This window comes from Solanum tuberosum, unplaced genomic scaffold, assembly GCF_000226075.1.
Source record: "Solanum tuberosum cultivar DM 1-3 516 R44 unplaced genomic scaffold, SolTub_3.0 scf00244, whole genome shotgun sequence".
NCBI lineage: Eukaryota > Viridiplantae > Streptophyta > Magnoliopsida > Solanales > Solanaceae > Solanum > Solanum tuberosum.
Genome location: NW_006239181.1, coordinates 185,961 through 308,320, shown reverse-complemented (window position 1 = coordinate 308,320; position 122,360 = coordinate 185,961). Strand labels below are relative to the sequence as shown.

The following is a 122,360-nucleotide window of genomic DNA, read 5'->3' as shown; positions in this document are numbered from 1 at the left end:
TGCGGTTAGCTCTGGAATGTCATTTTTCGTCTAATAGGATGGTTGGTTTGGATTTTGTTAGGCGTTTTAACTTTTAACTTTTGGCCAAAATTTTACTGTACTTTGCTTAACATTTTTTGTAAACGTACTCTGATGAGAATTTCGTCAGCACGATTAGCTTTGGAAGGTCATTTTTATATCTAATAGGATGGTTGGTTCAGGTTTTGAGGCTTCCATTTTCAGTTTGTGCTGTTAGGCGTTTTAACTTTTAAATTTTAGCCAAAACTTGACTTTGGTCGGTTAATATTTTTGGTAAACGTGCTCAAATTTAAATTTTTGATATAATGATATATGTCATATTGAGATTAATTTAACTTGTTATCATAGATTTTGCATTGTTTCATTCAAATATGATTTATAAAATGGATTTTAATATTTTTGGATTTATATTCGTGTTCTTAAATTTTTAAATGCAATAAATTAATAATTTTTTTACTATTGAATAATCATTCAGTTAATAATATTTTGAACATATTGTCAATCAATTACTAACCTAACATTGAACATGAATGATATATTACCAACAAACTAACAATCAATTAGTAAATTTATTAGAAAACAAATAATCATACTAACATATTTAAATTTTATTACCAACAAGGATTGTGGTGGAGTGATAAGTACTCCTTCATCCTTAACCAAGAGGTCTTGGGAAACCAAAAATAAAGTATTTAAAATTTATTGGTAAATTACCAACATAAATTTTCTGCTACTAAAATTGCCAACACATTACCAATGTATCTGGAAAAGTTTATTATCAGACATTTGTTGCTATAATTACCAATGTATTACCAACGGAATCGAATAATGAAAAAAAATATATTTACTAACGAATTGAAAAGGTTAGTAAAGGTACTAACGATAACCAAAAACTAGTTGGTGAATTTACTAACGGAAATTTCAGGGTCATGTTTCAAAATTTTGTAACAACATCTTTGGGTGTTTACCAACTGATTTTTGGTTGGTAAGTTTATCAATAAATTAAAATAGGTTGGTAATATTTAACAACGAGCCTTTTAGCAACGGATTAATATAAGTTGACATTTGATTGGTAACTCAATTTGCCAACCAATTTGATCAATTTACCAACGAATTTTTTATTGGTAATTGGGGTTCTTTTTGTAGCTAAATGCAAAGATATGTAGTACAACTTAATATAAAGTTGCCAAAATAAATCTTGGCATATCTTTATATGACATTAATACTCAAAGACGATTGATTATTAATGAACTTATTAGAACTATTTGTTTAGTAGGGACTAAAGAAAATTTTACTGACTCGTCGACTAAAGGACTCTCAAGATCCCACTGATACAATTTTGAAACAAACATTAATTTTGATAATGTCTCGAAAAGTTTATATATATACAACTAGTAGGTTTAAGTTGAAGGTATACCTAGTGACTATTTGATTATGCCTTGGATAGCTATATCAACTACTTATTAAGTGGAAGATTATAGTGTAGTTAGTGAAAGGCGGCTCTTGGAGCAATGATAAAGTTTTCTTTATGTGGCATATAGGTCATAGAAGCAATTATTATTACTTGCATAAGAATAATTTTTCTGCAACACACCCCTAAAAATGCGATCCTCCTTCAGACCCTATCAAAATGCTTCATGCATTAACTATCTATGTAGTTAGTGAGAGCAACAAGGAAAGAAGTGTTGTACAACTTGTAGCAAAATATTTGGAGAAAAGTCAAAGTTTTCTATCATATTAAATGTAATTTATTTGATCCATCTTTTAAATTTTTCAAAGATGAATTTTTCAAATTTAATTACTTTTTGTCTTGTTCTTGATTTGTAACATATGGCCTCCATATTTAAGAGATACTAGAAGCTGCTTCCCTCTTTGCCATAGGATGGCATGATCTGTTATAGTACTATTGTAATTTGCTTGGAATTTTTTTTCATGATCTACTTTGTCTTTTAAGTTCTAAAACTCCACCATCTTTGAAAAAAATTTCATTGATTGTAGGACATGTTTGATGAGGATCATTCTTCCTCATATTGAAAGAACTTTTGCTTTGTCATGATCTATTAAGTACCTTATTGTCATCCATGCTATCAAAGTGTACAACTCATTTCCTTCACTTCCCTATATAAATAGGACAACACAGGTAGACAAATTAATTTTAAAAAATTGCCCATGAAACTAGTGAATTTTCTCATTCTGTTGATCCGGAGCAAACCTTTGGAGTCCGGAGCCAAATGGGCAACAATTTTTTTTGAAAATTTCAAAAGGGCAATTAAATTATTTATCAAATCAAAAGGGCAACTGATTTTAACGGCATTTAAATCAGGGTTTTCGCCACAAGGCGCAGAAATCCATGCGCCTTACAAGGCTATGACCCACCTGCGTTTTGCAGGCTATTTTTAAAAAATAAAAAATAAAATTCGTTTTTTGAATTGAGTAAAGATTTGCGAATTGAATTCCATCTTAGCATATGAATTTAAACTAAAAATTCGAAGAAAAAAAAGTAAAACAAAAATAAAAAAAGTCACAAGTATACAGTGTTGTTTTCACCCAAGTCTCTTGCGCTTGTTTTATTATATTTTCACCTCAAACTTTCAGTGTTGAATCAAATCAACATTGTAGTTTCGCGTGATATATTTTTACAGTATTGAATTAAATCAACATTGTAAAACTTTCACGCGGTATATGTTTCAACAAAAAAATAAAATAAAATACTTCAATTAGTAGTAAAAAATTATTAGATAAAGTGAATAAAAATAATTTAATAAATACTATATTAAAATTACAAATAAATAAAAAATAATTAAAAATAATTAAAAAGTATATATATAAAAAGCATAAACTAAAAATTTGAAAAGTATTCCCACGCCCATACTTTTTTTTTTCCGAATTTTTTGTATAAATTCATACGCTAAAATGGAATTTGATTCGCAAATTTTTACTCAATTCAAAAAATGAATCCTTTTTTTAAAAAAATAAAAAATTAGCCTGCAAAACGCAAGTGGGCCTGCGCCTTGTAAGGCAAAAAACTGTCATAACCTTACAAGGCTAAAAACTGTCATAGTCTTGTAATGCGCATGGATTTCTGCGCCTTGAGGCCCTTTTGGTTTGATAAATAATTTAGTTGTCCTTCTGAATTTTTCGAAAAATTTGATTGCCTTTTTTGTTCCGGACTCCAAACCTTTGGATTAGTAATGAAAAAGCTCACTACACAATTTTTATACAAAAAAATTCTCATTATTCTTACTATTTTGATGCATATATAACAAGGTCTCATGGATTTATTATTCCCATCAATAAAAAATACTATTTCATTTGCATATCCGTAATAATTAGTTTGAGGACCTCTTGAGTTTATGGTGAAAATTGTGAAATCAGGGCATTGACAGAGAAATTTAAGCATCCTGAATAACACACATTTGCTCCTAAAATACAGAGCGAAGGAGAGAGGGAATCCTCTTATTTCAAACCCTAACTACTAATAACGAAAAATCATGCATACAAACAATGCATATAACTCAAATATTTAATTATTCAGAAATAATAAGAGTAAATATATCTACTCTTTTTGGGGGTTGGAGCCTTGGAGGTGTGGGGCAAACTTATACCACTAGACAAATTGTTTAATGATTTTTTTTATTAATAATAAATAAAAATTCAACGAGAATAATCACAAGCAAATAAGGCTAATTAAGCTTTATTTTATCAATCTTAATAAGATAACCAATTTTTAATAATAGTAATTCATAAGCATGAAGTAAATAAGATGATCATCACAGAGTATATAATATACTCTATAATGATATAACAAAATAATTTATCCTCTTCGTTTTTGCATTATCTTTGGTACAATCTTCATGTATGATGTTTTGCTTTATTTTCTCCCAACTTTCAACAGCCATAAAAATTACATATGCAATTTGTTAGTATAAAATATTAAATTACTGTAAAAAACATTTATAACAATAATAAAATAACCATTTAATATTAACGTATATATATTAAATTTTGAAAGAAATACCTGACTTTGGGAGTGCATATATATGACAGCATGAAATCAGTTATTGAACGATACACCAAAACGAAGGACGATTGTCAGCAATTGCACAATCCAGTGTCAGAACTCAAGGTAATATTCAATCAACAAATGATCGTCTGAATTGACTGTTTTCATTTATTTTTAGCCGGAATGAATACATAAATTATTTCATTTCTACGTACCTTCATATTCCTATAGCTTGTAATCATAAATGTATATATAGGCTATAGCAACAACATGAATTCTCAGATAAATAGCTTGGTATATATTCTTGTAATGAATCTCAGGTAAATAACTTTGGAAGCATAAATTTAATTTGAACCTTAAAATGATCGGATATGTATAATTTGAATTACTGCAATATAATATTGGCCAAATTCAGGTTTTTTTACACTATTGTGCAGGTTATTTGAAATGTATAATCCTGCAAACTAAAATCTAGAAAAGAAAGTATACTATTTATTATTCAAAATCTGTATATAACCTGAGTAAATTGTGCTTGCTATAGCTGTGGCAGAGGGAGGCAGAGATCTTGGGGCAACAACTACAGGATCTGCAAGGGAATCAACGGTAATGTTTACTCGTTAAAACATGCTTTTACTTTACAATAGCATCAAAACAGGCTTACGAACCAATTCATACATCAGGATTTTCATGTTACGATTTTTGGTCTGTACTTGAACAAATACATATACCAGATCGATAAAGGCTAAAATAAACACATGTTACGATTTTTTCATGAATTTATGGACTCATGGAATTCGATGTTTGCACATGACTTTAACAAATTGCACTGACTATTATTATTCAATAGGCAATTATTGGGAGAGGAGCTAAGTGGTTTGGGCATAAAAGAACTAACAAATCTGGAGAATCAACTGGAAATGAGCTTAAAGGGAATCCGTATGAAAAAGGTCAGCAATCAACCTGATGATACTATCAACTAATTAGTCTTTGGAACTAAACATTTTCTGACTTTATAGGAGCAAATATTGAAGGATGAAATTCAAGAGCTAACTCGAAAGGTACTGTAGCAGCATTCATCATGTGATATGATTAGATCAGAAATCGAAAAATTGATCTGAGAACTCGTGATCATATTCCTATTGAATGTATGCAGGGGAGCATAATACATCAAGAAAATTTGGAACTCTACAAGAAGGTAAATCTCATTCGACAAGAAAATGCAGAATTGTATAAAAAGTTAGCAGTACTTGAGTTTAAGTAAGAGTTTCCTTGCATAATTACATAGTTAAAGCTAATACTGCAAAAAAGATAACTTTATAATTCTTTCAGGTTTATGGTACAAGAGATGCTCATGCAGTGAATGGAAACATCAACTATATATATCCGTATCGCTTTACAGTGAGTAGAGAAGTTCAGGCCCCCATCCATCTGCAGCTAAGCCAGCCTGAGCCACAAAATTTTGAGATGCAAGTAGGAACATCTGATTCAAGGTACGTAAGACGTCAATTATAGTTTTAAGTTTTGTGCACTAATAATGTAATAGATTTTTATAGGACTTTTGCTACTGTAAACCTCTGTTTAAGAGAGTTGACGTTATTAATATATTAACAAGCTGGATTTTATCTAGTCACAAAGATTCAGAACTTTCTCAAACAAGTTCCCAGCAATTCTCTGAATGAATTGCAAAATTCAGCAATCATACGCCGGTTTAGACCTGAGTGTTGAGCCTGACTTTCCAGTTAATCGTCCAGTAACTCGATCCAAAACTAGGCACCTTAACAACTAGCATGGTTACAAACCATTCATTTCCTACAAGACAATTATTGATATTTTGACCTTTTTACAGGTAGGTGTCAATGATGGCAGTAAAGATCAATAACTTAACAACCTAAACTACAGGGCAGCAGAAGAGGAGAAATAACTAAAAGAAGGATTGCAGTGTTTCTATATATATATATATATATATATACTAGTTTTTTGATATGTGCAATGCACGTGATTACCAATTTCAAAAATATATGTTATAGTAAATAGTATTGCTTATTTAAGCGAAGATTTGAATAATAAGATTAGCAAAAAATAATACTCCCTCCGTTTCAAAAAGAGCTATCTAGTTTGACTTGACACGGAGTTTAAGAAAATAAAGATGACTTTTGAAAAAATTTATTAGTTAAATGCAATTATGTATACATTTATTTCAATTTGATGAGGTTCAATCATGTAATTAGTCTTATCTCACTAATATTACCTTATAGATAATATTTGTTTTGTATTTTTCTTGTCATCTAACCAGATGTGCTTTGCATATGTATTTTACGTTAAATTGTTTAGATGTCATATGAACATGTGAAGAGAACAACTACATTTTAAAATTAAATTATTTTCCTTAAGTACTCGAGGTTATGGAATGTTCCCTCTTAGGATAGAACGACTTACTTCATCAGAATAGTGGTACTTCATATTCCTCTAAACTTTGAACTCACCCAACGACAATAAATTACACAAAAAAAATTAAAATGCAAGAAGAATAGTAGAAGATTAGAAAAAATTGTGGTTGAAAAATGAGAGGAAGTCCCTCTAGTTATAGTAACAAAGGGTAGTATGAACAAATATTTTTTGTGTCTTATCTGAAAAATCATGACCTTTTCGAGAAGTCACAACACTTCGAAAAAGTCACAACTTAATGAAAAAGTCACAATTCTTTGGAAAAGTCACAACTCATCGAAAAATCACAACCCTTTGAAAAATGTCACTACTTATCGGAAAAGTCACAACTCATCAAAAAGGTCACAACCTAATTAAGTTAGAGATATTATAGTAATTTAACATTCAAGTTAGGAGTTCATGCTTTTAAGGTTATATAAAATATATATATATTAGTGTGGAGATACAAAGGCATCTCATAAAATGATGTACTATCTAATTCATAATGCTAGCATACATTATCTGTGCTGCCAATGTAATTCAAACAGATGATATTGCACGTAACGAGAGCAGAGGCATCATAAGCCCAAAGGCGGAAACAGAATTTTAATTTATGGGTTCGAAATCACAATTTTCTATACAAATAAAGTCTTTGCATAATGAGAATAACAAAATTGCGTGTGGCGGAGCATATGATCACAACTAATAAAATCAGTTGACCTAAACAAGTGGTGTGACTATGTACACGCTGACATATATGATAATTATAATTTAGATTTTATGTACTCTCATTTCTGTATTAATTTTTTAGTTTCTTGAAATGGTATTTCTTACACGTATATAAAGAAACAATAAAATAAGCCAAATGGATTAGTTTAGACAAAAAAAATTGAAGTAGTCAACATATCTTGGAAAACCATAGAGATTATAAAACGTGTAATGAAAAGTCCTCTAAACTTTAATATAGTTGAGAATATTTTTCATTTCGTATCAGGGGTTTCTTGCTTTTGTTTTCTTCCTTTTAGACTAGTCATTTTTCATTACATCGCCACATTTTATAAATTTCACTACTGGTTATCTTTAGCTAGTATATGTGACATGTCTTATAAATTTCCTTAGTTCTTCAAAAAATTTAATACATTAATTTCTATTGAACACTGAACTGGCTTTGTGATTACAGCCAAATAGTTGAGATAATATGATGTCTCCACACTTGATCAATTTTTTCGGATTTGTATCTGAGAATAAAAAAAAGACAAGAAGGGTTTCTCTCTTGAGATTAGCTACTATCCATTGAGATTAATAATTGAGCCCAAAATAAATACGGCATATCAAGTAAAAAATCAAAAATAATTAGTTGAAGTATTTTTAATCCGTCAAAGAACTCTCATTTTTTACCTTTCTCTTGTATTGTTGAGGAATTGAAGATTATGTTTCCAAATTAAAGATGACTTTCTAAACTTAAAATTTAAAGAATTTGATATCAATTAGTACGAAAATTAAGGACCTTCTTTCTCCAAAGTTCTGAAACTTTCTTGGAGTGAACTAGTTCAATGAAGTTTTTCCATCTCAACCAAAAAATTATTTTCTTAACAAAAGATTAAAAAAAAGAGAGAGGAAAACACTTTTTTTTACTGAAAATTCAGGTAACCAACCAACTGAGCTACTAAGATTCTTCGAGGAAAACACATTGGGTTCAAAGTTTATTGACTTTCACTCTCAATTAAGCAAAAAAAAAGAAGAAATTAAACTAGAAAAGGCATGACTAATGATTAAGAGAAGATATGCAAATCAAAGTTAACTCAAAACCTGATTTAATTAGGACGATAATAAAACCTAAATATCAAATTATGTACGCTGATTGTTGAAGTCTCTGAACTCTTAATTATATTTGACGCCGAGGATACTCATCCGTAAGTCCCCCTTCATCGAAATTTAGCGAATAACTAACAACATCATATTGAAACTTGAGCGACTTCTGCTTCCCGTACATAATATTCTTTTTGCCTTCATTCACCAATTTCTTCAACAACTTCCTCCATAATTTCGCGGGATTCCTGCTACCTCCTCCTCCTCCACTTGTCAACGTGTTTATTCGCGAATACTCTTCGTGCACCGGAATACAAGACGGTGACATACAACCGTACAACCTATGAGGCAGTACCGATCGACTGTAATTTGAATCGGTTTCCATCGAAAATCGAAAAAATTAACACATGTAGTATTTGCGGAGAGATAATTTGTAGTCTTTCGAATTTTGATTTTGGAAAGATTGTTGGTGATTTCAGTTTCTCCTATAATTTTGATTTGATTCAAGTGTGTAACGGGTAGATTGGAATATAATAGTAGGTTATATTTGTACTACTTGTAGGCCTCTTTAATTAATTGAGCGCCCACAAGATATTATATTTTCATCGTATTATTAAGCTTATCGTACTTGCTGTCATGACTCATGACTCGTGTAGGGCTGATTTAGTCATTATGTTTAAGATCGCAATCTGTCAGAACAAGATGGTACGATAACAACTTTGTGTTGCCCTCATTCTTTGTAGGTTATTTGATTCATCATCGAGGTTATTTTGGGATTATAATTTTTGAATTTATTTATTTTATTTGCGAGATAAGATAAAATAACATCATAATTTGATGAGATAAGATAAATCCAATAATCCATGATTTTTTCTCCTTTCTACTTAGACAAATCCGAGACTTACATCCAAATAAAAATATTGGATGATTCCATTATGCCGGTTGTATTTCCTTTTTCGTCCATAGTTAACATGGCGGATGTAAGAACTTATTAATTTATTTCTTAATAAATACATCAAATTTGCAAAATAGTACTATTAGTGGATAAAGATAACATCCTGCTTATAACGAGGCCTAAGTGATAGCCTTGGAGTTATGGTCGAACACATCGTTGGGCTTGGTTAACACTAACACTAACATTGCGCCTTTACAACAAATTCTAAGACCAGAGTTAAAATCTTGTTAACATTGCGCCTTTACAACGCCTAAAATTTAGAATTCATAAACTCAAAATATTTTTTTCGTCTTTGCTATTAATTATAGATTTTGACATGCCAGTAAACACCAAACACTTATAATTTTATAAGTAAAATGAATTTATAATGAAAATAAATCAAATTAGATGGATGAAATATAAATTTTTAACCTACTCGGAGTAACAAAGAAACTCAAATGGACAAACAGGTAAGGGGATTATTGGATTTGAGCTAGTGATTCTTTAATATTTTCCATTTTTATACGTTGAAGTTAGGTGTGGACATTTAATTAATTCCCACGCATAACAGATTTTGAACTTCTTTAATTCATAGTAGGTTATAGTCAGTGGCGAATTTACAACCAAAAAATAGGGCATCCGCACCCGTGGTCGTCTCTTCGTAAAATTATATATTTTATATGTATATTTTTTAAGATTTTGTATAATATTACATTCTTGCACCCGTACTACAAGAAGTTTAAATGGTCCACATGGTTAAATGTTGAGCTTTTGACCTTGAGGATTAAGGATCAATTCTCACTTCAATACATTTTACTTGATGCACTCATGTTTGAAAAATCCTAGATTCGCCTCTGGTTATAGTGGGTAATTTAACTTTGACGAGAGGATGTTTATCCGAACTTGAATTCTTGATAATTAAATTTTTATGTATATATATTAATTTTAAATTTCTTAAATATAAGATTAGATGTTAGCTTACGAAATTTAGATGGTTTAAAATTTACTTTGAAATTGCAAGTTCAAATCTTGAATCCGCTATTTAGCCAAGCCTTTATTGTTTTTTATAGAGAGGACGCACAATAAACTACCTCCAACTAATCAGCTAACGTACTACCATCTCTTGATTTATATATTTTCCTAATCCTAAAAAGATAACATATATTCAATTCGTAATCCGCCTGTGTTAATCATTAAGGTGGTTAGCATTAGAAGCCGCTTAAGTGATACTATATAGATTCAATTTGTGATTAAATATTGATTAATGGTTAATTTGTTGCGGACGAAAGGGCTTATTATTATTTATAACCAAAAGTTGGAGCCATTGACCTCTTCAAATTGAATAGCTAGGTAGGAAAGAATATTTTCAGCTTTAGATGATTTTTTAATTATTTGTTTGGATTTATTTAACAAAATACACTACTCACTCTACTATCCAGTTGTCCTTTTTGTCCTCTCATAGTCTCATTAATTAAGTGGGAAATAAAAAAAGATGCCGTATATTTTTCCTATATTATATGCTCTGCCGAATTCAGTCATGGGATTGGCCTTTGTACGATTACCATATGTGGACTCTAGGAAAATGTCTTGTAACTGAAATATATTATAGTATCTGTCTAACAATACTTGTTCATTATTGATTTTACACAATTCTTAAGAAATTATAAATAGAATGGTAATTTTACTATATCACCATTTGAATATAATAAATACAATGTCTTGAAAAATATAATAGAGAAATGACTATAATTAACAATAAGGGTAAATTAGGAATTAAGTGTAAAATTATTCATTGATTTCATAAAGTGGACAAGTATTGTTGGACATTCCAAAATAGTACAAAGAATAACTATTGTTGAACGGAGGAATTAGTTCTTAGTATATGAGAAGACAAATTAATCGATAAAATGAGGAAATGTCCTTGATGCAATTTTTTTGGGAAGGCAAGTGTTAGACAAATGTTACAGGCACAAGACAGCCTAGCACTTGTTTAATTTTGAAATGCATGACATTGTAATGATATTTCCGCACCAAAAGTTACTATACTTAAAATCAGGGCAAACAACATAATTTTCACGAATTTAGGATCTAATTGCGTGTCTTTTCGTGAGTTTTTAAAATTACCATCTGTGCCAGATTTTGGTCCCCAGATAAATGGTGTAATTTGTTCGTGATACACTATATTCAAGTTGATTCGCATGTATATGTGATACACTGACTCTCTTGCTCGTCTATCTCCCTGTGTATCTATATTTAAGAATATATCTATTATCCTACATACATATATCTAGTATGATTCACATGTATCTGAGATATGCTTACTTTCTTGCTCACCTCCCTTCTATCTCGCTCGCCTCTTTCCCTATGTATTTGTATTTTAGAGTGTATTTGGTAGCAAAAATACATGTATCTAGGTGTATCTCATTTGAAATTTGATATAAATTTATAATTAGTGAGAAAATATGTAATTATTTCAAACTATAGATAAAATTAATAAACATGATAGGAATATTTGTGTAATTAGGTAGTTTTTCTGAGCAAACAACATAAATCTCACTAGTTTAGGTCCTAATTACTAGTATTCATGATAGTTTCGAATATTACTTTCTATACCACATTTCGTTGGTTGGATACATATATCTTGACTCGATAGATACATGTATCCGTGGAATTGACAAAGCAAGATACATATTTAATTAAGGACTCTAACTAAAATGCTTAAATTAAGGAGGAAATCACCCCTTTAACAACGTTTGAGTATATCTAGTCTAACAACTTCTAAAAAAAATAATCAAATTCCTTCCATTTATTTTTGAGCAACAACAAAGTGAACAATTTTTCTTTTCAGAAATTTGAATTTGTTTCTCTGAATATGGTATAAAATATAATATACACATGGTTAAAATAACTTTTTAGGTATATATAGTAAATGTCGAACCCCCTTCTGCTACTTCATGTGTCTATTTTCTTTAGATTTTGAACCCCCTTATTGAAATATTAAAAGTGATAATATATGTAATTATTTTAAGGTAGAGATAAAATTAGTATATAAGGTCTAATAAAATAGTTTATCCAATTTTTTACATGAAAAGAAGCTAAAATGAAATAAAATTTCAGGCCCAAGTTTGCGCTCTTCGACCACTAAGCCCATGTAAGTTCATAATGGGGCTGGGCAAATAAGTATAAAAAGCCCAAATAATTCCAGATGAAAAAGAGGATCTTATCAGTCTCTCTGTGGGGATGAACAAGATTGCCGCTTCAGTCCCTTTCAAAACCTCCGACGTCGTGCGACGATCGGACCCACGGATTGTCACCGGCGGGAGTATAGTGACCCAAGAAAAGATAAAATTGTCGAGAATGAAGGTTTCCCCAAATTCCATAACAGGTTAAAGAACCCTAAATCTTGGAGAGCCGCTTTTTGTGGTCAAGAAACTTGTAAGTTGGATAGGGCTTCTATGGCTCCTATTACAGAATACGATCGCTACGTTACAATAATTTCCACGGAAGATACGCATATCATATGCCCCACAAACAATCGAATTACTGGTCCAATTTTACACTTTAGTGCACAAAAATGAAATTATTTTTAAGAATATAATACTATGCTAATTGCTAAGTTTGAATTGATTATGTAATGAGTAACAATAATGTGCTGTATTCCAGATGTAATAGTATATGATTAAGATTTTAAACAATGTCTTTAGTAGTTAATGGAGTAACTTTTAACACGAGTAAAAAAGAAAAGGATATGGAATATGATGAGTAAGGTGGCGCCATAACGACCATAAAATTTATCCAAATTTCTACCACCACCCAAACACCATCTTCCAATCCAGACAAAAAACATTCACTATAACTCTTTGAAAGTGTGTGTGTGTGTGTTGAAAGTGTGTGTTGGCTGGTGCAGAAGGTGGACAGCTGCAATGGCTATGGCAATAGCTCTTCGGAGGCTTTCCGCTACAGTTGACAAACCGGTTAAGAGTCTCTACAATGGTGGCTCTCTCTATTACATGGTTTGTATTTAATACTTGTTTATTTATAGTAGTACTACGTATTACTTTTCCTTAAGTTATCTTTACTTTGCTTTGTTTGTTGCAGTCATCACTGCCTAATGAAGCTGTATACGACAAAGAAAAATCTGGGGTAGCTGTAAGTTCATGATGAATTGGAATCAATGTGTTATTTGAAATTATACTTGTGTTTTTTTCATTTCTGACTTGAATACTTTCAGTGGCCAAAGCAACTGAATGCTCCACTAGAGGTTGTTGATCCTGAGATTGCTGACATTATTGAGCATGAGAAAGCACGCCAATGGAAGGTTCTATCTTCTTCTCTTTTTTTTTTCTTTCTTTTCCATCTCTCACTTACTCAAATTTTGTTCAATTACTTATACTGATAAAAGCTTTACCGCAAAGGGATTAAGGCTCAGATTGTAGCAAATTAGAACATTTAACTAGTAATACTTCGGAACCTGTGCCAAACATTGATTTTTCAATTTCAATAAACAAGTCTATATGAAACCTCTTGCATGCTTTCTCTGTCGAGTTTGTTGCACGAGGATTATATAGTGCGGTTTACTTAGTTTGTGGGCTATTACACTGGAGCAGGGTCAATCATATGTGCACCCAAAGTGTAGTGGTTGCGGGTTCCCTTGTCATAAAAAAATAAACAAGTCTATATGAAATTACTTTTAGATATTTTTAGTATCGGTGATGTCCATGTCAATTTGCTCACACCTCAATTATTCCACCAATATTGGCTACCTAGCATCGGTACAGGGCTTAGATAGATGGGGAAAAATTACCTGGTGTTGTTTGTGTCGGCTGGGATTTGGCTCCTGGTATGCCATTGTTTTGACTCACTTTATTGTCCTCCAGACTACACCTTTGAGTATAAATGCCTTTCAGATTACTTCGTGGGGAGTTCCAACTTCCACCTGCTGAAATTAATTTAACTTATCAATCTCCTGTTAAGAGCATTGAATGCTTAACTAAAAATTCTTTATCAGTAGTGAAAAGGCTAGCTAAGAATTATATAGTATGTCTCATTTCTTTTACTCTTCTTATCACATATAGCATCCATTCTGCTAGTTGTCTTTCTTTTGTTTAAGATGCAAAGAAGCAGTTAGCTATGGAAGTTAAATGTCTTACCAAAGTTCAAAATGCTTTCTTTAGGGGCTCGAACTCATTCCATCAGAAAATTTCACTTCTGTTTCGGTGATGCAAGCAGTTGGATCAGTCATGACTAACAAGTACAGTGAAGGATATCCTGGTGCCAGATACTATGGGGGAAATGAGTACGCAGAATGTTTGCTATTTTTCAACTCCTAAGACTTTTGTCATTAACCTGTATTTTCATGTCATATATCAACTTCAGATTTTATTTTAACATTATGAAAGAATGGGTGGCTGTCCAGGTACATAGACATGGCAGAAACCTTATGCCAGAAACGTGCTTTGGAAGCATTCAGGTTGGATCCTGCAAAATGGGGAGGTAATAAATTTTGTTCAATTATATTTTATCGCCTAAATAGTGCTAGAAACTAAAAGTACTCATTTCAATTAACCTTTTTTTATTGCAGTGAATGTGCAGCCTCTATCAGGATCACCCGCTAATTTTCAAGTTTACACTGCATTATTAAAACCTCATGAGAGAATCATGGCTCTTGATCTTCCTCATGGTGGACATCTTTCTCATGGATATCAGGTACTTCTATATTTTGTTGTTTCTCGTCGTATATGGCTGGTTTCTGTTGTTGCAAACTAATACCATTACTTTAAAAAGTGTGGGCACTTAAGAAGCTTGCACTAGTATTTGTGGTGTAAATACTATACTCCTTCCAGGGTCCTTTGTAATAGGCAATTAATGTTTTCTGGGCTTCTATGAGGTGCATTTGGTTATACTTCTTATGTTCCTCTGCCTTACCATTCTCGTGGATGAGGAATTTCACTCGGGCTTCGGCCAACATCCCATAAATGTTATCTGATATGTGAGTAAAGGACAGTTTAAACTGAACTGCTGTTAAATGTGGCTGTATGCAATTTCTGTCAGGTTGGTTCATATATTGCATTGATCTTTGTTAGTTAAAATGTTGGTGATGCTTTTCCTCTTTAGAAGACCAAACTTTTCTGCTTTAAAATCACGCATGATCTTAAATCTGGAAGTTATTGCTGGTAAAATTTGAGAAAAATGAAGTTCAACACAAGTGAACTGGTGCATATATGAGTCCATGTCCCTATTATGTTCATACATTCCGTACAGATCTGGAGTTAGAGTCAGCTTATTCTTGGAAAACCTTGATTTCTTCTTTCTAGTGCAATTATTGTATGATTTAATTTTAGTTACACTAATACAGCGTGTCTTATGTTTATTTATCACAGACTGATACAAAGAAGATATCTGCAGTCTCTATATTCTTTGAGACAATGCCATACAGACTCGATGAGAGCACTGGCTATATTGACTATGACCAGGTAGTTTTTTGCTTTCATATAGTTTTATTCATTTGATCTCTACCCTTCACCCTCTCCTTTTGAATGGTGTACCCCTATAATCATATTCAGCATTGTAAATCAAGTTTCCTTTTAAGAGTTTGTTGTCATTCGTCAAAAGTTATGTAGAGGCACAAAGCATAATATAACATGATGAAAACTAGAAGTAACTTAATGTGATATCAGAAGGTCCTTTTGATTCAGCATAATGATTTCCAGATAACTTGTCATTAGTATGAGACAATAAGTTGGAGCTAGCATTGCCTCCATTATTATATTTTTCAGATTATTTTGATGTTTCTTTTACTTCTTATAACTGATTTTTCGTCTGGTTATGTTAGCAAGTGTAAAAGAAACTTGTCAGTCATAAATGTTTATTCAGATAATTAGTACTATTGAAGGCTAATCCACTTTACTGTGTGCTTGTAATGTTAGAATTTTATTAACGGATACCTAATCTCTTTAAACATTTCGTGACTCTTATTTTTTCTGCAGCTCGAGAAAAGTGCCACACTCTTTCGGCCAAAATTGATTGTTGCTGGTGCTAGTGCCTACGCACGTCTTTATGACTATGACAGAATCCGAAAGGTTAACTTTACTTTACCATGGTGCAATATTTACTTAATTGTCTATATTAAGTTAAGTTGATAACTTGATAAATTTTAGAGAAGGCATTTGAACTTGTGCCTTTTTGCATATCTGGCAGGTTTGCAACAAACAGAAAGCTATTTTGTTAGCAGATATGGCACACATTAGTGGATTGGTTGCAGCTGGAGTTATCCCATCACCATTTGATTATGCTGATGTTGTCACTACCACAACCCACAAGTCCCTTCGTGGCCCTCGTGGTGCTATGATTTTTTACAGGAAGGGTGTTAAAGAGGTTAACAAGCAAGGCAAGGAGGTTAGTAAAAGAGCAGACTTCCACTTAAACTGTCACCTCAGCATCACATCTCCTAAAATATTTAACCAGTTTCATATGACCTACTAACTAGTGTCAAAACTAATAGCATAATTATTTCATGCTAATTTTGAAGGTTTTCTACGACTATGAAGACAAAATTAACCAGGCAGTCTTTCCTGGACTTCAAGGTGGTCCCCACAATCACACCATCACTGGCTTGGCAGTTGCCTTGAAACAGGTTTCATATCTTTACAACAACATTTTTGATAGTTCAGTTAATTGTATAGCCACTGGTGGCTAAGTAAAGGATCTTCTTACTCATTATTTAGGGATGTGAGAGATCTCTGTGTGCTAGCCGAAGAAATAAGCCTTTTGAGATTTAAGAGCTGAAGGCTTTTGACCTTAGTTCAGCAAATGATTTTGTGAAACAAGCAGAATACAGAGCACTTATTGTCCCGGAATTTCACTAACACCCGCAGATAGCACTTCTGATGTCTTACTAAATTGTTCCTTTTTTGCTCGAAGTGTGAAAAAACATATGATTATATGAAACAGCTTGTCAAGGAATGCAAATTAAAGCTGTAAAAGGTCTAAAAACAAAGATAAATGCCATTTATGTACTACTGTATTCAAAGAGTTTTGAGGTTTTGGAAGAACCGATCTCTCTAACCATGGGAAATTCTTCTTACTCCTTGTTGGCTTCAATACTTTCTGAAATAACTTCACCAAACTCGAAAGGCATTCCATTTTGCTCTTGAGTATTTTTTAGGTAATTATGAAATTATTGTGATGGTGCTTGTTCTCACTATGCTTCTAATTTACTAAATGCAGGCCACTACTCCAGAATACAGAGCTTACCAAGAGCAAGTTCTCAGCAACTCCTCAAAATTTGCCCAGGTAAGAGTCAATGAAATATGCAGTTCCCAACAGAAGCATATTAGTGAAATCCATAGTTTATTTTTAAAAAAATTATAAATTATGGTTGACTCATTATCTCCATAATATTGCTTTCTTCATTGCTGTTGCATATTTTTCAATCCTGCAGGCTTTAGGGGAGAAGGGCTATGAACTTGTCTCTGGAGGAACCGATAATCACTTGGTTTTGGTGAACATGAAAAACAAGGTAAAGTACGAACTTCTAGGACAAGGGAGAAACCTTCCTCGTGAGTTGTCTGTGAGGACACTAAATTTAACAATTGCTTTTGATGAATTAAAATTTAAGCAATACAGTTATTACAGTGAGCTCTTTAAAAGATCAGCTGAGATATTAGTGCATGAGGTTGCTGCATGTTATACATTGGCATCTGTTACACTCTATCACGAAAGAAATAATACAATGCAAGTACTGAGCCTGGTCCTTTTACAGGGTATTGATGGTTCCAGGGTTGAAAAAGTCTTGGAAGCTGTACATATTGCAGCCAACAAGAACACCGTTCCTGGAGATGTATCTGCCATGGTCCCTGGTGGCATCAGAATGGGTAAGACCTCTCTCTTTGATATTTTCTTCATTAGTTATTCTTCCTTGTAAACAAACTAAGTAAAACTATTGTTAATCAGGAACTCCTGCACTCACTTCTCGGGGATTTCTTGAGGAAGATTTTGTTAAAGTTGCTGATTTCTTTGATGCTGCTGTGAAGATAGCAGTGAAAGTAAAGGCTGAAACTCAAGGTGTGTAAGATTCCAGCTATACACGTTCGTGTAGTTAAGTTGACCTATTACAAGATGCAACTCTTCATATTAAGTATGATATGGTAACCTGGAAAACAAAGTAATAATCTGCAATGACCAATTGAGCTTTACCAATAGTGTAAATATTCTTAACACTATCAATGCATATGAATTAAATCTCATAAAGCAATACCTTGTCTATAGATGTCCGACTTGTTAGGTATACATAAGTATGTGTTATTCCTTTTATTATCACCCTTTTAGTTCTTTAGTGTAAAGGCTTAGATTTTGTTACCTCAAATGCTTGATCATTTGAATTCGTGTGGTTTTTTAAAACTACGAACTACTTTCACTGTTACCATAATATCATCTTCTTGTATCAGGGACAAAGTTGAAAGACTTTGTAGCAACACTAGAATCCAGTGCTCCAATCAAGTCTGAAATTGCAAAACTCCGTCATGATGTGGAGGAGTATGCTAAGCAGTTCCCTACAATTGGGTTTGAGAAAGAAACCATGAAGTACAAAAACTAAGAGGTACATACACAAGGTATGTCATTGAGGTACTTTGTTTCGTCACGAACTGTGTCCCTTTGACTATGATGAGCCACAAAGCAATCAAAATTTATGAAAACATTATGGTACTTCAAATCAGATAGCCTGTGATGTGAAAACATAAGGATCATTTTCTATGCTATGAGATTGGAATATTATCAGCAAATATTCAGCATAATAATATGGATCTCAAAGAAACTTGGACATGTTTGGTTTGCTTGAGTAGTACTTCATACTTCAGATCAGATTTACTCCTTTATATCCTATTCAAATGTGATTATTTTCCTTGCTCTTCATTTTCATTCGAGACTCATTTGTTTTCTTTTCCCGTTTGTGGTTTGTTCGTGTAACAGGCACCTAATATCCAGATTCATAAAGGTGAAAGGGGAAGAAAATCCAACCATGACTTGCTTTCAAGTACATGTTCTCATGCTTATAATATGTAAAGAAATCTAGCAGATGTTGGTTCCCATGTATGCAGTTTGTATATTTAACACTTACAGTCCAACTGAGGTCCTTTTAAAGCAATAAACTTTTGTTACCTTTCATGAATTTTGTTCATTGATTCTGTTATCTCAATGCTGCTTTATTCCCTTGAGATTATCATGTTACTGGCATGAGGCACCTTACAGTGAATGAAGGTAACCTAGTTGACTAAAAGCCTACCATATCACTGATACTGCCCAGCAACAAATAAAATATTGCACTATTACTGATCAGGTAGTCAAATAGTTTTCTTGAGCATGATTCTTTAAAGATTTTTGAATCATTTTTATTTAAAGTACTTTTTACGTAGTTTCTTTATGTGTTCTTTTCAAATAAGAGATCATGTCTGAATTCATACCCAGAGTGGTGATACCATGACTACCATTCGACGAGAGCTTGGACAACTTACAAGTTAGCTTGTGCTTTTCACGATAAAACTCCATATTGATAATATCTCGCAAAATCAAGTCTCCATACTCTTGATAGATCAAGGCATCAACATATATGATGCCATCTATTGGAACAAGCCATCTCTTTCAAACTTCTTAATATCAGAAGGAAATGACCTATAACATCTCACCTTCGAGGAATCTCTCAAAAACTGACCTCCTCTTTCTCTCAAGTTTGGGACCTTTGGCATAATATATCAAAAGCTTTAACCACTAGGCCAAGCAGCTCACATATGAGGAAAGCACACGGCTGAAATACACTTGTTAATACTCGAGATTGTTTATTTGCACAACATATGACTGTTTATTTGCACAACATATGACAATTTCCAAGATGTACATAACAACATGAAAGCACACAACTGAAGCACACATGTTGATGACAGTTTTCAAGATGTACATAACAACATGAAAGCACACAGCTGAAGCACACATGTCAACGCTCGAGATTATTTATTTGCTCAACATATGACAGTTTTCAAAATGTACAGAACAACATGAAAGCACACATGTTGACGCTCGAGACCGTGTATTTGCACAACAAACATATGATAGTTTTAAAGATATACATGACAACATGAAAGCACACAACTGAAGCACATATATTGACGCTCGAAACTGTTATTTGCACAACATATGACAATTTTTAAGATGTACATAACAACACGTGACTATTTTTATAAGCATAGTATGAATGATTGAGATCAAATCTTTTATCAAGTATCAAGCCAAGTATCAAATAAATAAGATCTAGCTTATTAAGTCATGTTATAGTAATTAAATAATTCAATTCAATATACTAATACATCACATCAAACATATACATGAGTCTAAAAAGAGAATTACTAGACTTTTAACTTTATTCAGAACTTGTACAAAAAGAAAAAAAAAAGGCCAAGATGAAATATAGGAGGATAGGGTCACCGCCAAGCCGAATCCTGTACGGCTCCACTACCACTCCGTCACTTATATTAACCCTCCTCCTCATTTTAATGGCGACTCGTTTTTCTCTATCTCGTTCAGCTCATTTTTGCTTAAGACCCACTTCTTCTTTTTCCCCTTCATCTACCAAAAACCTACTTCAGTGCCGTTCTTGTTCCCTTTGGTCCTCCTCTTTCTCTCTCTGTCTTCACACTTTCCGCAAGTCAACTTCTCCCGGTAATCGCCCTCGCAAATCCATCACCGTCCGATCATTTTCTCCGTCGTCGGCATCCATTTCCGATCATCCTTCTAAAATGTCGATGGCTTCCGATGACAATCCTTTGTTGAAAGACTTCGATTTCCCACCATTCGATGTAATCGAAGCCAAGCACGTCCGACCTGGAATTCGTGCCTTGCTTAAGAAAATAGTATGTTTCGATTTCTCTTATATACTTGGAAAGAACGTAGGGTTTAGTAGCGTGGCGCGTTAATTTTGTGATTTGAGTGTAGGATGAGGAATTGAGCGCTTTGGAGAAGACTGTGGAGCCTACCTGGCCGAAGCTGGTGGAGCCGTTGGAGAAGATCATTGATAGATTGACGGTTGTTTGGGGTGCGGTGAATCATCTCAAGTCCGTCAAAGATAATCCCGAACTTCGTTCCGCTCTTGAAGAAGTTCAGGTTCGTAATCTTGCGGCCTTTTTGCATCACAATCAGAATTTTCTTGAAGAATAATATAATCCTGAACCCCTTTTGGACTAATGATATAGTTTTCTTGAAGAATCTTTGCTTTAAGCCATACCAATTATTTTTTTTGTGTATTTTGTCAAAGATCTCTAATTTCTTTTACTCTCAGAGTGTAAAGATGTTGTCTCTTTCGTTCAATCAACACAACGTGGTTCTTTTCCTTTCCCATGTTCTTGAATTTCTCCCTACAATTTGTTTTGAGTTTTTTTTTTTTTTACATCAACTCTATACCACAACAATCATGAGTAATTTAGTAGTCTTGTCTCTCTGTAGATTCAAATTTTAATTTGTATTATAGCTTTTATATTGTCCCTCTGGTTCCATTAAAGAAAAGCAGAAGAAGATTTGAACCATTGATAAAAAGGATATTAATCAGAGTTGTTTGCTGGATAGATAATGATATCTTCTGTTTGACTACACACTTTTTTTAAGATTCAATCTAATATACATCCTTTTATACACCTTTAAGTTTGAGGCTTGATATGTGTCTTATTGCAAGATTCCATGCTCTTTTCTCCTTATCCTCAGATACACTACTACTTTCATTTGGCTTGCATCATTGATACTATTTACTTCTCGTGCAGCCGGAAAAAGTTGCTTTTCAGCTTAAATTGGGTCAGAGTAAGCCAATCTATAATGCATTCAAAGCCATCCGAGAGTCACCTGAGTGGGACTCTTTGAATGATGCTCGTAAACGAATAGTTGAATGTAAGTTCATGAACTTATTTTTCCTTTAATCTTTTCGAATTTGGGAGGCAAGGTGTCTTTAAGCATGAAAATCTATTTAATTCCTGTTGCAGTCTGTCTAGGACTGTAGTTTTAGTTTTTCTTTTCCTAATGCATCAGGTCCCCTCTGCCAATTTTTTTTGGTAGTTGTGCAGAATCGTTATTGATTATCCAGTGAAGCTGAGAACTGTATATTAATAAAATTGCACGTACAGTAATTTCTTTGCAACTTCCATGAAGAGTGCCATTTGAGTGAAAATTTGTGTTCATTTTCATTTACATGGGTCAAAATTTGCTGTATCAGTGCTTGTTGGTCACATGATTCCATTAAAAATTCAACTGTTGTTTCCCAACCTACCCCACCCGCCCTCCCCCAAAAAAAAAGAAACAGAAAGAAAGAAAAAGAGAAATCAAAGAAGACCCCAAATTCCTGAACTCAAAAAAACAGGAAACATATTTTTAATGTTTAACTTTCTTTTGAGGTCTTTCCAGCGCATTGCCTGCAATTAAATGGTCATCTCACACTCTGCTTCTTGCTCGTGCAGCGCAAATAAAGGAGGCTGTACTAAGTGGTATCTCTCTTGAGGATGATAAAAGAGAGCAATTTAACAAGATTGAACAGGTGTGCTCTGGTTTCTTGTTGAACATAGTCTTCTCATTGTTCTATACCCATCAAATGTCTCTTCTTAAATGCACTCTTAACAAGTGGAAAATTTAATGGACTGGTATTAAAGCAGTATATCTACAGGTGATGCCTTTTAGATGTATGCTTGATGTTATTTTACTTATACACCTGTCTGATTTATGTTGTGGATGTTTTACCATTTTCTCTGAAAATATTTTGACGGATTTTTACTTTGTTTTGGGTGGTTGGAGGCTTTGCATGCGAAGTGTTTGTTTATTCAAATCGCTAGATGATTATGTTGGAACTAAAAGTAACTGAGAATATTCCTGTTCAATTTTTACAGATTTTATCCTCATAGTAATATTTTGACTTATTGCAAACAGTCAGACCATTACTGCACAGCTGAAACTGTATTTTAAGTCACTATCTTGCATTTGACCTTAACTTCATTTTGCAGGATTTAGCAAAGCTATCTCAGAAATTTGAGGAAAATGTTCTAGATTCCACCAAGAAGTTTGAAAAATTAATAACAGATAAGAAGGATATTGAGGGATTGCCTGCCACATCTCTTGGTTTGGCTGCACAGACAGCAGTGTCTAAGGTAACACGGAAGCTCTCTTTGTGGATGTTTGACAACTGAATTAACTTTGGTTACCTTATCTCTTATGCGTTCTCCTTTGCTGCCTGTGTCTAATAACAGGGGCACGAAAATGCTACTGCAGAAGACGGGCCATGGATCATCACATTGGATGCGCCAAGTTATATGTCTGTGATGCAACATGCAAAGAATAGAACTCTAAGAGAAGAGGTGTACCGTGCTTATATAAACCGTGCTTCTAGTGGAGACCTTGATAACACTGAAATAATTAACCAAATTTTAAAGCTTAGATTGGAAAAGGCTAAGCTCCTTGGATACAATAACTATGCTGAGGTATACAATTTAAAAAAAAAACTCACACTAACATCTATGTTGTTTAAATGTCTTTTATCTTTTTGAAAATTAAAATGGTTTACGGATACAGGTAAGCATGGCGTTGAAAATGGCCACTGTTGAAAAAGCTGAAGAGCTTTTAGAAAAGCTTCGCAGTGCTTCTTGGGATCCTGCAGTTAAAGGTAGGGCCTATAAAAGCATCTCAATGGTATTTGAGATGTAAACTATACAGTCTTTTTTATGAGCTTTTATGTTTTTGATTTACTTTTTACTTCATCAATTCCGAGTTCCTTTTTTAGTTTTTATTTACTAGACATGAGGTAAAATAGACAAATCCTGATAGATGATAAAATCTTTAAAAAAAGGTTGTCTTTTCTTTTTGTTTATTTATTTTGAAAACAAGATACTGCTAACCACCTTATTTTTTGTGCTTTGTGATATGAATTGCTTTTCTTTTTTCTCTTCTCCCCTTGATGCAACCAAAATAATTGGTTGACCTCTCTTAGTTGGCAATGTTTTGTGTTTACAAGCTTTTCCCTTGATCTATGTAGATTTGGAAGACCTGAAAGATTTCTGTAAAAGTCAAGGTTCTCCAGAAGCTGATGATCTGAACCATTGGGATATTACTTTCTGGAGTGAGAGGCTTCGTGAATCTAAGTATGAGCTAAACGAGGTGGGCCGTCTCTCTATTTCTCCCCCCCTTTATTTTTGTGTTCAAGAAAAAATGGACCTTGAGTCTAACTTAAACCAAAAGTTAGCTTGAGGATTTTCCCAAGACCATAAAAGCAGACAACAACTCTTTTCGTCAACCAATGTGAGATACTTGACAGTGTTGATTGGAAACAGTAAACGATGTGCATGCGGATGTGCAGATGTGATTTTTTCTTGTACATTTTTTGAAATGCCTTCTTCTGATGTCTGTTTATCTTCTGATAGTTGACGAGTATTGTAGAAGTTTTATGCTCTTCCTAATCATCCTTTCTTAAACCAAACTTTATAACGAATTGAGTTGAAAAAATGACAAGCAATGTACCCCTCCTTATAGTTTGAGACCATTACTATCTTGCTAAGTAGAATATATTTTAGCTTCATTATGGTGTTTCTTTACACACGTGTATCATTGTTCATTTTAGCTACAATTATTTTAGTACTTGCTTTAGTAATAACTAATATCAACACAAGTCCCTTCTCTTTCTCGTTTGACCAGTAAGTAACAAGTCCCTTCTTTGGTTTTGTCAATAGACCACTCTGCCTCTAGCATTCAATAAATGCTCTACATTGTAGAACTTCCTTTTGATGCTTGTGTACAGCTCTGAGTTCACATGCTGCTTATTTGCAGGAAGAACTACGCCCATACTTTTCGTTGCCTAGAGTTATGGATGGTCTTTTTAACCTTGTAAAGATGCTGTTTGATATCAATGTTGAGCCAGTTGATGGATTAGCTCCAGTAAGACTTAGTTCACTTGCCTTTCCTTTTACCTTTGTTCCTCCTGCTCCTGTATGCAGTGGCAAATAATGTTGTGCACCGATGTGTGTGATTTCTAGGTTTGGAACAATGATGTCCGGTTTTACCGCGTGAATGATTCCTCTGGAAGTCCTATTGCCTACTTTTATTTTGATCCATACTCTCGTCCATCTGAGAAACGTGGAGGTGCTTGGATGGATGAAGTTGTTAGCCGAAGCCGTGTATTATCACGAGATGGTTCCAATGCTAGATTGCCTGTTGCGCACATGGTTTGTAATCAGATGCCACCAGTTGGGGATAAACCCAGCCTAATGACATTCCGTGAGGTAAGCATGTGTTTCGACTCTTAGTGCCTTCAATAAGCTATTGTGCTGCATGGTATGACAGCTTTGGCTAATCTCCTACTTGTTAGGCTTTGCATCAGAGTGGGTTTTTAAGTAATTTTCTTTTGGGTGGATATGGGTGGTTGTGAGAAGGACATGAGCAAATGTTTTAGCAGATATTTTAACTAATTTTAGGTTTAGGAATATTTCTAACATAATGTAAATGATTATGTCAATGTTGGGTATTACTGTGTAAACACAGTATCTTCTATCCCTCTCATTCCTTATTATTCGTGGGGAAACATCTGATGGCCGGGTTTTCTCTTTCTTCTTTTATATAAAAACCCCAGGTTACAGTGCTTCTTCTCTCGAATCCTTTTGTTCAAGGTCTCGACAGACAGAAAATTTTATGTACTCTTGACTTCTTCATTAGCTTGTTTCTGAGATACTTGATGCTTTAGATCATTTGCAGGGTTGTATCTATAGTTCATGAAAATTTATGGCAATATAGTACCAAACATTTACTTTTACACAAGTAAAGTTACCATCAGGCGTGTTTTTGGTATTGAATACGTTCTGCTTTTGTAGGTTGAGACTGTCTTCCATGAATTTGGACATGCCCTTCAGCATATGCTAACTAAGCAGGATGAGGGTTTGGTTGCTGGCATAAGGGGTGTAGAGTGGGATGCTGTTGAATTGCCATCACAATTCATGGAAAATTGGTGCTATCACAGGTACAGTGATGTCCTTGTAATGATACTTGATCCATTTAGTTTTGGTTGAAAAACCAAATAAGGTCTCCACTTATGTTTCCAAAACAAAAAAGGTGGACAAAATACTTTTTCAAAATAGCTATTTTCAGAGGGCCCCTGCCTGTTATGCGTGCCTAGGTCACTTTCAAGCTTAAGAAAAGAAAGGAACAAATTGATGAACTCTTAAAACATTATCAAAAGGATTCTTCTAAAACCAAACAAAACAAAACACCACCATTTAATCAACTCTTGTTTCATATGCTTTTTATGCTGTCTGTCGCTTCTAAGATGTCTCCATGCCAACATTCTCTCTCAATAAGTTACTTTTCAATGCAATTAATTTTTATTGTACTGAGTTTATATATGTTTGATTTTGTTTAGCTTCTCATAAATTGTACGCTTCACTTCAAAGGAGCCTGCGCGTCACTTTTCGCTTCAAGTCACACAGACCTTGTCAGATTTTGCACTTTTCACTTTTAAAAATACTGCAATAGTGATATGGTTGAAGAAATCCATGTTTCTTTTCCTTTGAATCAGTTAGCTGTTGATTACTCATTTTATTGATGAGCTGCTCTGCAGGGATACTCTGATGGGTATTGCTAAGCATCATGAAACTGGAGAGACACTCCCAGAAGACATATACAAGAAGCTTCTTGCCGCTAAGACTTTCCGTGCTGGTACCTTAAGTCTTCGGCAGGTGAGAACTGCCCCACTTTTCTCTTTTTGGGTCCTCTCTTACTTTGTTTTTCCAATAATAACTGTTTGATTGATCTTCCTTTCAACCATTATTGTATTAGCCAACAAATATATATTCCAAAGTTTTCATGCTCTATTTCTATATATAAAATAATTCATGTCTATGATCAGAGTCCTTAGTTTCCCCCTAAAACTCTTGGTGGGAGACATTAGTCTCTCCATAACATGCAGGTTCAAGACCTCCATGGGCCACCCAAAAAAAAGTTTCTCCATAACATGCATTTAATGTATACTATTTTGCTGGTTCATTTCTAATATTCTTTTGGTGTATTAAAGTTAATATACATATGTTTTCCCTTTCTATGTCGACTTTGAAATTGGAAGGGGAGAGAAACAAGATTTGAATGCACACTTTCTAAATCAGGTTTTCAGGAATAGTGACATTTTGTTGGATGTATGGTTATTCGTGGTTTGTCTTCAAGTCTAGTTAATCAATCAAGTTGTGTCAATAGTAAGTGCTCCAAAAGTATGTAAAACGGTAGTAGCCACTAAAGGGATGTTCTCTGTCGTTTTGATTCATGCACCAGTGCCTGCCTCTACCTGAATTGTCTTTGTTGGTTAGTTTCCTTTGCGTTCTTTGATTGTGTTTCTAGAACTCTAAATTGTTCCCATGGAGTAATGTATTATTCTGTAGATCTTTTCTTCTCTTTATTTATGGTGAAGGTATTTTATTTAAAATTGTCATCATTAATGATGTTAATGTCATGACTTCATAATGCTATTGAAATGCTTACCAGTGGCAATAAAACTTTCTTTGTAGTTGAGATTTGCAACTGTTGATCTTGAGTTACATGCAAAATATGTTCCGGGTGGTTCGGAATCAATCTATTGTGTTGACCAACGAGTCTCTAAGAAAACCCAAGTGCTTCCTCCACTCCCAGACGATAAGTTCCTTGCCAGTTTCAGTCACATTTTTGCTGGTGGATATGCTGCTGGATACTACAGTTACAAGGTGCTTCTCCCCTCTTTTTTTGGTTCTTAGCTCCTATATATTTCTAGTTAGTTGTATTTCCTGTGAGGGTTGGGTATTAATATTGTGGGGTTAAAGTGGAGAAGTTATATCTTTTTAGATCTATCGCTGCCTCTGAAATTTAGCTTTCACTTCTGTAATTTAAGAATGAACGATTCTTTTGTCAATCTTGTTGGTAATAATTAACTTTTTACTGCTTAATCTTAAAATTCCTCTGCCGTTTAGATAGCATATGCTTATATTGACCAAACTGTTAGGCTAGTACTGAAACTGTTGCTTTTATCCTAAGTTGCTCAGACTCTCCAAAAATGTTGCCGCACCCGTGTCGGATCCTTCAAAATTGCACTAGTTTTGAAGGATCCACCACACATCTGATGACATTTTTTAAGAGTCCGAGCAACATAGCTTGTATCTGCCTTTTGCTCAGCAGCATAATATTTCTCTTATATTGACATAGTACTGGTAATAGGTTTTCGATGGATTTTCTATTATCATCTATTCCCGTTAACTACATATTGCACTAGTTTTGAAGGATCCACCACACATCTGATGACATTTTTTAAGAGTCCGAGCAACATAGCTTGTATCTGCCTTTTGCTCAGCAGCATAATATTTCTCTTATATTGACATAGTACTGGTAATAGGGTTTCGATGGATTTTCTATTATCATCTATTCCCGTTAACTACATATTGCACTAGTTTTGAAGGATCCGCCACCCATCTGTTGACATTTTTTAAGAGTCCGAGCAACATAGCTTGTATCTGTCCTTTTGCTCAGCAGCATAATATTTCTCTTATATTGACATAGTACTGGTAATAGGTTTTCGATGGATTTTCTATTATCATCTATTCCTGTTAACTATACATTCTTTATATAGTATTTCCGTCTTTAAGAAATAACTTTTTGGATTTAGATGTTCTACTAATTAGACTGTTGAAATCTCCTTTCTTTCTAGTGGTTTTATATCTTCTTCTATATAAAAAAAAATGAATTTTGGGGAGACTTGTTCTAGAACTCAAGGCATGCTTTAACCACCTCTCAAGTACAAAGTATTTTCCAATTTGTGCAGTGGGCAGAGGTTTTGTCTGCAGATGCTTTCTCTGCTTTTGAAGATGTTGGACTAGAGAATGAGAAGGTAAAGTTTAGAATTTTTGCTTCCGTAATCTTTAGTCATATTTTTCACCATTCAACTAATAGTGGCTTTAAATTTGAGTAGGCTGTAAAAGAAACAGGCCAGAGATTCAGGGAGACTGTTCTTGCTCTTGGAGGTGGAAAGGCTCCACTGGAGGTAGGGGGATTATAACCATGCCCAATGTCTTCTAATGTTTGCTCATTTTTTCAAGTGGATCACTTAATTCAGCTTTGGCCATTATTAGCAGTTCTGTTTTACTGTGTTTTAATTTGCCAAGACTGATGATTTTTGGATGCATATTCAGGTTTTCGTGCAATTTAGAGGACGGGAACCTTCTCCAGAACCGCTGCTTAGGCATAATGGCCTACTTACCTCTTCTGCATGAGATTGTTCTAGAACCTTCTGCAATGTTGGTGCGCCCCATTTTAAAGGCCATTAGAGACATTTGCATGCTTTGAGGTTTTTTGGGAGACTGATGCCACTGTAATTGTTTTCAAGTTATTATAAATAATTTACTTTAGAACAAAGCATTGCTACTGATTTACAGGTTATAAATGGATTTCTCATTTCTCGTCTCTGTTGCACATCCCTTTATGCCATTTTGATCATCATATGACATATATAGTAAGTGCAGCGTGCTAGTTGTAGGGGTTTGTTTGCTTAATTACCGTGAAATTACAATGGTAATGTTCTCTTCCAAGATAATTTTTGCTATATTGTTTCATTGTGGTGCTCTTGGTTTTTTCTCGCATTATTGTTCAAGTTGAATGGCTTCAACAGTTGGACCAAATGCTTGGGCAATTCTGCAGAAGTTTACTTTGGGGGTCGTTTGGTTGCTAGTTAGAGTTGCATAGGTATTAGTGACGTTGAAATAGCATGTCCAAAACAGCCCCCGAGAAGTTAGTGACGTTGAAATATATTTAACTGAGGTATCATAATTATTTTATTCGTGTTAGGAGTACTTGTTTTCATTAGCAGAAAAAAAAGAAAAAGAGGAGGGATTTTTCAATGCCCGTTAACTTCTCCACCCGAATGGGGTTGCACAACTTTATGCATCATCTCATTAATCCTCATTGCCATATAATGGTAAAAGAAATAATTATGATTTATTTTAATTGCCAAGTACAATAAATGCTTGTTTTGCAGGCTATTGATTTAGTCAAGTTCTCTGAATGTATTTTACTGCGCCGCTGAAAACCCCTTTAATTAGAAATAAAAAGATGTCCACTGTGCAAACTGCTGTTGGGGTTACTATAGTCGTATTGGCATACTTCATCAAATTTGTATTCATTCTTGTTCCAGAAAAAAAATGAAGGAATCCACCTATTAGGTATCTTTGATCAGGTGTAATCAAAGGTGAGAAGCACAAAAAAACTCTAAGGTTTGTTGGGGCTTTAAGTACAAATAAAGCGTGTGCTTTAATGAAGGAAGACGAAAATGGAGAAAAAAAATACAAATATTTATGTGTGAAGTCCAAGATTAATAATTTTAAGCTTGAATAAACAAATATATGGACAAAGAAATTGAATTTTGGTTTACGATAAAGTGAAATATCAGTCTTCAAGATCTCAATAGCAAGGGAAAGTATGCCTCACTTTGGTGCTTAAGCACACCTTTGACAACACTGCTTCCTGTTCTCTGGCATGTATGATAAAATCTGCTCTACTAAATGAACAATTAATGAGATTTAACTTAAAGGAATTTGAGGAGTAATTTGCAAAAATTTCTCCAGGAACTTTTCTAAGAAATCTGTTATCTATTGCAATCAGTTTAAATCCGTTCCTCTGAAGCATTTACCTTGGTTGTGGAGGGGCTGGTTTTGAGAGGAGACTGGATGGCTCTGTTTGAGATTTAATAGGTGGAAGGACAATGGACCTTTCTATAGAGAAACGATTTGATCCTCCAAAGCTGTCTAGGGACTTCAAGTATTCTGATGCATTGTTTTCTATTATCAATGCATCCTCGAGCTCTCTTACAATATCCGCCATGCATGGTCTGTAAGTCGAGTATGTCTCCGTGCATGCCAAAGCCACCTCTACCACTCTCCACAGTGCCTCACCATGATACCCTCCCTTGATAGTGGGATCCACAATTTCTTCAACTCTTGAGCTTCTTATTAGAGGTTTCGCCTGTATTTCAAAGTGGATACTTGCTTGTGATCAGATGTAAACATGCAAATCAAAAGAGTATATATAGTTGCAAAGTAGTTAAGCACTCAACATCAGTTTATCATCTTGAGTAGCTGTGAATTATCACGTAAGTCGTAGTAACAACAGAAGTTCTTTCTGTGTTTTAAAAAAAAAAAAAAACTCTTTCAGTCTTTTCATGGCACTGTAGTTTGCTGCAAATAAATTATGGGAAGAGACTGTGTGGTTCTGAGGATTCGGTAATAGTAGCAATTTGTATCTGGATAATTTCAGTTAAAGAAATAGCTTGCTAAGTTGGGCCATACCCATTCAACCAAGCTCCACTCATTTCTTGGCTTGTTTATGTTGAGAGGCTCTCGACCTGTGAGGATTTCCAGTAGGACAACTCCAAAGCTGAAGACATCACTTTTTGCTGACAGACGTTGGGTCGAGTAGTACCTATGCAGAAAGAATTCATGAAAAGGACATGAGCTTGATTTCCCCAAAGATTTTTGAACCATTTGTGCTATGGTGAATTATAACGAAAATAAAGTCAATAAATATACTAATAGAATCTCCTGCGGATGATTCAAATAATAATCACTTCGCGTAATCCATATTAAGGTAGCAGAGCTGTCCATTAGGCTATGCTTTAGAAACTTATCTCTTGTCCTAATTTCATAATGACGACACAATCTGGAAGATATAATACTTACTCTGGATCCAAGTACCCAGCTGTCCCCCTTACTTCTAAAGAAGTACCACTATCACCTTCTTGAGATGCATATTTTGAAAATCCAAAATCAGCAACCTTGGCACACATGCTCTGATCCAAGAGTATGTTACTTGACTTGACATCCCTATGGATCAGACAACGGTCCGAGAATGTGTGAAGGTGCAGCAAACCTGAAGAAGATTAAAAGGAAATAACATAATGAAAACGTCAAACTTTGGTATTTGCTGTTTACAAATGTGCCTTCATAATAAGTAACAGGGAATGATTGATTGTTAAACTCTATTAGATTCATATTATGCCTTCAATCTTTGTCTCTCAGGTAAACACGTTCTCTTTTTATTTACGCATGCTTAAGTCCATAGATATGGCTTTTTTCATTGAAGAGTTGCATGAATAGCATAGTTTTGTGTTACTTGCCTCTCGCTGCTCCTAACGCAATGGAAAGTCTGGCTGGCCAGTCTAGAATCTTCCTTTTTGCTGCTGCTCCTAAACAGGATGAGGGAACAAGAAAGAAATTAGTGCTGGTTCTTATGATAAAAGTGATAGACTTGAATTTGTTTATGTATGCAGTACCATATAACCGATCCTGTAGGGAGCTGTTTGACATAAATGGATAAACCAGAATCTGCTGTTCATTCTCGCAGCAGTAGCCAAGAAGAGGGACCAGGTTCTCGTGCGTGATAGCTGACAGAAGGTTCAGCTGTAATACAAATTACAGCAATGGTTAATTTGCAGGCTGTGTTATTTGTTATGCATGTGTTAACTATATATGCATGGATAAGATGCATTATTATAAAGATGGCTCCTGAAGAGCTAAGACGTTTCAGAGGCAACACTCCTCGCCGGAAGTAATTATGAAGAGAAAATCACGGATCTGTGAGAAAGTATTAATTTTGTGGAGCGTATTCCCTATGTGAAATAGCAATAGAAAATAGAAGATTCATTGCTCACTCCATGTGCTGATGCTTTTCTCACATTTTAGGTAACATCTTTTTGTTGGTTTGATGCAAATAAGGAAGTTGGGAGGAAATTGGTCTACAAATACTCTAAATTGTTACCTCGTTATTGAATTCTCGAATTCCCTGAGTCGAAGTGGCTGATCTGACCTTTACAGCCACTTCTACACCATCAGGTAAGGTACCACGGTAAACGGATCCAAAGCCACCTTCACCTATCAAAGTTTTGTAGTTCTGAGTAATAGCTTCTATATATTCCAGTTTGAAGTTCCTGGAGGATATTGATTTCATCATGGTAGTATCCGTGCTTGGTACTGAATATATTGCATCTGCATTTGAATATTTTTTTTGAGCATATTGCTTCATTGAATATAAGTACCAAATGTTAAGGATATTAACTCTGTTTCAAATTTCTTGAGTTCCTATCAAAAAAGCTTCTTTGCAACAGATGATATAGTTACAGTTTCTGCTTTTTTTAATCATGAAGGTTTTATGATTTATGCTTGTTGAGTCCAATCTTAAGCTATTGCAAGCAACAAGAAAAGATTCTTAAATTATCATGATATATTATCATGCATTATGCGTGCAGGATTATTTCTAGTGTGCTGAGAGTGTACTTACTCCTTGTGATCGAGTAATTTCTCATAAGAAATTTTGGCCCTGCCATTACTCGTCTTTTGAAGAGGCAGACCACAGAGATAACAATTGCAAGGATCACCAGGAGAGCTGTACCTACAGCTGCTCCTATCACAAGTTTATGTGTTGAACTTGAGTTTTGTTTAACATTAGCCATCCCTTTGCTGAAATGTAAAAAAGGAAAACAAATTAGGCTTATTTTTCTTTATTTCTCAGCTCCCTGCTCCTGATATCCCATTGCTTTCCCCCACCCCCGGAGAAAAAGTGGACAGCGTAAAATCATAGAAATTGTTTTTTTTCTCTGAAGATAGGGTAGTGGTCTCATACTCTGTTGTAATATTAGATTCTTTGATGCTTCTAGAAAGCTTGTTGCTGATATGAATGCTTCTGCTTAAGTATCTGGAGGGACAAGGAAACAAAGATATTAGTGTCACATCATACTTTTTTATTGTAACATATGAAGCATGAAGGCAGCTTGCTAGTAAAACTTTTTGTACAGCTTTGGTATTTTTTTCAGAGGTTAATCCTCTGTATGATATTATTTAACTTCTTCATATTTTGCAATTATTTTATGTGGAAACCAACATAGGAGATTTACCTTGTAGAGTATGTAAAGGATGATGTAAAGAGTGAATTTGTGCCACTAGAGCCATTATTGCTGATATTCCTGTCTTGGCAAATAACTTGATTGTTTAGTAAAACTACACCAGATTGTAAATTTGTTTTAAAAGAAAATTAACAGGTGAAATGTTAGTGTTGATGACAAAGGCTTGGACATACAGTTTTCTCAGGTGCATCAGTTTTTGGATGCTAGGAGGGCTAGGTCCACTAAGGCCACCTGAGGAGAGATCTCTGTGGTAGGGAATAAGAGAAAAAGGATTAAATGACCAGAAGTGTAATCCGTCTATCTCAAACGCGCTTACTATGCTACGGATAAATGAGGTGGAAAAAATGGTAGACATATTATTTGATAATTTTCAGAAAACCAAACTGCTTTGAGTATTTGATAGAGAGGGAATAACTTACATCTGAGTGATGACTGAAGTACCATTAACGCGATCACAAGTTAGACCCGGCCATGGAAGGGGAAGACAAGGGTCTCCTGACCAACTCTTCCATATTTCATTGTTTTTGTTTTGTTGCAATAATTCCTTCTTGACATTCGCCATTATGTCAACTGAAACATATAGAGAGATAATAAATGCACTTCTCTGTAATGCTTTTCTACTATGGCATCTTAAATTCTGCTACTATGCATATTCTTGAGTAAAATTACCTTCTTCCATGGCTGTTTCTTTAACCCGAGGAAGAGTCTTTAAAATCTCATAACCATTACAAATGGGTCCCAATTGAGATAGATTTGAGGCCTTGATCATCGTCAGGTTGACAAACCTATTTGCTCTGAAATTCAAAAGTACATCCAGGTATCTGGAACCACTAGCCAGTATATCAACCTTGAGTCTCTTTTCGTTGTTAATGTATATATAGAACACCCTTTCTCCAGCTTGAACTGAGTTATTGGGCTCTAGAAAGTACAGGAAGAGAGAGTAAGTATAATATCCTGTGTCAAGGTCTTCATGCAAGAAGTCCAATCTCTCTGGATGGGTGAGGGATGTTCGTAATACGAATGCAGGAGGTAATAAACTGTGTTTTCTTGCAATGACCTGCTTGATAATGGATGGCTGCGTTCGAGTAACTTGTGATTCTAGATTTGAGGCTGGTCTCCAAATTCTATCATACTGGTCATATGGGTACCTGAGTTGACAAGTCTTCACATTATCACTTCATGATACTTGATTTGTTACCATGAAAGAATATACTGTATTGCCAATCCAAAATATAATTTTGTGATAGGATGAAAGAATACCTGATTTCCGCAACCTTGTTTCCAGCATCAACTCTATGTACAAGTTTGAGTATTTCTGAAGGCTCCCTTTTCAGATAATCTGAATTTATCGGTCTGAGTTCAACCTTAGAAATGTAAGGATTCCCCTTCTTTTTCAATAGGCAGAAGTTGGTATAGCTTCTAGTAGCTCTAAAAATTCCCTCAACCGTAAGTTCATCAGATGACTTTACTGTGGCTATTGGTGTGACACCAATCAAAACAACAAAAGAACTGTGTGGAAGAGTCTTCCCTTGTTTGACAGAAAGAAATGTACCTCTTACTAGATAGTCATGATCTTTCCTGGTTGGCAAGCTGTAACACCACTTATGGCCAATGTCTAAGCTAAAAGATCGAGCTCGTTCATAGTGTGCACTCTTGTACACTGGCCTTGATATGCAACTCTGATTTTCAGGGAACCAAGTTCCATCTGAAATCCAACTTAAGTTGGTACGTGGCTCTGTAAAGTTTGCAGTAGCACAGCACTGAATACTTAGAAATCCTGCTCCAAACCACATTGGAACTTATCAGTTAGATTTAAGTAATCTAATTATGTGACATATCTGCAGTTATGATGAGGTTGTTTGTCATCAGCTTAAACATCATATACTACATATATATGCTACGAATAGCTGGTTACTGCTTGCCGTTGTGATGATTTGTATGTGTTTTGTAAGACAGGTAAGTTTATTTTACCCGATCTAATTATGCTCTTTTTTTCGTTTTTTAGTCAATACGATCTACTTATGCAGTGTAAGTAGGTTTATAGGTCTGAGTTTTGCAGCACTTTGTGGAGCAATCAAACACAGCTTTATATGATAGTTTGAGGCAATTTTTTCTTTCAGAGTCTTTATGTGGTGATTATATGGGAATTCCTCGTTAGGGTTCTTGAGGGAATTCAACAACATTATAGAGATCAACAGGATGATGATGATCAATATCATTCACAATAGAGGAACGAGCAACTATCTTATTGATATATCAAAGCAATTGGTAACTTTTATATACTTGTCAAACTAAAAAAAAAACCATCAAACATGATTTATGTAGACTAACCTTCTTGTGCAAAGGCAGAATGTAAGAACAGGACCAGGCAGATGATACCACAGGTGACCAACCTTGTGTTCCAGCAATTCACCACTTCCATCATCCTATTCTCATGGAAGAAAATTTCTCCATCAGGTCATCCAACTCAAAACCTGATTATGCCTATCTCATTAAACTTTGGTTATCTACAGAATCCAATTTCCAACTCATAATTTTTTGTAATTTAAAAATGAAGAACTGATTAAAAAACGAAAAAAGGTAGCAGGGAACAAGATAGGTTTTGCAGATACCAGCAAACTGGATGATGTTATGACTTATGACTTCCAATGGTTTCTATTCTTGAAGCATTGCTAGGTAAAAACTAATCTAAAAATTAGTACAAAAGTAACGTCACTTATTTTACATTGTTTATGAGATCATATAATTAAACTAATAGTAATCGTCTTTGTCATGGTAATGGTGGGACAATAATTAGTTTAATGATACAACTCAAATTGCAATTATAATAATACTAATAGGGCGGAACAAAACAACCATTCGTCAATCATCTTCTCTAATTCGTCTCTCCTTTTGTCTGTTATCTAAGGCGAAACCTCAAGGAAATGAGCCTTCACTTATTAAACTCTCTTCCTTTATTCATATTATACAAGTCAAGAAAGTTACCTTTTGGTGCTCTCAATCAGATGATTGAAGCTAAATTTTCAACATGGACAAGAATTGCTTCTATTAAGTTTGTAGTTTTACTGTTTATTTTATTCTGAGTGAAAAGGATATTATACATTGCAAACACAACTAATCAATTACCAATTAACCACACACACTCTCATCCACTTTGAAGGGGAAGGGAGGAATCTTTATAACTTAACTGTGTTTTCTTAATCACACACACTCAATCGATGAACCTCATATTGATCTGTAGGGGTGTATAATTCCGATAGTGTAAATGATTTTTTCATCACCGGATCATTGGAACTCACTCAAAAGACAAAAGGAGCAAATATAGTACCAGAAATTACAAATTGATGTTTATTCTTTACAATGTTCCCCTTTCAATATATCTCCGTCTTTAATTGAATAATAGAACTTTCTCTTCAAACTACAAAATTAACTAGTCTATTAGAAAGTCGAATTAGCAACTATACATGAATTTTCACTCTCTAGTTGTCACTTAGATGTGTACAGTGGAAGGTGACAGGTATCCGAGCAAGTTTCAAAGTTTTTTACTGGAAGCTGAACAGCAAATCAACTGAAATTTTCAGTCACTCATAACTCTCAATACGATTCTAGTCCTTGTTTCATCACCCATAGTCACATTCCTTATCCCCAACACCTTAGACTTCCGAAACAATTTCACCACTTCCTCCACCTCTCTGCCGCCGCACTCTTCCACAGCCACTACACACGCGCCACCAAGTCTCACCGTTCTCTCCATTTCCGCCACGTATCTATCCGGAAACAATGCCCGATCCAAATACGCACTAAACCCGAGATCAAACGCATTATCAAAAAAAGGCAGACTATGCGGATCCGCACGTCTGACAAGCGGCGGCGAATCCACGACCTCCACACCAGTAATGTCGTGAAGGCCCATTTCTTTTAGGGCCATTACAGCCTGACCTGCCCCAGCAGATACCACAAGAGCCCGTGAATGTTTAGTAAACAGCTTCTTGTCCTGAAGCGTCTGGAATTGGGATTTGAAAGAAACAACTGTTTGGATCCAGGCGGTTGTGGACCATACACGACGGTTGTGTTTCTTAATGGAGGTGTAACTCCGGTGAGCAAAATCGCATGTGGATTTGGGGAAACGGTGGTGGGGCTTAGGTTTGGTGATATTGGGATTAACACAGGTTTCAGGTGTTCGGATGAAAAGCACGAAAAGGATAAATGTGGCTGCAATGATGGAGGCTAAAGATAACCTGTTGAGGAATTGTTGAACGTATCTATCCATTGTTGTTGTTGTTCTGCATACATTTGGATCTCAATGGGCGTTGATGAAGGAGACTAATGAAACGTTGCCGTTTCACAACGATGAAAAATACTACTACGAGAGTTCCTTATTACCAATTCTGATTCAATTTACGTGCCGCATTTTCAATTTAAAGGGTAAAATTTAACACTAAATCATAATAATCGATAATTTAAAAATTATTTGAACTCTTGAAATATAAATATGTCAGGTGAATTGATACTCCCTCCATTCCTATTTATATCATTATATGTCATCATTTTAGATTTTACTTCCTTAAGGTAAATTTACCATTTTATCTTTATTTAGTGTTTTTTGGAAGTAAAATTTTAAATAAAATGAGCATAAATTAATTTATTTTAATTAATTAAATTGATCAAATAATTTAGTCTTCCTATGTAGGTTAAATTTATATTTTCAAGACTAATAACTCTAAAAATAAAATAAAAAAAGTATTTTGTGAAACAATAAATATTAAGGACATCTATTTTTAATTAAGACAATGGAACGGAGGGAGTACTAAGGGTAAATATTTTAGATTTTAGAAAGATCAAATTGCCAAAGCAGTTGCACACTATTTTGAGTATTGACTGATGACAAATGTCCAATTTCTTTTGCGTTTTGTTAATTCTGGCAATTTAAAATATAATTCATATCATTATATTTGTCTGTACTCTGTACAGCATAATAATCGTATATTCCAGGCATAACTATTGGTCGGTTTAAGATGTATGCTTAATAATTAACATTCTTGACTTTTTATTTAGAAAACCTTAGAAATAGAAGGTGGGAAGATGAATTAATTTTTTTTTTAGTAACAATGAGAAGAAATAAAAAAATATAACAGGTTGCAGTAATGTCACGAAAAAGAAAATAAAATATTTGAGATTTATTTTTTATTCAAATTTTATAAATTAAAGGAAAAAAACTTATTAAGGAAAAAGAATTTTTTGTGAATAAGAATAATTAATTATGGTAATAAACTGGAGAGATAAATAAAAAAATATTTTAAGAATTATAAAAATAGAAAGTAGAAAATGTAATAAATTGTAGTAGCAATGATGAGGAGAGATGAAAAATAAGATATTTTAAATATATATTTTCTTAAATTGAGATATCAATCTTCAGTTATAGTTTTAAAATAATGATATCAATATATAATTATTTCTTTCATGTTCATGTCGTTGGTGTTTTCATGGATGAGTGCTTGAAGTTTAATTACATCCATGGATATCATTGAAAATCTTAGTAGTATTTTTAATTAAATCTATAAAAATCTTTTAAATCCCAAGATTTATGTAGCGCCATATCATGATCTAATATGTGTGGATTACTTTCTATACAATAACACCATACTAAGCAATTTTTGTCCAACTTTCCCTTTATTTATATAACAAATCAGTAACACAAGCAAGTGCGTACCTCATATTTTACCTTTGACAAGACTCTCAAGCTCTCTCGCGATACTCTCTACAACTTTACCCGAATTAATAAAAAAAAAAAAATCAACCTTTCTGCCTATTCTTTCTCAAAATGTCTTACACTTATCTTTACATCAAGATTTAACAATTTCATAAATAATCTCATTATTTAAAAGAATAAATAGAGATCACAACCAATGGAAAAAGTTGTAAAATACACTTACTTTTTAATTTCAAAATATTCACATTGATCTACATGATCAATGTGAAAACTTATCTATATATATATATTCCTCTACACCTTTTTATTTACTATATCTCCATAATAAATTCATACCATATATTTCATAATAAATAAATAAAAACAATACAAATCCCCAACTTTCCTCCAATTATTTACAATTTTTTCACACTTACCTTTACACAAACATTTAACAAATCCAAATAATTAATCATACAATTAAATGATAGCACAACCAATAAATAAAAAAAGTGGTATAAATACCACAAACAAAATAATAAAGATCCACACACACCATTTATCTTCATAGTCACCATCGGCTCATAGTGGTTAATTGACGTTAGTTTTTCAATATCCAATATTATTATATGAAACTTACCATTTATTGCAATACTCTATCTTTAGTTTGACTTTGACAAATATTTATACAAAAGTACTATAATGGATAAAAAAAAAATATAAGGATCGGCCTCAAATAATTAGTTCAGAGAATTGTCAAGGTAAAATATTAATGATAATGTTGCACCCTGATTTCGAAAACTAAGGTTTCGGAACCAATTTCGCAACTTTTGGCAATTTTAGTTAGTTTTTGGAAAAAATCATAATTTGGAAGTCGCCACTTAATTTTTTAGGAAAAATTAAGAAAACCATTTAAAAAAGAGGTTTTTGAAATAAAACATTTTAAATAAAACCAGAGTTGGGTAAGGGTTCAAATAATTCTCTAAAGAAGGGTTTAGGCATTTTAGAGAATTCGCTAACACACGGTTGACCGACGGATTTAAAAGTTTGGCTAATTTTATAAAATAAAAGAATTACTTATAAAACTTGTTTGAAACTTAGATAAAAAAAATCTTTTGACGCATGTAAAAATCTCAAATAAATAAAAATAAATAAAAAAATAAAAATAAAAATCCTAACTTGAAACTTTTATCTATAGTCAAGTTTCAAATCATACAATTAATTCAAAACCCGCCAACATATATCAAGGGACCTTGTTTAACAACTATGAAAGGATATAGAAAATCCTTAAGTCATTCATACAAAGTCTTAAGTTATTTTTAAAAGAGAATTAATTTTAGTTTAAGAAAACTTAACTACTCTATCCTAGTCAAAATTTGAACTAAATAGTTAATTTAAATTCATAAACATGGATTCAAAGCTAATTACTAACTATAAAAGAATATGGACAATTCTCAAGTTAGTCTAAGAGCTTAAGTTGCCTAACTTGAAAGAGTTTTGAAAATTTAAATACTTAAAATAAACAACTAACGAAATGGAAGAATTACTTAAAACTTCCAAGGATTCATCTAAGTTAGATAAAATAAATGTTAGAATTCAAGCGCAATTATCACAAGATCACAATATAATAAAAGCAAGGTGCAAATAGAACTTGGACAATTTTAAGTTCATTTGCTGCTTCTTTTTGTTGCTACTGCTGCTGTTTTTGACCTGTTTTAAAGTCCGAAAAATGCTATTTCCATCCCTTCGAGGCTGCTGCAAATTTGCTGCACTTAGTGAACTTTTGAGAGTCCAAAAATTATCAAATTTCAGCCTTTTCAAGGCTACTGCTGCTGCTGTCTTTTGGGGGTTTCAACCCAATTTTGTTCTTCGTCTTCGGCCTTTTAAGGCTGCTGTTGCTGCTACTTTCTTGGGATTTCAACCCAATAATATTAGCTTCCTTTCTATCGGCTTGGATGAGGTTGACTCGAAGAGAAGAAAATGCAAGAGATAGAGTCCAAGTGGACTCAATGGGAGAGTGTTCGTACACCAAGAAATAAAGGAATAAAAGATTAGAAAGTTCAAAAGAGAAACCTTATCTTAAAATGCAATAAATGTAAACTGGAAAGGAGAACTTAATTATACTAATATATGGTCAAGCTTAACTACTGCATATATTAATCAATAAAAGGAATTAAGCTTTAACTACACAAAAATAATTAAACAAATGCGATATCAATAGCAACACTTAGAAGGACTAAACCCAAACATTTTGATAATTTTTATCCTTCATCACAGTTAATAAACCCATTTCTACCAAAGAGCTATTGCACTTAATGAAAACCAAAATTGTCAAACACCATAAAACATCCAACTACTACATACTTAATCAAATCAAGATCAACTAAGGATGTAAACTAACTAACATATATATCATTAAAAAAAATCTAGGATCCATGTTACTAATGTAATTGATATTCTCGAAATTAAAACTACCCATGGGAAGTATCAAGAACAACTACAAAGATAGACAAATCTGCATTATGTATTGCTACTAGAATACTATCCAATATTAAAACCACATGCCTAACCTAAAGAATTTAAGTCAAAAGTCTAACAAAAGGTAAAAAAAAACAACCAGCAACTTAAGGGAAGCAAATGCTAAAATCTGAAAAGAAGAACATGGCTATGGAATATTGTAAAGGGGTGCACAACTATGGATCAAAGAAACTAAGGTAGGAACTAAAGACATTTTTCATATTAATAGCAATCAGAACATTTTAAAGACAGTAAAGAAGCACACCAGCAACTAGTTTTCTCCTTAACACAACAAATCAACAATTGCCCAACTTAGCATTTATAAAACAGATTGGAGCTTTGATAAAAATAGAAGTAAAAATCTTACTACAGAAGACAACAAATTAAGGCAGAAAATAACAACTATATAACATGGATTACAAAATCGAATAAGAATAACAATAACTAGAAGCACATATATAGATTTATGAACTCGACTAAGCAGAGAAATCACCTACACATTTTTTCAAGTATATGAAACAGCTATGAAGAAAACATAAAATAGACAAGTTCAAATAGGTAATTTAAACAAGATCATTCTTCATAAGAAAATCGAAAACTAGCACACTATATATAATACTCGGAAAAAAAAAAGAGGCTAGCTATCAAGATACAGATACATAATAGAAATAAGCAATGACAATATTGAAACGCCCTAAATAAATTTATTCGCTAAAAGATAAGAGCTAAACTTGGCTAATCTATGTGATTATAGGAAATACCCAAAACTGGAAATGAAAGGAATATTATTATAAAAAAAAAAGACGACTAAGCCAAAGCTAATTTTTACTTTGAATAAACAACCACAAAAGAACACTTAAGATAATGAAGAAACTAGCTATTTAATTTTCTATGCTAAAGCAGCTAATACCAAACACTATTTCAACGAACAAAACATAATTAAGAGCCGAAAAATGCTGAAATAAAGAGAAATTTACCTAGTTCTGGGCAGCGAACTAAAACGACGAGTTGAGAAGACGACTCCACCACCTCTTTCAACTCGAACAACCACAAAAAATTAAACTATTGAACCAAGATTTCCCAAACCTTTTAGGGGTACTCTCAGGTTTCCAAAATTCGTCCCTTGATCAGTGAGCAAAAAAGGTATTTATAAGGCAGCTTCTAGGTCGAAATTGAGGGGGGAAACGATGTGGGACTTGAAAATTATTTTGAAAATCCTTGAGCGGATAAGGATTTCCCACTAGCTAGTGTACGAATTCGTACCATTTTGAAAGAAATTGGAAAAGCAAAACCTGAAATTGATAGGATAATACCATTAAGGGAATTTTATGTATGCTTCGATCGTACGTGAGCTCGTGCCTAGCACGTTTTGTTGTTGATTCGAAGGAATTGGAACGGCGTCGTCCACAGAGAAACGAATTGGAGCTTGATTCGTTTTGGGTCTGAGAGTTTGCAAAGCTATGAAGAATGAGGAATAGAGAAGGGTCTGAGGTTATTTGGGTTAAATGAAAATGGGCCGGGTCGGAGCTGCTGGCCGATTTTGGATAAATTGAGCCAAATAAATGGTATTAAAAGGCAGAAGAAAGGAACATGTTATTTGGTCTCTATATTTCATCAAATCGAACTTGATTAGAAACTAAGCCGAATATGATAAGGGGATAAATCATAATTTTAACTAATAATTAAGCTTCTTAACTTCAACAAGATAAAAATAATTATTTTGAAATAAAAGATCAACTATACCAATTAAATCACAAATTAGTCAATTTTTTTAAGGAAATAAAACGTACATTCAATTTGGTAAAACAATTTTTCCTAATCTTTATCAAAAGTAGTAAATATATAAATCTAATATATATTGAGATGTATTTTATATGGAAATGGCAAAAAAAAGTTGCCTTGAAAAAATAATTTTGAAAGTATTTTTGATTAATTTAAAAAACAATTATTTCAAATTGTTTGATATTGAAGAAGCTTGAAAATTAATTAAATTGTGGAGGGTCAAAATTGGGTGTCAACAGATAATATTCATGACTATATTAAATTGTTCTTCTAAATATTTATTTTTGAATACAGATACAATTGAACAATCAAGCAAATCGGTTAAAGTGATGTATGAAAATATTATGAAAGAACGAATTACATATTTCATAAAGGAACAAGAACAATTGAAAAAATATATATACAGAGGAGTTTCACAAGATCAAACAAACAAAGAATGACAAAATGTCTTTCATGTATTGGTTTCTATGTAATAGGGAGCAGAAATAAATTATGATTAGAGAATATATTCTCTAAACATCAATCTAATAAAGAATGTTGGGCCATTGTTGATGTATTTATATATTTTAGCAATGAAAATAAAATATTTTTTTAATAGAGTATATATTCTGACTTATTCATTAAGAATGTATTATTCACATTAAATAGCTACTAAATTTGATACGTTTCATTACGTATCATCATTTCAAATGAAAAGATAATGATATGCCAAATAATATAATGATATAATTAATTCAAAATAAAAAAATATCCTAACACATATCTATTAATTATCGCGCGAAGCGCGGACTTGTTCCCTAGTTGAATATAAGTGATGGCTCTTTCAAGGAAACATCTCAATTCTTGATGTTTACACAGTGAAAGTATATAAAATATGTGATAAGTTATCTTTTCTACATTTTGTTTCCTTAACACTATTTAATTTGCAGGTCCTTCAATATTTTTATATCAATTTATTTTAGTATATTTTTCTCAATAAAGAAAACAGAAAACTAATCTTTGGTTAGCATTTACTATATAGTATGAGAAATGTATTTCCAATTAAAACAAAAAGTCAATGAATAAGTAATATTGAATAAATTTAGACATTTATATATTATATAATATAATAATCTAACTAGAAATCTCATTATTGATTCTTCAAGTTCATTTTAGTTACATACTTGATTGCCAAAAGAATGATTTGAAAAATGGAAGAGTAATCACGTATTTGTGTTGAACTAGTATTGCTTAGGCTACCCGTAAACCGATGTATTAGATATTTTTTAGTCTCTTTTCTTTTTAAGAAATATATTATTTTGTGTACTTTGATATCTTTCCTAATTTTAATAGGTGGAGTTATTTGATATTTATAGTTAGTGAAAGTGATAGATATCATGTAAAGTTAGTTAATGTATACGAAAACTAACCTGAATATCAAATTATTAGAAAAAATAAATTAAAATAATATTAGAATAGTAGTGTCATGTTTTGAGAAAATAAAACAACGTAGATTGGTAATTACTCAAAATACAAATGGTTTAAAGAAAAAAAAGGAAGGAAAATAGAAAAACTAGAGGGTTTTACAAGGGTTTTAGCAAGTGTAGGATAAAAACGACTTCGCATAAGACCATCTCCAACCCCGCTCTATTTTACTCTCCATTCTCTATATTTGGAGAGTAAAAATAGAGAAAGGGCTCTCCAACCACCCTCTAAAATTACTCTCTATTTTCCATTTATAGAGAGGTGAATAGTAGTTCTCCAAAATTTTGGGAGAACTACTATTCAACTCTCTATTTCACTTTTTCATTATTTTATTATTATTTTCTATTATTTTGTAGTTAACAATTATTTTTCATATAGACCATTAATTATATCTCTAATATTAGTAATTCATTTTAAATGTAATATAACATTTTTAAAAAAATATTATTTTAATATATACTACTTTCGTCCCGAATTAATAATGTTTCAATTTTTTTTAATTGTCGTCACTTCAATATAGATTGATATCATTATTATTTTCACTATGAAGAATGCACAAAAATAAAATAATAAGATGAAAATTTTAATTTAAAAAACAATAAATGACATAATAATTTAAATACAAGATAACAATACATAACATAATAATTTTATCACAACGATAATTTAGTAATCCGGTAGGTCATTTTTCAGATTTAACAATATTCGGAAAAAAATAATGTATGATCTACATAATTAGTGTAGTTGTGATTGCGGTTGTGCTTGTTGATTTCTTTTTTCAATTATTCGTAGTTGTTCTTGTTGAATGAAAATCTCCGATTTGAACAATCTTTAGCTAGACATAAAATGATTAAGGATAAAAATGTTCATTTTGAACTCCGTAATGCATTAATAGAGCATTTATGAGAGCAATGTAATAATCTTGAAAGTAGAGTATTTATGTAATTATATTTCACTAATAATTTCACTTTTATTTGAATTGTCCATTAATTTGTATATTATATAATATTAACTTGCAATTTATGTTATTTATAAATTTAGGAAAAATATAATTTTATATTAAGTAATGAATTTGAAAAAAATAAATTTTTATATTACATGAATATTATATTATTTGGAAAAAAGGAAATAAAGGATGTGTATCATGAAATAAGAAAATAATAATGAAATAGAAATAATAATATTATATTGAGGAGAAAGAAAAAGATTTTTTTTTAGAGAGTAAAATAGAAAATTGGATTGGAGTTGGTTATCTAAAAAAATTAAGAACTCTCTATTTTGAAAGTAAAACAGAGGATTGGGTTGAAGATGCCCTAAGATGCCTTATCTACAGACTAGATTCAAGAATCAGTCATTGTTGGAGTTTCGTCTCAGCATAGTGCAGAATGATGACCCGTTTCCACAGCTTGGAGACATCAATCTCCGCCACCACAAATCTCTCTCTTTTTCACACCCCCTTTTCACCTTCCAATGCAGTATTACCCTTATCTTCATCCAAATCTCTGGCCATGCTTTTGGAGAATTCCAAGAAATCAGCATCAAGAACACCAACTAGAACAAGTGCCAAGAACCCCACAACTAGTAACTACTTTGTCGTCTTTTCTTGTATTGATATCTTCTTTTTTTCCTTAATTTCACTTTTCTTGATTGATAAGTATTTTGTATGGTTCTTGTTTAGAGGTGATGGCCAGTGGTGTATCTACTGCGGAAGTAGATGGAGAAGCTGATGTTGAAGTTGCTGAGGGGTATACAATTACTCAGTTTTGTGATAAAATGATTGACTTGTTCCTATATGAAAAACCCAAGTCAAAAGATTGGAGAAAATACTTAGTTTTTAGAGAAGAATGGAGGAAGTACGGGGATAGATTTTACAGTAGGTGTCGAACCCGAGCTGACACAGTAGTTGATTCTCAAATGAAGGAAAAATTAATTAGCTTGGCTAGAAAAGTTAGGAAGGTATGATGAATTTCTTTTAATGCATATTTTCGTTTAAGGTTGAAAAATGAGAAGTCTATTTTACTTTGAAAGGACTTTACCTTTATATATTCCCAAATTGTTTTTGATCAAGAATTAGACATTGCAGATTGACGATGAAATGGAAAGGCATACTGAACTTCTCAAAGAGATACAAGATAACCCAAGGGATTTGAATGCAATTGTTACAAAGAGGCGCAAGGACTTCAATGGTGAATTCTTTCGGCATCTGACTTTGCTTTCAGAAACTTATAACAGCTTGGAGGACCGAGATGGTAAAGTGGCTTTGCTCATGGTGTTATTGTTCTTATAGGTTTGATGGTTCTAGTTATGGGTTGTTGTTGTTGTTGTGAGAGGAAGAGAATCAAAACTGTTCTGCAGCATGTTGCATTTTGAACTTTTCTTCTGGAATAAAACAAACTATGGCATACGAGTTCAAACTAAACTAGCTGAGGTTGCAAAGGATTATTGTTATTAGCTTCTGTGTTGTTAAAAAACCATTGCAGGGCTGCTTAAGCCCTGGAACTCGACTGGTAATTTTGTCTTGCCTATGTGGTGCTTTGGTGCAAGCATTAAGTCATTAAGGTGTGTGCCTCAATGCCAATGGGCTCTGTTCTAAAGAAGGAAACCTTAAAGATAAATATAGCTAGATATATGATATGTCAATTGTTAAGGGAACATTATGGATGAATATGCCATTGCACGGAGCTGAGGTAGGAAGTTAAAAACTCAGAATGAGATAGATATTGACCAGCCTAAAATTTAGAAGCTTAAACTTGCGTCTTTGCATTTGAAATACAAGTTTAAAATTGTTTTTGAACTTAACTGACAAGGCGCTCACTTTAATTGTGATTTGCGGTTTATGTTCCAAGAGACACTTCCAGTGTTTCTGGTTTTTCGCCTTTGACAACACTGATCAGCCTCTCACAAGTCCTTTTTTCTTTACTCTTATGCTGAAGCCATGTTTGTTCTAGGAAGTATTTTATGGGCATGCCATTTTTTTTTAATTTGATAAAGAGCATGTCATTTGTTTGACATATCACTGACGAAAGTTTGAAATGAGAACCATCGATCTCTATGATTTGAAAAATTGCGATGTTTCAATAGGGTTTTTTGTTGCCTATAGTAACTAGTATCTGACTGACGATAGCTGTTTCTACAAAAGATTATCTTGTCTAAGATTAGTTTTAATTTCACCAATATCCTTTAAATGCTTTCTTATTCATAATCAAGATTAGATATCTCAAAGCTGAACCCTGTAAACTTAAGTCAATCAGAATCTTTAGGATAGTTGCTCCATGGCTCCTTTTAAGTAATTTATGCAACATAAAAGGAAGGAGTCTTTCTTTTTGTCTTTTCATCTTTCAATAATGAAGTGTGATTTGTGACTACTTTCTTATCCAAATAATCCAACTATTGGGTTCAACCATGAAGCAGATTTACACGACGTTTTAAAGATCTTTGATACATTTCTCAAGTTATGGATGAAGAAATGAATAATTTGAAAAGAAAACTGGAAAGCAACTAGAAATTGAGTGGTAATGTCACTTTGTCATTCTCTGTGATTTTTTGATTGAGCAGCATTTGCCAGACTTGGGACTAGATGCTTGTCTGCAGTCAGTGCTTATGACAACACACTGGAGATTGTGGGAACATTAGATACTGCCCAGGCCAAATTCGATGACATCTTGAACTCTCCATCAGTGGATGCAGCATGTGACAAGATTAAAAGCCTTGCCAAGAGTAAAGAACTTGACTCTTCTTTGGTGCTGCTGATAAATGGTGCTTGGGCTTCAGCAAAAGAATCCTCTACAATGAGAAATGAGGTACAGACATTTGTAGCCCATTTGATTCACAAAGACACGAGCACAAAGATTTTTCCATTGATAAATGCTGATTTTCATCATATATCAAGGATCTTAACTGAGTTATCGTCCTAACCATATTATGGTATGATTATATTCGTTTTAAGCACTTGAAGATTCTTGAATTGCTTTTTCTGTTATTGTGATGTTAAATAAGTAGCTTCAGATCATGGTTTTTGATATTGGAATATATGAATTGGTGGATTATGTCCTTGTGGACTATAGAGGTGTTGATTTTGGTTATAAAAGCATAGCATATTCAAACTTAAGTTGGGTGGGTTGGGTTATAGGTCAGTTGGGTCATGTTACGTTTATTGACTCAAATCTTTTTTAACTCATCCAAGCCTGACAAAATTCAAACCATGTTGGACTCATGAAATTGTGATGATCCCAAACTTAAATTGGACTATGACTAGTTTCTAAACCCATTTTAATCCAAGCATACATTGGGTGTATTGGTCATGAACTACTTATGAAGTCTCTACCCTTTTTCTTGTTAAGTCACTCCAACCATTTGACACTGCTATTTGGATCTTCCATTTAGTATCTCATTTTTCCCTTTTTCCTTTTTTTTGATAAATAAAATAGGACTGCTTTTATTTTTTGGGACCTGAGGATGGATGTACAGTTGCTTATATTCTTATATGTTGTGAATAGTATTACTCAATTCTGTTTTTGATTTATGACACACTTTCCATGTGCTATGATGTACATGTCAAAATTCTATGCCAGTGAAATCATCACGTAACATACTACGTTGGGGAAGGTTTATGAGCACTTGTAGCTCATATACAAGAAAAACATTAGCAGTATAACATCGGAGGCGAAGAGTACTACTATATTGTTAAGAAAGTTTAGAACTTCATCCCTGAAGCTAACTCATAATTGAGGGCCATTATATCCTATTGGTTCCCAATTAAGTAAATTAGCTCTTTCTCAATTTTCGTAAATTAAATTTTGTGTCCTGATCTTTTTCTTCTTATTATTGTATTTGAAGGGGGCAGAAGGGAGTACTCGAATATAATTGTAAAACTGGAAGTTTCTTATTTGTAATGAAACGAAGACACTCAACTCAACAACAACATACCCAATGTAACCCCACAAATTGGGTCTGGAGAGGGTAGAGTGTATGCTGACTTTACCCTACCTCAGCGGTAGAAATGAAACAAAGACATTCAGATGAAATTATGTTATAATTAACTTCTGTTCGCCACGTTTGCACAAGTAGTTTGCTGAGTCCTCTTATCAAATTATCCTGGAAATGTTAGCAGTAGCTTCATTCTAGATGTTCTCCTGTTTTCCTCATTTTCTTTAACTATATATGCCAATGTGACTTCAGTACTTCAAATTTAAATCATATCTGTCCCAATTGTTAATTATGTTCTATCTTGTGCTCGAATTTCTCTCTCTGATGGAATCTTGCATTTAGTTGAAGTGCCAGATAGTTTATTGAGCTGATGCTGGCATATGGGTGTAGGTAAAGGAGATAATGCATCGTCTATACAAAGCTACACAGAGTAGTCTAAGGAGCATGGCACCAAAAGAAATAAAGCTGCTTAAGTACTTGCTAAACATCACAGATCCTGAAGAGCGATTCTCAGCATTGGCAACAGCTTTCAGCCCTGGTCATGAACATGATGCCAAGGATCCTAATGCTATATACACGTAAGAGCTTAGTGCTTTCATGCACATTTATTAAGACTCAAAAGTGAAATCTTATATGCTTTCTTGTGTGGAGCAGAAGTCCAAAAGAGCTGCACAAGTGGATCAAAATCATGCTTGACGCATACAACATGAATAAAGAAGAGACTGAAATTAGAGAAGCCAAGCAGTTGGATCAACCTATGGTCATTCAGAGACTTTCCATTCTGAAGGAGACAGTTGAAGCAGAATATTTGGAAAAAGAAGCTAATACAGAAAAAGATTCACAACCAGAAGAAACTGTGATATGACAACCCAGTCCACCGGCGTATCTGTTGCTTGCCGCGAATTTATGTTATTGCTCACTGTCAGTTCTCTGCTCAAAATTAGTTTTCTTTGGCGATTTATGTATCTCTCAGCATGCAGAAGGATGGTTGGCTGGTTGCAATAGTGAAGCCATTATGTATAGTTGGTTTTGTAGAAATAGCAAAGAGGTGTTTTCCCTTTTATGTAAGTGATCACTTGTTGTAATTTTCTCTTGTGATAGAGAGCTTCTTATATTTAACAAGTGTTTGGCCAATTGGAGTTGGGAGCGTGATTTCAAATCAACATTTATTTATGAAATTTGCACCAACAAAAAAAAAAACAAATTCAACTTCATCATCCAATCATGATTTCAAATCTCAAATTCTTTCAAAAAGTAGGATTCGAAATTTCAAATTGTATTTCAGATTGGATGATTTCAAATCTCAAATTCTTTCAAAAAGTAGGATTCGAAATTTCAAATTGTATTTCAATTTTTTTATAATGTTAAACGTGCATGCTCGAAGTTCTCTATATTAGATTCAATTATTAGTATTTTATGTAATTATTTAATAAATTAGTAGGATTTGCTTAATTGATTTTATTAATTATGTTTAAAAAATGAATTTAATTACTAGTATTCTATGTAATTATTTAAAAATAATATGTATATATTTAATTTGTAAAAATAGATAAGTAAATATTTTTAACACTAACAACTGGCTAAATTCGAATTAATTTTAGAATAAATTTATTCATGTTTTTATTGGATTAGATTATTTTATGTCGCATGTATAACAATGGATAACATCTTTCCCAAACCAAACGAGCCTCGGAGAGATGCTAATATATAAATATTGATGTTCAAACTCGAAGCTTTCCTTGAAATTACTCAGCAAAATCTATGTAAATTTGGAACGTTGAATACGTCCAAACTATTTGACAATATAAAAAGAGAGTCGCTGTTTCCGTAGAGTTGTCCGGCGATCATTAGTTTACTTCTCAATTTACTTTCTCCAAGTGGCGACTTGTCTTGACTTTTCTGCTAAAAACATATATCTCTGCAATTTATCGATTGTGTTGTCAACTCAGTAGCTTGTGGAGGAAGAAACCATGGAGATGGAGCAGCAGTTGGAGTGGAATGAAGCGCAGAAGATTGTGATCAATGTTGACCTTGTTGCTGCAGCCAAACAGCAACTTGAGTTTCTTGCTACCATTGATAGGAATCGTTGGCTCAATGAAGGCGTTGGTTTGGATATAGCAATTTATAGGTAATCCCCAAATTTGAAATTATCAGTATCAGCATCTTAGCTAATGATTTTTACTGCTTGTTCAGAAAGCTTTCTGTATTAGATATTTTTTTAGTCTTATGGTCTTGGAGTAATACTAATAACAGTTAATGTTGCAATATTTTGATTATTATGTTGGATAATGATTTAGGGTCCCTTTGGCCGTGAAAATTGTGAAATTTGAAAAAAGTTTTAAGTTTTTTTTTTTTTATTATTTTCAAAGTGAAAAATGGTATCTTGAAATTTTAGATTTGAAGTTTGTTTGCTTCTCGCTCATATTGCATAGTATTATGTTCGGTGATCCTTGAAAAGGACGTGAGATTGTTTCTGTTATCTTGGGCATCTGACCCAGATTCATGTATTTCAGATTTCTTTATTTTGGAGAAACTTGCTAATGAAAATCCCCATTTCAGGTACTATTCGTGTTGGCTACCGTTGTTGGCAAAACACTCAGACTGCCCCTTCTTTGAAGGACCTTTGGTTGTTCCCCTTGATTGTGAATGGATTTGGCATTGTCACAGGCTCAATCCTGTAGGATTCTGAACTATTAAACATTTGTTTCCATTTTTACCTTTCTGACTGAGTGCTTTTTATGACACTTGGAGTGGTTATTCTGTCTTTGCAGATTAGATACAAAACTGATTGCGAGGAATTATATGGGAAGATTCTTGACAACCATAACATTGTATCTTCCGTGAAAGGAATATCACAAATGGAAACAGAAGAGACTTGGAAACACTTGTATCCTAATGAACCCTATGACTTGGATTCAGCAAAAGCTCTTTCAGATAATAACCCTGCACAAATTCTAAAATCTGAAAAGTGCAGTACCTATGATCTGGTCTCTGCTGTTAAAAGGCAAAGCCCCTTCTTCTACCAGGTGAGTAAGAGGATTCACACACTTTTATTTAAGTAAAGCACAGGCTGAACAATTAAGAAATACAGTTTGTGAGAACTCACAAACTTTAATTTCTTTTATAATTTTCTTTGAATATAGTGTATGATGTATATGTTAGAATGTCTTCTTATGATCTTTTTATTGATACCGGATTGTTCAGACTTGCTAGTATAGTAATAGTACACATTATTTTTGGTCTTATTTCATGTATTTCGTCCAGGTGTCTAGACCCCACATGACTAGCGAGGTCTATCTTGATGGAGCTGTGGCTCGATACAAGGGTTTCTTACACTTAATCCGAAGAAACAAAGAAAGATCAATTGATAGCTTCTCTGTTCCAACTTATGACATTGATCTTATCTGGCACACTCATCAGTTACATCCTATTTCTTATTGTAAAGACCTTGTTGATATTATGGGTAAGGTGTTAAATCATGATGATACAGATTCAGACAGAACAAAAGGGAAGAAGCTGGATACTGGGTTTTCTGGAACTACCAAGTTTTGGGAGGAGACGTATGGGTTAAGATATTGGAGGGCAGGTGCAATGTATAGAGGAAATACACCATCTCCTCTAAGAAGTTGTCCTTACCCCTCCAATCCCGTGACCGAGAAGGCAGATACATTCCATGCGGATCACAAGATAATTCATCTTCCAGAGATGAAAATTTTGGACGTAAATTTCTGAATCCCTTTCTAGTTGTTTCTAAAGCCTGTTTTGCTTTTGTTTTTATTTTGTTGGGACTATTGATATAATTTGGTAGATACATCTAATGAAATTCATTACCGCTATATATTAAAAGATAGTATAAAGAGGGGATCTGGAGTATGTGATGACGTTATAGAATTGACTTGTTGCCATCCATCAGTGTGCAAGGGGAGTTGAAGATCATATAGGAACCAATACATTCCATGCCACTTTAATCGGACATCAATTCTTTGATTAAAACTTTAAACTTTTTAGGAAATTTAAGCCTATTGTTCTCTATCTTATTTTGTTATCTTGGCATTGGGTCAATGCATTTTGTGCAACCTCGATTGCTTGATCACCAACAACAGTACAGAATAAACCTTTTCTTCTGTCTCAATCTTCAACGCTTTTGATAGAACTATTGCTATTTATTAGGTTCTTTATCATCCATACCTTATATAGTTATCATCTGTTAAACTGATCTTAGCTTTGAACCATGTGATGTTCAAAATTTGTAACTTTTAGCAACTATTTTTACAGGTCATGTTGGAGATCATAGGCATAAGAAACTTACCCAAAGGCCACAAGGGAGACTTCTTTGTTTTCTTTAGCAAGTCACAGCCTGATAGAATCTTTAATGCAAAAAAGAAACTTACAATTTTGTCTGAGAGTGGGGAAAAGCAGGTTGCTTACTTCCAATGTGAACCTTGTGGATATCTTCTATTAGAACTCATGTCCCAGTCATCTCATGGTTTGCCGATTTCAAAATCTGTTGAAGTTATAGGTTCTACTCCCCTCTCTTTAGAAGATTTGACCTGCCTCACAATGGAAAAATGGCTGGAAGTTGTGCCAAGCACTAAAATAGAAGCATTGGAACCAATCTGTATACGAGTAGCTGTATCAGTTACAACACCTAGTGCTGCACCATATGTGTTTCACATGGTTTACTCCCGAGCATTCTCAAAAATTTCTTGTTTTTTCACATTTCGTGGAAGGATTCAGTATGCAAAGAATTGGACTCATGTCACTGATGATGCTGGTGATGAGATCATTAGCCTACAAATGAGGTATGTATTCTTTGGTATACTTTGTTGTTAGTGTTGTTCTAGTTTCTTGACTTTCTCATTTGCATATATCAGCTTTACTTTTCTTTTACCTCTAATTCAAGATTAACGTTCAATTGATTGTAACATTTTGTGTTGGTCATAAATTAACAGATCGGGAACCTTTAACATCACCATTAAAATATTGAGAAAATTACTATTCCTTTAAAATGAACTTGGGAGTAAATCCTTTTTATGTTTTTAATCAAGCCTAACTCTTTGATTTGGTGGAAGGGGACCGTCTTATTTGGAAGTGCGTGGAATAATGTAATTGTTTTGACTTAAGTGAGAGTTCTAAGCACTTATACCATTCCACTGAATTCGGTGAATTAAGAAAAGTTAAATACTGTTGTCACCCTCTACTTATTGCAGTTTGAAACCGTCAGCTGTATTGAACTTCATCTATTCTCCTGAAATTCATGACTTGACTGCAGGAAATCCAAGAAATCAAGGAGAATGAATGGCTCTATGTTGCAAAATGAGTTGATCGGCATCAACAAGGCTGGTGAGACACATACTCTTGCTGAGTTAGTTGGGAAAGAGTGGCTGTTGTTGGATTCCCACTGGTCCCTCAAATTTCAAACTTGCAGTGGCGATGACGGTTACCTTCTGGAGTTGGTTGGTGGTTCCAGGATTGTGAGTGTTCATCCACTATTCCTTGCAAATTTTATTATAAACAAGTTCATTACATGTCCCTAAGATTGTCACTATTTCACTATTTAATTTCACTCATCGACAGAATGATTGATGTTTTTCACAAGTTCACGTGGTCTTTGCTCTCCATAATATACAGTTTCCTTACTCATTTCACAGGTAAAGTTCTTCCCTGGTCAAAAATTGGATTATGAGCACAAGCATTGTGCAAAGCGAAGAAATCAAGATGATTTTATGACAGCAATTGAATTCTCTTCAGAGCACCCATACGGAAAGGCACTGGCGTTGCTTGACTTAAAATCTGGTGTTATCAATGTAAAGTCATAATATTCGTTTACAGTACATTACTTGTTTCAATTTCGAAAACATGGGTTTACATCTGCCTGACTGCACATGTTTCTTTGAAAAATCAGGTCAAAGAAGAGTGGCTATTCTTGCCTGGGATAATAACAGCTTTTATACTAGGTGATATTTTGAGAAAGGAAGGGTATAGTAACTTGCTGAGCATTGGCAACAATTTGAAGGATAAGAATACTTCAACTGAAGAAACTAATGCATGCCAAATGAATAGGGCAACAGAAGTAGTCTGAACTTGTGTTGCTCATAAGGCAATGTTATATATGTGGATGTAGAGGTCTCAAAAGGAGCAGCAAACAGTGGAGGCTGTGGCAGTTCTTGCATTTGGTATGACGGAAATCATTTACATGGGAGTAGTTGTTGTAAATTGTAAAGGAGTAGAAATAATTATGATTGAAAAAAAATACTTTTTGACTATATAAATAATACAAACAAATTGAAATAAAGACTTGCTTGGCCCTACACACTTAACAAAGTGGGAACTGAATGTGTAGTAAGCATTAGCTAACCTTGTTTCGTAGCTGACATGTATAATACAATATGACAGCAGAGGCAAATGTATATTAAAGATACCATAATCGTACTGGTGGATTGTTAACTCTAATTTATTTTTTATTTATATATATACATGGTTATAATATAATTAAAAAAAATATGTACGATACTATGGTATTAACGCAAGATAAATGATTCACATGAGAGTATTAAGGTAATAATTTTCCAATTTACAAAGCATCCCTTCTATGACATTTCTTACTTATCATATCACAATTTATAAATCCACATAGGCTCCTCCTTATTTCTGCCGTCAGCAGAAGAACAAGAGGCAAGAGAAAATAAAATAAAATAAAATAAAATTCAGTCAGTTTAATTCCACCACACACAAGAAATTTTTATCTTAAAAATGGTCCTTGCCTAATATCAGTGATGAGGAAAATCAGGTTTCGATTATGCGTAATTTGTTTTGTTTTCAGTTTACGAAAATGAAAATTCCTACTTAATTGGTTAAAATAAATAAATGACTACTAGATTAAATTTTCCACCTTATGTTGTGCGTGAGCTGGGTATAGCTTTTATGAAGCATCTATTTGTAGAGTTCTATTTGGTCATTTGATTTTAGATATGTAGAGTAGATAGGTCATTTGATTTTAGATATGTAGAGTAGATAGTTTTTTGAAGGTTGATTTGGAGATTCATGTGGAATTTTCCTTGCAGCGTCAAATTTAAGGTATGTTTTCCTGCATCTACTCCTTTTTGAGGATTTTACCATGCGATCTGCTAATTTCTCTATTGGTGTTAAAGTATTTAGTCCTTTTTGTAAGCTTTAGGGTTCTTCTGTCACGGATCTAATGTGATATGGTGTTCATCAATGATCTGTGATCCACCCAGGACGAGTTTCCCATGACTCGTGCTAATTTTACATTAATTAGCTTCTATTATCTTACATAACAATCTCTCCTTCCTAAACAGATGGAGGTGTTTTATTCAGAGAAGGTTAACTGCGGTGAATTATGGCGTAATTAGAATTTAAATAAATGTAGTATGAGTTACAACTTTTATAGTTAAATTGTTGTTGAAATTGAGGGGGAAAAAAGAACTGGTTGATTCAACCCCCACAGTGTTTCCATCTGATTTTATCAATGACAGTAGATAGTAACTAAACGTGTTCAGAAATCATCAACCCATTCGGGATTTCGGAACACGGGTTTGAGACTAGTTCTTAGGTTGTTTATGTTCAGTGTTCGTGAAAATAAGTGGAAGATCTAATGGATTGAGAAGGATCTTACTCCCTTCAAAGTACATGGTTGACAAAAGAGGTACTTATGATGCTGCTGAAGCATCTTGTTACCATCCAACAAGTGTAACTACGATTCTGTAGTTTGGTCATGTCGACCATTTACATGATGTTTTTGACATCATAAATTTCCTTGATTTGTCTCACCTCATTCAAATAAATCTGAATGCTATGTTTTACTTGAGGGAATAGCAAACACTTCTCACTTCTAATCCGGAATCTATCTTTTCCTAGTTAGTTCCATAAACCTGTGCTTTCCTGGGATTGAATGATTCCATAATTTTTTGTTTCTTGCCAGCACTAAATGAGGAAGACTACATGTGGGATTTTCGTGAACAATATATTTTTGGCAGTGTCATTCTGAAAGCTAAGAGGGAACAGGTTCTTAATTTAGATGAAGCGTGTATGAGTAAAATTTATGAGTCTTATTTGAGTTTTGTTGCAACACAGGAAAGAACTAAAGGGTAAAGTGAAAAATGTCAAAGTGGCTCAATAACATGCTTGATACCAATCAACAAATTCTCTTAGAATAGGATTAGTTTATCAGTATCATAGACTTCAAAGGCCCTGTCATTCCAGTGTTCTGAGAAATTGAAGTTTGTTCAGGTTGGTTCGTTCCTTGTTAGTCCAGTTACTTATGTTATTATGTGGGTCATCATGGTCTCTTTGTCCCAGATGTTGGAGTAGAAGGTTGAGAAATGGAAATATGAATGGAAGTCTTTTTAACAAGTTTTTAAGCCTAATCTGCCTAGTATTTGTTTTATTCTTATAGAAGAAAACTCCCTTCCTGATGTTTTCATTCTTCAGCTTAGAAGCTATGGACTCATAAAATTTCATTTAGCTATTTTCTGCTTCTGTTCCTAAGAGAAACCATTATGATTGACAAATTCAACTATGACCTTTGCTGACGTTAGATACTTATCACAAGATAGGTTGGGGATCTATTCTATCTCTAGACATCTTGAACAAATCCTTTTACCATTTCCTACCTTTGAGCAGGTCTAACTTCTTGTCATGTTTACATGGTTCTCTTCATCAACAGTATATGTATTGACTCAGCATACTAACAACTGCAGTCGATCTGTGTAGTGATTATTTTTCCCATTAGCATCATTTACTTTCATGTAGAAGCAGTGGCGGGGCCAGAATTTTTAATAAGGGGGTTCAAAATCTGAGAAGTAAACACACGAACTAGTGGAAGGGGGTTCGACATCTATTATACATACCTAAAAAATAATTTTAACCATGTATAAATAGTAATATTTTTCGCCAAGGGTGTTCGGATGAACCCCCTAGGTATATGCTGCCTCCGCCCCTGTGTAGAAGTGTATTTGAATGTGTTGCGCAAAGTTTAAACAGCTTTGTGAAAAAACTGTTCACTGTAAAGTATTGCCTGGTATATACAGTATATAACAAAAAGGCATAATCAGACAAGAACGCTCATAAGTCACGTTGTATGTCAACTAAATTAAGTTGCCAGTTATTAACAAATACATATTTCAGAAGAAATTTCTGGTTTCGATTTGGAAATCTCCCCTTAATATTAACTGCAATAGTGCGGCAACCTTATTTGCATCAAACAGTAAGCACATACAGGGTTTTCCCACAATGCCCATGAAAATTTGGACCTGGGTATTGCAAATATTGGTTAGCTGACCATATTTACTATGTTTTCAACATTCCAGTCGCCAGAAGTATCCATGCCCTTTCATAACTTTCTTGTATATAAGTATTATAACTCCTAAACTTTTGGTAGGGGATGTGTTTGATAGTTGGCAACTTCCTCTCCTGTCTATCTCGGCTTCAACCATCAAGATTTTGATATGTCTCTTTATTTCTGATCAAAGGAATGTCATTTTGTTTTCCTGAAAATCCTACATATTTTTAGCAGGATTGAAAAATCTTCTTCCTATTACTCAAACAAGCAAGAAAACTATGTAATTTTGGGCTTTTCAGTGGATGAACATCTTGCTTGATGTGATTTGTGAGACCAATATGAAATGAATTTGTAATCACAGTGCCTATAGTCTTTAGGATTTGGGAGCGGGAGCAGTTCATGGAGTTTAAAGATGTGTGTTGACTGCATTGATTAGTGGAAATGCTTTTCTGGTTTTTTATCTGCAGGGCTTTGCTAGTAAATATCGTGATGATCCAGGATATCCGATATTCAGAACTCTATTGGTTGTGAATAATGTTATCCATTTTGTCCTTATGCATAGTCATCTTTTGTTGGGATGGGCAGGCACTGAACTGGCTCCTAATTCTTCAATAACAGAATAACATTTGTATTTAGGACTGAAAGACTGAGCAGATTTACGGTATACCATTCTCCACCTCCCTTTTGGGGCACTATTAGAGAACTCATTTAGTGTGTCAACTAAAGGTTCCATCTATTACTTGTATTATTTTCTCAAGGTCTTAATTTAGAACTTTTGAAGCTATGTCGTTGCCTGTCATCCAACGTGTTTCTGTTAAATCACTTATGTTAACTCCTCCTTGGTGGTGCTATCTCAGACTAGTTCAGAAGCCTGGAAACTGAAGTCCCGTTGTTACCATGACAAGTTGGATCCAACTAGGAGGTTATCCAACTGAATTCTATCAAAAATGAAAGGTATAGATTCTTCGTGTGAAAAAATAAGAGTTGACAGGTTAAGTCAACAGTATGAATAGCATTCATAAGGACAGGATAAGTAAAGGCATATGCTCAATGGAGTGCTCAACAGAAGGGTGCATGTTGAACAGCAACAGTGACCCAAACAAAACTTTGGTCCAGGTTTCTAGCCTTTGAAATGAGTCTTTAAAACTAACATATCCCATTAGCACTTCTCTTATCCTCACAAGTGAAACAACTCCAGGTAAAGTGAATTATGGAATATGGAGCAAGTACTGTCACCGGGCATTTGGCATCAAAAAGAGCAAATTTCTGAGACAAGAAGTCTTGTAGCAGCCTCTTGAGTTAGAAGAGCTAGTTTCTCTTTTCCATGTGGTAGGAGGTTCCACCAAGGTTCAGGTATATGTCATCTTTTTCCCTTGCAAAGACACTTATTGAATCTTCTTTGCTGATGTTTTACTAGTGTGGCTTAATGATTTTTGAGGCTATGGACCATTGAACCAAATCCGTTGGAGCTTTCTCCACACACATCTAATATTGCCAGTTGGTTTTCATGAAGTGAAAAGGCATTTGCAAATGAGATATTTGGTCAAGTACTTCGAGAGTAGTAAAAATTGTTTTCAGAAGCTAGAACAAAAACAATTTTTGCTTTAAAAGTATTTTTTTGTTGTTGTGAAAAATGCACTTAGAGATGCTTTTTAAAAATGTAGCCAGAACACTAATTGTTGCTCAAAATTACTTTTTTCTTATATTGAACAGCAAAACACAAAATCTTTGTTTTATTTTCCCAAAGCAGGTGATTCAGTAAATTTGAATTTGCTTGAGTTCCAAGGATTCTTGATACATTACATCAGTATTATGTTAGTTTGGCTGTTTCAAATTTGTGCTGATTGTCTTTTCATATAGAAGTGGTGTTCACTTCATCAGAGCTAGAGAACAATGTCAAAGTAAAAGCAGTAAAGAAATAAGAAGTTGAAACAGAAGATCCATATGAGATTACTTCTTGGGGTTCATAGAGACTACAGCTTTGTTCTACAAACTCAGTCATCAGTCTGCACTGTACAATTTACTTCTTCTATCCTTACTAAACACTGAATCAGCAGGTGTTCTGTATACAAGCAAAAAATAAACCCAAAATGTTTGTTGTCAGTCCCCCATTTGTAACATCCTACCTACCACTACTCTGTAGTTAGCTAAAACCTCTCAATTTCCTAATCTTGAACTAGTCATACTTCTTAAAAGCTAAAACCCAGCCAAACTGTGATATCTTCTGTGCTGCTAAAACAGATGCACAAAAAGCAGCCAGAGAAAATACTAACAGAAGCACCATAGCACTATTCAAACCCATTAATGGCTTAGGTTGTAGGAGCTTCTTGTGCTGCTTCAACATAAGGTGACTGTACACTATCCTCATCAGAATCACTCCCAGAAGAACTTCCTGAATCTGTAAATATTAACCATGGCAAAAGTAAATATACCATCACACTTGTTAACCAGAATGAACTAAAGAAAGAAAGAGTTATACCACCGGAAGAAGAACCACTGCCAGAACTTGAGCCGCTAGAGCTGCTTGGATCCTTGTCGATCTGCACAGGAGGAAAGTTTTCACCTGGTATTTCCTCACCAATATCAACATCCTCCTCCACAACGTCCACTTTCTTGATTTCAGGCATTGCATGTTCTGGTGTTGGTGCCTTCTCAGGCGACTTATTTACAAAAAGCAACATGGTGATCAGCACACATGGCACAATATAGAGTTACTAAACAAATGTATGGGGGGAAAAAACCATATGATTTCTTTACCTTGTTGAGCAGTACGGCCGCGGCATTTTCTGTGACTCCTGGTCTCTCAATCTTGCTCATAGCCTCCTTATGGGAAATAACATATGTATCCAGTTCCCACAGTGTTTCATTGTCCATGATCTCAAGGTCGAGCTCAACCTCATTCCCATCCTCTGTAAGATTAGGGAATTTCCTCTTCACAATTTGCACGACATGTCCCATATTCTCTGGGGGAAGATTCTGCAACTCATTCCCTAACTTGTCCCTTTCACCTTCGGTCATAAGCCTTTTGTTCGGATCCGTAGCCTTCAGCTTGGGCATCTTAGCTGACCTAGGCATCTCAACAACAGGCTGTAGAGGAGATTTTGAAGCAGGGGTTGCAAAAAAAGGTGCAACGGGTGCACTGAAAGAGTGGATATGAGATTGGTGTTGATTCAACAAAGTGGAATGTGACCGCACAGATCCTGATTTCTTTACAACTGGCAACGGTGGACGCTTAGCATTTGGTGCAGGCTGAGACAGATTCTTCTGGTGATTCACCTGCATAATAGTGGCAACTTTATGGTGCTCAGCTTCATACTTCTCATACGCTGGTTTGAACATCTCTTCAAAGATACCAAGATACTCCTCAGCCGCAATATGCACATACTGGCCTTTTGGGTTATAAGTCATGGCATTGGTGAATGTAAGTCTCACATCAGCTGCAAAATCTTGTGGCGTTCTGTACTCATTTCTGTCCAGTCTTGATTTCACAGTTCCGAGATCCATGGGATGCTTGATGAAATCATGATAGTCATAAAGATTCAAACCCTTAACATCCACTGGTGCATTAAACACACGCCCGTATTTTTTCTTCATTATTTTCACCAATATCTGCCGGCACGTCTTCATCATATTTACAAAGAACTTATCGCCTTCCACCACTACTGGCCGTTCAGGATCTTTCCCCAAGTCTAATGTTCTTGGTCTCTTTTTTCCAGCGTGCTTCTTGCTCTTTTTACCAACTAAATCAGGTTGGCGATGCTGCCTACTGACATTGGGGAGCAATGCCGATTGAGGCGGTGGTGCCATCGGTGGCTGTATGACTTCTCTGGCATGAAAAGATGTCCTGGATACGAAATCTTGAGTTTCGATCCTGTCTAGAAGTCCTTGGACCCGATCTAGATCAGAGCTTAGCCTCTTCTTAAGGTCCTTCAACTCGCTTCTCGAATAAGAAGCCAAATTGAAAGTCACATACACTCTGTGAAATGAGTCGGTTCCATCATCAACAGCATTTGGTTTCCAATTGAACGGCACATTATTGCTAGCCATTATTGCCGGAGACGGAGCAGCCCTTGGGAGTGGATCATTGACTTGCTGAAGATGGGACATGGTTGAAAATTTTTGAAGGTTATAATTGGGGTTAGGGTTAGGGTTGAATCGACTGTGGAGCTGAGAATGAGCAGTGGGATTAGTTGTATATTTCCTTTTATAGGCATTCCGTTTATCCCAGTGCGGTTCATTTCTGCCGGTTAAAACAGCTGATGCCATAGAAGGTTAGGGGTTTTAAAAAGAGCTTGAAAACTCCGCCAATTAATCTCCGGCGAGAAAATGGCGGGAGCCCATAACTGTATTGCCGGGAAATTGAATTGCCGCCAGGAGAAAATACAAGAAATTATTTCTTCACCAAATGAGAAATGGAGAAGAAGCAAAGGGGAAGGTAAGGGTTTCGATGACCCTCTTTAACCTGAGAGATGAGATTCTTGAAGGCCACGATCTCCTCTTAAAGGCAATAAGATCTGCCCCGTTTCTGTTTCGGGCAGTTTATGAGCCCTCGATTGAAAATCATAGGGTTGAGATTTATCCTTTAGCTGCCCACTATACTGACCTTGCCCACCTGTCATGGACGGCCTAGATTTACGTTACGTACACGTGGGGATAGATTAAGGCAACTGTTTGTGCCTTTTGGTGGGAAAAGTAAATTTTGGTTTCAAGTTTTCGGAGATTACAAAAAAATTGAGCCTTACAACTCTGAGGTGAGGTGGCGAGTTGATGACGTATTATTAAGTGGGGTCCATTGGACCGTCGAAAATATCTTCTTTCTTTTTTTTTATCGCGCTTTATAAAATTTAGCGGAATTTTCTACCCGCCTAAAATCCGGGATTATCTTTTCTTTCTTTTTGATTAATTGTATTGCCAGGTCAGCACCGTTATTGGTGCTAAAAATTTAACCCACATGTGCATCCCATTATTTTCATACATTTCCTTTTGTGTTTTTTTTCCTTCTAGATGAATGTGTGAAATCATATGCTTCTGCTATTCCATATTAACTGAATCTTTGAGGAAATGCACACATATTAAAAATTATGTCTTTGATTATTTTTATTTTTTAATATATGTGCATTGCCCAGTTAATATGGAATATTGTAAAATAATTGTCGAATAACTTAAATGTTGTTAAGGTAGATAATCCTTGCTTAATTTTCTTGTATTAAACCTAGCACATAATTCATTTCATTAACTATTTTTTATTTCACCTCTCTTGCATTATTCTCCTTTAATTTGAATATATCTAATATGTTAACCAAGAGACTCCTTATATAATGAGATAAACTACAGCCAGGCAATGTGAATGTATAGTTAAATTGTAATCATACTAGAACTTTAATCTCATAGGCTCAGTCCGGCGACTTCAACATCGTGGAGGTATCCCTTAGCGATGCTTTTTTATTTTAGTTTTTGCTTTTTTAATGTCATTAAAATTTATAAATCATCAACTCAATATTATTGCATTTCCTTTTTCAAATTTTGAACTTTTTCGATTTTTTGAGTTTGGGAAAAGTAAATCAAAGAATTGATTTCTCATATGGTCACTCGATCAATTGTTACTATCATCATATAACGTCACTTTCTTTGTTGAAGGAAAGATTGAAAATAAATCAGGAAAGCAAAAGAAGAAACAATAAACAAAACAAACAAAGAGGCATATCTAATTAACCTTACACATGGTTTTCTTCATTTATAGAATGAAAAGGAGTTTATGCAAGAAAAGTATAGCAACTAATTGGGAGTTTGTGACCAAATGTGCTTTAATTAGAAAGGTTGGTCCTACCAAATCTTCATGGGGTAGGTAGCATTGACTTTATCACCAGAAAGTGTTGTGAAAGACAATTGGAAGCAGCAAAAATAATCAAACTTGCTTCTATTACTCCAATAAAAAAGGACGTGCAAATAGGCTAAGCAGCTTTTTTCAGAAGTGTACAACCTTAAGAGACTTTGTTTCTTTATTTTTCAAAAGTGTACAGCCTTAGAGAATGGTATCTTATTGATTGCTCATTCAATAGTCTAAGCAACATTCCGTAAGTAATGTGCGGGCATTACTTATGGCCTATTATGGTATGAAAATATAAATTTATGCCTTATTTGTTATGAGCGGCAAAAATGTGAATGAGTAAGGAGAATCCACTTGTATTGGGCCATAACATAAGTTGAGCGTGTGAGATAAGGGAGTCCATTATCTTCTGGATCTTTACCCAAAGAGTTTGGTTTTGGTGTTTACTTTTTCAAGTTGATATACAAAGATTATACACTTATATATATCATACGTTTGGTGGCTATATTTTAGTTTTATGTGATTGGGGTAGGCTGTTGCTTAGGTTAACTCTTCTAATTCTCTTTAGTAGGTCCAAAATGATGAAGTCTTTTGAGGAGGCCCAGTCAATTTGGTAATAGAAGTTCAAACATGATTGACTTGAAAGAGTGAGAGCAAATATAATGGTAGTTAAATGAACAGCAAATCAGTTACCTAATTGCCAATTTATCCATTTCTGTTTGAGCATGGTGGTAGCCTAATATATTAGGCGTAAATACAGAATTCTGAGAGCTATTAAGAAGCATGAAGGCAAATGAGTAAGCAATGTTGGTTCTCTGGATGAAAGATTTTTATAAAATTGCACAACTCAATACTCAAAATTCTTTTGGAAGTTAAATTATTTGCCCAGGCCTAGTGCAATATACAATGACCAATGACATGCGTCTTTCAAATAAAATTTATTTCATTACTTAACCATGTCTGCAAGTTATACATGATCATGCATAATCATCTAAATTGTATTGTTTCATTTAGATGAAGTTGCAACTACTAAATCATTATTTTGGAAACATTATTCTACCTCTATGGACTAACCAGCTTGTGAATTACACAAGGAATATTTTGTTTGTGACAAAGCATAAATAAAAATTGCAAGGGTCTAGTTACACACCCTGTTATCCAATATCCTTCTCTTTCTTTCCTCTCCTTTTTTTATTTTATTTATTTTTTTACAACCGTAGCCTAAATAAATGACGGTAAAACTAAAGAGATAATTTTTGTAGACATAAAAGCATAAAGGACAGCTAAAGAGAAGAGAAAAAGAAGAACTCTTAGGCCAGCATTTATCAATGAAGCCACAAAATAAGGGGGAGATAGACCTCTTATCGATTTCCCAAATCAAAATGATAGAGTGCAACTTTGCTAAATGACTCACCCTAATGTTTATCTCATATTAAAATGGTTTTGTTTTTTTTTCTTCCTTTTTTGGTTTAAAAAATCAAGGCCACATCATCAAAGAATAATTGAATATATACGATATTACTTTTTTTTATTTGAGTGAGACCTTCAACTGAAATAACAGAAGATTAATTAGTAATTTTAGTATAACAAATCACTTAGTTCACCAATTTTTCAATAACTATTTAAACAATGAACTCAATATCTAAACTTAGTTTTCAACTTTGTTTTAAATTATTAGCCTAATCAGGCCTATATTCGCATTTGATGACACAATTGACATGGTTTTTCACGGATAGGCATCTAGTTTAAAAAAAGATTTTCTGGGCCAACATCAAATAGTTGAAGTACTCAGGACAGTATTTTAATGGGTTGATCCTAAATATGCACAAGGCCAACTCCTAGGCAGAGTTGGGCCCGTCACCTATCAAGAGAATCCATCTAATGCAGGAAATAATATTGAAATTGTACACTGATCATTTATTAGTTAGACTAATGACAGCAGAATAGTTACCTAATCCGGAAAACTTGATCTGAATATTAAAACAGATAAAGCTATAGAATTTACTTGTACCATACGATAGCAAGTAGGTGGCTTGCGTTTCATTCCTGGTTCCTACCTACAAGTAGCTAGGGCCTGATGATTGCATTATTCATACTTACCAAATTATAACTTCAATTTTTTCTTTACTTAGGTTAACAAGCTTTGCGTACAATTTCTACACTATCATCTACAATAATTTGAATCGTCATATTCAGCCATTTCTAGTGACCTGTAAAACTCAGTTAATTATGTAGCAGAAAAATAATCCAGCTTGTAGCTCACGAATAAACAAACTTTACTAATTAAAGGGAAAAGCAGGAACAAGAAAAAGTTGCAGTGGCTCCATTAATGATATGTAAGAGATCGTAGCTGTCGCCATAGATAGGACCACCATAAAGTATCAAAAAAGGAAAGAAGAAAACAACCTCAATCTTTTTTTTTAAGGGGAAAAATTGTACTCCTAATGATCTCCAACGAATGATGATGATGATAATAATGTACATAATGGGAAACATATACTCCATAAAAGGGGTAAAAATTCATTACACATATGAAAGAGTAAACAAACACCTTAGTAAATGACAATGGAAAAAGAAAGCGCAGTCGCTATTTACTCTATGTACCATTTTAGAATTCACCAATGTTGACCCAAAAAAGGAAAGAAGAAAAAAAAAAAGGATGAAGGTGATATGATGACCTCTGTTACGATACGTTCTGATCAACCTTTGATTTCACGGCTGAGAGTATCAGTTGTAGACACAATCATCTTGTGCTGATCTGGGACCATCACCGAAGTCACTGCAGGCACAAAATTGTAGACAGGCTGGTCCATGTATTGGCCACCACCTGCAGCCACTACTCCCAACTGCCCAAACCCAGTGTGATACCCACCAGTCATCAGTGGTACCCCGTAAACCATCTGCACCGCATTACCATAGGCCCCACCATTCACATGCCTTTCACGTAACCCTTGTGTGTAATGATTCTTCACCAACAAGCTGCTGCTGCTGTTGTCACCACAAACTATTTTCGGAACTGCAATCACTCCGCTTCCCTCATTTTTTGACATATCCAATCCTGAATTTTCGGGGAATTGCAATTGCAGAAGATCCTCTGTTGCCGTTGAACTCGGGTTCGGGTTGTAATCCTTATCGAATCCGAATAAAAAATCCGGATTCAACGGCGATTCTGGTAAACGAATCGGGTAAAAGAGGAAAAGCCTTAACCTAGCGGGTTTTGTGGAAACTTTTTGCATGCGATCATATTCAACCATCATTTGCTCAACATCGTCATCATCGATAAGAGAAACAAGTGCATCGAGATCTTCGCCAGGCAACTGGTACTTTATAAAAACCTCCGCGTTGCAATTACAAAGACAATTCACCTTTGCAGCTACATCGGAAAACTTGACGTTCCGATCAACAGTGAGGATTTTGGTATCGCCGCCAACATAGGAGAGTTGATGATCGTGAGGACGAAGCTGGATTTTTCCACCATAGCTACACATTAGCTTAACCTTTTGATTCTCCATTGCTGCCGCCGCCGCCGCCAAAATTCAAGCGAGAAGAGAGAGGGTTTGGTATTTTGGGGATTTTCTTTTTAATTTTTTTATGTTTAGATGAGAGAGACTATTATGAGTGTAGTGCCTGTGCGGCGATACACGTAGAGTGATAGTAGTAGTTGGGGCTTTTAGAATTAGAGAGTTTGATCTTTAAAGGATTACTAAGAGGGTCCACACGGAAACTGATTTGCGCGTCATGGGCCCACGGAGTGATGGCCCACTCTAGCAAATTTGAGAAATATAAGGGGAGTTTTTGTTCCGAGAATGGTATCGGAATTAAGAATTTAATTTAGAGGAATATTTCATTTGTTTATTTTTACTTATCACTATTTAGCTTGGCATATTTATTAAGAAAATAATTATTGAAATATATATTTTATCATTGAAAAATAATTTGGAAAAAATGTATTTAATACTGAGGGTAAAACATAGAAAATATAATTGTATTTTCTTAATATATTAAAAGTGATAAGTAAAAATGAAAATCTATTTTAGAATAAAGTGATAAGTCAAAGTGAACGGATGGACTATTTATACTACTTCATCCGTTCAACAATAGTTGTATACTTTACTATTTTGGGATGTCTAACAATACTTGTCCACTAAATTAATAGATAATTTTACATTTAATTTATAATTTATCCTTATTATTAATTATAATTATTTCTTTATTACATTTTCCAAAATATTAATTTACTATATTTAAAGGGTGATATAGTAAAATCATTATTTTATTTATAGTTTCTTTGTGTAAAATTAATAGTGGACAAGTATTGATAGATAGAAGAGTATTTATTTTCCATTAGAATGATGTGGACAGTTCCTTTGATTGATATTCATTCAAAAGTAAAATAGTAGTAATAAAGAGTGACGAGGACTATTCTTTTTGCAATCTTCAAATTCAAAATTTAAGGTTTATGCACTAATATAATTATTTTCTTCATGTACTCTATTATTATATCACCAATTGACAATTGGACATGAAGTTTTGTCGTTTATGGTATCAAATGGGATATATTTTAGATGACATTTATTTTCGAAATCTTTTAAAGATTTTTCTTTTGGAAATTCTTGCAAATGTTTCGTTCGCCTAAATTCTTTTTCCGGACTTTGGAAAAATTAAAGAACCTTTCTCTAATGAGATTTGGTTACAAAATATAAACTAATTTTTGTACAAAACCAAAAAAGAAAAAATCATCAATTTTTTTAAAAAAAATCACCTTATTCAATTATATACATTAACTTCAATAGAACATGTATGTGATTTTATAGCTTGTTGAAGATAATGTGACATATTTTAGTGAATTAACTTATTTATATAATGAATCTTTGAAAATATACGCATACTTTTTTTTAGTAAAATTGAGCTACAAATACAATAAAAATTCTTTATTAATATTAACATAAATCGAATTATAATTCAAATATTTGATTAATATATACTAGTCCCTTTAAAGGATTGTCAATATTTTCTAAATCATAATCGCTGAGGAAGGTAAATGTTTTTCAAAAATAAGTATAAATGTTTTCTTGATTGTAAAGCTGTAATTTTCTCAAATTATTGTTTTAAGTGTTTTTGAAGACTAATTTTGAAATATTAAAGGTAAACCAAATTCAAACGATATCTAAGATTTTGACGTACGAAATTTAAAATTGAAAAACAGAAATTAGGAGACAAAAAGATATGGACAGTTGATGGGAAATGGGCGTGCGTTGCCCCACGTAAACACAAGGCTCCACCTAAACATCTTACAACTAGTCTTTGAATCTAGTCTATATTCCACCAAATAAAATCAAAAATATTTTGTTACTTCCTCCGTCTCATCATGTTAGCATTTCGTATAAAAAATATATTATCTTATTACAATTAGAAATAATTTAATTTAAATATTTTTAAAAAATATATAAATTTAAAATATCGTATTAGTGTAAACCAATTCAATTTTAAAAATTAATCAAATTAACTCTTGAGAATTGATTCGCAAAAATCCTTTTAAATTCTCAAATGTTAATTGGTTTAGGATTTGAAGAAAAGAGCGCCAGCTAATCTTTTAAAAACATTAAAGTAATGGAATCCACTTCCTCAATTTCTGCCGTCAGTGAATTAGAGTAAAGCCTTTACTACAAAAAGAAAAATATAAATCCATTCTTTTTTAACACAAATTAGAATATTCCTAGTCAATAAAGGTACATTTACATTTTCCGTTTTTTTTCCCCCTCTCTTTCCCTTATCTGTCAAAAAGTTATTTATATTATATCAATAGTTTGATTATACGTATTTGAACATATACTTTTTTTTTATTTAAAGTTTTAAACTAAGGTAATTGATATATATATATTTATTTTATTAAATATGATTTTGGTATGAATATGAATTAAGATTTTACCTAAACTTGAATCCAAAAAAGTGAAAACTCTTACATCCTGTCACATTCATATTCGTCCTTTTTTGTTAATGAAAATCTCATATTTAATGAGTGAATGGTACTATTGACGACAACTGGAAAGCAGTAATATAGAGATCATTAAAGTTCAAACATACTATTGTTTGAGTTGTTCTGTACTTTTAACTGTCGCATTAGAAACTTCAAATAAAAATTGAAGATAATGTTTATGAATATTACTCACGCTTTTCTCTATTCATTTTTACTTGTTTACTATATTAAAAATAGATGTTCATATTTGATATAATTTATAATTAAATTCATGTAATTTAATGTAAACAAGTAAGTTGATAGTGTGAATGTTACTGGGGAGCGTAGAGGACAGTAAATTAATTTTTCCATGCTATAATTTAAGTTGTTCTTGTGTTCAGAAAGAAGAAAAAACTCCAAGTAATCTTAGTCCTTAAATTTGGGAAATTAGTGGATATGAAACTTTGAATGGAGCAGGAAAGTTTGAAAATATTGCACTATCTCATTTTAATATATTTGTCTGATATGTGAAATTTGTGAGATTTGATCTTCGACCCAAATTGACTTAGAAATTAGAATCTAACGATTCGTTCAACAAGTTTACAAGGAAAAGATGACGATTCCCTTCTTTTTTTTATTTTCCTTTCATTTTTACATAACCAAAAGTGGACCAGGAAATCCAAGTATGGTCGTTATTTGTTAAGGTAACTAAAATTATGAGATAGATCCTAATAGTTTAGTTAATTGTATATCTGCACTTTTATTGTTGACCGATGAGGATCGATTTTCCATCTTATAATTCTCTCCTTATTTCTCCTTTTCCCTACCCGCTACCCCATGTATAATTAAGAGAGAATTTAAAATCATGACACTAGCTACTTGAATCACTATCTTCTTGATCATAGACTAAAAATGTCATTAATATTGACACGATGTTACTAAAATTCAAACTTGTGAGAGTACGTGTATATCTTCTTCGCTACTTGACAAAAAGGAGACGAATATTATTACTATAAAATATCAAAAAAATTAAAACTCCGAGACTATTAAAATTGTTGCTATTAAGGGTGACGAATATATATGAACAAATTAACTATCAAGTGTGACTGGACGTACCCAGGAATAAAAAAAAGCTGGTGACTCTTATTATATATATATACTTTTACCAACTGCTGCAGTTATTATGTGTCATTTTCTTTTTGGTTCAATTTGATTGTAAACAAGAAAGGAAGAATCCTGAAGCTACCATTGCATGTGAAACTAGCAAAAAGGTGCTTTTTTCGTTTGTTCTATTTCACATGCAAATCATAATTTTTTTGGCCCACCTCATACAAGCACAACGACCAGAAAAATTAATAGAAGCTACACCACAGACACTACTACAATTCCAGAAAGAACACTTTCCTATCACAAGTCATAAACAAGAGATCACTCTTAGAGGGGTTGCTCAAGTAGTAAGCATGCTCCTCGAGCAAAAAAAAAAAAGGGAAGCAGTAAAAAAAAAATAAGTCATAATAAATATGAAAAGAATAATAAAAGTAACATTCGTGCTATTGCTTCATGTGAAGACATAGCTGTATGTTGAAGGTATATACGACCTTTATAGCTTCCACATGTACTAATCATTAAATTACGCAATATCATCATGAATTCAAATTTTCTTTTCTGCACTTTGCATCTCACTCTCATTCCAAATCTTTGCATCAATGACGTTGGTATCCTTTTTGTTGATACGAAAAGAAAAGCTTCACATAATAGTCGTAAATCACAAATCTAGCATGTGAAAACAAACGTTTTAGCTCAAAGATGGTCCTAGTCAACTTTTTGTATTAGAATCCATGTCAAATGATCAAACAATTCTGGAAATATGAATATGTGATAGAAACAGTTTCAAGCATTAATAGTAACAGAGAATAAAAGGGACAATTACAAATCTTTCACATTCTTATTGAATCTGTAATTGTACAAATGAGCATACAAAAATCCTATAATTCCTCAACTTCATGCTCTGGTGCTAAATGGAGAAAAATCTGAGAATCAGGTCACAACAGTATTCTTATTCTATGAACATTTCAGGCAAGAAAACCCTCCGATGCAGAGGCAATTGATTTCCTCGATCATAACCACGATGGCTCTTGTCACATTTCAATGGATACAATATGCTCAATATCATCTAAAATGAGAGTATGTTCACCGAGTGCCAGTATTCTGTTTCCTTGGTCATTTGAAAAGCTGAGAAACTCACAAGGATTTATCGAGAGACTTGTCTCAACAGATTTACGTGCTGGGACATGCACGCGATCAAATCCCACTAGTTGTTTCAGTGGAGCACCTTGAATATTCTGTGGCACACGTGAGAATAACAGTAGAACATGGTTTCCATCCATGTCCCCATCATTTGTGACAGAGATATGAATGAAAAATTTAGACAAACTACAACTTGGAACTTCGTCAACATGAATGTAACCAAACCTACTGTGTTCTTGGGCAAGTATACTCCTTTTCCAATTAGATTTACCAAGTGATAAACTCAATCTATTTGGTGCAGATAAGAGTTGCGAAGAGAAGCTTGTATAGCTTAATCCATGTCCAAATCCATATAGCGGATCTCCAGTGTAAAACCGATAGGTTCTTCCAGGATAATCATTTGCAGGATCAGCTCTCATATTCATGTTAGTCATTGGCACTTTGGTGTATGACTCAAGGTACCAAGTCATAGGCAATTTTCCACCTGCATTTTATTTATAAAAGCTCAACCCCACAGCTTGTTCTCATTTTGCAAAAACAGAGACAAATGGCAATAAGTTCCCCCGTGTATACTCTTTCCTTTGCTAAACTAGGTTATGCTTCATTGGGGACTAAAACTCATTAGCATATGAAACTAATTGCTACTATCAACTTCCAGTATGACATTTATACTAACCTGGATTTTGATATCCGAAAATTATCTCGGATAGTGCTTTGCCACCAGTCTCTCCAGGGTAAGCAACCCATAAGATACTAGCAATTCTTGGGTCTTTCTCAGCAAAGGATACATCAATAGGTCCACCACCAGTAAGAACCAAAATGATTGGTTTCTTACTTACAGCTGCAAGAGCGGTAACTAAGTTTGTCTGATTACCTGGTAAGAGAAGACTATACCGGTCAAGATCCTCAGTTTCCTGGGATAAATCCAACCCAGCCACAACAATTACATAATCAGCTTCTTTAGCAATAGAAATAGCATCCGGGAAACCAGCAGTGGAATTGCATCCTATGTCCAGGCAACCAGCTGCATAAAGTGTTCTATTTATATGACGGTGAAACCCCTCATGTATGCTCTTTAATTTGCATGGCACTCCTGTAAGATAACAATGGATATTAAATTATCCACCAGTTCAAAGTGTTTCCTCTGCAGTCAACAAAGAATCACATTTTTTTCTTGTGAGCTGTTATTAGTAGGTCATAGTCTGTGATCGGTGATATAAGCAAAATATTAAGTCAAAAGGGAATTGTCCCGACTAACTATGAGAACGAGAAACTCACTTGGTGATGTAGAATGCTTCCTGATCAGAATTCATTAATATTTCAGTTCATGGAATAATCAAATTCCTAAGTAACCACAAATCCTTTTCCAGACTTATATCTAGCATCAACCTCAAAATTATATGCATCCACTTTGGGCATTTACCATGTTGGCAATGAAAACAAAATATATTTCTCTTGGAATTTGGAAAAAAACATTCTATATTTTCGATGTGATATTGCATTATTTCAGTGATGGAGGACGGACAAGCATGTCATACTAAAGGTTTTTGGATTTTCTAACCTGTGTAAGTACCACCAGGACTGCTCACATTTGCCATAGGACCGACTATAGCTAATGTAGAAATACTTCTCTTGTCCAATGGCAAGAACTTCTGATCATTTTTAAGAAGCACAATTCCCTGCCTCGCGGCATCAAGCGCCAACTCCAAGTTATTAGAAGTACAGACATCTTGAGGTCCAAATTTTGCAAACTGTCCCTTTGCAGGGTTTCCATCAAAAAGACCAAGCCGGAATTGAACAGAAAACAAGTATTGCAGTGCTCTGTCTAGGTCTTCTTCAAGCACACTCCCCTGCTGGAATGCAGATTTCACGTGTCGCAGCATGTATGTTCCACAGTTTATATTTGTTCCTGCCAAAATTGTTGAATAAGATTTGGGAAAAGAGGATAGAGTAACATAGCTTAACAAATTTGATGAGACTGCTAGAAAACCTGCTTTAAGAGCAAGAGCAACCGCATCTTCTGGAGTTTTAGTGTAATTTTGGTTTTCATATATAGTAGCCACAGCATCACAATCAGAGGTGATGTATCTGAAATTAAATCATTCAACAATTACACATGTTTGATGTAAATCTCATTTGAAAAAGCCTTACACAGAGAAAAAAGAAGGAAATATTACCCATCGAACCCCCAGTCAGTTCGGACTTTATCTAAGAGCACCTTATCTGCACATGCTGGTACTCCATTCACACTATTATAGCTACACATTAAGCAACTGGCCTTAGCTTGTTGGATACAACTACGAAAAGGTGCCTGAAACGTGTCCTCCATATCCTGCTTGGTCACCTAATATGTAAAGTGATAAAGAAATTAACACTAGAAATAATGATTTTTCACAAATACGTAGTGTACATGGAATTCATTGGTGTTTGTGTTCACCATTACTTGAGCAGCTTAATCTATTTCCGACAAAAAACAGATACTTTGAGGCCAGCCACAGCTCAACTTGTAGGTGGTTATTAAGTGATACATATAGTCGTGTAAACCAACCTCAATTATTCCCAATAAAGAGAGTGATATGTCAAGAGAATTCAGAACCAGAAATGGTAACAAGTAACAGAACCCTATGCTATATAACTCTCCGCTTCCGGCTGTTAATATGTCCAACGATTAGTCATATAAATTGAACAATAAGTAAAAAGAAAAAAGAATGAAGATTCTATGCAACTGTTGGTGATATTATTGTCTTCCCAGCTAAATAGAAGCAAATTGAGACCAAACTTTGGCCTAATGAGTATAAGCTTCAAAATTATGTAATAAGGTACTATAACCTACCCAAAAACAACAACATAGCAGTGAAATCCCACAAGTGAGGTCTGGGAGAGTAGAATGTACACAGACCATACCACTACCTCGTGGAGGTAGAGAGGTTGTTTTCGAAAGACCCTCGTATCAAGTACAGCAATAACTAAAAAAAAAGCAAAATCTAGTATAGCTACAACTCAGAAATTAGACAATTAGGTATAAAGATCAAGAAGTATACCACAGCATTGAAGTCGTATCTGGTAGCATCACCCCATTTCTCCAAGTCATACGCAGTGAAATGCTTACAACAAGCAGATAACATCAGCTTATCACCAGCATCATCATCTTCTTTAAGAACCCTCCTCGTATTCCCAAACCCATGGCCATTACTACTTTCTTTATCCGCCTTCGAATTCAGTTCTTGAAATCCCGTAACATACTCAATAGCATAAGCAGAAACCACCATTGGATCTTCCCCTGGCGTTTCTTGACCTCTTCCCCATCTGGGGTCCCTAAAAACATTAATATTAGGCGCCCAAAACGTAAGCCCAGATTGACCCGTATTGTACATAGCCCTTGCCTCAACTGCAATAGCCGATGCAATCGAATGCCACAAAGTTCTATTGAAAGCAGCTGCAGTAAGAATAACTTGAGGAAAACTTGTGGCACTTTTAATGGGGCCATTGAAATTGATCCCAGGTCCATTAGTCCCAATACCATGAAGAGACTCTGACCACCATTCATATGCTGGTAAACCAAGTCTTGGAATTGAAGTTGTATTATCAGAGAGGTGTAAAATTTTCTCATCAATGGTGAGTAAAGAGATTAGAGAGTGAACTCTAGTGGAGATTGACAATTTTTTGTTGCAGAATGTGTATTTGTGATGAGGTGGTTGACATGGGAATTGGGGTTGTGGATTTGATTTGGTTAAATTTACATTGAATTCAAGAATGTTTAGTAAGATGAACAGAATCAAGAAATGGATATTTTTGGTCATTGTTGGAACAAGAGTGTATGATTGATTATCCAACAATTGTTTGTTGACTGAGGTTAAGGTGAGCTGGAATTATATTTATAGGTGAAATTAGAAATACATAACAGAATTCAGAATTGTAATGTGGGCGTTATGGGTTTTCATTTTTTTAATCATTCATTGGCAGTAATAAAGTACCCGATAAGTAACGGGTAGAAAGTCAATTTTTTGTTTACTGTTTTTTAATATGATTAGTTACTGCTCTCACAGTTTAATTTTTATTTGTCTATTATATTAAAAATAATTGTCCATTAATATTTATCAAGTTTGAAAAATTAAAAGATAATTAATTTTTTATGTCTATTTTATTTTTGCTATTAAATACTAATTTAATGTCTAATATATTTTTTCAAAGCATGAAATTAAATATATTAAAAAGTAATATAGTAATATTATTCTTATTATTATTGTTTCTGTTAATAGAGAACAATTATTGTTCGACAAAGAGGAGAGACAATACAGTAAAATCTCTCTAAATTAATATAGGTGGAACCATGAAATATTATTATTTTGTATAGCTATTATTTAATCGATAAATTAATATTTATTAATTTACGGAGTGTTTTGACACCGAAAAATTATTTAGGGATGAAATTTCAAAGAACTCACTTGTGAAAATGTCATTCATGAACTTGAGGTCATGATTAATAATCTCGGTTACCGCAATTAAATGGACGTTAATAACTTATTGGATGAGTGAAAATGATACATGTTCAGAGGTCCAGAACTTAGAACAAATTGTGGATATCATTGGAAAAACAATGTTGATGATAAAGTTGAAGATGATACAATATATTTGGAATCAGATATGCGTAAGGAAACACTTGCATCTAAAATTCTTCACAATTTTATGGTGCAATTAGAAAGACAACACCGAAACTTTTGGTTGCAATAAGAAAAGTTAGAGATGAGCTTCAACAAGATTTAAATTTTAACAAACATAATAATAGAATCTTATTTCACTTAAATTTTCTTAGATATATTTGTACTTTTAAAGAATTATTAATTTTATAATATTGATGGGACCAAATATTTTATATGGGTCTTATGAAAATATATTATCTTTATCGAAATGAGTGATTTTTTCCATTGGCCCAAGTCAGTACCGGAAGAAATTATTATCTTAGTGAGATTATTAATTAACCGAGTATTAATTTAGTGAGGTTTTACTGTAGCTTTTATGTAGTTACTAAGCAATAACACAATTTATGCATTTAGTTGCTTTTGTGCATCTCTGTTTGCAAGCAGTGAGGGATGTTCACGATTTGGATAAAAATAGATTCAAACTGAAAAATTGAACCAAACTGATTGATCAAACTAATTTTATTTGGGTTTGATTTGGTTTAGTTTTAGATTTTTATAGATCGGCAGTATTTAAGTTGGTCGTGGTTTTATTCGGAAAAAAACAAATAAATAGTCAAACCGAACCGAACTAACAAATATATATATATATAATTATACCCACAAAATATATTATTTCTATAAACAATTTTAAAGATCATACATATGTTTTTATCAAAATTTATTTATAATTTACTTATGAAAGCAAAAAAGTCTAGGGTGAGAACATTTATTTTATTGGTTATATGTATATGACTGTTTATAACAATTCTTTGTGGATTGAGAAAATGTCACTATCTCTCCCATATAAGCTAAAATAATAAATTCTGAATCTTTATTCATAGTAAATTTAATGCTCGAAAGTTATGTAATATCATTCATTCTAACTATTTTCGTTTTGAATGCATTGTTGTCACTTTTTTCATGTTCAAGCTAATCATTTGAATTGGACGAAGATAGGAGCCGAAACTGAGACGGATTCAAATCTCAATTGGGCCAACTTTTATCAATGGGCCTAATTACTCCATTCAGCCCATAACTATTGATTATTAGTAAGAAGTTCAATGTTGCACCTCACCTTGTCCAAATTCAAAGTTGCAAAATCACTTTTGGAAACCTAATTTTTCTTTGTTTAATTATCAAGATTTTAAGAGCTTGATTTAACAAGTGATGAAAGAAGATCTTTTGATTTATGATTTCGCCTTCCACATTAATTTTGTGGAAGGTTATTGATTTGTCCAACTTTTTCCTTTAATTTTATTATATACGTTACACGTGAACCGTGAATCTTGTGTTATAAGTACATGGTAAACATGCACAAAGTTTTAGTATATCGAAAACTAATAGTCCAGGAATATCGAAAGTAGGACAAAAGAAAATCAAGTTTTAAGCAATGAGAGCTATATAAAGATTGGATTTAACAATATAGTTTTATGGGAAGTTTTATTGATTTTCCTGAACTTACAAACTCGGTAGTGCCCATATTACTTCCAGGATAAATGAATTTATTAGATTGTTATCCTAAAATTGAACGTAACATGTTCATTTATTGATACATCATCGATCCATATTATGTTATCTTCGTATGATTTTATTCTATTTTTCAATTCTATTCCTTAAAAAAGAAGTCTAAATTCAAACTTTAACTACAATATGCTCAAGGTGATTCATGAATGCATCAGGGATTATTAAGTGTCCAAAAATGGTGCAATAAAAAACTGCGCCTTTCATAAGTAGTAGAAATTTGCACCATATGACAAAAAGAATAATCAATATATATATATATATTATTATTATTATAATATATGATACTACTTACTACATTGTCCACAATAGTCCCTTAATTACTGGTAGGCTGTTCCTAGAATTAAATTATACGAAGAATGAAATAGATATATCTTTGACCTCCCACAAGCGATTAATTAATCATAGTCTCTACAAATTGCACAATAACTAATATGTTATCTTCCTAATTTTGCGGGGAAATTTGTTCGATTAGAGGGGCTGTTCTGTAATATACTTCTAATATTTTTTTGGAATATATATTAGAAAGTCCCATTTTATTTATAACTTTCCTGAAGCAAGAATAATCACTGCCCCCTTTCAAAACCAGACATAAAATGTTGAGTTAAAAGTAAATTATAGTATCACTTTAGTTTCTCGAAAAGTTGCCCGATCAATCAATTTAATTTGGGATATTGTTTTCCGTCCTACAAGGATGATCTTCATATATACGATTTCCATAAGACAATCTCATACTTTCTTCATCCTAAAATACTTATCACATTTTTTTTTTATTGAGAGTCAAACTATTTGAAATTTGATCAATGTTTCAAGATAATTTTTTTCGCCATATTAATATAAAAAAAATTATAACTTATAATACTTTTCATATTTTATTTGAATATTGAAATTCTAAAATTAAAATAATTTATTATTTTGACTTTTAAGAAGTAAAATAGTGACTATTATTATTGGGAAGGGAACGTAATGTATATTACTCGAGTCATATTTATCAATGTCGATATTTATAGCGTGGCGATCTTCCCTGAATTAGAGGAATGTGTGAGAATAATGTATTCATTAATCTAACACATAAATAATTTAGTATGTAAATATTACACTATATTACTATCAATTATCATCCATGTGAGCTGTGATGACACTGTATCATCTAAATTTATTTTTTCCATAGTATTTAGTACGTAACTACGTATCATATATATACCATGTTGTTTATTATGATATATTCACTCCGTTCTATTTTATTTGGTACTTTTTTTTCCTTTTTAATCCGTCTCATAAAAAATATCATTTTATTATAATTAGAAACAATACAATTTTAAAATTCTCCTTTTATTTTTGTGAAATAATTTATAACCATACAAATATCTAAAAAATATTTTGACGATGCCACATAACATATATACCCCAAAGTATACGTAAAAAGGTTGAGGACTTCGTGCAACAGTAAGGGAATATTGTACAGCAATAAGTGATCGTGGCAATCAGACAACTTAACATTTTAGTTGGTAAATGGTACAATAAATTATTTCTCCATTTTAAGAGAAGCAGGGTAAAATAATTTCTGGGCAGTGAATTTTAATTTGTTCTTTATTCCTGTAATTAGTACTATCGAATCTACAGGTTATTTTCAAACAATAATAGAGAAAAAATAATGATACTCATGTTTAACACGAGTCCGGAGCTAAAAGGGTAAATTTTTTTCTTCAAAAAATAAAAATCGCGCAGCGATTTTCTCAAAAAAATATTTTTTCTTTAAAATCTGCTATAGCAGCATTTTTATATATATATAAAAAGAGTAAAATCGCTGCTTAAGAATTTTTTTTTTAAAAAAGTTTTGAAGTTAAATCGCTGCTATACCAGCGATTATGTTTAAGAAATTAAATTTTTTTAAAAAAAAAATCCTACCCTTGCAGAGAATTTAATAATAAAAAATTAAAATTGAAGGCAGCGATTTTCATAAAAAGCTTTTTTTTTAAAAAAAATCTTTACCCTTTCAGCGATTTTAATGAATAAAAAAAATTAAAACTGAAAGGCAGCGATTTTTCTTTAAAAAATTTGTTTTTTTTTTAAGTGGCTGCCGCCGGAAATTTATGTAATTTAAAACTTGTTCTTTATGTTTTTTTTTTATTCCTTAACAAAATATCGCTGCTATAGCAGCGATTTCACTTTCTTTTTTTTTCTTTTATAGAAACGCTGCTATAGCAGCGATTTTAAAGAAATAATGATTTTCTTTTTGAGAAAATTGCTGCTAAGACAGCAATTTTTATTTCTTTTAACGGTCAATTTTTGTCAGAAGAAAATTGCTGACGGAGCAATTTTGCCCTTTTGGTTAATTTTTTTTTTGATGTGCCGTTTTTGTTTTTTGAAGGAAAAAAATGACCGCTTCAGACTCTGTTTAACACTTGTGAGGAAATGAAACGTCAGGTACATATTATGTTTGATAAGACGAGAAAAAATAAACATATGCAAACGTGTTTTGTAAATTATTCTCAATTATCATGAAAATAGAAATATTCTCATCATCGTCATCACTGCAAAATAGAGTCGATGCCACATGCATGCTTGATTACTAACATGAATTCTCTCATATAATATGATTGCATCAACAATAAAATACTTTTATTTTACTCCTCCCCGGGATCTTTTTACTTGTTTTCTTATTGACTCAAACTTGCAATCTTAATGCTAGTGAAGGATGCTTATCAGTTACCATTCGAGCAATTCCTTCTTGTCACATCAATAATAATTTACAAATCTGCGATAATTGATTCGTTCACTTCGATCGTACAAATAATATTCCAAGCTAAGTACTTTTACCTACTCTATGTATTGCATTATTACACGAAAACTTGTTATGTATTCCAAAAACAAATGTAGATACTATAGATACCCTCTGTCAATCAGAAAAAGAACAATGAGAAGAAGGTGAAAAATAAAAAAGAGAGGACATATGGAGAAAGTGCTTGGAAACAATTGACGTTGGCTGAATTGGTTGGATGAGTACTGGGTTTGTTACTTGGTTTCTTACGTGGGAGGCTTTGAATCAATTTCCCTCACCAAGAGGCTTCACATTTCGTGTGTGATTCGCAAGTTATTGCATAGGAATCTGTGCTGAAGTTAGAAATTTTACTAGAAAATTCAAAAATACGAAGAAGTAAACATATGAAAGAAGTCTATAGATTTTTGTACGAAGAACATATGTTTGTAATGACCTCTAATAACCTTTTTCATTTTGTACTCTTTTTCGTGCACGGGGTCGGATGAGAAATTGGAATGGAGGTGGTTGTGTTCATTAATACATGATAGAGAATTGAACCCTCATCAATAAAGTGAGAACAGATAATCAATCAGCTAAACTATTAAGATTTGCCCTTTTATTTTCAGTAATAAATTTGTGGAAATTCCCAAGTTTTGCATTCACATTTCACCACATGGTCGGTTGTCCATAGTAATGGTGTCTTGTCTTATAGTACGCTATTACTTTCATTCTAATCTAATTAGGGTGAAAAAATTTTTTGGTCGGCAAACGTTATTTGGATAAACACTTCTGCTCTATTTATAAAATAAATGAATAGAGAAATATATATAAAACAAGAAGAAAACCATGAGCAAGTAACATGCCATGTCTAAACCTTAAAATAGAGAGAGGCTATCGGCGCTATATTGACCTCATCTTCTTTTATTCTTTTTATATCTAATGTTTATAATTTGCAACCAAATTCTTGCTACTAGTAATAAAATAAACCATAAGCTTACTTAATTTTTTTTTTCTTTTTTAATATATTTAAATTTTTAATTTTTTTACTATTCTTTAATTCTATGTGCATGTTTAATACTGCAAAATTATATGATATTTAGCTAAATTTTGCGTATCCTTAATTTAAACAATATGGTCTAAAGTTACTGTTCTTTGAAGTTACCTCTTTGGATTGGTACGATTTTATTTTTTCTTATAAAAAGTCAGGTTTTAGCTCAGTCATTACGGAAGGTATCTATCAGATTATGACTAAACGACGATTTTGTCAGTTGTTAGGCATATTTGCAGTGGAATGACAGAAGGATTTAATTCCCATATGCTTTCAATAGCCAGTAAATGATCAGTTAAAAATGAAGTAATTAATACTGTGTATTCGTGAAGAAATTAATATAAGAGCCTTTTCTTAGCTATAAGTTCCAGCGTGGCATTTAATTTGATTGAAACAAATAGTTTAATTAGCTATAAGTTCCAGCGTGGCAATATAATTTCTTATTTCTTAAATTTAGATTTTTTTCTTTTATTTTTACTTTAGCAGGTTGTTTTAAGGGAGAAGTTTGTAGCTAACAACAAGTGTGTTTTTATTTATTCTTTTTTTTTTTACATTTTTTCTTTGAATAATTTCAAAGATCTCTGTTCATGCTTGTCTCATAATACTCTCTTGTTTTTGTGATTTATGATATTACCTTATCTCGCTTATTTTAATTGTATTGAAACAATATTTATCAACTAATTATTATTAATATGGAAAGATATGTTTAAATTAATTTGACTCATGAGAAAAACTTGGGCATCTCCTTTATTTTATATATATACATAGAGAGAGAAATCAAAAAAATTGTGATAACATATAATGGCACCCGAATAACAAATTTGAGGGGAGATAAGTGATAGCAAATGAGTATGAAAGAAAAATAAAATGCATATTCATTAATATGCATTAATTGTTCAGTTTAATTAGAGAATAAAATGATCATTGACACATTGTAATTATGTTTGTGAATATTTTAATTTTAAATTAAATAAAAAAGAAGAGAACTAACAAAATTATTTTCTTATTTTCCATTTCATTATTTCCAATTTCATTTTATAACTTTTTTATTTTATTTTTTTCTATCAAAATGAGAAAATATATCAACATTATCAAACATAAATGTTGCCAATTTATACTAAAAAATAAAATACACAAAGACAGTTATATATCTAAGTTTACATTCCCAAAATATTACATCATGATCTTTTCTTCTTTATAAAAAAAAAATTCTCTTTCTTTTTTTTCATAATTAAATTCACATGCATTATTTAATTCAGTCATTATTTATTAACCTTGAATTTTTTTCATATAATGTTTAAAAAAAAATCATAGAAGATGTAAGAACCAAAAAAGATACGTAAATTGTACATTAATATTTATATAATCTCTCTATATATAATAAAGTTATGTATCAATAAAGTAATGTGACACCTTGCTATATATGATCATACTTTTTTTCCCTTCTTTTCTTGACCTTATTTGCAATTATATTATTTTAAAAAATTATCTCCATAACTCACATTTTCCTCAAAATTTGGTGAGTATGATTTATTAAGGCATTTCAAAAATTAGAAATGCATTATTATGGTAAATAGTCTAATAATTTTGTCTTTGAAGGTTAGCAAAAGAAAAAAAGTGATGAACAACGAAAAAATTATTTTCTTCCCACAATAAAACCACATAATGTAATAGGTTGAAATTAGAACACTTCCTAAAAAAGAGTTATAATAATACTTTTCGTATGGAGATTAAAGATTGTTTATTTATTCATTTCATTGAAATATCTAGGAGGCTAGAGTGAAGGTTCTATTTGTATATGTGTGATGATACTTAGAAGATTTTTAATAGAGATTTTTTAGTTTGATTTATCCAAACAAATAAATGGGATAATAATTTATATTTATATTTATATTAATATTAATATTAAAAGAAGTGTTAAAATAATTAAAATAAGAAAGATAAATGTAATATTATAAATTTTAAAAGGTGAATATTATAAAGCAAAATCTGTAAGAGGCTAGAATGAAAATTCTAATTATCTCATTTTTTTTCTTGATAGATCTGTTATTTTTATATTAATTTGCATTTAGTTCTACATTTTATGCATTTATATTAGAAAAAATAACATTATTTTAGTGGAAGCAAACTTTAAGTTAATCCAAACATATCTTTATTTTATTTATCTACGGTAAATGTATATTTTCCTTCGTTTACTAAGTCAGAACTCTATAAAAGAATGCATTCATATGGATAATAAAGTCATAAATTTTAAAGATTCTTTTGCTTATTCTTTTCTTTCGGATAAAATCAATATTTCATGAATCAAATCAAAATTACAAATTCAAGTGTAAGAATTTTTAGTTTCCATTTATTTGGATTTGAAGCTTGAAAAGAATCTTTAAAACATTTTTAACATTTAAATTTTATTACAAAAAAATCATAAATTTAATAATTTGTTTACACTGCGCATAGCTCGACTAAGTTTACTAGTTTGATTATAAAATCAAATTATTTGTTGTAATTAAAAAAAAAAATGTAAACAAATGATCAGTGTGTTGACATTGCTTTTATTCTTGTTGAAATTATCAGTCTCAACTTATGAAGTACTTACCTCTCTTAAAAGTAGATTAATCAAAGCCCATACCTAAATTTAGAAAAAGGGCAAACTTTTTGCCACAAGTAAAAACAAGTGGCAGTGTACACAACAATTCTTTAAACGGAAAAGGGTCATATTTGCTCATGTACTCTTAGAAAAGGATCATATTTGCCCTTCATCATACTTTTTTGATATATTTGTTCTTACCATCCAACTTTAAGGTCATATTTACTCTCCATTCGTTAAATCTCCATATTTTTACATAATAATATTTATATTGTGCCTATGTGAATTTTATTCTCATCTAATTAAATCTAAACACTATTAAAATCATTTTAATCCATCCACATGTGGGTTTGGTTTTATATTTGTATGGGAGTGATGGGTTAATGGAATTGTACAGAGTAATGAAATTATCATATCTCCATCACTATCGGAAAATCGAACCACCACCCAGAATCATCGAAGCATATCCATCAATTAAATATATTCCTGAACAAGTAACAACATTAAATATTCTAGATATATAGAAGTTTTCTGGTAGTTGCTTTGAATTTATTCTCATAACCTTCCCGTTTTACCATCGGTAGCCATCAGAAAAAAATTTAAATCATCCATCTCCATTGTTGAACCTCACTTCACATGCTTCACCATCGAGAAAACAGAGCACATGTAGAATGTTTGTTAAATTCTGGTTTTTTTTAAATAAAATGCTAATGATTCAATTGTGTGAGTCAAGATTAAAGGTGAAAGTTGGCTTTAGTTTACTTAACAAAAAATATTGAATTGAATGCTAAAATATATATTAGTTCTAAAGTTGAGTATTGTCTAATGTGAAAGAGGAGATATATAATTTTCTATATTTGTTCCAATAGAGAAAATTGAAAATTTTTATTATGTATGAGGTATGCCAAGTCATACTTGTATGAGACATTATTTGATTGACAAATGGACTGGGACCCATCTGCCAAGGGACAAAGGGCATCTATTAAGCCTTTTTCCCCCCCCCCTTATTTTAATATATTTTTTGTTTTCATTTTTTAAAATCTTTTTTTCATTCTTAACTATTCTAACTAGTTTATGTTTTTTCTTTTTCTTTTTGTTTTTTTTATTTTACACTTATTTTAATATATTGTTTGCTTCCATTTTTTAAATGTTTTTTTTTACGTTCTTATCTAATCTAATTAGTTTATGTTTTTTCTTTTTTATGTATCGAATTTTGATTAATTTTTTTATGATCACCTCTATAAGTTTTTATTCCTATTCTATGTTATTTATTCATATTATAATAAATAATTGTTTGTATTTATTTTTTCGTTTATAAAATTAAGATATAAGTAAAAAAAATTTAATTCTAACAATTTTTTTAATTAAAAGTATAAATAAAATTTGTAAAGTCGCAAAAAGTCATTTAAGGAATAAATTAATAAAATTATCATTTTTATTAATAAAATTATCGTATAATTTGACAAAATGATTATGTATTTATGTAGGTGTTTATGAATATTTTTCGTTTTTTGAATTTCGTGAAAATAGTATCAAAACTTATGTAATTGTTTGTCAAGTTCATTGATGCTCTTTCCGTTATATTTTTTTATTGAAGAGTATTTGATGGATTTAAGTGCTTCTAAAAACATGAAAATGTCGAAAGAAGAATAAAAGAACAAATTAATTTTATACCTTCTTTGTTTTTCTTTTACGAATTTCTTAAGAAATCATAAATAAAATAACAGTTTTACTTATTTATATCTTTATTTTTTAAATTTTTTTATAAATTTTATCTACACTTTCAAAGAGAATTAATTGTTATAATAACATAGAAACTTTGTAATTAATTATATCTTAATTTGTAATTAACAAATAATTTTATATAACTATTATTAGCAATATAAATAATTAGTATCGACATGAAAAAATAATGTCAGTATGCTAGAAACAGAATAAATTAGGCTAGAATTTTTTAATTTTATAGTTTCCATGAATAAAATTACTTTATTAAAATATGGTGGTGAAAAATTTGGAACAATTTGAAAAAGAAATCAAACAAAAAAGTAAGAGAGAGGGAAAACGTCATAAATGAAGAGAGAGAAAGAGCTTGGGTAATTTTTTGAAATGGGACCCAATTATCCACTTGTCAAACAATAAATGGAGTCTCATACAAGTATTGTCTACCACATCATATTTGTGCCTCATACATAATAAAATTTTTCGAGAAAATTTATGCAGAAGAATCAAGTTGGGTTTTATTTTGATTAGTGGATTGGGTTTAATGTATGGAGCAAGTTAAAATGATTTTAATAAAATCCACATAGGCACAACATAAATAATATTAAGTGAAAATATGGAGATTTAACGGATAGAGGATAAATATGACATTAAAGTTGGATGACAATGACAATGACAAATATATTAAAAAAATATGACGAAGAGCAAACATGATCATTTTCTAAGAGTACATGAATAAATATAACCGTTCTTTTTAAATTTATCTCCAAATTTCATTCACACTTGAATATGTTCTATTCGTACGAGCATTTGAAAACATAAGAATATATCTCCATTAAATACTTTCATTTGATTATTTTTATAAGTATTCTCGAATATCTATTACAATAGATAATTTAATCAGGTAACATCTGTCACCTCTTTTTAATTATGAACATCCATCTCAAAGCTATGAATAAGTAATTTAGCCAATGCATGTTATGTTGGTCCTAGAAAAAAAAAAGTTTTCGTTGCATCATCACGTGAACATATATACTTTGCAGAAATATAATTGGAAAAAAGAAAAAAACTATAGACTTATCACGAAAAAAGGTTATTTTATTATTTATTGTAATGAACGTAGAAGAGAGAAGCAAAAAGAGGCAAGGAAGTTGGCAGGCTAGCGAGAGGTTCGAATCTATCCTTTTCGATTCGGACAGACTCTGCTGGGTCAAACTAATCAGACATTGGGATTAAAATATATATACTGTCTCACTACGGATTTCTATAAAAATGATCTTAAAATAATATTTTCACCCTTCCTATTTATATGATGATGAATGTTCCTTAATATTTGTTACTTCACAAAATTAAAATATAAATGACATTATTTTTTTTATTTTATCTTTCAAAATTATTAATTTTGAAAATTTACATTTGATCAACATAGAAAATAAAATTAATTAATTCATGTTCATTTGACTTTTAAAAAAATATTAAATAAGGGATAATTTTCTTAACTTGTTAAAGGACTTGAAACCTAAAACAGTGAAAAGAAAGAACGGAGTAAACCTCTACCATAGGGAACACATTTCAGAAAACGAGATACAACATAATAAGAATACCAAAGGAAAAGAAAAAGGCTTTCCAATACATTACACAAGAAAATAGGATAAAATTTGGAGTTTATGGAGATAACTTATTTATTGTATAAAGTAGATGTCAGATCAGAATACTTTTTTTTTTAACCTTATAATTATAATTGACTATGTTATTATTTGTTGTGGAAAAAGAAAAATTAAAATTCCATTATGATCATCCTATATTCAGATTAGATTAACTTACCTAAATTCCTAAAAGTACGACTTTGTATAAATTTGTTATATGATATTTTTCTCTTTTTAGTCTAAAAATAAAATATTTTTCTATATCTAAAAACTCTTACCAAATTTTTTATTTTATTCTTAATCACATAATCTATAAGAAGCAAGTATTATGGTATATTTTATATTTTAAGACCAAAAATTATAATGATACTTTTAATATAGGCTAGAAGTCATTATTCTTATACTTTATATACAGCATCAAATACATCATATAAAATGAAATAGAGAAAGTAATATATTTAGGTAAAAGCTTAATACCTACATCTGTCTCTTAAATACACGCATATTTATAACTAATATATAAAAATTAATTTTATTGATTTAATATAAATAATTGATAGTCGATACATATATTTTAAGAAAAAATTATCTAAATATACAATTAATTATTTTACTTTATCCTCTAGAATTTCTTATCATTTGAAAAAATTATAAAAATCTCTACTTTACGCAATATATCAGTCGAATACATCACTTTACTCAATGTATTGGTCGGATACATAACTTTACGTGATGTATTAAAACGTTGAGTGATGTATGTGAAACTAAAACGTGATGTAATTGAACGTTGATGGATGTATTCAAAATTGAAACGCGATATATCAGGATGTTTTGGGATGTATCCGAAATCCACCAAATATAAAAAAAAATTGTAATTTAAAAAAGAGTAAAAATATAACGTAATTCACTGTTAGCGCTATAAATTTACATAAAATCTATATATTGTAATTGAAGAGGAAGGAGTATAATTTGATTTGTCTATATATACATTTCTTTTTAGCTAGACGCAACATCACGTTAGCTGTCACTTGAGGACATCTCCCTATCAACCTTTTTTGTTGTAATAATAGAGAGAGAGAGAGAGATGGAGCTCACTCAACAAGATTTTTTAGAAGTAGTAGTTTCTCCAAGGATAGAAAGTTGGAACAACACTTTTGCAAATGCATGGAACATTGAATCACCAACTTTTTATCAACAAAATCCTGAATTTGTACCCTCAAATTCTTCCCTTTTAGACCTCATCATGTCTCCTTCACAATCCAATTATTTTCCATGTCCTGATTTTCAAGAATCATCATACCCTTTTCTTCATTCTTTCAATAGTACTACTACTGCCCCACCTCAAGTAATTGATTCTTCTACTTATAATAATAATACTAATATTCAAGAAAGATCCATTATAGAGGAAGGGCAAATTGGTCATTTTTCTACTGATTTTCATGGGCATTATGAAGACACATTTAGTTGTTACAATATTAACAAAGTGGTCAAAATGGAAGAAGCAACTTCAAGAATTGTGGGAGAAAAAAAGAGTAAAAATTATAAAGTGAAGAAATTAGAAGGACAGCCTTCTAAGAATCTTATGGCAGAAAGGAGAAGAAGGAAAAGACTCAATGACAGACTCTCTATGCTTAGATCTATTGTACCCAAAATAAGCAAGGTGATTTAATTAATTAATTTCCCTTTATTAAATTATTATAAGTTAATTAGTTGTTTGAATAAAGTTAATTGACAGATGGATAGAACATCTATACTTGGAGATACAATTGATTATGTGAAGGAGCTCTTAGATAAAATCAACAGATTGCATGAAGAAAATGAAATGGAAGATGAAATTAAGGACATAAAATTTCTGGGAAATTTCAAGGGATTAAAGCCTAATGAAGCACTTGTAAGAAATCCTCCAAAGGTACAATTTTTCTTCTATTAAATTATGTACGTCAAAATTCAAATAATATAATGATTGTTTGGTTAATTTAATTTGTACATTAGGATAGTAGATGTGAATTAATACTGTTTCTAATGAGCTTTGTCGTATATATTTGTCCGTTTGTGGTGGGGGTACGTAATACCACCTAACTAATTAAACTAAAAATAGCCGTTAAATGTATAATATGCATATGATTACGTATAATAAGTGTATAGTTATTTATGTATATCGGCTAAAAAAAAAGTAAACAATAAACTAAACTGTTGTTTTTGTAGTTTGATGTAGAAAGGAGAAATGAGGATGAGACGAGCATAGAGATATGCTGCGGAACGAAGCCAGGTTTACTTTTATCAACAGTACACACAATGGAAGCATTAGGGCTTGAGGTGCAACAATGTGTTGTCAGCTGTTTCAGTGACTTCTCAATGAGAGCTTCTTGTTCTGAGGTAATCTACAATTAAATTTTTTCTTTTTTTTTCATTTTATACACTTAAAGTGAATGTTCGATACATAGTGACAAATATGAAAAGTATAGTATTTTCAAAAATAAGTGTGTATCAAAATTTGTCATTATTTGAACTTGAAGAGAAATATTGGTTTTTCGCTAATAAATTTACAATTATCACGAATTGATCCTTTTACAATATACTTTGTTTTTTCGATCTCAAGTAAAATATATATTCAGATACAAATTAAATGACCGGTTTATTTAATTATTTATTTTGATAGGAAGTGGAGCATCGAAATTTTTTGAGTTCTGAAGACGTGAAGCAAGCTCTGTTCAAAACTGCAGGTTATGGAGGAAGATGTCTATGATTGTTGAGAATGATACATTATGGACACTAAGTTCAAAGAATGTGTTAAGAGATTTTGTCTCTTGTTCCATGAGTATATCAATTAAATAAATGTTAATGATCTTTCTCCAATTGAGTTCCCTTTGATATTTAATTACGTCTACTCCATCGTGTCCTTTAAAAAAAATTAGGGTCAAGGTATACGTATCAACAAATCATAAATCATCAATTGCCAAATCATAAAAGATATGGATAAAACTAAACTGTCAAGTGGATCGAGTCAATACCCAAACTACACACTAAATGCAAACCGACCCCATAGATAATATAATGTTTAATTTAATTCTAATTTTAGCTATATATTTTTAGGAAATATTGTGCATTATAACAAATTAATAATTCAAAATAAATATTAGAGCTACAGTTTCATTTAATTTCAATTCGTAGCAAATACATTGCCATTAACGCCTCTCTAGCTCCTTTAAATCTTGCTCGCCACTCTCAATTCTCTCTCGCCTCTCTCACTTTTATACAAACACAAATGTATAAATTGTGTTTGTTTTTGTATAAAGCGAGAGAGACTATATATACAAATACAAATATTTTAACTCGATTCATTTGTATACAAATTCAAATTTTATGCAGATATGCAAACACAATCATTGATACATATACATAGTAGTTACATATATATAATTATCTAACCGATATACATATACAATTCACCTCTCTCCACTCTCTGCCTTCTCTCGCTAGCCTAATTCCTCTCTCTCATAATCTCGCTCGCCACTCTAGCCTAACACAAAGAACATATACATATATACAAACACAACTTTTATGGAGTACAAATAATAAAACAGTATTTGCTCCATAGCAAACTATATTTGTTATGGAGTACAAATAACAAAACAGTAGCTATAAAACGCTAATATAATTTTTATGTTTATTATTCCTAAAATTTACTCATATTTTTATTAGTACTATAATTAGTTAATTCGTTACTTCATATGGATTAATAAGATAAAGCCTTGCCTCCTTAATTACCCGGTCCAATTGGGTCTTGGGTGCAGTTACGAGCACGGATCCACATATTCTGCTACGCATCGAACTTCCATAGGCCCATTATAATTATTAACAAGCTTGGTCCTGCTTGTAGCCCACGGTTCAATTGTAGGCCCAATAAGACAGGATCAGCCTATTTGACATGTCTAGATAGGACTCGCAGAAGTTTGCAAATCAAGAGGGAATGGACGAGAGGGAGTTGCTCGGATGGTAAGCACCCCTCACTTCCAACCCAAAGGTTGCGAGTTCGAGTCACCAAGGGAGCAAAAATGGGTGAGAGCTCCTAGGGAGGGTAAAAAAAAAATCAAGAGGGAATACGTACAATCCCCTATTTTTCTCGGATGTTCTTTAATTTCCGTCTCTCTAATTTGTTGACTTTAATATTTGTAACCTTCAGAACTTAAAAGTACTAAAAAGGTGGCTGGAAATATCCTTGACGTCCAAAAAGAAAACAAAAAATTCTCAAGGCAAAAGTTTATAGTTTCATATCATAATAACACAAGTTTTGTCTTACAAGAGAAAACAAAACAAGTTAAGCTGCTTAATTCATATAGAATTTGTCATTGGAGGCATATGTTTAGTTCATAATTCTCGAGTATTACTTAGCTCCTACAAAACTTGTGTTAATCGAGGCATAAATCTAATTTCAAAAAGTTATGCTTTAAGAAGTTCATAACCCACTAGTTATGCCTTACAAGGCATGATAACTTAGCTCATACAATTTAGAGGCGAATACAATGTATCTGAAGGCAAATAAAGTGTTTCTAGAAGCGACTTGGACAAAACACATAATTATTGAAACTATTGATACATTAAGTAATTAGCTCCTATACTAGTTTGGTTTATGAAAGTTCCTCATGAATTGATGAATGTATGATTGTCCAAACTTGCTCAATAGGCAATAGCTATTTGGGCCTGAAACGGGTAGAGTCCATATGATTTTTAAATAATTTGACAAACCCCAACTGTTCAACTTATATCAAGTTTTAATTACTCTTTGTTCACTTTTACTTGGCACGTCCATTAATTTTTTTATTTTTGTTAATATATGTATTTTACCAAATTATCCCATATTAAATGATTTCTTGAAAAATACGTATTTAATGCTGAGGGTATAATATGATTTATTTTTTGTCTTTCTTCTTGATATGTTATAAGTTGCAAGTAAAAATGAAATTTTATTTTAGGAATAAGTGACAAGTAAAAGTGAACGGAAGGAGTAATTAATTTATTTATAATTTTTTAATTATTAAATAAAATTAATATTGTACAACTTTTTTTTTCTTTTTCATTATACTTGCATATAATAGATAAAACTTTATTTTAATTTTTCTACGAAACTTCTCATGGACTAATTTAGACTTCATAAGTAAAAAAAAAGAAAGTTGGGTTACAACATACTCACTCAAATCAACTTAATTCTTCGTTAACGTTGCTTCAAAATTTCTCTTCTGAAATTACTAGAGTTAGAAGGCCACAAATAAACGTGTTAAAATGAGTTAGTCAAGCATACGACGAGGATCAAAGGAGATCTTGTTAGTTGTTATTGTACTAACTCATAATGAAGGAAGTCATAGAACGATTATAATACTACTATTAAGAGTTGAAAGCAAAATGGGTAATGCGTGAGAATTCGATAAATCCACTAATGCCACACTTTATTTCTATGGGCGTCTACTAAAAATTAAAGGAGCCAGTGGTATAGCTAACAAAAAAATAAAAAAAATGAATGAATGCTGTCATGTTTATCTGCCTAATTTCATGATTGGCTTTAAGCCCACTAATAAGAATCTTGCTCCACTATTACTAGCAACTTTCATTTAATGTATAGAATTACAAGAGAGAGAAAAAGAATTCCATTGTTTAGCTATCGTCATCGTACGAATTAACGTAAATCTAGTTTAACATTTGGCTACAATCTATTCATGTGTTAGATCTAGGCATAGTACCTGATTATAATATGAGGTTCAGGTGTCATGCTTTCTGCAATAATAGCGTTAGGCGTTAGATACAAATATGATGATGTATATGCTTAAAATTCACCAACTAAGAAGAATTTAGAATTCACAAATCCCAGGTTTATTTTTGCTTGGGCTCTTGGTCCACGCATGACAATTGAACCTAGCTAGGCGTGAAGGGGGGTGTTAGAGTGGGTAAAAGTTCTATATTGGTTGGAAATGAATTGCTGATCAATCTCCTTAGATGGACTTGAACAATTCATTAGCTTTTGAGGTTGAGTTAAACCATGTACAATATCTTTACAAAATTTATACTATATATATAATAGGGATAAGGGTCTGAAAAATACCCCAACTTTTATCGAATTTGTTGTTGCGATACTAAACTTTCATGAGGACCTATTACCTCCCTAGACTATTTAATACCGTATTTTAAACATATATATTTGCCTACGTGGACATAAAAAATAATGCAAAATAAAATACACTATTAAATAGTTCAGGGGGTAAAAATACGGTATTAAATAGTCTATGGAGGTAATAGGTCCTCATGAAAGTTTAGTATCGCAACAGTAAATTCGACCAAAGTTGGAATATTTTTCAGACCCTTATCCCTATATAATAATAACTTACACTAAGATATTGAGTGAAAATTTTAATACATAGACAATATATAAGCTAAAACTATTGGGAGCCCGTAGGTGGAGCTTTGATGGACAGTGAGACAAATTTTAAATTTTTTACAACCACATAAATGTTATTATGACGTATTTAATATATTAATTTTTAAAAGTATCAAATTTCTTATAAATGGTTACATCATCTACATTATTTTATTGATATGGTCATTAACGTTGGCACTTGTAGTTTCCCCCTAAAATGTCATTTTCCAGAACGGATTCTCGCAGACAACGGGTCCTAGATCTACATGCTCTACTTAACATCCGTACATTTTCAAATCCTACAGGGTCATTAGTTAGTTGGTTTGCAGAAGAGTTATATAGGTATTAAATTCGACATAAATATTATTTTCTCTAAATTTCCTTTTGCATTGTTTTATTGCTTTAAATTTTATGCGCTAATCAATTGTACAAAAAATATTGATACAATAATATTACTTAGAAGATACATGGCTGCAAGTTACTTTATGTACTAGCATTGATTAGTTATGGGACTAATCCTCTGATATCAAGTTATTAAAAGAACTTTGATATGTTTATCCTATTAAAAATTGAATTAAGTTTGTACGTGAAGAAACATGATGAGAATATAATAACGTATAAAAATGATAACGGAGGGGATAGTCACACACTCCAACTTGGTGTTCCATTTTTCAACCAATCCCAACTAGCTACAACTTTCAATGGAGAAAGGAAACTGCAGTTATTGCATATTTGAGCAAAGTAAAAAAGCACTAAGCAAGTGGACTATATGGACAATTTGTTTCATTCTTCATACTTGGAAAATGGAAAAAATAAAAAGAGAAAAGAAGTGTTAATTAATGACTCTTTTTTTTTTAACTTCAAAGTTTGAGAAGTGATTATTTGTGAATGGGTAATGCTAAATGACCAGAAAATTTGATCAGAATTTGGCCAGAAATTTTAAAAAACTATAATATTTTTTTTATTTTAAAATAAACTGATTATTTTTTCATTTTTTAGTTAAAAAGTATTAAAGTTAAAAGGGAAAAAATATTTAAAAAGGTAAAATATCATTCTGGCCAAAAGGATTTTTCCTTGTGAATTTACACCAATAGTCAAGAAGGTGTGTGAATGAATTTATACTTGAGATTATTAAGAAAAATACTAATATTATATCTAATTTAATCTCAAAAACTAGTTCATAAAAATTTTCGTTCTTTTTAGTGAACAATAAGGTGAAATAAGAGAATGAGCGGCAAGGGTCAGCAAGTTCGGTTGTGATAGTGAAAGGTTGAAAAAAACGAAAGTTTATATGTATAGTGAAAAAAATAGACAAAGTGCAAAATCATTAGGAATGACGGAAGCACATGGTTAACATGTTCAGTGGTGGGGAAAGGTGGAACTTTTAATATCAACAAAAGGGCCACTTTCATTCTACAGCAAAATTAGGTCAGGGTTAAAAATAAGGAGTAATAAAGTGGTTAATACACATTCCATCTGTCTCTTTTATCTCCCTTAACTTTCTACTTTTCCTCTTCTTTTATGTGGTTTATACTATATTTGCGTTAATCATCACACAATCCATAAATCGATACTATACTTGAAAGTTAGTCATAGAGTTTGACATCCCATTAGTGGACTGTTGATTGTTACTATTACTCAATCAATTGATTAGTAATTGAATATAAATAAATGTAATTTTACCTTACGATTTAAGATAAGATAGTGACACACTTCCATGTGATATTAAAGAATTAGACAAAGGTTTGGAATTCAAATTTCAACGTCACTTATTATCAAAAATAAATAAATTATATGCTTGACCAATTAAAATAGAATCAGCTAGCATGTACATGAACATGTATGTTGAAGATATTCGCTACTAGAAAATATGGAATTAGCTATAAAATTTGCCAGTAGTCTTTACTCTCTAGTTAATTCGTGTAAAAAGTCGATCTTAGCTAATTGAATTTTCTTATAATTTATCACTATTATGTTGAAATTGGTATGAAATTTTTGTTGTTTAGCTATGAAATATTGTTCATCCCTAATTCCTTATATTCTAGTAGTAATATTTAAATAAATAAAAATATTTACCTGATTTTTTTTGTAGTTGATAATTTTGAATGATTCGCAATTCACTTTATAATCAACCATCATTTGTGTTTTGTATGTGCAACGTGACTACTAATCAAATATTACTTGCTTTGAACACTTGTCCAAAGGTAAAAGATTTGGTTTTGTAAAAATTGTTTTTTTATTACTACGACTACCGAGTAGACCTCGCATAAATTGAATGATAAAGACAGAACGAATCTGATAGAAGAGGAAATCTTTGAGTGGTAAAGTAGAATCATGACAAATTTATATTAATAATGTAAAATTTTTGGCATTATTAAAGTTTGTTTTTTTTTAAATAAAATAAAATCCCAAAATATCAAACTAGTAATGTAAGTTGATTATATCAAAGCAATCGTTAATTAAACTATAGTAATTTTGTAAAGAAATACTTGCAACATAACTGCAAGTATCGAAAATATTCGAAATAGTAATGCAAGTTGATTATTTTAAAGCAATCGACTTAACTATGCCGATATAATAGTGTAAAATGATTTTTTTTACAACATCGTTCAGGCAAGTAATGTTATTCATATTAAATTAAGGGAATTAAGCTATATATATTTATATATAGTTTTAGAAAAGAACATTATGAGTATAATTTCATTGTTATCAGTATTCATAGTAGCATATTATTGTTACTCTGCTATTAAGAGTTATCTATTATTATATATCATATTCCCTTACTTTAATGATGCGAAGAATTTATACATGCATTATCAAAACCAAAAACTTAATTTTATTTGTACCAAAAGCCCTGATCTAATATTGTATTACAGGCAAGAATTCAATTATCTCAGTTGCATATGGAGTACAGAGGCGGAGCTAGATTGGAGTTTGTGGATTCTGACGAACTCAGTAGCTTTACCGTAGACCCTGTATTTGTACTAGAAAATTAAATAAATATATATGTATATTAACTTGTGAACCCCTAACAAAATTGATTGACCGTTCAGTAGTAAAGAACCGTCATGCTAAAGTTGTAGCTCCGAACCCCCCTCTATTTTTTTAAAAGAAAATTTAGAATCCCCAAACTCTTAATCATGGTTCCGCCTCTGATGGAGTATCTTCTCTCTTCTTCTTCTTTTTTGGTCCTTTTCGGGTTTTTTTTTTGACAAGTACAAGCAAGGGGGGTTCGTTTTAAAATGTGGATTTTATTTTTATATTTAACATCTCTTCTTCTTAAGATTAATTTCATCTACGTCCGAGATTTAGTTTGTATCACAGTTACATCATCCTACTATTTTTTATCATGACTCATGGCTAAAAGCTCATTGACATCTATTACGAAGAGTCTACAAAACTAGAAGTAAAGAATAAATCGACTCATAAACGGGCAAAGAAATTAATTCGGACCCATGTCATCACTTTGCCACTTTTGTATTTATCTCGTCAATATTAGTTCTGATATTGATTATTGGCTATAACAAGGGCTGGAAAAAAAATATCGAATGAATTGAAATTTTTGGTAATTGGGTATTCGGTATAGTATTCGAGTGTAAAGTTTCAGAATTATGATATTCGAGTTTGAGTTTGGTATGAGACATTAGTACTATTTGGTATTTGTATTTCCCGAATACCGAATTATTTATTTAATGAAAATCATGTATCAACATGTCTATTACTCATTAGTACAATTCGAAAGACGAAAGTTAAAAATGAACATAAACAACCCAAATACATGTTTTTTAGTTGTATCATTTTTTTTTTATGTCTTCTTACTCATTGATCTTCTATTTTTATCGTGACATACAAAAATAGAAATGATTGAAAAAATAATATTAACTTTATAATATAATCAAGTACAACTTCAATACGCTATTACCGAATACCATATGAAATTTAATTTATCGATTACCGAACCAAAATTTAATAATCCCACACCAAATACGAAAGCCACCCCTAGCTTCAACTTGAATCAAAAACAAACTTAACATGCTGTGATATTTACACATTGGGATCAAATCCATACCACTCTGTCAAAAAGTCTTGTGCTTTTAAAAATATCCTTGCACCTTATAAGTTACTCCATATGTATAACTTTTTTTTTTTCTTAGATACAAAAATATAAAATTTTGTTTGCGCACACTTCATTATTTACTACAACCACCATAAAAGATTTTTTTATATACCACATCCACGCCTCAAAGAGTAAAAATGTAGTAGAAAACTGCTCATATAAAGTTAATTTATATTTACAAGTAAAAAGTACTACGAATTTGAGTGAAAGTTACATCCTCTGCCTCTGCCACTGCCCGTACTGGTGTATGAGGAGATGGCTTCATTGGAGATGACGGCTGCTGCTGAACCTCAGCAAGTACCTTGTCTGGTCTGGGAGGCTGACATGGACATGGCAATGCTATGAACTTGGGTACTTGATCTCCAGGCATTAACACTGCTGGCATGTCTGAGATTTGGTTTTGCTTAAAATTCTGTAAAACAGAGCAACCATAAAATTCAGCAATAGCCCATCACATGACAATTGATTAGACTTTTTTTTAGAATAAAATTCCAAGATAACTAAAAATTGAATAGATTCATATAGCCGATCCAACTAATTTGGTACGAGTGTTTGTAATTGAAATCTTACCATGTATGCTCGTTTAGATTTCAAATATGAAGGGTCTCCGCCGGCCTCGAGATCTGTGCCGTTGGCAATAGATCGACGGAGAGACCGAAGCTTGTCCCAATGGTAGCAACAAGAAAAGATGCCACTCAAGCTGAAAATTATTAGCAATAGAAGCGCAGTTCCGAGAGGGAAGCCAAGTGAAGGCCGCGACGCGTCTGAATGGGGCGGTGCATAATTTTGATTCTCCATTGTTCTTTCTGTGCTGATAATAATTCGAATTTTCTCCTTCCAACATACAGTGCAAGAAACAACTTCTGTTTAGAGAGGAAAAAATATGATACAAGTAGTGATAAGTTTGAGAAGGAAATGGAAATACAAGGAGAGTTGTGAGGCAGAGCAAGCAGATGGGGCATGAATTTATAAACTGAGAAATGTGTACACAATAAAGGTACGTCCACTGTACGGAGGAAGTGCTGGGACCCTTTTGAAGTAATCTTTTCCTCATTGGTAAAAGATTGCTTATTTATTTATGAATGAATAGTTTTTAATTAAGCGTGTTCTATTTTATCAGTATTTTTTACATTGATACTACAAAAGTCCAATATTTGCAAGTAATGATGGCCAAAACTTCAATCATGCAAATAATGACTATAATTTTGCAATTAAAGTCATGGTCAAACACCAATCTATCTGTTTATTTCGTTTTTGTAGTGGAGCATTTGTGCTACACATTCCTTTCACAATTTGTGGTAAAAGGTATTAAACCTCTGCTTCAGGCACGTTTGAGGTTGAAAAAATTACATTCACTATAAGTTCACTACAAGTCTATATGTCAAACATTGTCTAATTTGGAAATTTCATAAAAATCGATTAAGAAGTGACAACAAGATGAAACTCCATTAACATTTCACCCTAGAAAACTTTAGAAAGTTGGTTAAAGAAATTTACAAGTTAGCAGTGTGGAAACAAGAAAATGGGAAACGCCACTGAGCTGGCAACAGACAATGGATTCCAAAATAAAATAAAATATAATGATTAAGGTTTGATCTTGAAACGTCACACGGTGAATTTCAAATTTCTAAACCACTAAAATTTATATATACACATTAAAAAAAAAATATCTTACATATATCATATAATTTTTTATTGACACGGTTCAAGTGAACATCTTCCGGTCCTGTTAGATTTGCCCTGCTCTAAAGTAACTCGGCCCGCTTAAGCGGGATAATTAGTTTTAAAGGAGATATGTAGACGGCTCACACTAAAAAAAAATATGTGTGAATACTAGAAAATCTAACACATCTTTTTCTTATCTTTTTACTCTGTTAGTTTCTCTATTTGTTGCTATTGTTTAGAATTTTGGTAAATTATGACTTTGCTTTATAGTTCTTCAGTATTATCCCAAAAGATCTTTTCACATGGGCGGCTTCCTGGAAACATCCATAAGACATACATGAAATATTCTGTCTTTGCCGTCTTATCACCATGAAAAGGTACACGTTCTTAATTGTTTCACTTCAAAAGTCAATTCAATTGATCTTCAAAGTAAATTGAATTAGATGAACTAATTAACATATTAATATGATAGAAAAAATACATGAGATATATATAAACTCACTGCTGATTAAGAAAATGGAGGAAGTGGTGGATTCAACTAGATTTGGCATGAAGAAATCTAATAGTACAATTTTGTTAGCACGAAAGTAAAAAATGGAGATGAGTAATAAAATGGTTTTTTTCCTATGTACTCACCGCTAGAAGAGATGTGTTGACTGTTGACCCTTTGAGTTGTTAAAGTGCACAAGTATACATGGCATTCCATCGTATATATATATATCCAAATTCTTCTATTCTTATCTTAAAACGTTAAATGAGATAAGGATACCGCTTTTGGTAACTTACCTTCTTTTATTAATTTTTTACCTTATTATATAGGTAGGTGTTTGGTCATAGAATTTGGATTTTTGAACTTAAAATTTTAATTTGAAATTAGTGTATGTTTATGAAATTTCTGCTTTAATTTTAAAATTGAAGAGATGGTATGTATTATGTGAGAGGACTATATCAAAGAATAGCTGATTATTGTTATTATTAATTTATTAGATCAATAAAATTTTAAGATTATTTGTAATTCAAAATTTGTCCAAACTGACCTATAAGATGACTTTCTTACCCAACATACTTGGGAGGCTAGGACAAAAGCAAAACTAATAAGAAACTTAACTAATGTAGGTACTATAGTCACCACATTTATGAAAAAAAACCTAAAAAACCAATGAGTAGTGGACCATTCCAATTCTATTATTAACCAATAATTATGTGTTGTCTCCTAAGTCCTAAGTATAATTAAGCTCACTTATCAAAGTCACCGTATAAGTAATTACTAATTAGCATGGGGTGTTAATTTAAACTAGTGTGGCCTAGCTAACTGTGCAAAGCTTGACAAAACGTATTTCACGAGAGGAAACAGTGAAGTTCCACAACTATATTCAGAGATAAAAAAAACGTTGAATAGGAATTCAAGTTTGAAACGTCTATGACAAAAGTTGTACGTATTTTCTACTCTTTGGCCCACAAGTTCTTATTTTTTCTTTCAATATTCTTCCATGTCAAAGACAAAAAAAACTCATATAGACTAAAGTAAGATGCTCGCCGTCAGTCATGGATACAAATCGACATCCTTTTAATAAGAAAAATTGTATTGAATCTATTCGATTATTTAGTAAAAAATCTGACTCTTTCGTTACATACAGAATTGAACCAAAAGTCCGTTCGAAGAGTGTTGTGGCTGGATTACACTTTCATATATTATCTAGTAATAGAAAAGTCTGATTTCATAAGCCACTTGCGTACATAACTGATCATCTACCCAATTGTCCTAGCTATAGCTAGGCTTTGGCTCATGCTAGTGGACAGTGGTACCATTGAAAATGAACATTTTGGTCTACTTAATTCTCCCATACAACGACGCACGCCGCCGTAACTCATGAAATAAAAAATCAACTGAATCAAGACAAAGATGTCTTGAGTAAAAGGGTAGAAATTTGTCTCATCAGTCATATTCATTGTCTTATTCATATCAAGTTTTCAACCTCCTATTAAGGTTGCTTCCATACGATGATATATATGATCAATTACAGATCAGCTACATCAAGATTTTGATGCTTTTGAGTTTTGGCATATGCTTCCATAAGGACCACTGCCATAAATTCCTCAAATGGCGATGAAAAACACAAACAGGGTTTAAATCGAGACTTTTGATTAAGAAAAATATAACCTAACGGTGAGACTTCTGATTAAGAAAAAATAACTTTAACTTACTGTACTAGATCCCTTAATTGTTATGTACCTGACTCATTTACTCGTATATTGGTCATAGTATTAAGATTTCAAGTCCCAAATTAGAAAATTATAAAAGTTTAAATCCAATTCAATCTGTAATTAAAAAATCTACACCAAAGATATAAAAAGATCAAATTTTAATTTGGATTTCGATTTTACCCCAATTATGCCCACCCTAATAAAAGTGTATCTAGCGAGTAGCGAGTAGCTAAAAGGGAATTTTATATCTTACAGCTATATAACTTTACAACTGTACATGACAATTCACGCCCAAGTAGTTTGTATTTCTATTTTCCACCCTTAATTAACTGCAATTTTGAAACATCATAACACGACAAAGCCGTAAAGTCCAAATTACGAAAAAAGAAATATATAGATAAGAGACGTGAGTATATCGTCTCTGCCTACTGCCCTGCTCTAAAGATAAAAGTAGCAATAAATTATTAATTATATCTATTTATTAAAATTCACTTTTTTGTTTTTTAAACCTCGTGTTTAGTCAAACAATAGGAAGGCGAAGGATATAATTATTTTGGACCAACTGTTTTTAAAACAATTAAAATGAAGGGGATATGTATATTATCCTTCTCTTTTTCTGTCGAAGATCAAATTTTTTCTTTATCGGTGTTAATGAGATAATATGTCCTCATAAGATTTAAGCAATCCTCATTTCATTTAGTTAGTTTTTTGAAATGTGAATTAGGTCAGATGTCCATTTCTTTAGATCTTTTAAGTAATACGTTTTTATTAAAAAAATTATTGTCATTTACCTTGATTAATAATATTTCAAATCCATCATAATCCCGACAAGCACTTGTCCTTATCCTACTCATGAACTCGTGGAACTATTTTAGGATTGTTCAGTTTGAACTTTCTCAAAATCAGCTAGAACAAGAGTTGTAGAGGTTTTGTTAACTTTATTCGGCAACTTATAAGTGTTTGAATTGACACTAGAAGAAAAAGAGAGTTAACAAAGTGAGATTCTATAATTATAGCTAGGATATTAATGAGAAGAAAAAGTACTTTGTCCATTTTCTAAACCCCCCCTATCAATTTATTGGTATAACAAAATTCGCTAGATAAAATTCATCAATAACAATAACATTAATGTATTCAGTGAAATTCATAAATAGGGTTTGGAGATAGAATATATACAAAATTTATCATTACCCACGAAGTTAAATGATAGAATTTTTCTTTCAAAGTATGGTACAAGATCAAATGAGAGGATAACTTGGGTTATGTATACGGGAGTACAAGTGAATGATACCTCATAAAGTATAGACATAAAACTAAAATAAGAAAATAAAAAGGACATATACCTAAATATTGTAATTATAACTAGTAGACTCTAATTTCAATTCAGTGCTGAAACAATAGTAAACTGTTCTATCTTTACCCAATTTGAAAAGAAAAAAGTACAAAGAGATATGTGCAGATGGGCCATGTGTTGCCCCCTAGCTCAAGTGTCATTGCTGTAGTTTTAATACTATTTCTGTATTAATTTTTTTTTTATAGATTTCCTATGTATTTTGTACCTATCTCCTATAAAAATGATCATACAACGAAATCACAATTTTAGACTGTCTTCTAGAATTTCTATAATAATGATCTCTTATAAAATAGCTCACGTAACAAAAACAAATATATGTAACGGACTACAAAATTAAATTCCCCGACTTTGTGTCTCAATAATTTATTTATGATGAGATTGCCCAACTCAAGAACTATAAGACATTCACTTGTCAAGGAAATTTCTAGGAACTAACGCTCATAATCTAAAAGTAAGAAAAGGCACATGTATCAAACTATATAGGTTATTTCAGAAAGTGAAGGCATAAGAGTTCATTCAGAATTTCTTTGTCAAAAAATTATATATATTAATATTCCTTGATTTTTTCACTGGCTTATTTTTTAATATTTTGAAATTATTTTAATAAAAAAATTGATTTTATCACTAATCGTTATAGCTCATCGTCTTCTGATGACTTGAACCTTGGGCATTACGATCGGCCACTTTGTCGATCGTAATTGTGCAAATAATTCAACATAAATTTAATGAAGCGCACTTATGTTTCGTTATCTTATTAAATTTTTCAACACAAATATAGCACTACTGAAATTAATTAATCCCAAAAACTGAGCCTCAAGATATTTAATTAGGGATATTATGGTGCGTGTCAATTTTCTTTTGGTGATAGTGCATGCCAACAAAAAGGTAGTCAGTGTCTGGACTCCAGCCGACGAAACAAAAAGAAAAGTTTGCATTTACTTTTGCATAATTTTTTCTAGACAAGATGGGGCAGTAGAAAATATCTTAATATAAGAAAAATTCGAGATAGATATTAATCACTTGTGAAAATGAAATAATTTTACAAAACTTTGGTATCACCAAGTCTTTTCAAGAATTGAATGGTCGAAAAATCTAGTTTGGTTTATATACCATATCTTGTTGATAGGAGGTTAAGTAATCATGATGATCGTTTTATTCACAAAATTTAAATGGAGATAAAATACTCACCGAGGAAAAGACTATGACATGCCAAGTCTAGTGTTTATTGTTGAGAAGCTAGTAAAATGTACAGCTGTCACTTAGTTCTAACAGACTAGTTAAGTAAGTTAACAAATTTAGTTTGTTAGAATCTGTTAGCTTATTAACTGACTGTATATATAGATGAGATAGTATTAGAATGAATGCAGTAGTAAGAATGATTCTCTTGTAAAGACTTTCAGTGTTGAAGAAGAAGTTTTCTCTCCATTGTCAAGCAAGCTAATCTTCTATTCATTACTGCAGTATCTCAATTTTCTGATCTTAACATGGTATCAAAGCATGGGCGAATGTTCTAGGAGCTTGTCGTCTTGCTGATTTTTTTTGTTATCTCGCTTGTTTCATCGTTCGATCATCGTTCGATCATCGTTCGATCATCGCGATTGAGGAAGAATCTGGAGGATCGGGTAGCAGACTTCAAGGAGAAGCCATTACTGGAAGCTCGGTGATGATTGATCACAATCATCCACTGTTTTTGAGTTCATCGGATGTACCAGGAGCACTATCAATAGGGATCCAATTGACAGGGATGGAGAATTATACCCTGTGGAGTCGGGCTATGGAGATTGCATTGCTTGGACGGAACAAATTGGGATTCATTGATGGCTCTGTTTTGCGCACTGATTTTGAAGGAAATTTGAAGAAAAATTGGGATCGATGCAATGCAGTGGTCATCTCTTGGTTAATCTGTAATGTTAGTAAGGAGTTACTATCTGGAATCTTATACTCAACCAGTGCTTACCAGGTATGGCTTGATCTTAAGGAGCGTTTCGATAAAATCAATGGATCTAGACTCTATCAATTGCATAGGACCATTTTCACTCTTACACAGGGAGTCTCAACAGTTTCAACTTATTTCACCAAATTGAAAAATTTGTGGGATGAATATGATTCTATTTTACCCCCACCTAGTTGTGATTGTCATAAGGCTAAGGAGTATGTTGAACAGATGCAGTATCAGCGTCTGTTACAGTTTCTAATGGGGTTGAATGATAGTTATTCACAAGCTAGGGGTCAAATCTTAATGATGCACACCTTGCCTAATGTGAATCAAGCTTATGCACTAATAATCCAGGATGAAAGTCAGAAGGGAATTGCAGGTCACATTAGTGAAGGGATGGAGTCCTTAGCTCTTTACACTGCTAGAAACAATAAGCAGCAGCAGTATCCCAGGAAGAATTTTCAGTCTCTGTATTGTGATTTCTGCAACATGAAAGGGCATGTTAGGGCAGACTGTAACAAACTAAAGAAATGTGACCATTGTCATGCTACTGGGCATGTCAAAGGGGATTGCTACCAATTGATTGGTTATCTTGACAATTTTAAAGGAAAGAAGAAGGTTAATGCTGTGCTTGGAGGTATGCAAGATCACTTAGCAATGGGAGGAGGTACAATATATTCTCAGTCACATTGTGTGCAGGATCAAGTGGATAGGAAGGCATACATGGGCATAGAAGAACCAATGCACAATACCCAGGGCACACATGAACAAATACTATTACAGCTGTTACACAAATCTTCACCAGATCAAATTAATACTATGATTGATGCCTTGAAGAAAAACAGTTGCAGCAGCAGCAGTGTGAATATGACAGGTAATCCTAGTTTATGTTTGAAATGGATTATAGACACAGGAGCTACAGATCATATGATATGTGATCACAACTATTTGTATGCTGGGAATATGGTAAAAAGTACATGCAAAGTACAGCTACCTACAGGGGATTTGGCCACAGTTACACATATTGGAAGTTTTCAACTAAATGAGAGTGACCTGATCAGTGATGTCTTGTGCATACCAGATTTTAAGTTTAACCTCTTATCTGTGAACAAACTAACAAAAGAATTAAACTGCTCTGTTTCCTTCTTTCCCACACACTGTGTATTTCAGGATCTCTTGTCTGGGAAGGTCAAGGGGATTGGTGAGGTGGAGGATGGATTATATGTACTACACTGGAGAGCAATACCACAAAAGGCACTGTCTGCCGCCAGCAGATTAGATGAAGATCCTGCACTTTGGCATCAAAGGTTGGGACATGTTCCTATGAGAGTACTTAGAAGAATAAAAGAGTTTAAGACTCATGATAGTTTTTCTATTGATTACTGCATTATCTGTCCACAAGCTAGACAAACTAGAGTCCCTTTTCCAATAAGTAACACCAAAGTAGATGTTGTTTTTGACTTAGTACATATGGATGTCTGGGGTCCATATAAGATAGCTACTCATCATGGAATGAAGTATTTTCTTACTTTAGTTGATGATAAGTCTAGGTGGACATGGACTTTCCTAATTCATTTGAAATCTGATGTAATTGTTGTACTGAAACAATTTCTAGCAATGATAAAGAATCAGTTTGGGAAATGTGTCAAGGTGTTCAGGTCTGATAATGGAGGAGAGTTTATGAGTTCTAACTGTCATGATTTATTTGCATTGCATGGGATCATTCACCAAAGATCTTGTTCACATACTCCACAACAAAATGGAGTTGTAGAAAGGAAGCATAGACACTTGTTAGAGACATCAAGATCTATCAAAATTCAAGGGCACTTGCCAGATAGATTTTGGGGTGAATGCATAGAAGCTGCAACATATATCATAAATAGAGTACCTCTTATAGTTTTGGGAAACATGTCACCATATGAACTGATGTTTGGCAAACAACCTTCTTTAACTCACCTGAGAGTGATAGGGTGTTTGGCATTTGCTACTAGTTTGAGGAAGGATGATAAGTTTGCCCCAAAGGCTAGAAAGGCTGTGCTACTTGGGTATGCTGTCAATCAGAAGGGATATAAATTGCTAGACATTGAGTCAAGGGTTATTTTTGTCAGCAGAGATGTCATATTTTATGAAAGGAAATTTCCATTTCAATTATCAAGTTCAGGAGATACTACTGATCCAATATTTCCTATGCTCAACTCACATGTAGAAGATTGTGAGCTTACTCCATGTATTATAAGCAGAAATGACACTATTTGTTCTAATGATGAAGGCCAACCTAATGACAGTCAAGTTTGTGAATCACACAACACATGTGTTTCCCCTGATGTTGCAGTTCCTCAGGATAATCAGGCTTCTCAGCCTGATGATATGTCGCAGAACCAGACCACATCATCAGTCTTACCTAATGTTGTTGTTCCTGCTGTTGTTGTTAGAAAATCAAATAGACCTGCTAAGCCTCCTTTGTGGCACACAGACTATGTTTTGTCCAAGAAGTTAGCTGGTAATTGCTTGTATCCCATTGGAGATGTGGTTGATTATGAGAGCATCACACCAACTTATAGAACCTTTGTTACTAAGATATCTCAAGAAAAGGAACCTGCATCTTATCGGGAAGCCATACAGGATCCAAGGTGGATTGAAGCTATGCAGAATGAAATCCATGCTTTGGAAGAAAATCACACTTGGAAGCTCACTCAGCTGCCTAAAGATAAAAAGGCCATAGGGTGTAAATGGGTGTACAAGGTGAAGTATAAGGCTAATGGAGAGGTAGATAGATTTAAAGCTCGGTTGGTAGCTAAGGGTTACAACCAAAGAGAAGGATTGGATTATCAAGAAACATTTTCTCCTGTTGTGAAGATGGGGACTGTTCGAGCTGTCATAAGCTTGGCTGCTGCACATCACTGGCAAATACATCAAATGGATGTTTTTAATGCTTTTCTTCAAGGTGACTTAAATGAAGAAGTATACATGGAGTTACCTATGGGATTTGGGCATAACAGTGAGAGGGGGATAGTGTGTAAACTCACCAAGTCACTGTATGGACTCAAGCAGGCAAGTAGGCAATGGAACATCAAGCTAACCATGGCTTTAGCTAATTCTTGTTTCCAGCAGAGCCATTACGATTACTCTTTATTCACAAAGCATCGAGGTGAGAGCTTGGTAATGGTATTGGTGTATGTTGATGATTTGTTGATCACAGGGAATGATCGCAAACTAATCCTAGAAACAAAGAAGGCTCTCAAAGACAATTTTAAAATCAAGGATTTGGGGGAGTTGAGATATTTCTTAGGAATTGAGTTTGCCAGAAATGCAACAGGGATTCTTATGCACCAAAGAAAGTATTGCCTTGAACTTATCTCAGATATGGGGTTGTCCAGCTCTAATCCTGTTGGAGCACCTATTGAACTAAATCAGAAACTTACAACTACATAATTTGATGTGCATTTTCCTCCCACTGATGAGAATTATAAACTATTAAGTGATCCTACTATTTACCAGAAGTTGGTGGGAAGGCTACTTTATTTGACTATTACAAGGCCAGATATAGCATTTACAATACAACTTCTAAGTCAGTTTATGCATAATCCCAATACATCACACATGGATGCAGCAATAAGGGTAGTCAAGTATGTTAAACAATCACCAGGGTTGGGAATTCTTATGAGTACCAATGTGGATAATCAACTAACTGCATATTGTGATGCAGATTGGGCATCCTGTCCAAACAACAAGAAGTCTATTACTGGTTACATGGTCACATATGGAAAATCTTTGATATCATGGAAGTCCAAGAAGCAAAACACTATATCGAGGAGCTCAGCTGAGGCTGAATACAGGAGTTTGGCATCAACAGTTGCAGAAATTGTGTGGCTAATAGGACTGTTCAAAGAACTAGGAGTGCAGATGAAGATGCATGTGCCTATTTATAGTGATAGCAAATCAGCAATACAGATTGCAGCCAACCCAGTCTTCCATGAGCGTACAAAACACATAGACATTGATTGCCATTTCATCAGAGAGAAGGTTCAACTAGGATTGGTTCAACCTATGTACTTGAAGACAACAGAGCAACCTACAGACTTACTCACCAAAGGATTAACTTGTGTGCAACATGCGTATCTACTTACCAAGCTAGGAATGAAGAATGTTTTTCATACACCTAGCTTGAGGGAGGATGTTGAGAAGCTAGTAAAATGTACATATGTCACTTAGTTCTAACAGACTAGTTAAGTAAGTTAACAAATTTAGTTTGTTAGAATCTGTTAGTTTGTTTGCTTATTAACTGACTGCATATATAGATGAGATAGTATTAGAATGAATGCAGTAGTAAGAATGATTCTCTTGTAAAGACTTTCAGTGTTGAAGAAGAAGTTTTCTCTCCATTGTTAAGCAAGCTAATCTTCTATTCATTATTGCAGTATCTCAATTTTCTGATCTTAACATTTATTGTAATGATATCCTTGTTTATGTATATCATGTAAGCAACTTCCTCTTGTGTTATTAAAGACGGTAAACATGTAAGCAATACTTACATTAACTAGGTGCGTCAAATGGATAGATTAAATTGAGTATTAGTAGTAAACAAACTTAATTTCACGTACCATCTTACTTATATAATAAAAATGATTTTTTATTATATATACACTGATCGTAAAAATAATTTCCAACAAATAAATAGAAAGAGTGCCTTGGATTTTGGAACCTAAATGGAATAAAAAATTTCATTGAATATAGTAAGTAATTCACTAGTTGATGTTTGTTTAGTTATATGATTTTTCCTTTTTTGAATAGCCGAATGCTAATCAAATTGGGCCAAGATTAGTCTGCCATATTCTCAGCCTGATAAGATGGGCCAAAATGGACTCCGGCCCGTGAATTTTCTGGACTAATACCAAATACGGGCCTCGACATTTTTCAGGCCTTTGTAAACGAAAATAGACTTGGGCTTGAAGTTTTGGCACTGTATGATAACCATATAGGGGTGTACATGGCCGGGTTGATTCAGATTTTTCAAATATCAAATCAAACTATTTGTGTCAGATTTTTAAATCTATAAACCAAATCAAATCAATTAAATTCGGTTTTTTCAACCTCGGGTTTTTTCGGATTTTTTTGGGTTTTTTGGATTTTCGGGTTTTTCCGGTAAAGTATTCATACAAACATATAATTTACTTGTATTTCAAATATTTCTTTAGTCCTACCAAAATACAACTATCTGAGGTGTTTCTTAAGAAAATAACACAAAATATGATATGAGTAATGACACTAAAAGAATCAACAAAAATAATAATAATGAAATCACGTAAAACAAATACTGCAAATTAACAATTCATAATGAAAATGATCATAATTTAAAAGTTCTAAATCATGCTAAAATAAATTTAATAAGTATTAGTTACATGACTAAATATTAAAGGAAATTAAAATTAGATTATGTATTTGAATTGTCTAAACCAATGTAAAACCAAAGAACAAATATTCAATATTATTGTCATTCTTAGTGTTGAATTGATTTTCTTTTTGCATTAGTATTAATTTGATTTTGATTTATGCTTTATTATAATTACCAACATATGTGAACTATAATCTTTATTGAACCATTTAGAGTTCTAAGTTTCAAACTTGAAATAATATATTAAAAGATAAAACTATGAAAAAGTATAAGAAATATTTTAAAATTATATCAAAGTAAATATTTTTTGTATAAAATAAAATTTTAAAATTATATATATAATGTCCGGCTGGTTTGGTCTCGGGTTGTTTTTTTTTAGTTAAAACCAAACCAACCCAAATATAGTCGGGTTTTTTTTTCAATACCAAACCAAGTCAAACCAACCACTAGCAGGATTTTTTTTCTCAGTTTGACTCGATTTGTGGTTTGGTTTGATTTTCGATTCGGTTTTGTACACCCCTAATAACCAATATGCATGTTCAAGGCTATAAAATTGTATGTCATAATCGTAAAACTCTTCCTTTAAAATAACTTAATATTTTCGAATTCCTCTCTCTTCTTAAGAATTTTATCCAATTCCAATTTTCAAATCTCTTAAATCTTTTCCTGAATCTTTTATATATATATATATATATATGTATAATGCCCATTTATTTGAGATACATTATGCTAGTATACATACAATGTATATCATTATGTCTATCTCATATTTTGAGCTGAAATTGATATTCATTATCATGTTAATCTACAGAACAATATAAAAAATATGAAAGTATATTTTGATATGAACTGTTTGTGTAAGTTCAACGAGCAAAGAATGATATACTTAAACCATTGAAACTCCAACCTATGAAAACATTCTAAAGTTTAAATCTTATGTTCAAGCGTACTTAAATATCACTGTTGCATGGTACTTAATACATATACTTTTTTTGTTTGTTTGTTTCTCAATCGATGTCTGATACTTATATCGTAGTCCAATGAAATTCAAATTTGGATAGAGAAATCTCACATTGAAAGGTAAATTGCCACTTAACCAAACGACTTCGTAAGCCTAACACAAAACCTCTAATAATATTATAGGTGTATCAACTTTATTTTGTTGTATTTGAGCTACCAAAATTTGTCTTTAATATGGAATCTTGTTTGCTAGATAAGGTTAAGGGTGTGTCTAGACGTGCTTCATGGCGTAGATAATGTTTTATTTCATATAATAACTATATATATAATATTTTAATCTTATCGCTATACTTCAATTTGATTTTTTGCAATGATTGATTAGAGTAGTTTGAGGTCTTCCTATTTTATGGTTAAAGATATTGTATTATACAGAGACATTTATTTTTTAAACATAAATAAATACTCGTGGTCGTAGTATATTATGTTAAGTTGTATGGAAAAAATATTTTTTTAAAAACTCAAATTTCCATATAAACATCTATTTCAATGATTGCCACTAATTTCAAAATTGCAAGTGGTTTATTTTTTAAACATCAATTATCTACTACATAATGGCGCAGCTAAGAAAAACTTATGTTCAATAATCATTAATTACACAAATTCCTGATTTCCCGGTGCATCTTTTTAAGACTAAATTTGAAAACTTTTTCTAGTTTTGCACCATCTAAATGAATATATACATTATTATTATTCTCACCTCAAATTATCTCATAGACACGATTAATAAATACATTTCAAAGTGGGTGAATCTGCTATATAAGTTGTATAATTTCTCCATTACCGTACACTCTGCTTTCAATCTTAAATAAGGAAATAAAGATTCTGGCAGCACTAAGAAATTTTAACAAGTTTGGAACCCACAGAAGGGAGCCCATTTTAGAAAGCGATTTGACTTGACCACTTGCCGTTTGGATGTCTTGATCAATAATTAAGATTGTTTGTATTCTGATACTTTATTTTCTTTTCTAATCTTGTCCCTTTTTTCTTCTTCTTGAATTCTTGTTTGTATCAGAATGAGGTATTGACACAAAAGTCATGACCAAGAATCTAGAGGTAAAACGTTTTGATAGACAGAGTTATTTAATATTTGTGTTGAAAGAGGTAGCACACTCCTAGTAGAACTAATCGAGATACACACAAACTACCTGAATTGAAATGATCAACTTACTTAAACGAAAAATGAATCCAAGATGTTGGAGTTTATAAAAATCTAAAATTCATTTGTTGATGACTAGCATATTACAAAATTAGTGCTGTTTAATTCTTTTGCCAGCTGGTTTTGATGTCTATGGTAAAACCTCCCACTCAATGGGCAAAAGTTATAACCACACAAAGTGCACAATATCATTTATGGAAGTGCTAAGAAAAAATTGATAATGGTGCTTTTTGACTTATTTATATTGCAAAGTTGGCTTCTACTAATGGTATTTTGGCTACCCTAATTGTTCTCTGTTTTTTATCTCTCATTAAGGTTATTGCGGCTAATTAATTATTTTGGATGCACTGCCTAATCATTACCAACTATACCTAAGTTAAAAGAAAAATTATCCCAAATCTTGTGAATCTACAGAATATCTGATTTTCTTCTACTCAATCATTGACAATTGAAAATCAAAATGTCATTTGAACCATTTATTTTGGAAATGCAATAGGAAAATCTTAACTTAGTGCTGCGTCTAGTCGGCTGACTTTGATTTTATGAAATTAATTAGTACAAGGACTTATTCAAATTATCCATTTCCTAGTTCCTTTTTTTCAGTATTACAAGTTTTGTGATGTTTGGCTGGTGCACAACTATTACTCTTTGTCTCAAATTATATGATGCTATCAAACTTGAGATTAAAATTGGCTATCTAATTCATACAAAATATTGATAATATCACTCTTAAGATTAAAGTTGGCTTATATGAATCGTACCAAAATACTAATTGTATCACACCTAAGATTTATCGTATCATTGGGTCTTTTAGCAACAGATTTCAAGGTGTTGATATTTTTGAAGAAGATAGAGTAGGAACAAACTATCTAATACAAAAAAAAACTACGGTATGTAATGTTATCTTTATAAAACTAAAAAATTGTATGCATCAAATGTTTATACTAAATTAATTTATCATTGTTAAATGATTTATTGAGGTGGGAGTGTATATTAATGAACCATGGCTCATTGAGAAATGTATATGTGCAAGATATCATGCATTTATATTAATTTAGTGTAAAGATTCCGGTACAAATAAATGTAAATCCTAGCATAATGTATACAAGACTATCTTTGAAATAAAAAAAAGTGACAGCTTTTCTCCAATTGTTGATATTTTATTTGGAGACATTAATGTGACTCTTCATCTAGTACTAGTATACCTTTCATAATTATTGTTTTATGGGTACATATTACAGCACTATACCCCCATAATTGGAGAAAAAAATTAATACTGTAGAACAATCCCCACACTGCATTTCAGTCAGTACTATGACAAGAAATTAATGCTAAGATTGCATCATATATGCACCCTATGCTGCCACATTTCATGCTTCAATACCGATTGTTGAACTTCATCTTAATCAGCCAATGCCTTTCAACACTTTCATTTTCCTCTGAATGGGGCTGACCACGGAGCGAGTTTTCGGGAACTCAGTAACTGTTATGTAGATTTTATATTTATATTGAAAATTCATAAAATATATAAAAATATTTTAACTTGGCGGTTGGCACCAATCTATGTATCGGATATCCAATAACAAAACAAGCTCATTGAGATGATGAGATCGTTGGAAAAATATAGATTTTAAATTTTGAATTTGTCTCTGAAAGTTGAATTATTACTCCTGTTCATAACGCGTTTCTTCTTCCACCCCATTTAACTACACATTGTTATTGAAGAAAGTTCAAAATATGTGCGACATGGGACACATTCTCAATTTGTCTTGTTGATTTTAACAATACAAGAAAAATCATTAAGAGATTAGTTATATTTGTAGGGTAATATATATATGCATCAGAAAAGTGGTCCTTTCGAGAACCTACATGTCTCAAAAATATTCATTCATCAAGTTTTCAAATTAATGTATCAAAATGATTACTATAGCTAGAGTGTTTTCATGACAACTAGAGATGCACGTGGAAGTCATTCTGAGAACAAATACAGGAAGGCTTGAGAGAGACCAAAACACTTGGTCTAAATGTTCATGAATATAAATGTTTCATCAATATCTCTCATCAACCATACATATGCAAAATCACCTCCAATCCCTAGCGTTTGGTCATAAATTTTAAATTTTATTTTTAAATACCTCTTTGGCCATGGTTTTAGATAAGATTTTGAAATTTTGTAGGGAAAAATTTCACTTTCACTTTTAAAAAGTTTCAAATTTCAAATTTCAACTTCAAAATCTATGACCAAACAGGAGCTTAAATGCTTAATTAGCAAGTAATTTACTTTTCTTGATACAAGAATTTGGCTCTGTTTAATTCCCGTAGTGTAAGACTTGTAATTAATTGGGCGAATTAGAAATTTCCACTACAAGAATTTCCGAGGACTTGTTTGGTAGAAAAAATAAGGGATAATTAATTCTAAGAGTAATATTAAGATAAGTTTATCCTACGTTATATTGGCATAAAATTGCTGAATAACTTATTCTTAGTAAACAAAAAGGGCTATGGTTCTAATCATGTATCGCCATAGACTTGGCGATCAAAAGTAAATTCTAATTTAAAGTAGTTCCTAGTACCTAGCTAATTTCATCACTATTGTTCCTTTTGACATTGTATATAGCTCATTTTTGTTTGCATTTTTCTTTTATTTGTTCATATTTTGTACCTATGGTGGGTGGCACTTGGCAGTGGTGATAATTTTGCTAAATTTATGATAATGAAGTATATGTTTCGTACAACCATTAGGTCATTAGGGGAAGGTGAGGAGTCACATGGATAAGCAATGGCATATTCCTCATAATTATTAAATAAAATAAAGAGAACGCCAATAATATTCATAGAATGTGATGAAAATGGTAGTCTTCCTAGTTGGGTGGTTGTTGAAAACTTGAAATGTTGTCATTATTGGGGCACATGTCATCGATTCATTAACTGCTACTATCCCCACCAACAAACTCCATAATTAGGTAACAAATTATTTGAATTAATATCTTAAAAGATCAATGGACTAGGAGAGTTTATCTATTTAAAATTATTAAATATTATTTTTAATAAAATCACTTAATTTAAGATTTTTATCTTCAAAAATTATTCAATTATATTTATTAATAAAAAAATATTTAACTTAAAGTTTTATCTTCAAAAAGCGCTCAATAAATATGTATTATAACAAGTTTATTGAATGATTAACGTAGTTGAGTGATTTTTAAAGATAAAAATTTTAAGTTAGTAATTTTATTGATATAAAATAAGATTTAATGATTTTTCTAGATAACTTCTCATAAATTCAATTTATTTTTAAGATTAATACTCCAAATATACAAATTTAGTAAAGAAGTAGTACTTAATCTATAAGTTTTCGGCTCGAGCCTTGTTGGGTGAGAATTTGCTTCTTCTTTTTTTAGGGTAGCATTTGAGCCTTTAATATGAAACACAAATTTAAATCTAATTGAATTTTCATATAAATATCAAGTATCGGACAAAAAAATAGTAATATATCTTCATTTCACGATGTAATAAACTTTTGGGAGGACATTCATGTTAATGGTGAGAGTGGGATCTCTTATTTTATAATTCTCCACAGAATTAAGGGCATGTCATGTCACATTTGCACCAAATAAAGAGACCCTCCCTTCAATGGTTTGTTCCTTCTTTTTTTCAATTCTTTTTGTAATATTAAGAAGAAGAAAAAAAGGTAAAAGAAGTGACACGAACCAAAAAGGTATTCTTGTATTTGCTACAAATGATTAAAAGTGCTCTAAAGTGTCTGAATTTTAATTAAATCAATTAGCGCACTTAATATTAGAGGTCCCCAAAGGAAAATTACAATAAATGATGTGGATTAAAGTGTTGATAATCGGCGCCTCCAATATAATTTTGTGCGCTTCCAATAAATAGGTGGTGGATGAAATGAATGTTGAGAATGAATTGGTCTCTTTTTATTATCTGGAAAAAAGTATGACATAATTTTGTTTCTGCCTTTCACAACCTAATAATTTTACATGTCAAAAACTTTCATTATAATGTCTTTCCTTCAATTATCTTCTCTAGTTCTGTTTCTATTACTACTTTCAACCAAACATATGTAGTACTTCAATCTTTGTATCAATTCACAAGAAATACCAAAGTCATGTGTATTTTTTTAATTTTACTATATTAATATCTTCATGCTAGATATTGACGTTACGTAGTATTATTAGTAGTGAATAAAAGATAATAGAAGCTAAAGTTTAAATTTTCATTGATTAAATTATATATTGCTGAAGTGTGTGATCATATCATTTAATGATATTCTTAACACGCCCCATCATGTGCGAGCCTGATTTTTTTTGAGGAAATACTTTTTAATTTGGGTTGCAGTGAGATTCGATCTCTGCATGCTCTAATATGATGTTGAAGTGCGTGACTATCTCATCTAAAAATTTAAGTTGTTAGAGAAAACACACTTTTATTAGTAAATGATATTCTCAATATAAATGAGGCAAAAAATATTTTTGGAGTTGAAAATATCGATAAAAATATTCTCAATATAAATGAAGCAAAAAATCTTTTTGAAGTTGAAAATATTTATATATTTGAAGCAACTTCTATATATATATATATCATAAAGTTTTTTACTAATAATTGATATCTGGACTGAATATACATGACTCCCAGCAAAAGTGATTTATCCTATCTGTCTTTGTACTTTTTCATGATCTAATTGAGAGAGAAAGAAATAAAGGTGTTTTAGAAAATACTCAAAATAATTAAAAAGATCGGCCAATTAATTGTCCATATCAAATGCTCTTTAATTAATTTCCTTGTGTCCAGAACAGGTGCATTTGGATATTCTTAGAGTGATTAAACTATAGCAAGGTCTTGATCTTATTCTAAACCACTCTATAATTTTAAATTAGGAGTTAAGTCAACCGAAAATGGGGTAGGTCATATTACTCACCATTAATTAATTATCCGCTATTATTTTAATTTTAGTATGCAATAGCCTCATTAATTAACTAAACGAAGAGATTCTAAGGGGATTGTTTATTTTTAGATCAAGAATGCTTTTTCAACTTGTCCATCAATGGAGTATGGTCAAAGGCAGCTCCATGTGTTTATATAATTTAATAAAAATATATTGAGGGGGGAGCTGCAATTTGTTACTAATAAAGATTTAGAAATGGTTTGTTTTCCTAGGATTCTAGACTCCCATCTTCTTTTGTCGATTTTGTTATTATTAGAATGTGCATTTCTTAATTGAAAAAAATAATTAGGCATCTTTGTAGGCTTTTAGATTTTACAATTAATATTTTATAGGTAGATCAAATTCAGATAATTTATCAGAAATTTTGAATTTAAGCTCCAGATATGAAACTGGCCATTCAAAATGAAAGTTCGTTAAAGTGACTTCCACATGGTTCAATATGGATAAAGAAATGAAGTTGGAGTATGGTTACCGTGTCTAAAAGAAACAGCTTAAGCCCAAAAGCACAAATTATATATGTAGGTAAGGCTACAGTTCCACATGCAATATATAATTTCAAAAGATAACTATTGATGCATTTCTACGCGTATTAGTATATGATTATAGATTTATGAATTTTAGATTGATTCACATTGTGAAATGCAGCTTTAATATTTCACATGTCTCAATTTATAATATATTATTTTATTTTTAACTTAATAAATAAAATATTTGACATAAATATACTAATCATATCACATAAATTAAGTCTATATCCAAAAGAAGAAAATCATGTATTTGCTGAATATTAAAAATCTTCGGAAAAGAAAAGCGCTTAATCACTCTAAACAAAGAAAGGATATGATACAATTTTACGAATTTAGAAAATTACACTTCTTTTAATATTGGGTGGAATATTCTAAAGAACAGTTCAATTTGTTCCATAAAAAATAATTTGAACATGCAATTATATATAGCCTAAAAGAAACATCTGATTTCCGAGATAACTAATGTTATTTCTACATAACAAAATATAGAAAAAGTAGGCAATTTGTCGTATAAAAACTATTGAGTAAGTATTTATGGAGTATTTGCCAAATAATAAATGTACATGCCTTTTCGATCAATATTGTCGTTTTCCCATAATCAGTAATAGTATGTACGTAAATTACATCACTACTTCAAATTTTCTTCAGATAGGAGTATTTGTTTTATTATCATAAAAGAGTAGTTAGTAGAATGACGATTTTGCACTTATGACATTGGTAGTCACGAGGATGGGTCTGACGCGCATTTAGTGTCCCATCTCCGCCCCTAACCACATCCCCCAATGCATTAATAACTAGCCTTTCCACAAGGAGCGAATCACGTGCCACATCGACAATCACTCTTTTTTTCCCCCCAATTTTAAAGTAAAAAGACAATTGGGTGGGTGACCCCGGTAACCGGTAACATAGCACTGAATTCACGAAGGAAGTCAGGGAGAGACATAATTTAACCGGGAGAAGATGGTTATATTCCCATGCACGTAGTCAAACTTTGCAGTAAAATTAGTAAAAAGAGAAAAACAGAGGGTAAATTATTTGACACTAATTACTCCTTGACCTCATCCTTAATTTTTACTTATATTTACTTGATATACTTTTTTTTTTAAAATACTACTAGTATTTGTTATCATTTTTTTAAAAAAAGATTCTCTTTTATTTGTCATTATTAATGTATCACAAAAAAATAATTGGCTTTTTTCATATTTTTACTTTTAATATTAATTATTTATTTCTTCAATTATTTACAAAGACTTAATATTAAATATTAATCAATTAGGATAGTGTGTTACAATAATCATGTCAATGAAGTAAAAGTCATTTTATAATAGGGGTGTCAGGTTCAAATATAACAAGTAAAGTTAAACAGAGGTAGTATTTACTAATTAACCTAGTAAATTATGTTTGAAAATGTAAAACAAGGGATTCTGATTTACTTTGAAAGCAAATATTCTAGAATGAGAGATAATAGTTGATTTCATTATTTTATGAGCGGGCGCGGTGGTGGCCGGTGGGTTGGCTCATGGCTGGCCATACAGAATGTGCAATTTCCCATGCGTGCGAAGAGAAATTGATGGACAAAGCGACCGTCCATCGGAGCTAACGGCGTTAAAACTGAAACATTGGAAAGGACGGGAGGAGAGGAACACGTGATTGCAGGAAGAGAAGTACTGTCACTGACATATGGGTCCAAAATACTGTTGCTAGGCACTGCTTATTGCTTAATCGTCAAATCCCTCAATCACACTCTGTATATCTCATTTTTTTCGCATTTTGGGAACCCTCTCCCCCCCCCCCACCTCCCGCCTC

General features: G+C 32.5%; 12 protein-coding genes and 1 long non-coding RNA gene across 19 annotated transcripts in view; 7 read left to right on the top strand and 6 right to left on the bottom strand.

Moving 5' to 3' along the window:
• LOC102591829 (MADS-box transcription factor 23) overlaps positions 1–6,092 on the top strand; it is a 10,395-nt gene extending 4,303 nt beyond the window's left edge. Inside the window, exons 3-9 of the mRNA XM_006357704.2 lie at positions 4,066–4,144; positions 4,563–4,624; positions 4,869–4,968; positions 5,038–5,079; positions 5,175–5,216; positions 5,351–5,511; positions 5,868–6,092. Coding sequence (XP_006357766.1) covers positions 4,066–4,144; positions 4,563–4,624; positions 4,869–4,968; positions 5,038–5,079; positions 5,175–5,216; positions 5,351–5,511; positions 5,868–5,871 — 490 coding nt within the window. The 3' untranslated portion in view covers positions 5,872–6,092. The remainder of the gene's footprint in view (positions 1–4,065; positions 4,145–4,562; positions 4,625–4,868; positions 4,969–5,037; positions 5,080–5,174; positions 5,217–5,350; positions 5,512–5,867) is intronic.
• A 6,847-nt stretch (positions 6,093–12,939) lies between these two features.
• Positions 12,940–19,356, top strand: SHMT (serine hydroxymethyltransferase, mitochondrial-like). Of its 2 annotated transcripts, none has more exons than XM_015313581.1 (16): positions 12,940–13,201; positions 13,287–13,337; positions 13,420–13,506; positions 14,363–14,484; positions 14,605–14,681; positions 14,770–14,894; positions 15,569–15,661; positions 16,175–16,267; positions 16,386–16,583; positions 16,717–16,821; positions 17,415–17,480; positions 17,629–17,706; positions 17,950–18,061; positions 18,141–18,251; positions 18,635–18,786; positions 19,158–19,356. In XM_015313581.1, the coding sequence occupies exons 1-15, from the start codon at positions 13,112–13,114 to the stop codon at positions 18,781–18,783; spliced, it is 1,557 nt and encodes a 518-aa protein (XP_015169067.1). In that variant the 5' UTR covers positions 12,940–13,111; the 3' UTR covers positions 18,784–18,786; positions 19,158–19,356. The 2 variants fall into 2 exon arrangements, with proteins under 2 accessions (XP_015169067.1, NP_001275486.1); NM_001288557.1 differs by having other exon boundaries at positions 13,107–13,201; positions 18,635–18,799; positions 19,158–19,324.
• Positions 19,357–20,601: 1,245 nt separating this feature from the next.
• LOC102591157 (probable cytosolic oligopeptidase A) lies at positions 20,602–29,660 on the top strand. The gene is made up of 16 exons (XM_006357702.2): positions 20,602–21,088; positions 21,171–21,338; positions 21,989–22,112; positions 22,676–22,752; positions 23,213–23,356; positions 23,456–23,686; positions 23,778–23,868; positions 24,238–24,359; positions 25,026–25,133; positions 25,232–25,477; positions 26,063–26,208; positions 26,806–26,923; positions 27,743–27,934; positions 29,023–29,088; positions 29,170–29,241; positions 29,390–29,660. The coding sequence occupies exons 1-16, from the start codon at positions 20,639–20,641 to the stop codon at positions 29,468–29,470; spliced, it is 2,436 nt and encodes an 811-aa protein (XP_006357764.1). The 5' UTR covers positions 20,602–20,638; the 3' UTR covers positions 29,471–29,660.
• An 897-nt stretch (positions 29,661–30,557) lies between these two features.
• LOC102590804 (nodulation receptor kinase-like) lies at positions 30,558–36,929 on the bottom strand. The gene is made up of 14 exons (XM_006357701.2): positions 36,478–36,929; positions 35,407–35,923; positions 34,816–35,294; positions 34,566–34,716; positions 34,320–34,391; positions 34,138–34,206; positions 33,867–33,938; positions 33,525–33,703; positions 33,006–33,232; positions 32,521–32,647; positions 32,365–32,433; positions 31,928–32,117; positions 31,538–31,670; positions 30,558–31,214 (listed from the first exon to the last, which is right to left on the bottom strand). Exons 1-14 carry the CDS (start codon positions 36,569–36,571, stop codon positions 30,879–30,881), a joined length of 2,715 nt encoding a protein of 904 aa, XP_006357763.1. The 5' UTR covers positions 36,572–36,929; the 3' UTR covers positions 30,558–30,878.
• Positions 36,930–37,498: 569 nt separating this feature from the next.
• On the bottom strand, positions 37,499–38,574 carry LOC102590456 (uncharacterized). Its single transcript, XM_006357700.2, has one exon. It carries the CDS (start codon positions 38,414–38,416, stop codon positions 37,724–37,726), a length of 693 nt encoding a protein of 230 aa, XP_006357762.1. The 5' UTR covers positions 38,417–38,574; the 3' UTR covers positions 37,499–37,723.
• An 8,358-nt stretch (positions 38,575–46,932) lies between these two features.
• LOC102590139 (uncharacterized protein At4g37920, chloroplastic) lies at positions 46,933–51,687 on the top strand. Of its 2 annotated transcripts, none has more exons than XM_015313632.1 (6): positions 46,933–47,179; positions 47,277–47,554; positions 47,673–47,847; positions 49,154–49,398; positions 50,915–51,102; positions 51,179–51,687. In XM_015313632.1, the coding sequence occupies exons 1-6, from the start codon at positions 46,984–46,986 to the stop codon at positions 51,387–51,389; spliced, it is 1,293 nt and encodes a 430-aa protein (XP_015169118.1). In that variant the 5' UTR covers positions 46,933–46,983; the 3' UTR covers positions 51,390–51,687. The 2 variants fall into 2 exon arrangements, with proteins under 2 accessions (XP_015169118.1, XP_006357761.1); XM_006357699.2 differs by having other exon boundaries at positions 47,682–47,847; positions 51,179–51,658.
• Positions 51,688–52,179: 492 nt separating this feature from the next.
• On the top strand, positions 52,180–56,960 carry LOC102589811 (glycine-rich domain-containing protein 2-like). Its single transcript, XM_006357698.2, has 8 exons — positions 52,180–52,652; positions 53,084–53,201; positions 53,296–53,550; positions 53,789–54,244; positions 54,800–55,326; positions 55,797–55,998; positions 56,176–56,331; positions 56,430–56,960. The coding sequence occupies exons 1-8, from the start codon at positions 52,495–52,497 to the stop codon at positions 56,604–56,606; spliced, it is 2,049 nt and encodes a 682-aa protein (XP_006357760.1). The 5' UTR covers positions 52,180–52,494; the 3' UTR covers positions 56,607–56,960.
• Positions 56,961–57,126: 166 nt separating this feature from the next.
• On the top strand, positions 57,127–61,624 carry LOC107062692 (uncharacterized). Of its 3 annotated transcripts, none has more exons than XR_001474780.1 (4): positions 57,127–57,478; positions 57,511–57,601; positions 60,293–60,941; positions 61,024–61,624. It is a non-coding gene; the product is annotated as an uncharacterized lncRNA (long non-coding RNA). The 3 variants fall into 3 exon arrangements; XR_001474781.1 differs by having other exon boundaries at positions 57,134–57,478; positions 60,683–60,941; XR_001474782.1 differs by having other exon boundaries at positions 57,135–57,510; positions 57,543–57,601; positions 60,683–60,941.
• Positions 61,625–61,748: 124 nt separating this feature from the next.
• LOC102589259 (transcription factor GTE7-like) lies at positions 61,749–64,905 on the bottom strand. 2 transcript variants are annotated; one of them, XM_006357697.2, is made up of 3 exons: positions 62,583–64,903; positions 62,305–62,485; positions 61,749–62,223 (listed from the first exon to the last, which is right to left on the bottom strand). In XM_006357697.2, exons 1-3 carry the CDS (start codon positions 64,089–64,091, stop codon positions 62,135–62,137), a joined length of 1,779 nt encoding a protein of 592 aa, XP_006357759.1. In that variant the 5' UTR covers positions 64,092–64,903; the 3' UTR covers positions 61,749–62,134. The 2 variants fall into 2 exon arrangements, with proteins under 2 accessions (XP_006357759.1, XP_006357758.1); XM_006357696.2 differs by having other exon boundaries at positions 61,749–62,485; positions 62,583–64,905.
• A 3,446-nt stretch (positions 64,906–68,351) lies between these two features.
• On the bottom strand, positions 68,352–69,164 carry LOC107062686 (uncharacterized). The gene has a single exon (XM_015313585.1). The coding sequence runs from the start codon at positions 69,162–69,164 to the stop codon at positions 68,352–68,354; it is 813 nt and encodes a 270-aa protein (XP_015169071.1).
• Positions 69,165–73,482: 4,318 nt separating this feature from the next.
• LOC102588393 (probable beta-D-xylosidase 6) lies at positions 73,483–77,730 on the bottom strand. The gene is made up of 6 exons (XM_006357695.2): positions 76,897–77,730; positions 76,033–76,199; positions 75,846–75,943; positions 75,417–75,764; positions 74,532–74,948; positions 73,483–74,339 (listed from the first exon to the last, which is right to left on the bottom strand). The coding sequence occupies exons 1-6, from the start codon at positions 77,653–77,655 to the stop codon at positions 73,747–73,749; spliced, it is 2,382 nt and encodes a 793-aa protein (XP_006357757.1). The 5' UTR covers positions 77,656–77,730; the 3' UTR covers positions 73,483–73,746.
• A 13,111-nt stretch (positions 77,731–90,841) lies between these two features.
• Positions 90,842–92,663, top strand: LOC102588068 (transcription factor bHLH93). The gene is made up of 4 exons (XM_006357694.2): positions 90,842–91,473; positions 91,549–91,722; positions 92,019–92,189; positions 92,473–92,663. The coding sequence occupies exons 1-4, from the start codon at positions 90,898–90,900 to the stop codon at positions 92,557–92,559; spliced, it is 1,008 nt and encodes a 335-aa protein (XP_006357756.2). The 5' UTR covers positions 90,842–90,897; the 3' UTR covers positions 92,560–92,663.
• Positions 92,664–100,385: 7,722 nt separating this feature from the next.
• On the bottom strand, positions 100,386–102,763 carry LOC102587747 (uncharacterized protein At5g65660). Of its 2 annotated transcripts, XM_015313636.1 has the most exons (4): positions 102,638–102,763; positions 102,504–102,560; positions 100,907–101,199; positions 100,386–100,748 (listed from the first exon to the last, which is right to left on the bottom strand). In XM_015313636.1, exons 1-4 carry the CDS (start codon positions 102,705–102,707, stop codon positions 100,512–100,514), a joined length of 657 nt encoding a protein of 218 aa, XP_015169122.1. In that variant the 5' UTR covers positions 102,708–102,763; the 3' UTR covers positions 100,386–100,511. The 2 variants fall into 2 exon arrangements, with proteins under 2 accessions (XP_015169122.1, XP_006357755.2); XM_006357693.2 differs by lacking the exon at positions 102,504–102,560 and having other exon boundaries at positions 102,638–102,759.
• Positions 102,764–122,360: the final 19,597 nt, after the last annotated feature.

Excerpts from the sequence above, each read along its gene's own strand:
- LOC102591157 (XM_006357702.2), top strand. The coding sequence starts at position 20,639 with ATGAAATATAGGAGGATAGGGTCACCGCCAAGCCGAATCCTGTACGGC. Across the intron at positions 23,687-23,777 it reads GATACAATAACTATGCTGAG|GTAAGCATGGCGTTGAAAAT; the intron begins GTATACAATTTA and ends TTACGGATACAG. Across the intron at positions 26,924-27,742 it reads GTACCTTAAGTCTTCGGCAG|TTGAGATTTGCAACTGTTGA; the intron begins GTGAGAACTGCC and ends CTTTCTTTGTAG.
- LOC102590456 (XM_006357700.2), bottom strand. The coding sequence starts at position 38,416 with ATGGATAGATACGTTCAACAATTCCTCAACAGGTTATCTTTAGCCTCC.
- LOC102589259 (XM_006357696.2), bottom strand. The coding sequence starts at position 64,091 with ATGGCATCAGCTGTTTTAACCGGCAGAAATGAACCGCACTGGGATAAA. Across the intron at positions 62,486-62,582 it reads CGGCCGTACTGCTCAACAAG|TCGCCTGAGAAGGCACCAAC; the intron begins GTAAAGAAATCA and ends TTTGTAAATAAG.
- SHMT (XM_015313581.1), top strand. The coding sequence starts at position 13,112 with ATGGCTATGGCAATAGCTCTTCGGAGGCTTTCCGCTACAGTTGACAAA. Across the intron at positions 13,507-14,362 it reads AGAAAGCACGCCAATGGAAG|GGGCTCGAACTCATTCCATC; the intron begins GTTCTATCTTCT and ends TGCTTTCTTTAG. Across the intron at positions 18,062-18,140 it reads CCCTGGTGGCATCAGAATGG|GAACTCCTGCACTCACTTCT; the intron begins GTAAGACCTCTC and ends ATTGTTAATCAG.
- LOC102590804 (XM_006357701.2), bottom strand. The coding sequence starts at position 36,571 with ATGATGGAAGTGGTGAATTGCTGGAACACAAGGTTGGTCACCTGTGGT. Across the intron at positions 34,392-34,565 it reads ACTTCAGTCATCACTCAGAT|AGATCTCTCCTCAGGTGGCC; the intron begins GTAAGTTATTCC and ends TCCCTACCACAG. Across the intron at positions 31,671-31,927 it reads GCTGGGTACTTGGATCCAGA|GTACTACTCGACCCAACGTC; the intron begins GTAAGTATTATA and ends CTTTCTGCATAG.
- LOC102588393 (XM_006357695.2), bottom strand. The coding sequence starts at position 77,655 with ATGACCAAAAATATCCATTTCTTGATTCTGTTCATCTTACTAAACATT. Across the intron at positions 75,944-76,032 it reads ACTGACTGGGGGTTCGATGG|ATACATCACCTCTGATTGTG; the intron begins GTAATATTTCCT and ends ATTTAATTTCAG. Across the intron at positions 74,949-75,416 it reads TCCTGGTGGTACTTACACAG|GAGTGCCATGCAAATTAAAG; the intron begins GTTAGAAAATCC and ends GTTATCTTACAG.
- LOC102589811 (XM_006357698.2), top strand. The coding sequence starts at position 52,495 with ATGGAGATGGAGCAGCAGTTGGAGTGGAATGAAGCGCAGAAGATTGTG. Across the intron at positions 54,245-54,799 it reads CAGAGATGAAAATTTTGGAC|GTCATGTTGGAGATCATAGG; the intron begins GTAAATTTCTGA and ends CTATTTTTACAG. Across the intron at positions 55,999-56,175 it reads TGGTTGGTGGTTCCAGGATT|GTAAAGTTCTTCCCTGGTCA; the intron begins GTGAGTGTTCAT and ends CTCATTTCACAG.
- LOC102590139 (XM_015313632.1), top strand. The coding sequence starts at position 46,984 with ATGATGACCCGTTTCCACAGCTTGGAGACATCAATCTCCGCCACCACA. Across the intron at positions 47,555-47,672 it reads TGGCTAGAAAAGTTAGGAAG|ACATTGCAGATTGACGATGA; the intron begins GTATGATGAATT and ends ATCAAGAATTAG. Across the intron at positions 47,848-49,153 it reads CAGCTTGGAGGACCGAGATG|CATTTGCCAGACTTGGGACT; the intron begins GTAAAGTGGCTT and ends TTGATTGAGCAG.
- LOC102587747 (XM_015313636.1), bottom strand. The coding sequence starts at position 102,707 with ATGGAATGCCATGTATACTTGTGCACTTTAACAACTCAAAGGGTCAAC. Across the intron at positions 102,561-102,637 it reads TCAACACATCTCTTCTAGCG|ATTTCTTCATGCCAAATCTA; the intron begins GTGAGTACATAG and ends TTGTACTATTAG. Across the intron at positions 100,749-100,906 it reads AATCTAAACGAGCATACATG|AATTTTAAGCAAAACCAAAT; the intron begins GTAAGATTTCAA and ends TCTGTTTTACAG.
- LOC107062686 (XM_015313585.1), bottom strand. The coding sequence starts at position 69,164 with ATGGAGAATCAAAAGGTTAAGCTAATGTGTAGCTATGGTGGAAAAATC.
- LOC102588068 (XM_006357694.2), top strand. The coding sequence starts at position 90,898 with ATGGAGCTCACTCAACAAGATTTTTTAGAAGTAGTAGTTTCTCCAAGG. Across the intron at positions 91,474-91,548 it reads TTGTACCCAAAATAAGCAAG|ATGGATAGAACATCTATACT; the intron begins GTGATTTAATTA and ends GTTAATTGACAG. Across the intron at positions 91,723-92,018 it reads TTGTAAGAAATCCTCCAAAG|TTTGATGTAGAAAGGAGAAA; the intron begins GTACAATTTTTC and ends TTGTTTTTGTAG.